General features: G+C 44.6%; 1 long non-coding RNA gene across 1 annotated transcript; it reads right to left on the reverse strand.

Moving 5' to 3' along the window:
- Positions 1-58,717: 58,717 nt before the first annotated feature.
- On the reverse strand, positions 58,718-103,354 carry LOC308564708. The gene is made up of 4 exons (XR_013999983.1): positions 103,136-103,354; positions 102,950-103,037; positions 60,517-60,606; positions 58,718-58,824 (listed from the first exon to the last, which is right to left on the reverse strand). It is a non-coding gene; the product is annotated as an uncharacterized lncRNA (long non-coding RNA).
- Between the last annotated feature and the right edge of the window lie 19,401 nt (positions 103,355-122,755).

Here is a 122,755-nt window from a genome sequence, read left to right on the forward strand (position 1 = left end):
GGGCTCAATCCCCAGTCGGGGTGTGCATGAGGCAGCCAGTCAATGAGGACTCTCTCATCATTGATGTTTCTAACTCTCTCTCCCTCTCCCTTCCTCTCAATGAAATCAATAAAGACTTTTTTAAAAAAAAAAAAGAAAAAAAATAACTGAGTGGAACACTGCTGGAACACTTACCTGGGTCTAATTCTGTGTCACTAGTATGCTACTGAGCATTTTGTTTTACATAATCTTATTTTTCATTTTGTCATTAAATTGCAAACTTCGAAGCTGCATTTATGGTTAATAAATTGGTGAAACCTGTAAATGACTCTTCTCAGTAAGCCATTATATATTTAATTTAAAACTACTTTATAGGTGCTGGGTTCATAGAAAACGCAGATAAAAATCTGCTAAAGAGAGAACATTGGCATTTTCTACATTTGGGGGATTAAATGTATAAAATTTCAGCCCAAATATACCCAAGGGCACTCCCTTTTTGGCCTCTGGGCAAAATATCTTTATTTGATAAATATTTTATTTCAAGGCAACAGTTATCAATAAAAAGTCATATGATCCTTTTGAATGTGTCACCAAACTTAGATGCTACAAAAAGTGTAGGCGTTTTTGATTCCTTCTATGCTGGGACAGAATATAAACACACCCGATTAAAATTAGAAGCTCCATGGAAAGGCTCTTCCCTAATTAGAGGTATTCCTAAGCATCATTCCCTGCTTCCTGTGCTTTTGTCTTTCATTTGGAGTATTTAGTCCTTGGGAGGCTCTGACTTCCAAATTTTATCTCCCAGCTCCGTAATACTGCCAACAGCTCAGCTTCTCCTCCACCCCCTCAAATGCACCTTTTTCTTGCCTTCCCCCTATCCCTTTCCCTCCCCTCTCCTCCCCTCCCTCACCTGCCCTCTCTCTAGCTCTCTCATACTAGTTTTCTCCTTTTTTTGCAAAAACTTAACAGGAAACCACAGCTGTAGCTCTATATGACCCCCCACCTACAACACCCAAAAGCAACTAACTGTACTCATTTCCATAATCAATCCCAATTCCTGAAGGAAAACATTGGATGGGCCTTACTTAGTGCAGATGTTCACCCCCTGTGCCTCCCCTGGGCCCATTTGCCCTTCCTCTGCTTTGCTCTACAGCCCAGGTCCTGGGGCCGTGTCAGAAGAGCTTCCCAAGCTCCCTGCCAGCTGGCTTCTGGTGAGTTCAGCCATTGGAGGGCGTTATTGGAGGACTGGAGAACCGATGGAGGGAAAGGCCAGTGTTTCCCCCCCCCCGCTCTGCCTTTGGTGGCATCTCAAGCAGGTTGGGCATCTTCCCCATGGCTCCAGTTCCAGGTACTGTTTGGTGATCCTCACTCCTAGGCTCCGGTTTTACGGCCTCCTCCCTTTGACCCTTCCAGCCCAGGGGTAGTAATGACTTCTTGGGTTGTCTGACTGCCCTCTTCGGCTTCTCAGCTCCATCACTTATGTAACCAATTACCAGCAAATAATTTCCTTTGTGTTTAAATTCTCAGCGTGGTTTACCTTATCCTGATAGATCCTGATGGGATCACCCTGGTCTAGCCGACTGGGATTGTAGGATAGTGTGGCCCTCTGCCCAGTCTTGGACAAAGGGTGGGGGCAAGCAGGCCAAGGGACAAACATACTCCCAGCTACCGACTGCAAAGAATGCAGAGGTGAGGGAGCTAGACAGTGGCAGGGACCCTAACAGAGCACCGAGGACACTGGAAAGAAACATCTTCAGCCCTCAGTTTTATTTCCGACAGCCTAGCAAGGAGGGATTCAGAGGCTAGTCACTATCAAGATTTCCCAAGGCTAACATTAGTGTAACCCAATTCTTCATCCGGCTGAGCTAGAAAACAAATCATTCTTTGTCGAGTGCAAAGTTGTTGATTTCTCACACAAAAGGGAAACGGGCAAGCCCTGTGAATTGTTAGTTCACTTCTAAATCTCAAGTGTGAAGTCTTTTTGTGGAGAAAATGTCAAACACTGTGAGTTTATAGCTCATTAAGTTGATCTATAGTATGTTTAAATTAATGGAGTTTTACTTGCAGAATAAATGTGCACTTGCTTCTAGTAATCCTTGCAATAAAAATAAAGTGTGCCCCAAGTTCCTTAGCTATGGGGTAATCAGTATCAGTTAGAAAAACTCAGCTCAACCCCCAGAAAGAGGGGTTAGCTAGCTTCAGATTTGTCGGCTTTTATTTAATGCCTTGCTTGCCTCAAAATCCCATACGGGGAGAATTACCTGTGTTTGCAAGGTTTCATTTCAAGAAACAAAGAACTCTTCACAGGACAGGCAGCACTTAAAGCTCATAAAATGGAAAATAAAAGACAAAACTGGCCATCTGGCCTTCAAAGGAAAAAAAGATTGAAAAGTAAACATGCCTATAGTTGTGTACATGTAATGAACCAGGGGGTAGCAAATGGCCCGTATTTGGGGCGATTCCTGAGTAAGTAGCTGAGTCGTTCGAGAGGAAGCATGTTCCACGACAAGACAAGATTACAGAGCCCTCTGGATGGATTGGGGTTTCATCTCGTGCCCCTAATTCACACGTTCATCTTCATCTAGAGGAGGAAACTTGCGGGATTCCAGTGCTTGAGCCTTCGAGTGTGTTCTTTAGGCAGGACCTCCATCTAGTGGTGTGCCCTGGAAATTATCCCACAGCCTTTATTAAACACACACACACAATTTCCTTTCACAAACCATATGAAAAGAGAAAAAATAAAGTTCCCTCTTGCTGCCCGGCAGGGTCCTCCCTCAGCCCACTGAGCCCTGACCCTCTCTGGCCACAAACGGCAGATTTCTTAACTTCTAGACTCTGCCAAACCATCTCCATTCTTGGAGATCTCATATCCAGTTTATCTCATTGCACAAGGAAGAAAAATGATTTCTAATGACCAGAAGGGGCAAAGGGGTGTGTGTGTGTGTGTGTGTGTGTGTGTGTGTGTGTGTGTGTGCTCACTCGCATGTGTGATGGGCTGAGGTGTATGAGAAAGAACCCAGTTGTGGAAAAAAAATGGACAATGGCAGTCGCTGAATTGGGAACATGGGTTACAGATCAATTAGAACAACAGGAGAATAAATAAATGAGAAGAAATGAGTGGGCAATGAGATAAAAGCAGATGCCCAAACTTACAAGGGAGGGACAGCATGGGGCCACAAAGGACAGGGGGGCAGAGTGTGGCCCAAATGAGGCAAATGCCAACCAGGACATCCATGGTTCATGGCCCTGAGTAAGTGACCTCGGGTTGCCAGAGCTCCCTCGCTCCTACCAGCATGTGACTTTAATCAAGTCTGTCTCTGGCTGAGCTCACGTTCTTTACCCATGGGTTTTAAAGCCTCTTTGACCACATACCCCTTTGCAATTCTGGTGAGTGCTATGGACTCTTTTCTCCTGTTTATATACTTTTGCACATAATTTTGATGGTTGCAGGATGTCCTTCAAACCCATTTCTGATCTCTAGGTTCACGCTTCCTTTCAAAACAGGCCTCTGGTGATTCTTAGCACTGGGGCAATTTTTCACATGATTGAGTATTTCTTCTTTCCACTCCTCAATGTTCTTCAGCCCTACTTTGTGTGCTCTCACATTTCACTCAATGCCACTGTCTGTTCCCCCAACATTGTTTATTCCCACTGTTTTCCATTTTTATTTGTGTCTTTATTTGACATGTCATCTTTCAGCCTTTCAAACACTAAGAGCAAACAGTGTTTTTAAAGGAAATCTCTGCCCATCAAGAAAGAATCAGAAAACATGATGTAGGAAAGCAAATCAGAAAACACGACAGTGGGTAGGAAACAAGTTCTAAGAAACTGTGAGAGCATGAAAATAGAGGGAGAGAAAGAAATACAGAAAGACACCAGAATAAGACCCATCAGTTTCAAGGTGGCACATCTGAAAGTGTCTTATAATCTTGGCAGCATAGCTGAGGTGGACGTGGGGCAGAATTTTTTCACAAAGATGACCAAAGTAGTGTGTCTCGTCCCACAGATGTCCCTTAAATTTGAGTGGTCTGTGGCTCACTTAGAACCAATAGGATGCAGTGGATGTAAATCCCAAAGTTAGGTCAGAAAGGGTGAGGGTCCCCCTGCCTTGTCCGCTGAGATGCTGGCACTGAAGTTCTTAGTCACCACGCAAGTAGTCCAACTCTCTGAGACCATCACGATGTGAGGAAACCAAACTAGTTCACAGGGAGAGAGTACATGGAGAAGCGCTGAGACTGTATGAAGGACAGAGACCAGAGCGAGATCCCTGGCTGGTCCCCAGCTGCTTCGGGCCCTCCTGTTCCAGCTGCAGCCACCAACTGACTGAAACTAAATGAAAGACTCCAGGGCCAATCAGCGGAGACTTTCCCCACATTATTAACCCACAGAAACCAAGAGAGATAATAAAATAATTGCTGTTCTAAACCACTAAGTTTTGGAGTAATTTATTACACAGCAGTGGAGAGTTGGAACAGAAAGAAAGACATAAAGCAATACAAAATAACTCAGGAATTATTTGAATGCAATCACTACTGCAGAATCACTGTGTCCCACACTTTCTATAAAAACGTGCACAATTTCTTCCACAACTTCCCCTCAGTAGAGCCCCCTTTGGAGCATTCTTGAGCTCCAGTATAGTAAACACTTCCTTGGAACCTGGGTGATATTATTAATCTGACCCAGCCCTACAGGGCCCCCCTTACCTACTCGTCTGTTACATTTCACAGACATAATATAACAGTGGAAGTATCTGCATCGAAAGCTAGTGGCTCACCCAGCACCCACACCTTGGTTTCTAACACCATCTTCAATTAAAAGAAAAAGCAGGGCACCTTCATGGGATGGCCAATCCAAGAGGTGTGGCAGGGAAGGTACAAAGCCTGGAGAATCTCGCAGCCCCAGGAAGTATGGACGACCTCAGAAACAAAACAACGGGCCCATGCCAAAGGTAAACAGAGTCACCGTGAGGGACCCTCGACGGCCAAAGCCAAGACAATTTGAACAGCAAAATAACATAGTTTTAGATTATTACCCAAAGTACAAAACAAGTATTCATAAATCCCCTTTTGTAGATAACAGCTACATAACTAGAGTTAATAATAATAATTGCTTACATGCAGTGTACTACTTACTCTGTGACAGGTCATGGCCTAAACATTTTGTAAATATTAAATAGTTTAACTTTGACAGCTCCCTATGGTTAGATACTATTGTTATCGTCACTTTACAGATGAAGAACCCAGTTTTGTCATGTCAAAGCACAAATAGAAAAGGATGCCCCTTGTACAGCTCATTGTAGGTGTTGGCATTTCTGGGGCACTGGCCACTCAAGGGCTGGGGGCATTAGTTTACCCTTTCAAGGCACAACGAAAGGTTCTAATATAATTTTCTCAGTGTCCCATAGCCTAGAACTTAAATCTATATCTACCTAAAGCCAGATCTCTTGAGTTCTCTGCCCTAAAGCCAAAACAGTGAATGCCAGCACTGTGATAATAATTATATTAAGATTATACAATTATACTAAGATTCGTATAGAGTCTCAGAAGTTGTACTAAGCGTCTGAGGGCCCTAAGGAAAATGTAGTCTCTAACCTCTTCAATAAAGAGTAAGTCGAGTATCTGCCCAAGCAAGAGACCAGAACAACCTACTCAATGGAGAGACTCAGCAAAACCTCTCAAGCAGAACCTAGTTAACCTGAACACTCTATTCCCAGAATTTCAGCTGATTGAACTTCTAGGGAAAGACACACACAAGGTAACAAGCTGATTCTTTTTTCCTTGAACTAAAACAAAATTCACAACAACATCCAAGGGTCTTCAAGGGGTCAGAACAAACTCGAGGTTCAGTCTCCAGCCCCTACCACCACACACGTATTACCAGGACAAAGAAGAATGGCAGGGTGGGACAGGGCAGGAATCAGACAGCAGAGAGGAGGTGGAATATCAGCTACAAAGCACCTGCTGGGTGCTAAGAACCGTGCCAGGCACCATCCAACATCACTTAACTTTTTCATAGCAACCTTCTGAGAAAAGTATTATTTTTTTAAATTTATCTTTACTGTTGAAAGTATTACAGATGTCCCCCACTTTTCCCCATTGACCCTTTCTACCCCGCACCCACCCCGAGAAAAGTATTTTTAATGCCATTTCACATGTGAGCCCAAGGTTCAGAGAGGTGAAATAATTTGCCTAAGGTCACTCAACTAAGAGAGGAAGATAATGATAATATTTGAGTCCAATTGTGACTGGCTCTAAAGGCCCTGTCTCTCTTTGTAAAACCACAACCAAGGAAAGGCATTTAAGGGCGTAGGCAGACTCCTGAGCTCGAGGGGAGGCTAGTCCCTAAAGACAAAAATCCAGAAAGGACCTCATGGCTCCACTATAGCACGCAGGTCCCAAATTCAATGTTTATGAGTAGGGATACTCTAAAACTGTAAATGAATGGTAAATTCTCTTAAGCAGCAATGGTAGCTTAGCAGAAAATAGATAAATAGGGAGATATTAGGAAATCTGTCACAAAAAGCTAGGTTACAGAGGCAGGCATCTTGTCCCAGAGAAAGTTTCATTGACATGCCCCTGACTTCTTCCCTGACTATCCCCTAACATTTATTGAGTGCTAATTCTCACGGCAGCCCTATGAGGGAGATACTGCTATTATCTCCAGTTCTCTCAATGACAAACTGAGAACCAAGCTGCTTTCTAACCTAATGTCGGAAAGTCAGGGTCGAACCAGGTGCTCTGATACCAAAACCCAAGTTCTTAAGCATGAAGAGGAGAGAATCTAAGTTCAGATACTGAGATTCCAACCACATCATTCAGTCTATTTAGAAAGTGAAGTTTTATTGCCATTATAATACTGACTTTTATTCTACTCTAGTAATGGATTTTAATTAGCATTGTTTTATTACCATAGTTTTGAATTTCAGTATAATTACAATATTTGGCTTGCTATTAATACTATATTGCATGTATTATCTTAGTACCCATTTTATGGTGATAATTATTATCATTATTTCAGTTCTATATTATATTATTTGTTTAGTGTTCTAGTACTTAGTTCTGTGGTCTGAGTAGAAATGGGAAAAAATGACAATCATGATATAAAACCAATCTCATGTCTGCATACGTCAATGAAGAATGGGTGAATGTAGCGCCCTGTGGCCAATGCTGCAAATTGATTTACTCCACACCTGTTCAAAAACCCTTCTCATGTGCCTTCTTGTATTATAACTGCTGGGACGTGGGGAGAACTACATTTCCCAGAACCCTCTGCAGCTAAGCTATTCTATGACTTGTAGTCTGTGAAGAGATATGCCCACTCAAACCTTGGAAAGCAGAAGTGATGATAAATAGTCATACCATGTAGTGGTCACACTCCATGAGACCAGCTCTTCTGTGGCACTTGGTTCTGCATAGCTGTGACTAAAGTTTGACATCGCAGGTAATAAGAGGGAGGCATCCTTGGCAGTGGGATTTCTTCTAGATGACTCTGTACTGGAGTTGGGGGGGTTCCCTTTTCTGTATTCTTCTAGCTGTATAGCATCAAAACAAGTTCTCTGGCCCTCATTTAAATATAATAAACCAATCAATGTTGTTAATATTGATGTACATAACAAATCCCTTTCCCGGAGTAAATTCTGCTGTAGAACTTTGACTAATACACACCCTTCCATTGACTGGCTTGAAATGGACACGGATGTATAGAGGTCACTGAGTTTAAACCATCTTCCAGTGTGGGAGACCTTTTTAGAGTAGTGTTGACATTCATTCCCCTTTTTACCCCTTTCAGGGAAAGGGGATTAGTTTTGCTACTCAAGATCCCTTCCAGTTCATGATGCTTCCATCTGGCATTCCCTAAAGTGTCTTCGTAGAAAATTTTTACATACACACATTTAGAACTCTGCAGGTGAATAAATTTGGGGGGATAAATGCTAGGTTAAATAAAGTTACAGGGATTTCTTTACTGTAGAATTTCTCAGAGCTTTTCACATACTAATGTTCATCATCTTCAAAAAGTAGAATAATTGTGCAATTATTTCCCAAACTTTTAGCCAAACATTTGTCTTTTGTGGTGGATCTCCCAGATTTACTGTTATGAGATACCTTTTATTGTACTTGCCTTAAAGTAATGGATTATCTGAAGAATGGAAATTTCAGCCTTCAAGATAGAACAGTGAATAGGTTGTTTGAAAACCAAAGGTCCTCTGGTCCCCTTAGATAATAGCACAGAAAAAGTCAACTCCCCAAACTTGAGATCAGTCCTGTTTTCTAATAGCCCCAAGTCAAGAGGACCTCTGCTGGGATTACCTGAGCTTCTGCCTCTGTTCTGAGGTATCTACTGCTGCATCAAAAATTACCCTGAAATTTAGTGCTACAGAAAGTGTACATAGAGTTTCCATATACCCATCACCCAGGGCCTCCTACCATTAACTTCTTACACAAGCTTAATACATCATCACAGCTGGGAAATTAACATGGTACAATATTATTAACTAAGCTACGGACACTCTTACATTTCACCAGTTGATCTACTGGTGATCTTTTTCTATCCCAAGATCCTATCCAGGATCCCACATTGTATTCAGTTGTTATCTCTCCCTTAGCCTTTTCCAATCTTTAATAGTTCATCAGCCTCATCTTTCAGGGTCTTAACACTTTTGACTAATCAGTTATTTTGTAGAATGCCACTCAAGTTGGTTCTTTCTGATGTTTTCTCATAAACGAGGCTATGGTCAGACTACTTACATGAGGTGTGACTTGTGAGAGAGGCAGTTGCCTCCCTTCTTAAAACCTGCAGAACACCAACCACTCTGTCTACATTCTAGTGGTCGAAGCAAGACATAGGGCCAGCCCAGACTCAAGGAGAGGGGCAACAGATTCTCCCTCTGTGAGGAGCAGGCTGACCTATGGGAATGAAGTAATAGATGGTAGCTATCTTTTTTAAAATATATATATGTCTTTATTGATTTCAGAGAGAGGGAAGGAAAGGGAGAGAGAGAGATAGAAACATCAATGATGAGAGAGTCATTGGTCCTCCTGAACGCCCCCGACTGGGGATGGAGCCCGCAAGGCTGGCAGGTGCCCTGACTGGGAATTGAACCCCGATCTCCTGGATCATACATAGATTGATGCTCAACCACTGAGCCTTGCTGGCTGGGTGATGGTAACTATCTTTGAAGACCACCTATCATACCTGAGTTGTCAAAAATACTTTTAAATATTCACTTAACAAGACAACCACGACACCTGTGAATCTGCCACTATTGCACTGCACATTTTTAATGACCTGAAACTTCTTTAAAATAGGACTAATAGAACCTGCTCTGCCTACCTCACAGGGCATGGCAGCCATGGGCCATTGCTGCTAAGATGGCTCTTAAAGAGGAAAGACTGCCGGGAGGAGCACAGTTAGCCAAGGGCTTCCAGCTGCTGCTTTTGGGGCGTCTGTGACAGCATTCGTGCCAGGGCCACGCCCTCCCCAGGCTGCTCCCTGCCCATTTCTGCTTGCCTCGCGATTCCTCCAAGGAGCGGTGTGCTCGGGAGCACCCCATCGCCCATGGAGACCTGCTCCCGGCTGCACTGCAGTCTGAGGCTCTTCCTGCCCGTCTCCTTCCCCCTCTCACCCTGTCACAGCTGTCAGGCCTGCACTGTCCTCAGGTCCTCCCCGCCTGCTCCTGCTCCCTCTCCCCTCCCCTTTCCCAGGCGTTTCCCTCAGTGCATCTCTTGCGCTTTTAATTGTATCTCAGCATCTGCTTCCAGGAGGACCTGACTTGGCGCACAGGATGCTGTGACGATCAAATGAGATGTTTGCATGCCTTGTAAACAATAGCAAGAGGAGCAATTAGTAAGCATTATCACTTTTTTAAAAAATTCAGGGCAAATTGTTTTATCCAACTCAGTAGCCTTTTGGAACTTACTGCATTGCTTTCCTATTCCTTAGCTAATATTGATATTTCCCTCAAAGAATATTGATATTCTTAATGGTAGTGCTCAGTTAAAAAAAAAAAAAGTTATATTTAATAGGTGACAGTGTAAGAAGGCATCTAAGTTGGTACTGAATCGAGAGATTTTAATCCACAAGAGAATTTCATTTTTAAAGGGATCAGTTTCAGTTATCATTCATTTAGCTTGAGAATCTAAGCATCTCTCTCTGTTCACTCCTCCTCTAGGAACATCACCTTTTCCTGGAAACTGGGGGAGGGAGCTGGCTACCCTGGACGAGCAATCTCTCACGGCTGCATCCCCCACTGAGAGCCCCAAGATGATGAGGACCATTCCTCCTCTCTTTAGGACAGTAGCCCACTGGGCAGGGATGCTCCACAGCCGGCCTCTCCCCTGGATCCGCCGAGTTTGTCTCGCTCCCACCCAATCTGTTCTACCCTCAGCAGCAAGGGTTGTCATTCCTCTGCTTGATATCCTTATTAGCTTAACTCACAATTGTAGGATGAAGTTGAAACACCTTAAAATATCTGATCAGACCACAGGCTACCACTTGCCTGCCTCAGCCTACAACACACACACACACACACTCCATTCTTGGAGATGCACTTTTCTTTTTTATATCATAACACCCCTGGGACTGGGCATCATTGTAGAACAGGCCACACTTATTAACTAACTGTTTTGGCCTCACATGCACAAACATGAAAAGCACCAGCTCCAAAACTGTCAGGACGGGTGTCAGCTCATAAGAAAATCCCAGAAACAACAGTGGACCCGCTTAAACCCTAAGTACCAAACGTTGCGGGGAAGTGCAGGGTAGGGGTAGTGAACCAGGGCATTTAGCAACGTTACCCAAGCGGGAATCGAGACTAATCCCACAGACTCACAAAGCCAGCTTAGAGCGCAGCCCCAGTGACTTTAGTTCTTCCATGAGTGCTTTTAAGAAGAGCTGTGTCCCCAATGCTCTTGACCATACCGTACGGGAAAGCTTGAGGTCAGTGCCTCTGAACCAAGAACGCCTTTCAGAAGACTCTGACTCTAGAAGTGGTGTTTCAGGAAGACCGAAAGCAAATTATTTCTTAAATGTGTTTATTTTGCTATATTTGATAAAGTGCTATATGATAAGATATATGTCCAATTAAGGATTTTCTTTTAAAAAAGCCTCTTCCAAAAAGTATTAAAATCCTAAGTGATTAGAAAACCGTACACCATAGTTTGACTGGCAGTGTGTTTTTTTCCTTAGGGGTATATAAAATGAAGAAATATCTTAAAGTGAATGGTGTCTCATAGTCGATGAAATATGGTAGAACCACTTCTCGCTCTTGTTTCTCCAGTCGCTGGACTTTCACGTGTTCTGCTCTCCCTCCCCTCCTAGAACACTTTTCTCTCTCTTTGCCTGGTTAACTACGCCCCATCCTCTGGGTTTGGGCATAATTATCACTTCCAAGGAGTCTTCCTTAAGCTTCCCACCTCCACCCTCAGACTGAGTTACCGCAGCTGTGCACCTCCACAGCACCCCATACTTTAGGTCTCGTTACAATTATCACCCTTTACTCAAAATGCCCATATAATTTTCTGTCTCCCCCACAGGCTATAAACTCCTTGAAAACAAGAATTCCTCTGTCTTCCTCACCTTGTGCCTGGCACAGTTGGCCTCAATAAATATTCATTCAGCAATGAATAAGTTAAGAAATAAGTGCCTCCATTGCATAGAATGTAACACACTCAATTTTGAATGGTGAAGCAATAAGAATTTTTATCTTGCAGAACAGAAAACAGGCACAGAGAGTAAGAGGCTAATTAGTGATAAATACAAAAATAAATGTCTTAAGTTCCCATGTAATGGTAGTGACACCTGACATCTACTTGGAATTTATCATGTGCCTGGCACTGTTCTGACTTCTGTCTATGTATAATCTCACTTGATTCTCAGAATAAATTCATTAGGTGGGTGTTATTAGCATTGCTGTTTTATAGAGAAGGATATTGGCATGCAAAGGGGTAAAACTTCCTAAAACAATAGAGCTAATAAGTGGTGCAGCTGAGATACCAACCTGGGTAGATGCCTGAAGCTGCACCCTCAACCACAACATCAGAGATGCTGGTAAATTGAGTTGGAATATTTAGCAATAGTAAACACTATTAGTTACTATCAGATCACATCTTAAGAATGTGTTTTCAAGCTGATCCAAGACAAATAGCTTTGTTTCAGTGGATACTGATACACACACACAAAAAAGGACTTAAGTCTACTGTAGTTGAAAAACACTCTACTACGAGTTAGGAGCCCTTGGTTTCTACACAGCTCACTCTTGAAGCAGCTGTATAATCCTGGGAGAATCACCTTCTCTGGGACTCAGTTTCTTCACTATTTAAAAATAATGGGGTAATGCAAACGTACTCACAATCCTCTGATAGGGTCTGTCGCTTTATCTCAAAGCAATTCACCGGCACACCAAGTGGGAGTAATCACCAGCGATTCCTATGCCAAACATTGAATTCAAGGATGTCACTTAAACTCCCGTGTTGGTTCTACAAAAGTCAAATAATGTTTGGCAAGGTGAAGGGCTCTTGATCCCTCCCAAGAAAGCAAAGGTTTTCAAATTCCAGCCCCTGACTTTTTTCCTTCTGCTATTGACAGTGTTTGCCTTGGTGGGGAGAGGGAAGCCCAGACTTGTGTTGACAGAGTTTGACTGTTGGGGAAAAGTACATACCTGGAGGGTGAACAGCCTTTAACTAGACGCAAGGCATCAGTCTCCACCTGACTCATTCCAGGCCGGGCCTCCCTCCACCGTTGCTTTGTTCCAACATTAGATCAGAGGCTCATGTGGAGGCTTGCTGAAGTCAAATGCTATCAAAAACTCCAGCCCAGCTATGCTGGGGCGGAAAACAAGACTCTCGCCAGATGCGTGTTAGAGCCAAGGCTACTGAGAAGAGCTGGAGACACATACCAGGGCTCTGGGGAGTAACCGGCCCTCACTCTTCAGGGTCACAGGGCTGCTGAAACTATTCATATGTATCCAAACCTTTGGGGAATGTTTTTCTAGTACGCAGCGAGACCCGTTTTCTTTTCTGGGCTTGGTAAGAAGTGAAAGATCCTAATAAGGCATCCCCTAGCTGTGCCTCCAAGGCTGTGTTCCTCTTCCACGGCATTCAGGATTTTCAGGCTTCATGCTTGCACTCTGAGCTACATAAATTTGAGTGAATTGCTCAGTCTCTTAGAGGTTAAGTTCCCTCACCTATAAAATGAAAATAATAATGCTCACACCTGAGGACTAAGTGAGGTAACAAGTATACCTACATACAGCGTGTCTAAAAGAGGGAGCTCTTTTATAATACTTTTCATGAAGGGTACCCCAAGGCCAATCATTTTTAAATCCTCTAAAACCAATCAAATTTGCGGAGGAAGCTCTTGTACTAAAAGAATTTCTAGAAAACTGTTTTTCTCTGTCTTAGAACAATTCTTCACATAATTAGAATGAAAAAAAAAATAGATGAGAGAGAGAGAAATTGCATTCCCAATTTAGTATGTATTCATTCAACAGTCATTTAAAAGCACCAGACATTTAAAAGCAAGAGGGTAATATTGCTTCCTTTTTAAAGCACTTTTGACTTAAAATACCTTTCTCAACAAGCATTCATTCATTCGATTCCCCGTCATATTCTGTGAGGACAGACAAGGATCTTACTCATCTGTTAGAGGTGGGAGCAAAAGTCATAAAAAGCAGTCGAGTGAATGCTATAAAATCTTAGTCTCTGGTATCAGAGGGACCTGGGTTTGAGGCCTGGGTCTGATACCAGCCGTGAATCTCCATGAGCAAGTTACCTTTCTGCATCTAATTTTCCTCATCTGTGAAATGGGAATAATAAACCTATCTCATGGAGTTATTATGGGAATTAAATGAAGTGGCATATATAAGGTTTCTTATTACGTACACTGTTCAACACGTAGCTTAACACACTATTAGTTAGTAATCATCACGGTCGTTATCATAGTTCTAACTATTGTTCGAGGTCATATAGCTGAAACAGCAGAACCAGGACTAAAACTCCTGCTTGCTGACTTCCAATCCAATATTTTCTGCCATACTGATATTTTCAAACATTTCAAAACACTGAAATCCATCTTCAGGAAAACAATATTGTGTGTGGTCCGTGAGTACGTAACATCCCTGAGCCACTCTTGTTAGAGTTGGGGAGAGGAGCCTGAAGTGCCTCCCATCCGTCCCCACTTCCCACCACCCGACAAATGCCTCCCCACAGCCCCCATTCCACCTATCGGGTCTGCGGCTCGCAGTCACCGCTGCCCGAGATGCACCATGAACTTGATCTCAACGAGTTAAGACAGTTGGGCAGCAATGCTTCCATTTGTCTTCTTCACCTTCCTGCTTGTCTTGCCCTGCCCCTCATGTCCTGTCAACCTCTTGGTCCTTCGACCATCCACCTTTTTCTGGCTCATGAACTCCATCCATTAAACCAGGAAACAGTTCCTGACTGTTTCCCGGCCTGAGCCCTCCTATTTTGTCCTGCCAGCCAGAATCTGTGCCCTCCTGGTGCATAGAGATTCATCCGCTTCCCTCCCACCACTACCTGTAGAAGAGGAGATGTTTCCACCCCTTTCTTCACGCCATGAAAAATCCCACCAGCCCTTCCTAGCTCTCTCCCTTACCTTCAAGAGAGGAAAAGTTACTAATACGATTGATAAAAATTCCAGGTCATTTTTCATGTCACATTTTCTTAGGGGTCAGATTACTGTGGGTTGAAGGTACAAAATCCATTTATCTATTCCTTCACCTTCTCTGTGTGGCTAGGAGTGCACCTCCAGGCAGGCCAACCATATCTCCATATGCATGCCCAAGCATGCTGGCCCCTGCCTCTCTGTGTAATTGAGCTGGTCGGTAGGATTTAGATTCAAGTTTTTGAGGCTTATAACACAAAGTAGTCTTCAAGCTTTTCCCCGAGTCTTCAGCATTTCCCCCAGAACTCCATCATGAGGGTTATTGGGTACTCCTAGCACTAATTAGATTTCCATTAAGCTGTTGCTCCTTGACTCTACTTCCACTGGAAAATCAACTAGAAGTGTCTGGTGGGTGAGGTCTAAGCCTTCCCAGGTCCCTGGACATAGAACCATTAAAAAGCCCACCTGGATTCCTAGTTCCTTCTTCAAGCCTGGTCCTTCACCTCTGCTCCCAGCCTTCCGCAGGTCCCTCACACAGCAGTTTTCCCGTGGTGACAGAGAACATCGCGGATACCCCAGACTATGCTCCTCTGGGCCTTGAGCCCAGAATGCCTTTCCCCGGCTTTTTTCTTTCCAACCTTACTATAATCCTACTATCCTTCAAGACACGCCACACATCCCTCCTCTACCTGAAGCTCTCCATTATCCTTGTTGGAAAAGTTCTCCCTCCTCCGGCTCACATAGCACTTAATTTTTCATTCAGTTATAGCGCTTACTTCATTCTACCTCGTGTTCCAAAAAGTTGTTTACAACAGGTCAGTCTTTCCCACATGACTGGAAGCAATTCAAAAGCAGGGAGCCTGGTTTAGTCAATTCTGATGTCCCTCAGCAGCTACCATTATGCGCTCAAACCACAGATGCACAATAATATATTAAAGTTTGGGAGCCCAATAATGCCCAATAAATCTGGTCAGAAAGTCATTATATATATATTATATAGTGCATCTGTTATTTGCAAAGAAATATATCATTAATATAATACATATATTATATAGTGCATCTGTTATTTGCAAAGAAATATATCATTAATATAGTACATTATATAGTATATCTGTTATTTGCAAAGAAATATATTATATCATTAATATAATACATATATTATATAGTGCATCTGTTATTTGCAAAGGCATACATGTACTCAGGTTAAAGCGTTATAAAGAAGGCAGTGTTAGAAATCCCAGTGACCTTGCCCATCTTGTGCGCCTTCTGAATCATGAATGGAAAACACTTTCCCAGGAACAGGAAGCAGCTCATCAAAGCGACCGTCATCGCTGGCCTGCCTGCGAGTCCACTTGTTTTCCTGTTTTCCTCCAGTTTTAATTACATAACAAGCTGCCGCATGTGTTTCCTTCTTCTGCTCCCGGAACTCGCTGTCAGCGAGCTGAGCGCTGGTCCAAAGGCTGGCGCAGGCAGTGCGGCTCAGCCGGGGCCTTGGTTTCAATGACCTGTGAGGGGTCCCAGCACCCGGGGCCGACCGTCAGGCTTCGCCAGGAGTCCCTGCTTCTCCCCCGAGGCCTGGTGCGGCTTCTGGGGGACAGAGGAGAGAGAACAAGGTGGGGAGGCTGCGGATTCCCTTCATGTCTCATCCCTGTCGCTTGCTTATGACCTTGTGCGAGCTGCTTAACCTCTTGGAACCTCAGTGTCTTCTTCTGCACATTGGGACTGGCGAGGCTCAAATGAGGGCTCATGAAAAAGCAAGTGTGGACGTATTTTGTAGCCTCTGATTCTCTGGAAAATGAGGTGCTATCATTCTCACATATCAAACAGCTTTGTCTGCTGAAGGGACGAATGTGTCTCTCCCAGAAAGAAACTGCCATGGTCCAGTTTAAGGTGAAGGGTAAGTAATTACTACTAAAAGGCAGCTGGAAAGAGAAGGCCAGATACTGTCTCCTCTGGGGACTCACCAAAAATATAAGTGCTCAATGGCTAGAAAAGATGGCCTTTTGTAAGCAGGGGGCTGCTTTCTTCCTAGTCTTCTCCAAGATTCTCTCCCATCATCGGGCTGACTCTAAGGAGAGAGACTCCAGGCAAAAAGGAGCCCGGCTTCTAGGTGCCTCTGGAGAGGCTGGTATGTTGCCATTGGCTCCCCTGCCAAAGATCTGCCGTCAGGTTCAGTTAAGGAGCCCGAACAATGGGGCTGTGTTACCACCAGGCATTTCTTCATTTGCCATATGCAGGCGGGTCTGCGGAGCCAGCAGCCGGCAGCTGTGTTTACGACTTCCCATCGCCCTCATTAGCTAATGAATCCTGGGCCTGTTTCTCACCCTGAATCGATGTCTGCAGCGTGGGATGGCGGCAGGTCATCCCTGCAGGACAGCTGCACAGCATCTGGGCACCGGGCAGGGCATGTCACGGGGATGGGAAACGGTGGCTGGCGTCCGCGGAGCAAGCTTTATGCATGAGGGCTACTCATTGGCTTCTCCCATTCTATAAACCCTAATCAAGTTCAAAGAGGCTCTGAGCTTGTTTCCATATGTTTGAAAACATTGGCTCACAAATTACAAATGTATGGCACGTTTCAGATCAAATGCCATATGATGTGTCCCTGAAGACATAAACTAAAATTATAGCCATTGACACTGAAATATCAATTACTCCCTGGATGGTAAGATGTCCCAATAAGCCTGGTCAGAGGGAGTAAAGCAGCTACCAGATCCCATGGCAATTCTAAGGCAGAAAAGAAGCCTGTTTCTCCTTCTAAGAACTCCTGCTTCTTAATAGACTCCATCTTTAGAAAGCTCTGAGCTGGGAGGCAGAGGAACTGAACCTGAAAACGGCCTCAGCTTTATAGTTTTACTCTCTGAAAACAAAAATGTCTATTTGTGTGATTATAATGGCAAATGGATCATATCCTAAAACCAGGTATAATTGTCTGAGTCAAACAGAAACATCCTGATGGAACAGAATTGCTATCAAAATGTTCATGACGCTTTAGAAGATTACCATGAATAGGAAAAACTTTGGTCTTCGTAAGAAAATAGACTGTTGTGTCTTTTAGAATGCAATAGATCTAAAGAAGTCTTTGTGATTAGCTGATAGAAAAAAAATCTGTAATACCAGACTCATAATGAGCATAGTTAGAACTCAACGTTTTACATTATAATTCTGGCTCTTCCACCAGCCAGCTGTGTAACCTATGACCACTCCCCTCCCTGTCTAGTCTTTACTGAAAAATGATAGTAACAGCACTTGGCCCGGCTCCTTCATTTCCCAGGGACACTGACTCCTGACAGAGGATGATAGGAACCAGATTTGCAAACATGAAGGAGAGGCGTGATGGTGAACATTACATTCTAGGGTAGAATTTTTAAAGTGTTTTTGTTGTTGCTCTTACTGTTTTCCTCCTCAAAGGAGCCTTTAGAGCTCTTTGTTTCAAAAGAGTTTTTTATTTTAAAAGAAACTGCTTAAGTTTGTTCTATTTTGTAGTGTTTGGTGGGATGGAGCAGGTATGTACTTAAAGGTTCCACCCAAAATGTGATTCACAAAGACAGTTAAGGAATACTGTTCTTTAAAAATATTCTGAAAAATAAAAGCAAGGAAAATGTTAGCCTAATAAAGCAAATACAAATAACCATTTTATGAAGCAGAGCAATTTAACTCAAGACATCATCAGATTGAGTGTGTCTGGGAAGTAAACTTGGTACATGGTGTCCCTTGAATGAACATAGACAACAATATATTGACGTATTATTATTATTAGAATAATTTAGAACCTCAACATTTATGTGAGAAATCACCATTTGTCTCTGGAGTCCTGGAATTTTCCTATGTAGTATTTTCTTTACAGCTGGGAAACAAAGAAAAAAAAATGCTATTAAAGCCCAATTATGGTAGGCATTTTGCTGAGTAAAAGAAGCCAGTCTCAAAACGATCCGTCACACATGGTATGATTTCATTTACATGATATTCTCAAAAAGACAAAACTGTAGTGCCAGTGGTCACCAGGGGTTCAGGATGGGGGCAGGGTGTGCCTGTAAGAGGGAGAACACTAGAGAGTATTTGGGGTGACTAACCTGTATTACATCATGACTGTGATGGTGGTTCACAAATCCATACACGTGTTAAAGTTCATAGAACTATACACCAAAAATAAGTCGATCTTGCCATATGCTCATTTAAAAATAAAATTAATATAAAAGGGAAAGAATCATCACATTGCTGAGTCATAGACAGCAGAATGCAGGCCTTGTCCTCTGAAATGTCACAGCTACGTTTGTAAACAAACTTTACACAATACTCTCGTAATTTTAATGGGCACACAAATCACTTTAGGCTTTAGTGACAACCGAGATGTTCCTTCAGTGGGCCTGGAACAGAGCCGGAGTGTCTGTATTTCTTCCAGGCAATGGCCTTGATTCTGTGCCTGCAGACGACACTGAGGAATGTATGGGCTTTGTAGAATTCAGTTTGTTTGGAGCAATTATGACAAATACATGCCATCACGCCAACCACCCCCATCCCTCACCCATAGCAGAGATAACTAATTGTTCATACACACCTTTCCTCCTGAGCCCAGATAGGACCCTTCGATACAGTACAGCAGAGGGTGGGTGCTACTCTGTAGGAGTGATTTGTGAGATGAAACCTACTGGTCACCTTGACCTAGAGTGCTGACGTAAGTCCCATCTATTAATAACACAAAGAAATCCACTTCGAAAACCCACTTCTTTTCTCAGCCATAATGTCCAGGCTCCAGAACTCTGTGTCCTAGACAAATGAGCCAGGTAATTACAGATATAGCTTTCCTTCTAGCAAATGAGCAAGCTTGTCTTTCCAAGTAGGCTGCAAATGGCTTGAGGGTAGGGACATATCATCTACTTTTAGCAACTCCCTTAATATCACTCTGAGCTTCAGTTTCTTCATCTACAAGATAAGGATAATAATACTATCTCATAAGGTTGTTGTGAGAATTAATAAGAAATAAATGTGAAGCACTTAGAATAGTACTTTACAAAGACTAAGACTCAATACTTGATAACTGTTATCATCATTCCCCAACAGCACAATGCCATGCACATGGCAAGTATCCAAAAAATACTGCTATGGGGGAGCCAAGGGATAGAGTGGAGCAAGCCCTGAATTGAGACCCGGAAGGTGGCGGTCATCATATCAGTCCTGTCCCTCTACCTCTTTGAACTTTCATGTCTTAAGTATAATGAAAAATTGGATAAGTTATTTTTATGATTCATTTTAGCTCTGACATTCTATGTATTGATAACATTACATAACACTCCTGCACAACACTGCAGCATCACTTAATACATAGAGAATCCCGAGTAGCCTGTTGAACGCAAAAGAAAAAAATATACTACTTCCAAAACCTAATTTAGGCAAAAACTGAGTTCTCCATTTTCATCTGAGTTATTTGTTTCCTGCCACTGGAGGGCGTGCAGGGCTCGTTTGTAAAATATCCTTCTGGGCTTCAGTTCTCTGGCTCCCAACTTCAATTTCCAGTCAATTGAACTGGAATCAGAGAATCAAAGAAACTGCTTCCCTCGTTTGACAGACTTAAGAGAGGAGGTACAGCCCCGAGTGATTGCATGAGTTGGCGAAGTCAACAGGGAGAAAAGTCTAAGTCCCTTTGTCTTTTTCACAAATCTCCGGCAGAAACTAGATTCTGGTTCTTCGGAATATGGCCCAGAATGCTGACTGGGCTCAGCTCCCAGGCAGGCAGAACCCATGCGGTGGGCTCTAGAAGAACCGCCTCCCTCTTGATCTAGAACGTGAATGGCGCAGAAGGTGAAAGAAATGGTGCTTTCTAACCAGCGCGCTCTTACCGAAACTCTGGTGTCCACTGAACAGCAGGAGGAATGGGTGATGCCATGGAAATAAGACATAGCCCCGTCCTTTAAAGAGTTCCCACGCGAACTAGGGTGACTACATACAGAATGGGAGGGAAGGGACAACTGAATGGCAAACTTTGAAGGAGCTTTGAAAGTCAAGACAGGAATACAGGCTTCTCTCCTGCTCCGTGTGATCAGTGGGCTGCAGTTCTTTGCTGAAAACAGCAGGGAGGCCTCTTCCCAGTCTGGAGAGGATGCGTGTGGTGACCTGCCGTGGGCACAGAATGCGGGAAGATACGCGTGGACTTGCCAGGCTGACTTCCAAGTCAGGCCCCACGTTTTTCTTTTTTCTTCAGTTAGGGAAATGGGGGCACAGAGAATGAAAGGGACCTGGTCAAGGTCACTGAGCTAAGAGGCAAGGGGGAAGCTGTCAGAGCCTTCGGACCCTGGGCCGGTCAGTCCACGGGGTGGGAGTGGGTAGAGGAGGGACACCCCGGGCTTTCTGTTCTGAGAAGCCCGAGCGGTCCTGCTGCCTCAGTGAGGTGTTTATGGCACACTTTGGACCAATTTATGTTGTCTTCTGAAAAGATCCTATGATTTTTTTGTCTGCTTCTTTATTATCTTCTTATGCAATTGTTGCTATCTACAAAGGCATGCATTTAACACACAAAAGTAATAAAACATAAAATATAATGAACACCCATAATCCACCCCTTAATTTATGAACTAGAAGCTACTTGTGTGCCCCTCCCTCGTGCCACCTCCCTGCCAAGAGGCATCCACTCTCTTCAGCTTTGCCCTCTCCCCTCATTCCCTCGGTGTCCCTTTTGAGCTTCTCTGCATATGTATATATCCTTAGGGCTTTTGTTTGTTGGTTGGTTTCACTTTTTTTTAAATGCTCTATAAATGGAATCATGCAGTTTTCATTCTTCTGCAGTTTGGTTTTTAATTCAAAATTATATTTCAAAGAAACTCAAACGGCCTACCACCCACGTCCTTAACACTTTTCCTTCCCATGTTCAATATTTTCCTGAGTTAAGGGATGCTGGGAAAAGGTGTCTGGGACTTAGAGAAACTGCTCCTCCATAAATAAAACCACTTTACTGGGAGGGTTCAGCATGCGGGAGTTCAACATGCGGCCCCTTCCCAACGGTCTCCCTCTCCCGCTCAGCGTCCTGAGCTCTCCCTGTGTGAGCTGCGCCCTATCTCCCCTGTCTCTCCAGCTATGCCTGTGTGTCCCTCTGATTCTTAATCCCCTTTGATATAATCTCCTGTTCCATTTCAGTCTTCAGATTTTTTTCAATCTCAAAAGAAGTCTAAATTATACAAAGCAGGTTTGGTCAGTTTATTTGCAAATTCAACTGAAGAGAAATCTTGGCATCACTCACATAAGAAGAGGATACCTTTCTTCTCTTGCTTTTAAAGAGAGCCCCAATTTCTGTTCTGGACACCCCAAAACGAGATCTGGCTTTAAAACCTAATACAACCTTTGGTTTTCTCAAGATTCCCCTATTATGCTCTTGAAAGTCTGTTAAATGACAGAAAAATTACCTAATACCTCTGCTGTGACCATGAAGACAATATTCTCTGCCTTGTCCACACTGCTATAGGGTTTTGCAAAGAATGTTCCCTGAATTTCCTCCCTTCCTTGATTGTAATGCACGTTGCTAAGAACTGTGCTCTGTTGTATATTAGGGGATTTCAACTGGATAAGGAGTCCTGACTTTGACCCAAGTCCTGCCCCCCTCATACTGATAACCTAGCTGGATTAAAAAGTGATTTAGAACAGCTTTTATGTTCTACAAACTAGCAGTAAACTCTCAATATTTGCCCAACGTATGTCCTGAGACCTTTGCAAATCTCTAATCCTGAGACCACCCACAGCACATACTTTTCCCTGGTAAACGTCTGTTTAAGCCTGCAGTGCGAGCCTCAGCTTCCTTGATTCCGGCCCACAGGCCGGCCACCCCCGCCCGTTGGCGTGTCCTTCCTTTGGGCGCCACTCTGTCCGTAGCCTATGCTGGCTCTCCCTCCCCGACCAGGCCCATAGTAGTGAGGCCCTCAGAGCACAGCGCGGGGCCCTTTGCCTTCCCCTTGACATTTGAACCTTCAGGGCGCTCACTTCCAAGGCTTCAAAGACCATCCGTGGGCCAATGGCTGTCATATTTATATCCCTACTCCACACAGCGCCTCTGACCTCGAATCAATACCTGCAGCTGCTTGCTGCATGCTCGAGCGTCGATATTCCCTTGGACTCTGTTCAACTACTTACATCTGTCCAGGAGCTCGTTTCCCTCCCCCAAGCCTCTTCTCCCCCCCAACAAACATCATCTTCTAGGTAGTTGCTCAAACCAGAAACCTTGAGTCACCCTTGACACGTCCTTCCTTCCCATCCAATCCACCACCAAATCCCATTGCCAAAGGACAGCTCAAACGCATCCACTTTTTTCTGTGAACGTTGCCACCCCCGGCGTCTAAGATGCCATGGCCTCTTCTGTCCCTTTACGATGCACTAACAGACACAAATATTAACAGACACAAAGCAGTCAGGATGACCCTTTAACACTGTCCATGAGATTATGTCACTCTCTGGCTCCAGCCTCCTCGGTGGCTTCTCTGCACCGTGATAAAACCCCAGGTCCCCTGCGGGCCCCCAGCGCTGACCCGGCCATGTCGCCTGTACAGCCTCACCTGCCCCTCTCCTGGCACCCCCTCCGCCCAGCCGCACCGTCCTTTCTGTTCCCTGAAATGTACCAAATCGATACAGAGAAACCTTAACAAACTGGGACATCCTGGGCAACTGAGACATAAACAAAACGAGTTTTGTGTTTCCACTATTTGGGGCTGAAACTCTTCCCGTAAAGTACGACTCCTCTGCGGGGCTCGGACGTCACAGTCAGCAAAGCTGACAGCAGTGCTCTTTGTAAACAGAAAGTCTGGCAGGGCCTTGGCACCATTTTTTACCAGTGACAACTCTACCAGTTACCGCTCGGGGGAAGGTTTAAAAAAAGGCATAGGGAATGAATTTTTACCATTTTCACAAAATTCACTTGGATTGACTGCTATTTTGTATTGCATTTTTGGAGAAGACTATGCTATTTACTCAGCTGTCGACTGGGTGTCCTTTTGTTCTTCAGAGTGGAAGGGGGACAGAGATTCTCGTTGGTTAGCACGCGGAGTTTGTGGGGCCCACAGGGTCAAGGTGCCTTCATCAGCCTGTGCCTGTATTTCTGTACGCAGCTCCGAGTCATGGGAAAGTCATTTACATGTTCTGCCCCTCACATCTGTAAGACTTTCAACAATAAAGATAAACTAAAAATAAGTAAATAAATAAATGTTCTGACCCTCAGCTTACTCAGATATAAAAGGGGGTGATGAAATCAAGGTTGTGATAAGTTTATATAAACCATTTAGAAGATGAAGCCTTTAACTTAATCGTTACTATTAGCAAGTGGGGAGGGGGAATCGTAAATAAGTTTACCTCTCATGTTTTACCTCACACTCTCCCAAACTGAGATCATCTTGCTTTGCTCTTATCGACTGTTAAGATTCTAGGCTCATAAACCCTATATAATTTTATCTTCATAAGGACACCTGTGTACTCTCCAAAAAGACATCCCAGGGTTGGGCAGTGGGGAAGAGATCTTATTTGTGCCACAGTGGCCATGCTTTGGCTCTTTGCAAAATTCTTCTTTCTAGAAATACACGCTTTTAAAGCAGTATATTGTTATCTCAAGGCCTGGCCTCTGGGTTTTAGATAAGCTGAGACTTTCCATCAGTCTTCGTCCCTGCTCATGGTAAACATCGTTTCCCTGAGCCAGCCCTGTCTCCCTTCCAGGGATCCAAACAAGTCAGATATTCAAACAAAAGGCCCCTGATGCTGCCATGAAGAAGGATGGCTCTGGAAAGGGTTTTTCATGTTACACCAGATTTGAAGGCCAGAGGGTCAGGTTGGGCAACTCGGGTCCTCCATCAATAATCCATTCAGGACAGGATCATCAATTCCCTTCATTTCAACCAGACCTATGGTCACTCGGTTAAAGGCTGAGCCCGTGGCCCCGGATAATCTAACATTCTTTCTCTTCCTAGGTTGGCCTCAGATAGAACATCATAGGCCTGTCCAAAACTAGCAGGAGTTAAAGAAAGTTGGGAAGTTTCCAACTGTACATAAGAAAACACCTTTACAGGACAGGAGATAAAAATGCAGGGGAGAGGTAAGTCTCTTTGGGAAAATTTATTCAACATTTTTAACGAGTCAAATGTCTAAGGCAAGAGAGCAAAGAAGAAAAATCATATGAATATTCCTGTAAGTTCCATAATTAACTTATACTGAAAATCTGTGTAAATGAATTAGTTATAAAATAACAGAATGTAAAGAATGACCCTTCCTTTGGAAAGGGAATTGTAAGTTATCTCTAGGCTCCTGGTGGTCTTCCTTCATCATGTCTCCTTACTTCCTTTTGTTTGTATATTGGAAAAATGCCTCCTGGATTTTTAAGCAGAATGTGACTCTTCATGCTTGAAATAAAACATATTTGAAAAACGAAAAAAAAAAAGGAATGACCCTTCCATTTCTACAAAAGAGAGATGAATGCTAACAGATTATAGGTCATTCATTAAACACAATGCAAACCATTTCAGAAATTCTTGAATATAATGATTATGTCATTCCCGCTTTATTATATGAATTTTTAAACAAGAGGGTCAGTAAAACTCCAGGCCAACGTGTAAGACATTATAAAACCAATTAGTAAAAACTATCTGTACCGGAAGCATCATGGATAAACCTGGGTCCTTTTATCAAGGGGGAAATGCACACAAGTGACACAAGACAAGTGTGGTCTGTAGCTCAAGGAGAACTGGAAACAGAGGCATTGAAGGAAAACCAGCAGCTCTGGTCCAGCGCATGCTCTGGGGCTGACCCTGTACAGGTGAAGGTGTGAAAGATGCGGCTTGTGCCCTGACACCAGATGAATGCTTCACTGCGCCTTGTGTGTGTGTTGCAATTTGTTATGTTAAATTAAACCTAAAAAGGAACAGTAAGGGCTTGTGTTTGTGAACAATCTCCTTTTTCACCTGTTTCAGAAAAAAAACTTGAAAAGCTACGCTCAAGCTCTCAGTTTCCCTTCTTTTCTCTTCACCTCTTACCCTTCTTTCCTCCCTTTGACTTGCCCTTTCTTCTTTAATATCCAAATTTCTGACTTGTTAGGTTTTCAAATACAGCACCCTTTGCAGAAATGAGCTGTAGTGTTGGTTTCTCTTCAGCCAGAATGCAACGCATAATATTGAATTTCCTGAAACATGAAGTCAGACTATAGTTATTTACTTTAACATTTTTTAAACTGAAGGATTTGAAATGCAAATAGAAAAATGTCTTTTAAAAAAAGCTAGATGAATCATTTTTTCCCCAAAATCAATCTCCTTTTTCTGTGTGTGTCCCAGAGCAAAATAGAAAAGGAAAATTGCTGTTACCGAGGTTACTAGCATTTCCGACTGGTCCCGTTTTACCCTTCAGCTCCCCCAGGTTTCCACATGAACGCAACGCAACACATCTTTCCCCAACTTTTAAATTTAAGAAGCAAAATAACGCGGACACACACAAAGCACCACGCCCCCTCTCAACCCGCTCTTCCCGAAGAAGGAGCCGAGGGCGACAGGGAGGAAGGGCTGCAGTGAAACGGAGCCCGGGGCACTTGCAGGACAGCGAGTCCCCCCAGAGCGTTGCCCTTCCCCAGGGCTGTCACGTCCACCCACGGCCAGGAGAGCGGCCCAGGCCCTTGGAGAGGGATCAGGAGGCCCACGCGCGTCCGTCCCTTGTCGGTCTCGCCCTTGGCCCCAGCCACCCGGCCTGGCGGTTTCTGCAGACACCCTCTGCCGGCCCACAGGCCGGGGACGCAGTGGCCTTCACACAGGCAGGGGCCGGTCCCTGCAGCACCGGGCTCCTGCCAGTCTGCAGGATGCTTCGCTCATCGCCCTGAGTGTTGATTCCATTGAGACTCCTGGACAGTGTTAAGTCTCCAACTTTGTCAGTCTCCTTACACTACTATTAGTAGGTTAAGAAATCACACGTGTGGGCTAAAGCAGAGAGGAAAGGCACACTCGTGGAGAAAGTGTGAACAGTGTAACTTCTCAGAAGAGGGATTTAAATGGATAATTTTAGAAGTGGAGTTGTCACTCCTGATCTGGCAACTCCACTTCAGAGAGTTTATCACAGCAATGTTTATAATATCACAATTTTATATAGAAAAAAAAAAATCAAAATTCCCAACAATGAGAGATTTGTTAATGGAATTATGCCTTATGCTTACAGTGGGATGGAATGGAATCCAGCCGGTAGCCCGACACCAGGGACAGTGTCTACTCAATAAATGTGAGACAATAAAATGTACTAGAAATGGAGGAATTTGCAGCCTTGAAAAGATGGCAATGCTGTGCCAATAAATAAAGAAATGTAGTTTGCATATTAAATTCATATTTTTAAACAAAAATGTATTTTATTTATAGAAAACGCCTAAAAGAACACATGATGATTTTTAGTTGGGTGACTAAGAGATTTTAAAATAAAAAAACAAGATATTATGAAATCAGGTAAACACGGGACCTCAGCAGGAACAGGCCAAATCACTGTAGACAAGCTTCCACCTGAATGAAGCAGTCCAGAAAAAAGCCAACAGCTTAGTGTCCCATAGCTTGCAAGCCACTGAAAGCCTCGGCCACATCAGTGGGACAACCCAGGGACGTGCTGGAAGACTCCCCACCATGGAGAGCCGAAACACCCCCATTGCATAAGCAATAATAGTCCTTACATCAGCTAATGCACTTTTTAAAGAACCAAAATTGTTACTGCTTTTTTTTTTTTAGATCTACTCTTATTACACCCATTTCGCCACCCACATGCTCAGCTCAATCATCTCATCAAAGTGAGAATGAAACTGTTTTTTCCTCCATCCTACCCTCAATCCTGTTTGAACAGAGTTAGCCTGAAACCCATTTATCAACCAGAAAAATCTCAACTAGAACATCTTTAAAAACACACAGAGAAAGATAAACAGAAAACTGAATTACACCCTCTTGGACATGTCAACCCCCGGTGGGTTTTCGAATTCCATTTTAGGTCATTATTGGGAAGCTTCATTGATTCCCTACTAACCAGGCACCCACAGCTTAAAACAGAGCTCTTAGTCTGTGAAAAGGAAGATGTTATCACTGAGAAAGTGGAGGGCCTGGGAGGCAGCTGGTTGCTTTTACAGGGACTGACGCATCTGGAAGGAGACTCAGCCTGGCTTCTGAATATAAACAGGAATTAGTAAGGTAGAAGGCAGAACAAACAAGCACAGTGACTGAGAGGCCTTTCCCAGAGAGCAGGCCCCTGCGGGAGGACCAGACACCCAAACCCTCCCTGGGTCTCTGCCAGGCTCGGGGTTTGCAGGAGGAGCACAGGCTCTGGAGCTGACGAGCCTGGTTAGAATACTGGTTCAGCCACCTCATAAGGGTATGTGCTGGGCAAGTTACAGAACTCCCGGGCCTCAGTTTTCCTGCCAGGAAAATGGGTGCAATAACACCTACCTGACGGGGTCATTGAGAATAATTAGAGCTAATACGGGAACTCATAATGGCTAGTACATCATGAATGCTACAGAAATGTTGATATTATTATTTGAGGAGGGGAAGAGAAGATTTCCAAACATTCTCTTTTCATTTCAGATCAGCCAACACCTAACAACCATAGTAGAAACACCAACTGAACTCACTCTCTCCATCCAGCTAGAGGTCAGTGTAGCTCCAGCCTCTCTGAGGAAGAAAGCGAGAATCCTACAGCTTATTTTTAGAAAACGTCTGCCTTCCCAGCCTCTTGCTTTTTGCTGTCTTTTCCTAAAATTCTCAGTATGGATTCACTATCTTGGGTAAGCGTCTCCATGTCATCAGAAAATTTCATCCAAGCCCCACCCATTGCTGTTTGGGGGACTCTGCGGAATAGATTTTAAAAGTACAGGGGGAAGGGATTCAAGAGAGCAAGAATTCCCAGCTGAAGCTGGCGTTCTTCACAGACGGTGCATGTGAGTTATCAGAGCTTAATCATAAACCCATCATTTGGAAATGCAAAACTCCCTGGTGTTCAGGGCCTGGCATTTTCAGCTGGCCTGCTCCCTGCCCAATGGACCTCACTTGCTTGGACAAGGTAAAAAGGTTGCCCAGGGTTGTTTGCGGGGGTTGGGGTCTCCCGAGTCATTCCCCATCACCTTGCAGCCCAGCACAAACTCTTTCTCTCTGCTTCTTTCTGTCTCTGTCTCTTTCTCTCTGTATCCCTCACACACACACACACACACACACACACACACACACACACACACACACACACACACACGGTTCCCCATGAGAATGATAAAAGCAATGGCTAAAGCAAAGTGACAGACAGCCTTCCTGGAGCAAAAGGTTCACTGGCCTGGAAGGAATCTCAGACAGCACGTCCCCTAGCTGTCCGATAAGATTTCAATCTAAAATCCTTCTCGGCTGAGTGGAGACCAGGCCAGTCTAAAAGAACGCATAAGGTTGATGCTCCCATATTCATTCATTCATTCATTCATTCATTCATTCATTCATTCATCCATCCATCCCAACAACAGACATCTATTAAATGTTAATAATAATGATAATAAAAGTCTACATTTATGAAGCCCCGACAATGCACCAAACACAGTGATGAGCAGAACAGGCAAAGTGCACAGAGCTAAAGGCCTCCCACAGGAGGGAGATAGTAACTGAATAGCTACAAATAAAACACATATAATTACAACCTGTAGCAAGTGTTGCAAAGGAGAGGTTCAGAGAACTGTAAGAGTGTCTTATGCAGAGACCTCACTTCATCTGCAGGAAATCTTGGTTTGTTCAGGGAACTAAATGAAGGTCATGTACTCAGAGCAAGTGGAGTAGGAGTCTAGAGAGATGGGCAGGGGATGGACCACACCGGTCTCGTTAGGCAGGGAAGGCACTTCCTGAGCAGTGGGAAGACATGGAAAGATATCTCTGGAACCAAATCTTAAAAGAAGGTAGACAGCCTCAACCTGGTTTATATCCACTTCGTCAGAGCTTGGGCCTCTGGAGTGCAGGGCTATAGACTCAGACCCTCTTAAAGCAAAACTGTCACAGAGAGATAACATGCTATATGCATCCCCCATGCCAGCCACACTTCCTCAGAGGCTCTTTATGACCTACAACCATTTGAATCTCACACATTTACTGAGTTTCTCCCCACCGCCACCCCATGTCTGAGTCTAACCCTGTGTTGGCAGCTGGGGAGAGGCAAGTAGTCAAAATAAGACACAGATAAATAACTGAAATCCCAGGTAAAACATTACAGGTGCTATAAAAGAGGTACTAAAACTGCAACCAAGAAGGACAGCCGAGTTCAACGGAAAGATACAGGCTCTAGACCCTGAGTTCAATCTGTGACTGTGCCACTTATTAGCCATGTGACCTTGGAAGGGTCACCTGTGGGACTCTAATTTATTTTGATGCCCTGAGAGTTCTGTGCACCGAAAAGACTGTTGAGAAGTGCATCTTGGATTTGTAAGTTAATGGTGAACTTATTAAAGTTACACATTTTAAAATATATTTTCTCCTTGAGTTTTACATTCTGCTTACAAATCTTACTTTTCTATTTACAAGTGGAGCAAATTTTAACCATCACTTTTTTTCCAGTCTCTTTGAAAGGGCCTTTAACCAATGTTTGGTTACATGTGCAAAAATTAGGTCATTGAATTCCTTCAAATAGTTTGAACAGCATTTATAAACTTAGTTTTCATTTTAAGCACATCAGTTATCTGGTCAACAAGTGTTCCCAATAGTTAACCTAATAAATTATGCTTTTAAATATGACTGACATGAGTTTCCACTTAAAATTATGTCTCAATAATTGGTCAATTACATATATTTTAAATTACAATTACAAGAATATCATTTTAAAAGGCCAATTTTCTTAAACATCCTAAGTATATAGAAATACAAAAATGACCTAGTTCTTTCTTAATGCAAAAATATTTATATTGTAGTTTTGATTATTTTAAACATGTGTATATATAATCTAAAACTTCCAGGAAATGAAATTTGCTTGCTCAGTAGGAAAGACAATCATCACCCCAGTTAACTGAAATTGCCTTGGCTAAACATGCAATCTGGAAATTCAGGCTTCCTGGGTGGTGCTTTTTACAAAAACTAAGAAAACTATCAAATTATCCCAAGAAGTATGGGAGTTGCTGTCTCAGCATTCTTAGGATGACTAGTGGTCAGAGATTTTGGTAACCTTGATGTTACATACTGACCTCTATTTTTATAGGTTATGTCAATGATTCTGTAACTTCAAAAGGGGCAGGGTCACATCCTGGAACTCAAGTTACACATAACCCCACTTCTGCTTCACTGATGTCTGCAACTCCAGCTCAGCCTGAGCTCGTGATTAAATTATGTATTTTGTTTGGCACTTAAGATCTCTGTAAGTCTCTTCTATCTAATGTTATAGACTTTTTAAAAAAATGTTATTGATTTTTAGAAAGAGAGAGAGAAAGAAGGGAGAGAGAGAGAAACATCGATTTGTGGTTCCACTTACTTATGCATCATTGGTTGTTTCTTGTATGTGCCCTGACCTGGGATTGAACCCACAACCTTGGCTTATCAGGACAATGCTCTAACCATCTGAGTTACCCACTCAAGGCCTAATGTTATAAACTTTTTAATGTAATAAACTCCAAAACATTGTGAATGTCTTTCCTAACCTAACAGAATCTTGTATTCTTTGGCTACTGAATTTTAGATATCTCGCATGATTTTGTCTGACTTGTAGTCACAATTTATGAAGCCAATCTACTAACAACCTCACCTCTCTGGACCTCTGTGTCTCTATTTTTAGTGCCATAGAGTTGCTGAGAATTAAAAGAGAAAATGCACATAGAAGTCACCTTGTGAACTGAAGTGCATGGTAAAAACAGTGCCCAGCAGAGTGAAGCACAGAATAGATAGAAGATAGATAGATAGATAGTTATAGATAGATGATGATAGATGGTAGATGATAGATGATAGATAGACAGACAGACAGACAGACAGACAGACAGACAGATAGATAGATAGATAGATAGATAGATAAGAGAGAGAGAGAATGAGAGAGAGAATTAAGGGCACCATGAGAACATGGGGAAAGGAGTGATTACTTCTAGCTGCAAATTCAAGGAGAGCTTTACAGAAAATGCAGCAGTAAGATGGACCTTGACAAACGGGTAGGCTTTTAACTGACTGTAGTAATGATGGGAAAGCCCGCAAAAGTCTATCTGGAAATCGTTGCAGAAGGCCTTCAGCATGAAGCTGGCATGCAATATTCTTCCACTCACCACCTTTCTGATCCTCCTAAACTTATTTCCTACATTTTAATACAGTTTTAATTTCATGTCTTTATTACCTAGGACTTCTCTTACCATGTAGGAAAAGCTCTAAGAGAACAGTGAGGGACGCCCAGTGCTCTCCCCTAGTAGGCCGATAACATCCGAATTGTTAGCTCTGTCCCACATGAGGATTTCCCTTGACCTCAGATAAAACGATGCTGTTTGGGTGGTAAACCAGTAAAATTCACATGCAAGAGGAACTAGCATTAGTGAGAGAGAGTCATCCAAGAAACTGCAGCAAATGTATAATGATGCTTACATTACACACTTAAATGCATACGTCAAACTCCAATCCAGATGATCCAGGTGCCCAGAACTTTTCCATTTCTTGGAGCTCATAGCAAATATTTTTAAAATGTCAAAACAGGCCGGCCGTGGCTCAGTGGTTGAGCATCGGCCTAGGACCCAGGAGACCACGGCTTGATTCCCTGTCAGGGCCCATGCCCGGGCTGCAGGCTCGACCCCCAGCAGGAGGCGTGCAGGAGGCAGCCGATCAATGACTCTCTCTCATTGATATTTCTCTCTCTCTCTCCCTCTCCCTTCCTCTCAATGAAATCAATAAAAAAAATGTCAAAACAGTGTTAAAAATTATGTTGTGTATGTATTTAACAACGTTACGCTTTTAACACTCAAAAATACAATGTGATATAACTGTGCTATTCAAAGGTTAATTGCAGGGTGCATGCAATTATTCAGATAGTATATTCATACTACATTTCAGGCATGAGTTTCAACGGTGGGACATCAGTTTAAAGACGTATACTGAATAAGCTTCCTCTTTCGGTCCTATCTGTGCATTTGTAAATAATGTAAAGAACCCAACTTTGAAAGCTTTTGGGCTCCGTGGCTCCCAAGGGTGCCACAGCTTGAATAGGCCCTAAGCAAGACTTTCACAGGCCAGGAATTGAATACGTGGAACTATTATTATTCATTCATTTCTACTGCATGTATTGTTCACATATCTAGTGAAGCTTAATTGTCCATATTCACAAAGAAAGCAACCAGCAGCTGCTGGGGGGTCTGGAGCGAGCTAGCAAGCTCCCCTTGAAGGCATTCAGGCAGGGAGCGAGGGTCACACTGCCCATCCCCTATCTTCCCCAACAGGGAAGTTATTTCTCTAGGACCATCCAATGTCTTCAGAGGACACCACTTCCATTTGCTTGTCTTGGTGTTAGACGCTTAGCTGCCCAGGGTTCCGGTGCAAGGGCTGCCTTGAGAATATAGACAGGCTTTCCCTGAAACGCCTTGTTTTCAACACCACCTCTTGTTTCCACTCCCAATATTTTTCTGTACTTCCTACCTTTGCCCGTGTTCTGGAGGAAAGAGCAGCCCCCTCCCCAGCTGAGGGGTTAGACTATGGGTTCCTCTCTCCTGCAACTTCTGTCTGCCTTCAGCCTTCCAGAAATGTGCTCTGTCTCCCCGGGAACCCACATTCCCATGTATTCCATGGCTGGTGCCTTCCCATCGTTCAGGTCTCAGTTCAAATATCATCTCTCCAGGAAGGAACGCCTCCCTGTCTAAAGCAGCTCCTCATCTTCAGCCCTCTGCCCCCCGCCAGCCTGCCTACTAAATTTCATGTGGCATTTGTCACCCTCTGTCATTACTATGCTCATCTATTTGTTTGTATCTTCTCACCAGGAGTCAAGTTCCAGGAGAGCTCAAATCTTGCCTGTCAAGTCCTACGTTGTGTCATCAGAGTCCAGGCAACTGGCATTCAATAAATATTAGTGAAGTGGGTAAAATCACTCATTTCTTCATTCAACAAGTGTTCATTAAAAGTGTATTTGGTCCCAGGTTGCTCAGTTGGTTAGAGCATCGTCCCAATACACCAAGGTTGTGGGTTCAATCTCCATACATACAAGAAGCAACCAGTGAATGCATAAATAAGTGGAACAACAAATTGACGTTTCTCTCTCTCAAAATTAAAAAAAAATAATGTAAGCGTATTAGGTGCCGCGAATTGTGCCTATAAAGGAGAAAATCTCATCCACTTATGAAAAATGTCTTCCTGCCTCTCTACCACTTCCTGCCTCCCCTCTCCACCCTCTCCCTCAATCCCCATAAACACACACACAAGCTGGCTCTGCCTTTGTGCCTTGTGGCCCAAAGAAAAGAAAGGCAAAGATAGGGTGACCCTGTCCCCATGGCCAACTGCAACCAGAGCTGGCCCTGGCAGCTGGCCAGACAATGGAGGCTGTTTCCTGGGCCCAGCCTAGTAAATATTCAGCTGCAATAAAAGCCACGGTCCAGTGAGCAATTAGAGACAGAGGCCCAGGTGTCCCTAGAGGAGCTGGTTCCTATTTACAAGAGCACACAAAGGCTGGCTGGCCGCAGCCCTCCTCCTCGGCCTTGACTTTATCACAGCAAACAGGCCTGACAGAGCTTTCCTCCAGACACTTGCAGCTGGCTGGAAAATGAGCATGATAGTAAACACATGTTGCCTCGCCTGTGACCTGACAAATCAGATTACCTGCCTCAGACCCACACGGGGGCTTCGCTGTGAGGCAACCTGGAAACGGAGCCCTCTGAAGGCACAACTGGCCCGTTGTGGTTGTTTGTTGGGGTCCTGAAGTGACTCCGAAAGCCTTGCAGTCGTGTGGAACGGAGGATCTTTTATTTATTTTATTGCGCCCTGCTCCAAAGGAGCTAACATCAGCCTTGTTCTTGTTGTGGAGCCCAAACATTCATTCAAAGGCTGTATTTACAAATGGAGCGGGATGGCCATAAAACTGATGACCTTGCTGCTTCTGGAATCTCATAAAAAGTTTCCAGGCTGCTCCTGCCTAGAGTAAATAAGGGTGTTGCAGTTGCTAGGCCCCTGGCAGGGCTCCAGCTGGGGCTATTACATTCCTCCCTCCTCAGCTCTCCTCGGAGCTCCAAAGGCAGGGCGCTTAACTCTAGAGCTGCTGCTGTGCTTGGAGCATTCAAACCGAGAGGCGGGGGCAGTGCAGAAAGGAAGGGAGGAAGGGAGGAAAGAAGCAACGTCGATCGAGATGTGCCCGGCACTGTGCAAGGGACTTATCACTCTTTTTCTCGTTCAAGCTCCGTAACGTGTTCACAGGCTAGCGCTCACTGGAAGCTTTAACTCATGTGCCCCCCACAGAAGATGTTTGTGGCAGGCATTGCTTATTTTACTGGGGTCACATGGATACTGTTTATTAAACAGCCATACTTAGCTGGCATGTGTCTTCTACCCATTCCCATCTTTCCTTCTTTGAATGAGGGTGTGAGCTTAGATGAGCAGCATCAATCTTACGACCAAAAAAGATGAAAGATGGTAAAACAGAAAGAAGTAAAGAGCTTGGGGCATAGATGGCAGCGGGGAGGTGCCCCCTCAGTGCCTATGTACCTGTGCTCAGGCTTCTTGGGACCACGGTGCAGACAGACTGGAAGGTGGCCCCATGATGCCCACCTATGGGTGGGCACGTCTTTGTGCGATCCACTCCCCTTGAACACGGGTGGCATCTGTGACTTGTTTCCAACCAATAGGATATGGCAAAGGTGATGGGATGTCACATAGGCTTCATCTTATCAGCAGGCTTTCTCGAGCGGCTCTGCCTGCTGGTTGAGTAAAGCCAGCGGCCATGCTGGAAAAGCCCATGGGAAGGAACTGCAGGCGCCTCCAGGAACTGTGGGAAGTCTCCGCAAACTGAGGGAAGCTTCTAGAAACTGTGAGAGCCTTTAGGAAATGGGGATGGCCTCCAGGCAACAAGAAGCCAGGGCCCTCAGCTCTACAGCTGCAAGGAAAGGTATTCTGCCAACAACCTGGATGAACTTGCAAGTGGATTCTTCCCCAGACGAGCCTCCAGATGAGAATGCAGCCCAGCTTCACGGCAGCCTTGCGAGGCCCTGAGCAAGGGGCCCAGCTGAACCACGCCCAGACTCTAGCACCACAGAACCTGTGAGGTCAAGACCGAATGCAGTTTTAAGCCGCTATGTTTGTGGCATTTGTCATGCAGCAGTGAATCACCTATACCCTCGCTTTACACTACTCTGTAACTATTAGCTACACTGGTCATATTTCGGTTCTGTTCAGCCAAACTAATACACAGTCGGTGGACACACAGAGGAGCATCTAGGGAGACCCCTCAAAAGCGTTGAGGAGTGGAAATTGACTTGCAGAAAAGGTGGGAAAGGGGGAGTTGTTGGCAGATGAAGAGAAAGCCAAGGTCTTAGATTTTTCTCCAAATAGAACTGAGGGTTTTCATTCAAAGGGCTTTAAGCTGCTGACCATTTGGCTGTTTGGCAAAATATTATAGGTGACTAAAGACTAGAAAGTTTGTTAATTAACTCTTTGGGGTAAGTCCTTGAACTAAAGGTAGGACAGCAGGCTATATGCAGGGTGCCCCCCCCCAAAATGTATACACGCTTAAACAGCTGATAAGTCAATTTTGAAAATGAAATGTATTTTAATAAGCATTGCCTTTATTCAAAGTGTATATACACATTTTGTTTGGAACACCCTATATTTCCCTTTCTAGTTCTGTTGGAGATAGTTTTCTAATCTAAAAATACTACCACCAGCTGGCACCTCTTGAGCACTTACTGTGTACAAAGTGCTGTCAAGCCCTTTGCCTGGATTCTCCCTTTAATGCTCACAGCTGGTCTACAAGCTTGGAATAATGATTACTCCCACGTGACAGATGTGAAAACTAAGATTCAGAGAGGTCAAGAGGTGGGTCAGTAGGCAGCAGGGTTCAAAGGAAGGCAGTCCAGCTTCATACCCAAGGTGTTTAAACACTACACCATCCATCTATTATAAGAGATCGAAAATAGAGAAAAAGTAATAAGAAGAGGAAGAGAACCCTTTTCCATACTCCAAACACCTGGAGACAAGCAAGAAAATCTCTTTGATATACAGGGTGGGGCAAAAGCAGGTTTCCAGTTGTGAGTACGTGAAATATTTATTAATTATTGCACATTTCCCATATGAACAACGGTAAACCTCCTTTTGCCCCACTCAGTATTTTCTAATAACACAGAGATCAGACTACACATGCAAATGTATATCCCGCATTATTGTTTTTTCAGGGAACATGCCGTAAGCAGTTTCCCATGCTCCTCAAAGCTCTGGTGCCTTCCATCCCATTGTCTGGATGTGCCATAATTTACTAAGGCGTTCTCCTAATACAGACAATTTGAGGTGCTCTCCACTGAGGATGATTATAAATAAAGCTGCAATTAACGTCTTTGTGCCCAAAGGCTTTTTTCCATACTTTGAGCTTAGGGCAGAACCCTCCGGGCGGTAGGACTGAGTCAGAGGAAGATTGGGTTACCGACAGTCCGTGCCCAGTTGGCTCTCACTCGAAGGTGACACTGTAAGGCCTGGAGACAAGAAAGAAAGTTTCTTCAAAAGTGACAGGAGGGGCTATTTACGTTTCGAAGGCCAGATTTCTTATTGTCATCTGGAGCATAGCACTTCTTCCAGAAGCTGTAGAATCCTCGCCTGAGATTTGGTCAAGCTCTCTGGTGTTTGTGTTTTGTAAACCGTCTCGGGGCCATAGCCTGTCACTTTGGTATGTTCCTAACCAAACCCCAGGGCTCCCGCAGCTTTCTGGTACGAGCAGACCCGTGCCCACCAGGTTAACCACTTTTCCATATTCTCTAAAGAACAAAATGTCTCTAATCCCAGGCACACAAAAATATGCTTTGCTTTGGAGGTAAAATAATTGAAACTTGTAAAGTTTTCAGTGCGGTGGCATTTGTCACGCAGCAGCGAACCACTGAAAATCAGTTTCTCATCCCATCGGGGGCAGACGCGTTTTGAATTGGGGCGATGGAGGCCGGTGTGGCATGGAAAGGAACCGGTGGCACCTACGAATGAAAACAGCTAACGCGCTTTGCATATATGATTTCCAGTCAGCCCAGCACAAGCCTACCAGGTAGATAGATTTATTCTTCCCATTTTGCAGTTGGGAAAATGGAGGAACAGAGAGGTTCTAACTTTCCAAGGTTACAGAGACTCAGTCCAGTTAGAGTCAGAGGAGATCTTAAAGACCATGAGGCCTTACACTTGACTCTGGGGCTCCAGGGACCACTGTGGAGGCGAGGGCACTCCAAGAAGGGAAAGCCAGAGTGAAAGGCTCCTACACACCCCACTTCCCCGTCCCCCGCCCCTGGTGATAGGCAGAATGGCCTCCCAAAGATGTCAATGTCCAGACCCCAGGAACGTGTGAATATGCTGTCTTCCATGGCAAGAGGGACTACACGGATGTGAAGTGAAGGATCTTAAGGTGGGAGATGACACAGGTTTATCCAGTGGGCTCGATCTAATCACACGGGGCCTTAGAGTGAAGAACTCCAGGCTGGGGGCAGAGGGAGCTGGGATTACAGGAGAATGTCAGAGAGGTGCAACGTGGCTAGATTTGGGGATAGAGGAAGGGCCGTGAGCCAAAACATGTCACCTCTCGGAGCTGGAAAAGGCAAAGCAATGCTGCTCCCCTAGAGCCTCCGGGAAGGAGTGCAGCCCTGCCAACATCTTGATTTTCGCCCAGTGGGACCCCTCTGAATTCTAACCCACAGAGCTGCATTCAGGATCATGAATTCATGCTGTTCTAAGCCACTGACTTGGTGGTCATGTGTGACGGCAGCCACAGGAAGCCAGGACTATGCCCCCGCTTCAGCACAGCCCCTCCCCTAGTATGTTGTAGCGATCAGGCTTCAGTGTGATAATTCATTTGGAAAATAAAACAAAGAGGGATTTTCCTGCTTTAAAAAAATTTTGAGCCCTAGCTTGTTTCACTCAGTGGATAGAGCATCGGCCCTCAGACTGAAGGGTCCTGGGTTCGATTGCAGCCAAGGGCACGTATCTCAGTTGCAGGCTCTTTGCAGGCTCGATCCCCGGGTGTGCGGGAGGCAACCAATCAATGTGTCTCTCACATCGATGTTTCTCTCTCCCCCTTCCACTCTTCTCTGAAAAGCAATGGAAAAAATATCCTCAGGTGAGGATTTAAAAAAAAAAGTTGAAAACAAATTCTTCTTTTTTTTTTTTTTTGATCCAGAAGAAAAATGTTGGTGTCCGGAAAGAGGCCATGTTTTGTCCATGGTCACATGGTGGCAGGGCAACTGGCCCAGTGTTCGTTGCACTTACAGCCCAGTGAGTACTCTGAGATCTCCTCTTCTGGGTCAGGGCTGCAGTTCTGGGCTCTGCCACATGAGCCAGCACTAAATATGTGACAAATAACTTTTTTCAGCCAGTCAACAAATATCCGTCAGAATGGATTAGGCACTTCACCAGGCATTTGGCAATGAAGGGATGAATGCAACCTGGTCCCATCTCTGGGAAAGCCAGCAGTTATACTATAGAGTGACTAGAACTGTGTCATGTGGAGTGTGAAAGAACACAGAAAACGGCTACCTGGCCAAGGCCTGAGGGCCAGGAAAGGCTGCCCAGGAAATGACCTCTAAGCTGAGGCCTGAAGGATGAGTGAAAGTTGGCCAGAAGGGACAGAAGACTGTTCTGTGCAAAGGTGTAGAGAGAAGAAATGGGCAGCTTCCGCCAGTTGAGAACGGATGACATATAGGACTCAAAGAGAAGGGGGTGGCGGGATGTGAGACATTAGAAGTAAGCCTGGGTCAGTACAAAGGGCCTGTGAGCTAAGTTAAAAATTCACCTGAGTTTACCTTCCATCAATGCCCATTACCTAAAGACAATGGGAAGCCGGGGGAGGTCTCTCTTGAACTGATGCAGACAGACAGATAGCAAGCACAGGGCAAGGTCAGGGTAGGGACACAATACATTTCTGTTGACTGAGTTCAGGGTGGTGACTTGTATAATTGAGGTGCATGCAAAGTGCAATGGGAGAGAGGAGCGACTGGCTAGTGCTGCCTCCAGGGGGTGGGAAGGTTCAGAGAGCAGGTGAAGACCTGCCACTCAAATGGTTAGTACAACAAAGGGCATGTTAAGTAACTTAGTTTCCTCTGCAGTCTTCTATTAGCACACGGTAATAGTCTTTGGAATCCATCACATTCCTATAAACATTTCTGTCTTGAAAATTTTGCAAATTCCCACCTCTATCCCTGTTTTGTTTTTAATTTTTTAAGTTAATGATGTGTCTTCATATTGTAACATTTCACTTTCTTAAGGGTGTATGGCAGAGACCAACCCCTGCCCCCCATAAACTTCTTTCTTGCCAACAGAACATCAGTCTTACCCAAGACAGCAAGGTGCCCAGCCCCAAGGGGCTGGAATTATGATTGGTCTAAGTCAGTCATGGCTATTCCATTAACATTTACCAGACAGTCACTTTCCCAGACTCTTTTGCAGCTAAGGATGGACACGTGACCCAGTTTTGATTAATTCTCATCTGGTCGATTAGATACAAGTGTTAAGTCACCTGGGAGGACTTCTGGGATATTTCTGTTCCTTCACTGATAAAATGGCATAGGTTCCAGGAAAAGGATCCTTTGCTATTATTCTATACCCTTATCCCCTTGCAACCTTTCTTCCTATGAATACTGTTGTGATGTCCAGAGGTGTGGCAACTATCTTGCAGCCATGAGGCAAACAGTAGACGAATCAATGACCTACAGCCATACGGAAGATGAAAAAGTGGAAAGATGAAAAAGTGCCTGGTATCTTGATAACACCATTGAGCTTCTGTTCCCATTTTAGAATACTTACCTCCAGACTCCTGTCATGTAAGATAAACACCTTTATGGCTTAGACCACTATCGGTCAGGTTTGTCGTTACCTATAGCCAAATATATCCTAAATTATATAGTTGTTTCCAGAAGGACTGCCTTTCTTCTCACCAGAATTATGAAGCTCTAAAACTGTTAACAAAGTGGTCATCTGTGGCAAACTAGCCACATGAAGGTCCAAGATAATGTTCCCTCAATCCTGGAAGCAGAAAATTTTCTTCCTTTAATCTTCCCTTCCCAACGCTGACTCTTCCTTGGCTGAGAGGAAATATTTGCTCTTCTGATTTCATGCCTCCAAATTGCACCCATTGCCTCATCGCCCTTTGCTTTTGGCCAGGTCTTTGGTCATGTTGGTCCCTCTGGAGGGCCTGGCTGGTTAGGAAAGTTGAACTTGTCAAAAATCAAGAGTCAGATTCTCCTTGGCAATTGCAAAGGTAAGCTGTCACCAGCCCTGTCAACAGTCACAGCAGAAAGAGAGCTATTTATTCATCTAAGACATTTATGAGTCACAGTCTAAACATTCTATGAACCCTCCTCTGGCAAGTCATACCCTGCCCCAGTCTCTGGAGAGAGTGCTTCCCACCCAGTGCCACTTCAACATAACAGGCTCTTGGCTTTTGGCTGTCTAATCTTTGGGCTGCACAAGTGGTCATATTATTAATGACTCTGAGTCATCGTTTAGGACATTCCATCTGGAGTGTGTGTGTGTGTGTGTGTGTGCATGTGCGTGTGCTTGCACGTGTGTGTAAAGAGTAGGAGTAGGATGGAGGTCTACTCTGTCCCAGGCAATATCTGAGACTTCCTATGGTTATGTCTCTGCCTTACTGTATACCCTTCAAGATACAACCTATTCCTTTCATGGAAAGGGTTCAAGTCTCTCCACCTCTTGGTGACCCCTCTTTTTAACATCCTCTTGTTTATCAGTGTCAATTAGGACTCACAGAATTTAACCATACCTTGGAGGGTCTGCCAGCACCAAGAGTGAGGGACTTGGAAGAAAGGAGCTCTGACCTTTTCTTTTTTTTCTAGACAGGTCTTTAATTGGAATTTTTCATGTTTGTTTTAATCTTCTCAGTCCCAACTTATATAGTAATTATGACTGTCCCCTTTGCAGTAAGAAATGCTCAAGCCTTGATGACATAATTCAAAGAAAGCTTCACTCCTCACCAACTCCTCATAAGTGTGGAGACAGTTGTCACTTCTCTCAGGAAGTCTTCCCTGATATCTTTAGGTAGTGTTCCATTTGTGAGTCTCTGAAACACTTGCTACTTCCTTGGGAAAAGTGCTTATCATATTGTCAATTCCTTACTCTCGGGTCAGCCAGCCCATGGGATTGCAAGGTCTATGAAAGCAGGGTCTATGTCATGTTACAGCATCCAGAACATTCCCTGACACATAGTAGGCACCTGAAGTAATATATATTGAATGAGTGAGGTATAGAGAAGGGCACTTTCTATAACTGGGCAGATACCAAAACTGGCCATGAGGCCCCTAAACCTGGAAGAAAGAACGGGGAACAGGACTGACCAGAGGGATGTTTCTGATGTTCCATTCATCTGAGTCCATGACAATATTAACACCTTGAGGACAGAGACCAAATCTTACACTTTTCTGTCCAATAAACGGGAACCTAATCTCCCCTCCCTCTGAGTGGCCATTAGAGCATTGCCGAGGTGTTCTGTTTGCACAACAACCCACAAGACCTTGAGTAAAATGTTGCAAGGACGCTGGGACCTACAGGCTTCCTCCAGAGCCCTGGGATAAACACTGTAGAACAGAGGCAGACGGGCATCAATGGGGAAGACTTCTCAATGGGCAGGGACTTTATTCAACGGAAAGAGAAAGCTCAAGTCTCACAGTCCTGTCCTGAAATGCCACTGTCAGCACATGGGCCAGGTCTGCGAGGGACCCGGCACGGTGCTACTACCCTGGGTCCTCTAGCCTGACCTCGGGAATCTGGCCCCACCTTGAATTCCTCACATGGTGAGGGACACCCTCCTTAGGAGCGGGGGCCAGGGTCGGCAGAGGGAGAGAAGGCACACCAGGCCTTTGTTAAGAAAACAGGTCCTGATATTACAGGCTTGCTACAGAGATTAAAGAAGACTCCTTGTTCACAGTCAGCGTTCAGTACATGCAAATGTTATTATCACCACCTAAGTAGGGGCTAAGGGCCAAAGTCAGTTCCCTCCCGGTCACAGTGCAATCCCCTCACCTGAATGTTTGTCCCCAGGCTGGTGTACTCAGGGATTTCCAGGCTTCACCTGGCTGTCTTCCAGCGCAGAATATACCACCTGAACCACTGCTGCCTTGGCCTAAAGCCTGGTGCTCTCACATACCAAGTACCTTCTTCCCCATACGCTCAGGTCATACAGAGCTGCCTGGACTTACCTAGAACCACTCTCGCTTGGAGCTCGACCTCCAGATGGTCCTCTGACGAATGACTCCAAGTTGCCATCACGGACTTTGGTATGGGTCTACCTGGGACTCTCCTGGCTTTCTGCTTCCTTGATTAAAAGCCCTTTTTAGGTGCTCAAGTCCCCCAGCCAAGGCCACAGCCAATCGGCCACTGGCCTCCTGGCTGAAGGACTGAAGTACTGGGTTCAGACCCCTGGCCCAGAGGCAGTGCCCAGGAACAGTGTACGGAATCCAGTGGTCTATGTTTCACGTCCATTTCCAGCCCCCGCCACCGGAATGGTGCTGAGACCCTACCCCCAACGAAACTGAAACATCACAGGAAACTGTCCTCTGCCTCAGACCAAAGGAGAAGGAAATTGCTCTTTGACAGATGACTGGGAGTGTGGAAATAAAACCTGAAAACTATCAATTACCCTGATCTGAAAAACATTTTCAACATAAAATGCAGGCTATCTGAAGAACCCAGCAAATAAACATACCCCAAACAAGTTTCAGGGTGTAGCTGACACAGAATAAATTCATCTTCTTGGGGCCGTGATACAGCGCAGAGAAAGGAAACTCGCTGGGCACCCACACTGTGCCAGCTGTTTTCTCAGGTTACCCATACAACACCTGTAACCTTGACGGAGCCGTTTTTCAGGTGAACTACGACACTCAGATCAGATCAGTGATTTCCCCTAACAGTCACACACCAAGCGGCTGGGCCTGGATTCAAGTCCAGGGTCTCAGCACTCTCTCTCACCAACGCTAGCCATAAAAATGTAAACCTCCCCTTCTGGAGGGGGCAGTTACCACGGAGACATAACATCTCTCCTTGGCAGGCACTCCACCCATCTCCTTCCCACTGAGGACTCTCTGTTGAGATCCCGGCCGGCCAGTGAGCAACGGGGGTTTATTCTTCTCAAAGCCCCTCCCAACCCATGCACCCCGCATACCTTGAAAGATAGCATAATATAGCACGGTCATTAAAACTGATTCCAGAGCCAGGTAGCCTGGGTTCAAACCCTGGCTCCACCACCTGCCAGCTGTGTGACCTTGAGTAAAAAGGTGTTTAGTTTTTCTGTACCTCAGTGACCTCATCTGTAAAATGGGGCAATAAAAATCTATCTCACAGGTCACTCTGTAGATAAATGGAGTCCATACGAGTGCCGACACAATTTTACAACACTTTGATCACAGTTTTTTTCCAATCATTGGTCAAATGAAGGAACTACGGCAGAGGATAGTTACTATCATGTGCACGGGTCACACAGCTCGTCAGAGGTAAGGTTGGCTTGGAAAGAAAGGTCTCCAGTTCCTCGTCCAGGGCTCTCTCTCTTACTCCCTGACCCAAGAGGCAGAAGAAGCAGTTAAGCTGTTGATGCAAGGCATAATCCCCCCTCCCCTCTCCCTCAGTCTGCCCTGTCACATGAACCACAATGAAGTCACCACAAACATCCATTTATTTATAAACCTACAACAGTAACCTCTTCACTTAAAAGCCTCTTGGAAACTTGCTGGTTAAAAGCATTTCAGAGTCTGTCAGAGAAACAAGCTCCCACTGACATCTTGTCTCCATATGCCTTTGAAAACTTGTTCAGAGCCCCCTAATCCCTCACCGAAGGACGTTCCCTGCGCTCCATTCTTCTAAGGTTTCCACAGTTGGGTGTGGGTATGCTCTGAAAGCTCTCGCCTTTGAAAAATTCCCTTGCTTTGAGTCACGGCAAAATCTGAGGAAATGAGTGCTGCCAAAGGTTTCAGCATTTACACAAGCCCTTAATCAGCCCCCAGGTTCATTACAGTGCGATGTATCCATTACACTGCTGGCCAGGCAAAGGCGTGGGGTCTTGGAGTGCGCTGTGTTGACGCAGGGGACACAGAGGGACCTTGGAAAACTGTGCTCTGTGCATGGTGCCTGGGCCTTGGGAAAAGGTTCCAGTTTCTCCCTTTCTAAGACTTTACTCTTGATACCAAACTCAGGTTCAGCTGCCTGCCGCTCAAAAGCCAGTACAGTAAACGGTGCCATGACCACATGTGGCAGGGTAACAAGAAGCTGACCACGCCTGGGGTCAGGGAATCTTCCTCCGGTAAACGATGTTTCACCCGTGATCCGAAGGTTTGGGAATGGAACATTCTAGGCATTGTATACCGCAACAGGATGGATGAAGTAAAGAAAGAGCCAGAGAGATAAAGACAGGAGGTGAAGCCAGTGAATCAGGCACCTCTTTATTCTCAAACAATGGGAAGCCACTGAGAGACTGTAGCCGGTGTCCAAGGGCACATTACCCTGGCTATTATAAGATAGTCTCCCTTACGTTAAGGTTATTTCTTTCATCTTATACCAACTGTCATAATAGCTACCATTTCTCTAATACCTTGGTTTTTTAAGCTATTTACTTCACATATATTATCTCAATGAGTCCTCACCCACACCCTATAAGGAATACACTATCTTTATGGCCATTTTACAGATGAAAAGAGCGAGGCAAATAAGCTCAAGGTCACACAGATGAGATGATGAGATGAGATGAGATGAGATGAGATGAGATGAGATGAGATGAGATGAGATGATGAGATGAGATGAGATGAGATATGAGATGAGATGAGATGAGATGAGATGAGATGAGATGAGATGAGATGAGATATGAGATGAGATGAGGTGAGATGAAAGAATCCAGGTCTCCCTGATTCCAGGTCCAAGCTTTTAACAACTCAATACTCCAAGTGGCCTGCAGGCAGGCGCTGGGCCTTTCTTACTCTGCGTGGTTTGCTAGTGCCTGGCGGGGACTGGAGCTCATGCGGGGTGTGTGAACTGCTCACTTCTCCACGCTCCCTGTCCACCACTCCCCGGCTAATCATAGCTCACACTTCTATAGCGCCTACTGCATGCCAGGTATGGTGGAGGTGCTTCGGCGCATTGGCTCCTTCTCCTCTTTATCACAACCTGGTATCTCTTCCTCTCCATTTCACGACGAGAAACGTGAGTTGCAGAAAGGTTGACAGTTTGCAGAAGGCACGCAGTAATAAATGGCCCAGCGAGGACTCTGACCCAGGCGGGCTGGAGCCTCACCCCTAGACTATTATTCCCCTCGCTATCCGGCCACATGGACCTCCCCTACGTTTCCTGGAAAACCTGCGTTCCAGCTTTCACAAATGCCGGTTTCTCTTCCTGTACACCCCCTCCCCACAGCCTAACCCCGCCTTCCCTTGGGCTCCCTCCCGTCCGTGCGCCAGGCCTGCCGGTCAGGTCCGCCGCCCTCCTGTGCCCACCCCTTATCGGCCTACACTTCCCTTCCCAGCACTCACCACATAAAGCGGGTATTTCAGCTGCTGGGTCACTGTCCACCTGCCACACTGGGCAGGGCCCACGCTGCGCCGGCATTGCCGCATCCACGATGCCTGGGACCTGGCAGGAGCTCTATCATTATTATGAAGTGAGTCGATAAATGCACGAGGGGGAGAACACTGAGTCATCCTGTTTTTACCCCATTGTGCTTGGCCCATCGCAGGCCTCACTTACTGTTGCTGGGTGAGTGGCGGGGTGGATAGTCTGATGCTAGAATTTATGTTTTCCCCTTGGCTTCTTTCACCCTTTTTCTCCCTCTTTATTTACAAAGCCCGAAGAAAGATGACAGAAGTACAAATGGGTCAAGGAAAAGGCAGTGGGTTCACAGAAAAGGTAAAGGAAATGAGAATCCAGGAATTTGCCTCCAGCTCCAGTGTGAAAATATATCTATATCCTGAAATCCTAGACCCTTTAGGCGTGTGAGCAGCCCGAGCCTTGGCCTCCTGCACTTGTCTCTGCCAGTCCCTCCCGGAGCTCAGAGCTCGCAGCCGCTGGCCACGGGCTCTGCCCAGCGTGCAGGAGGCCCTGAAAGGAGCACGGAAGCTGGCGTGGGATGTGATTGTTCCTGAGCTGCAGGGACAGTGGCTGTTCTGGGCACTTCAGGAAGTACTTGCTCCAAGAGGCCCTTCCAGCTATTGTTGTTCGGGCCAAGCCTGCTGGGCTGGCACCAGGACAGGCGGCTGCCTCCGAGCCAAGGGTGTGTCCAGGGCAGTAGGGGCAGAAAGGTGAAAGGCTGGGGTCAACGAGAGAGGTACTCAAACTGGGAAGGGGTCTCGGGCTGAGGCTGCTCCATTCTTCAGGCTGATAGTGCCAGGAGCTGCCTGCCTCTAGGTTTAGCTCTGTCTCCTCCGGTGCAGGGCACTGATTAAAGATAAGCCAGATGCTGCCGGTGATGCCATGGACGGGCCAGTAAGAACTAGCTGGTGCCATACAAGGAGCCTGGGTGCGGGCTTGGTCGCCAGCTCTGCCTGGGCCTGTGCCCTTGGACACCTCTGGCTCTCCTGTTCCTCAGCCCCTTCCTCCTCCACAAAGAGGATGACAACCAGCTGGAGGGGCTGTGAGGATGAGCTGAGCTAAGACTGATGACCTGTCAGGTACACAATGGCACTGGGAAAATGCTAGTTTCCTTCCTTGTTCTGAGCAGCTGGACAAGGGCGGGCGGTGTGGGGACGGGGTTGGGCAGCAGATGTCACGTTTTACTACATTCCCCCCTGTCACAGGCTGCTGGCCTGGGCGCTGAGCCCACTGCAGCCTGAGCTTTCCTGACAGCTGCCCGGCTGCTCTGCTTGGCCTTGCCCACGACTCCTGTTTGAACCAAGAAAAGCCTCTGCTCTGCTCCAGCCACAGAAAAATAACAAGAATGATGCAATAGGTGTCTCACAGCCACCAGCCACAGCGAGAGTCCTGGCTTCCAGATCTCTACCCCAGACCCACGCCAAGATTGCAAATTAATGTCCTCCTGTTCCCATAAATCCTGCGGAACTCCCATGCCACTGCTCCGCCCGGCAACAGCTCTGCCACCCCCTTATCTTGTGACCAAGGCCACCAATCCAGCCTCTGGGGCACCAAATTGGTTGGAGGCAGGGAAACAGTTTCCAAGTTCCTAGACCCTGCAACCTAACCTTTCACAATGAGAATGAGAATAATAATAATAGTGATGCGTATTGAGTACTGTGTGCCTAGCACTGCTCTAAACTCTTTTTATATTAACTCATTTCATCTTCATCAACATATTTTGAGGTCAGTACTGTTTATATCCCCATTTTACAAAAGAATAAACTGAGTCTCAGGCAGTGAGGTCTGCATTATGGTGGCATAAGACATTCCTCCTCTCTCCCCCCCTTTTTAATAACACATCCATCCTCAAACCGAAGTGCTTCAGTGGGAGCTGTGAGACCCAGCACCATAAGCTAAGGGACCCAGGAGGACTCGCTCACCTGTGCATCCGAAAATAGAGACCTGAGTAAGGGCTGTGGAAACTGAGTCTCAGAGAATTTAGTTGATGCCCAAGGCCACAGAATTGATGAGTTGCAGGTAAAGTTTAAACCCATTCCTGCAGCTGCTAAGTCTTGTGTGTTTTTTGTTCCCACCATGCCCCGACTGCCAAACCAAATGAAACAGCAGCCTAGACCCTTTCAGAGTGACACTATAGAAGACAGTTGCCCCCAGCAAACTCAACCTTCATAGCCCCAAACTAAGTTTAATGAGCAAAACAGCTGCCTGGGTGCTCTTCAAAGGGAGAGAAGGAAGGAAGCATGGTTGGTTCCCTCTCTGCTGTGAGCTGGGAGTGTGACCCTGGCTCTGCCACTGTGGCTTTGGGCAGATGCCTCCCAACACTGGCAATCCAGAATCCCAGGAAACAGCTACCATTTATGGGGCATTTCCTTGATACCAGGCACTGATCTATTTTATAGACTCACAAAATAATTGCTGCTATTTGCCAGGCTCGACTATAAGGACTATCCCTGTTTTATCTCATTTAATCCCCCCCAGAACCACCCTAAGAGACAGATAAGACTATCTCCTCCCCCTTTCAGGACACTGAGACTCAAAACAGTGATGAAAACTAACCCAGCCAATAAGTGATGTTGGTGGGATTCGAACTCAACTTGTCTGACACCAAAACCCATAATTTTCATGACCAGACTCACAGCGCCTGCTCCACCTCAGGCGGGGACAGATGCCAGGAACAGGCACTGTTGATTTTTGCTTATCCCACCGCCTGTCCATCTCCAGTTGTTGTTTTTTTACCATTCCAATCATCAATCACAGGGTGACTTAAGCAGGTCAGGGAGAGGGGGTCCCCCGGTTGCCCACAGAGTCCTTCCTGTGGGCTTTATGTCGACATCTTAGAAACCCTTATCTTTGAAAATAAACTAATCCAGTTGGAGGAAGGGGTCCCCCTTATTTATTTAGTCACAGCCCCAAGGCTAAACTGGTGGCCTGGCAGCTCCAAGTATTTTCTCTGAGCTGAAAAGCCAACTCCAAGGGCTCCGTTGAACTGGTTGGGAAACTTGAGAACCACACAAACATCAGGGAAAATTCCACGAGCGGTTGCCTGTGTTGAAAGGGCTATGAGGCCCAGAGTTCCTTCTCCCGCTTCCTCCACAAACCAAGAAAACCAAGAGACCCTAAGAAGCAGGCCTCAGCAAGCTGGCTTCTCCAGGAAGGGGGAGGAGTGGAAGCAGGTCCAAGAGTCATGTCTCAGGGCTGAGGGTCATTGGGAAGTCACTGACCTGTGCACCAGGGCAGATCTCACTGGCCAGGGCACAGATCCTGCTAATCCTCTGGGCTGTACTGGCCCAGCTGACTGCAGAGAGGAGCAGAGATGGAATTCCTCCAGCCCAAGGGAAGGTATCCAGCATGACTCAGTCAAGGGGAGCACTTTTCAGAGGAGCCATCCAGAAGCCGGCAGAATTAGAATTGCCAAATAAGAACACCTTTCTGTGAGGTCACTCACGACCCCCAAGGTCACCACGTTACAGTGCCTGTGCTTCGCTCCTGGAAAACAGCCTGTGACATTTATTCAGACCTTATCACTTGAAATTTCAAACAAACAAGCAGCCATTTCTGGGACAGAACCACTTTCCCAAGCAGGGTGGCCACGGCAAGGATTCCACTCCCTACCCACAGGAGGACTACTCTTGACCACATACTGTGTGTTTTGGGCTGGGCTGGTCACTGAGTGTTTGCTCAACGGTAGGACGCCATATCTAGACACCACTTGGCACATGTTCATTGGCCTTCAGTCACACTCATGTAGTTTTATCACACGCCCCGGAGAGACATCTGGCTCTGAAGTCACAAGGGTTTGATTTCAAATCCCAGCTCAGCCATTTTATTTCTTCACAATCTGAAGCAAGCCCCCTGCAATTCCTGGGCCTTGGTTTTCCCATCTACAAAATGGGGTTAGTATTTTGAAAAATCGTTAAGGCTCAAAAGAGAATGTCTATAGGAAGCAACTGGCACATAGTAGGTACTTGTCCACCGATGGTTTTTGGTGGCAATTCAACACCATCAAGAATCCTCAATTTGGAGTGTGGTGAAGAAGGAAACTTTATTCAGCATGAAAGAGCACAGCTGTGACACAGCGCTGTTCCTCCACGGCCTGGTCCCCTCCGTGCCGGTCTGGTCCTGTGCGCTCTGGGGACCCAGCTCCACTGCTGCAGCCCAGCCAGGGAGACAACGCTCCACCGCTAAGTGAAAAGGGCACGTGGGCTCTGGAACTTATATGGACGGAAGCCCCACCCCTGTCCCTGATTGGTCAGTCCCCAGGCAAATGAGGCCTATGAACCCTCACAGCTTGATTGGCCCAAAAGGCACTGTCCTGATTGGTCAGAATAGAGCCAACCTGATTGGTTAAAGCAGCGAGCGCAGCTCTGATTGGATGGGGAAAGCCTCAATCCTATTGGTTGAAATAGGATCGCAGGAACTTCTAAGGGCTGGCTCCGCTGGCAGAAACGCAGTGCAGCCAGGGCTCGGCCCAGAAGCGGGCAGGCAGTGCCCTCCTCGCCATGAAGGGCGGTTTGTGTGAGGTCGCTGTGCAGAAATGGCTACTGGGCTCTGACTTGTTTTTGTTTGTTTTTAATGTTGGCCCAGATAGCCACCAGGAGCCCTTCTTAGCAGGTGTCTTCTTTCTCAGGGTTCACATACTGTATAAATTTAATTCCTTCTGACTACTCACACCAGGCAATGGAAATACTATTAATAAAAGATAAGGGAAGGGAAAGAAAAGGAAAAAAAGGAGAAGAAAAACCTTGCAGCCCACACCTCACTGCCCTCAAGATTTATTGTGATTCCACCTTTATTTCCCAATCTCACCACTTATGCCCCAATACCACACACTGGGGTCCCTGTTAAGAAACTGCCTGAAAGTCGTCTCCTCCCTGATGTCTATCAGGGTGCCTTTGAGTGGATGCAAGAAAAAGGTTGGGGATCCACGTTGTCAACTCCCCACAAATACTTTCAGCCACAGGCCCTGCTGCTACTCTAGCTCTGATGTCACCATGACTTGGGGCTCTGCAAGGATGCCCCAACCCCCAGATGCCAGAGCAATATTTACCAACATTCCTCTTTGACCATTTCACATTCCTTCAAAGAGGGTCCCATTTATTTCCTCCCAAAGCTATCCACCCCCATCCCAACACCAAAAAGAAGGACATCTTTTAGCAATAGAGATTAAGTGTCATGCTCTGAACTAAAGCAGCCTCAGTTTAAATCCTGACTCTATCACTTACCTGTGTGACCTTGGCCAGGTTACCTAACCACACCAAGCAGAACCGTGCCACCCACAGGCTGAGGACACTACAGGGCAAACCTTACAGGACTGCCATGAGGACTCATTAAGATTATCCTTTTAAAATATTTAGCATAGACCTGGAACATAATAAATGCACAGTATACAATTATGTTTTTATAACCTGGCCATTAAATAGTTCTGGGCCATTTGTTTCCTAAAATTTCAATTTTTGCAACTCTTAACCCCCCAAAAAGGTAGGACAAAGATAATTCAATTCAGACAGAAATTTTCTTAGTATTTTAAAGAAGAGTAAAGCATGTGGATTGGCCAGGCTGTGCTCTAGGCACTATATATACTCATTCAGCTCTCATGATACCTTTTGGAGTAAATACTTCTTCCGTCACTGGAAGGTAAGTAGAGGAATGGTTAGGAACAGACTACAAATCTGTACTCTAAGTTGGCCACTTATCTGTGTGACCTGGGGTAAGTGGCTTACCCTCTCTGGGCCAATTTCTTTGTCCAGTACAATGAGAATGATGCCTATAATGCAATCATGAGGAGTAAGTGAGTTAATATACACAAAGCAGTAAGAAGAGTGTTATGCATGTACTAAATGCTCAACGTATAATGGCTACTATCACCTTTTCAGAGCCCGGAACAGAGGTTTGAGGAGGTCAATTCATCTATCCAAGTTCACCCGCCACTGGTAAGTGGCAAAAGCAGAATTTAAATCCAAGTCAAACTGACTCCAAAGCCAATGGAATGTTTGTCCCACTATTCATTATCACATACATGGTAAGAAAATATTCAGCACCTTTTCTAGTCAGAAAAGATGGGGCTAAAGAAAGTGGAGCCTGGGCGTTAGGGAGAGGGATGGTATTTATGGCAGAAGTAAGAAGAATAGAAAAAAAGAACTGGTTTGGGGTGAAAGATGCTCAGTTACATTATGGCATCAGAAGTTAACTCTGCAAACAAAACAATGTTTTAGGCCACGTTGCTGCCTGTGAGTACAGCTGGCATTCAAACCAGTTTGAAAACCCCCTGTGGGAGAGTTCCAGACACTGTTTAAATTCTGATGAGGGGAGAGGAGGGGAGTCCTGGCGGCTGTGTGTTTCTGCAGAGCTGGTTTTCCTGTGCACAGACCCTCCCTGGGGTCCAACCCTCAGGGAGGCTTCGCCCCAAAGCACTAAAGCAAACACACTTGTGCCTTTCTGCCAGGCCCGATGCCTTCAGTTCACAGAACGTGAAATCCTGGTGCACGGAAACAAAGCAAATGTGAGGAAAGGCCGCAGGCTGGGCGGCCCGGGCGGGGCCGGGCATTCAAAGGCTTCATGTGACTATCATCGGTGGTGGGATTAGCGGTGATTAATTTTTCTTTTGAGTGTTTGCTTGAGCACTGGGCAGATATTGCTTTGGTGATTAGAGAAGCTGTTGAAACAAAACAGCTAAAAAACTGCTTGTGGTCACCTCTGGGCTGTGGGATTACTGGTGATTGTGTTGCTGCTGCTTTGCAGTGTTTTCTGTTTTCCTACACTTTCTACTTTGAACGGGTAATGCTTTCAGATCCCAAAGAAAAAAGAACAAACGTTACTAAAAGTCAAACAAGAACGATTTCATATGAGTGTGAGCTCTAACCACCTAGGCCTCCCTGGCCCCTGTCACAACATGTTGAAGACGGAATTAGGTAATGTCCTCCCTCAGTGAAGAGAAAGCGAGAGGAAAACCTGCAAGAGGGGGTGGCCGGTCTCCCAGGGGTATGGGGCACATTCTGTTACCGAACTCTAGGGGTTCACCATTTGGGGGGTAGTATTCAAGAATGAGATGTGGTTGTCACAAGGTAGTTTTCTTTATCTGCAGCAAGTAAAGGAGATAGGGTTCATATCCAAAGCTCTGCCTGCGGGAAGGAAGGCCTCGCCACTGCTTATAAACACTATTTGGTCAGTGACATGTTGATTTCTTCTTTGCAGTTGCCTGAGCTCATCAGGTTGGGTTCCAATCAAGCTTATCCTGTTTACAGTTGATCTGCAAGATACTGTGCTATGTTTTAACATTCAGCAAGAAGAGCATTTAGTAAGCATGGCCTAGACCTTGCGACCCTTGTCCTAGCTGACAGTTCCCCCAGTGCTACCAAATTAAGAGGCGGGTGCTTTTTGTTGTTGCTGTTCAACTGACTGGCTTGGTTATTTTTTACTACATTAAAAAAAAAAAAGTGTTTCCGCCCAATCAAAATTCATGTTCTATCAATTAGCTCCAATCTTCAAACCAGGAAGGAAATGTTTAAGTTCTTTAGAGAAACTGTTGAGGGCTGGTTGATTCAAATGCAAACATATATGAGCTCCTGGAGATATAATTTCTGCCAGGAAAGAACAGACTGGGCCAAAGTCAATGGTCTCGTGTGTGTGTGTGTGTGTGTGTGTGTGTGTGTGTGTGTGTTTCTTCTCTGGAAAGAAAGAAAAAGAAGAGAGGGGAGGAGAGGGGAAGAAGGGAGTAAGGGGAGGGGAGGGCAGGGAAGGAAGGAAGGCAGGAAAAGAAAAAGAGTGGGGGGAAGAAGACAGGAACTGAATGAGCTCTGAGATGTAAGGGGAGTAGTGTTGACAATTAGAACACAAGGGTAATAATATCTAGGACAAAACGGATCTAAAAATGGCCCTTTCCAACACCCTCCCCCCCAATTTTCCACATGAAAAAAAGTAAGCCCAGAAAAGTTAGGTAATTTGCCCATTTTAAGCAGTTATACGGTGATAGAAGCAAGGTTGGAAGCCAAAATTCTCAATTCCGGCTCTGGCCCACTTTCAGCTCTACACAGTCTGCCTTCAGCTGCAGGGAGGTACATGTGACCCACCCTGTTTACTATGAAGGCCTTGACATTGAAAGGTTCAACCATGTGGATGATGGCTTGGGAGTATTTCTTCAAAGATAGTTCTCTCAAAAGAGGTGGAACAAAGAAGGCTGGTGAAAAGAGGGGTCTGTATCTTCTACCTGACGCAAACTGGCTTAAGTGAGAAAGGGAATCTTGTTGAAAGTGCCATGGTATGACCACCTTCAGAGGAGGCATGTTGCCCGTGGCTAAATTAAGTCACCAAACATCTAGTTTCTCCCCATCTCCTTGCTCTGCCTTGGGCAGTGGCACTCTCCTTGTGGCCCTAACTCAGCAGCCCTTGGAACAGATGCCTTCCCTTCCCTGGACCTCGGTTCCCTGATGGGTTTGGTCACTGAATGAACTCCAAGTGCCCTTCCACCTCTAACAGTGTTTCCCAAAGGTGGACCACAGCCATCTTCATTAGAGTGGTCACTTAGAGTGTTTGTTAAAACATGCTGCTCCTATGTCCTAGCTCAGCCCCACCAAATCATCATCTCGGAGGAGCACAGGAATCTGTGGTCTGTGGTTCCAACCAGCTTGCCCAGAATAGCCTTGTGCCCACTGAAGTTTGATAAACACATTTTCCCCAGACAAGAGAGCCTAGAACAAAGAGCAACCCGTCCTGCCTGAGTGTTAATAATGGTTTTTACATTTTTAAAGGGTTATCTGGAAAAAAAAATTTCACACAAAGAAGAATATGAAACAGAGACCTTACATGGTTCACAAAGGCAAAAATATTTACTACCTGGCTCATTACAGAAAAAGTTTGCCAACCCCTGGCCTGGAATAATGAGGTCATTGGATGGTAAAAAGAAAGGCAGGGGGTGGATTTAAACAGTTTATAGGGCTGAGGAGGCCAAGAATTTCTGGGAGCAGGAGTTTTCAATGTTCCGTCAGCTCCATGAATAATCAAGCAAATAAAAAAATGTGCTCACGTTCTGGAATTTTGTTTAAAAAACATCTTTTCCAGGAGACCTCCTGGGGTCTCTGGATGGGCCACTGATGCCTAATATTGACAAAAGGGCCAGCAGGGGTGAAGGATCAGGGAAGACAGGGTCGGCAGGCAATCCTGATCTGAAAGCCACCAGCCAGCTCTCATTCGTGGCAGCTGGTTACGGCTCCTTTCTAGGCCTCCCTCCAGCCGCTGGGCCAACACTCATCAGCTAAGGATGGGGCTCTCAGACAGCCATCCTGGGTCAAGAGGTAATTTCCCAGGGACTTGACCAAGGAGAGGTCCCAGTTCTTTTCAGACATCAGGCAAGAGAGGCTCTTTATTAGGAACAACAGCGGGCAAGCCCATGGCTTTGAGAGTCAGACAGATCTGAGGTCATGTTCTGCGCTTGAACTTACTCACTGTGACTTTAGACCTGCACTGTCTAGGATGGTAGCCACTAGCTCCATATTGATATTGATATTTAACTTCATTAAAGTTAAACAAAATGTAAAATTCAGTTCCTCCGTCACAATCGTCACAGTAGTAGTCACTAGTCAGTTCACTACATGTGGCTAGTGGCTGTCACCTCAGACTGTGCAGATGCAGAACATCGCCCCCATCAGAGAACATCCTACTGGACAACACTGCTGTAGACAGTCTCTGACAGTCATTTCAAATCCATCCTCTGGCTTTCTTTCTACCACCTTATGGCCTCATTGCTAGGCTCCATTGCCTTAGGAACAAGTGTATATCAAACTTCAGCCCAAGCCTCAATTTGCTCATTTGTAAAATGGGCACAATAGTATATGTCAGGGCTGATGTGAGAATAACAGGAGATATAACAGGTAGGATTAACCAACACCTGGCTAGATCAATGGCCCTTACTGTTATTGTGTGCAAAATCTCATGGTAATTATTGTTGCTAACACTCTCTCCCATCTTCCCCTCAGCCAGGGATTCCCAAACTCTAGCAGGCGTAAGACTCACCTGGAGGGCTTGCTAACCCCCCAGCTGCTGGCAGGGCCCTACATCCAGAGTGCCCAATTCAGTATGTGAGGGAGCCTGATCATTTGCATTTCTAACAAGTTCCCAGTCTTATCGATGAGGCAGTTCTGAGAACCACACATTGAGAAGTGGTCTAGGCAGCTCCTCCTAAGCCATTGCTGCCTCTTTGGTGGGGAGATGCTTTTTCTTCTAATGTTGTCCTTTCCTAAATATACTAAGTTATCCACCTGCCCTCTACCCCGGAGAGCCCCTTTCCTGCCAGTTTTCCAGCCCCAAATCAGATTGATACGTGTGGCCAACAGCTTCTTTCCAACTTTCCACCTCTGGGTGTGTCACTCATTTCTCTGTGCTGACGCTTACATTTTGTTTATCGTCTGTCTGCTATAGCACAACAGTTATTTGTTTCCCTGTTTCCTAAAGTGTAGATGTTCTACTGCTGGGACCTAAGGCCAATTTCTGTGGCACATCAATGGTTTTAGATGGTACTCAGAGAAACAAACAGCAGTGAAGCACAAGATAAGGAAGTTATTACTCTCAATTTTTTTTTCCAAACTCTGATTACATCAGGGAGAAAGCCCCAGACTGGGACTGATGTGTCTTTGCCCCTTGCTAATAGCCTTCGAGCTCAGAGCCTGAGTCAGGTAATTCAATCACCATCATCAAAACAATCATAATGCTTTCTGTGTCTGGCAGCGTTTGAAGGGCTCTACCTGTATTTCCTAGACATATAAGTGATTAATAAACTAACTCAGTTAATCCTCACAACCCTAGGAGGCAGATAAAATCATGACTCCCAGTTTACAGATTAAGAGACTGAGGTACAGAGAAGTTATGTGGCTCACTGCTGGTCACACAGCAGGGAAGTGGGAGAAGCAGGATTTCAGCCTAGGCCAAGTACCAGAGTGTGCCCTTAACCACAGTGATACTGAGCTAGAGTCTAACAATACTGTTTTGTTTTACCCTTATTTTCTATTTTGGGCAAATATATTCATTTTTTTATTTGGTGATAAAAAAAATCTCTTTTGTACATTATATGTAAATGATACCTCAATTTAAATAAATAATAGATAGATTTAAATGGGAAAAGAGTTTCTTTTTTTACCTGAATTAATGTATGGCAAAAAGTGAGGCAAGTTAAACAGAAATATTTAGCGCATAACAGCAGAGCTGGATCGTGGATGTAGAGCAGCCGTGAGGGTGGAATGCGCCCACTGAGGTTGGGATAACTAGTGGAAGCAGGCCTCGAGCTTCCCAGGGGCGGGAGTCTGTTGGTGTCGGTCAGAGTCCCGCCAGGGGACAGATGGCGCACTCAAACGCTTAATTACAAAGAGTGTCATGAAGGCTAGTCACAGAGGTGTGGGCAGGCAGGAGGCAATGACATGCCGCGGGCTAGCGGCAGAGGGAGGCTGCTGCCACCCTGCACGGAACGGGAGAAGGTGGTATTGCCAGCTTACGGTGCGAGTGATGGAAGGGAGGTCTGCAGACAGAAACTGGCCAAAGGAGAGCCAGGAGAGCCAGCGTGAGCGGGGTGGGAGCGGGGAGGGCTGACGTTTCCCTTCTGCCCTGTCGTCTCCATCCGGCCAGTCCCTGCCACAGCCGGGCTCCAGCTGGAGGCCAGAGGCAAAGAGCTTGGCGATGCCACCGATACCCGCCCGCCTCCCAGGCGCAGAGCAGGCCCCGGAAAGCGGCCCCCCGAGAGCAGCAGGCGCAGCACAGAGGGTGGGCTTTGGACTCCCTGAACCCAGTGGAGAAACGGATTTCCAGTAAAGGGTGCTGTGCGGTCAAGGCCGCTGGACCCTGGACCCCTAGGGTCTCACTTCCAGCTTATCTGGGCGGGTGAATCATCAGATTTCGGTGACCTCTCGGGGCTTGGGTCACACCCAAGCAGGAGGGGCTGAGTTGCTGGTGCTGTTAAGTGATCCAAGCTGTAATTATACCCTCCACCCCCTCAGTGTCTAGACCAGACTGCCAGAGCTGGGGAAAATGATGGCAGCTTTCTGTGGCCCCCGAGCAAATGGGAATTCCTGCCTGAGGCCCTTTGCCTAGCGCGCAGGAGCAGCCAGTCCCCAGAAGCAGCAGCAGCTGGCGCTGGAGGGCGAGACACCAAGAGAAAAGAGGAGCCTCGTTTCAGAGTCTCCGGAGGAAAAGAGCCCAGTCAGGCAGTGGCAGTCGGAGTATGAAGGGATCCTGCTGGTTTGACTTGTTATCAGCAATAATAATAATTATGATAATAATACTTCATGTTTATCACACATTTGTTCTGTGCCAGACACAGTGCTAAGCATCCTACATACTTCACTGCATTTAATCTCCACAACCGCCCTATGATGTCAGTACTATTAACCCTGTTTTTAAAAAGAAAAAAATGGTGCTTAGAAAGCCAAAGGAAACATGGTCTTAGCTACAACTGACCGAACATTTCTTACATGCCTGGCACCGTCGTGGGTGCTTGTATCAGGGCTGCGGATCGCCGCGGTTGTCCAAGTGAGGCTGTGGCCTCTCGGGGTCCCCAAGACCCTGACTGCGGATCCATCTGCAAGGTCAAAACAATATTCACACTCACACGAAGATATTATTTTCCTTTTCCAGTGCGTTTACATCTGCACTGATGTTGCAAAAGAAAAGGTGGAGGAAGCTGCTAGTGCCGCAGCGGGAATCAAGGCAGCGCACCCACGGCACTAGCGGTTATCGCGTTCTTCATGGCACCCGCTCCCGGCAGGAAAAAAAATGCTGCTTCGCTTAAGCATGTCTTTGATGAAGCAGAATAATTATTAATTTTATTAAATCTCAACCCTTAAGCACGCATCTTTTTAAGGTTCTGCGTGAGGAAATGGGCAGGTGGCATAATGCACTTTTACCCACGTCCAATGCCACGGTCGCCTCCAGCAAAGGCACCTGCACAACTGTCTGAGCGGCAATCAGACGGAAATCTTTTTTCATGGGTTACCACGTGTACTTGGGAGAATGAATGAAAAATCACGGGCGCTCAGATTTGGGTAGCTGGCAGACATGTTCTCAAAAATTAATAAATGAGACTGTTACATAAAGCGATACAACTGACAATGTCTGTAGCCAGTGATAATATTTGAGTTTCAAAGGAAAATTAGAATTTTGGAAAACATATATGCCGCTGTTAACGTGCCAACTTCCCAATACTCAAAGGCTTTTCTGATGTGACCTGTGGTGGCATTAATGAATGTGATGTTTGGGTTTTGTATTTAAAAAGTGTCAGCATCTGGATGATCTGCATAAATCAGTGAACCAATATTTTCCAAATGTCCAATGCCCCATGTTGCAAAAGCACACACAGGTTAAAACATTGGTTTGAAGTGCAGAATAGCCAATGGATTTTAAGATAACATAATAGCATGAAAATTTCATTGATATGGTTTCATTTTCCACGTAAAACTAATTTTTAAGAAACAGACGACAGTATGGTGATGGCCAGAGGGCAGGGGCGACGGGGGCTAGGTGGAGGTAGGCAAAGCGGGCGGGGGAGGGAAGGGGGGCATGGGGACATCTGTAATAATGTCAACAATGAAAATAAAATGTTTTTAACAAAGAAACTGGCAGTCAAGTTTTGATTTAGTATCCAAAAAAGTCTGTTAAAATATATTTCCCTTATCCAACTACATATCTGCATGAGGCTAAATTTTTTCCTATACCTCAAGCAAAACAATATATGGCAACACATTGTATGCAGGAGAGATTATGAAAATCTGTCTTCCATTATGTAACATGTAATCAATTTATGATTGTTATTATTATTTTTTAATCATCACCCAAGTATATTTTTTTATTGATTTGAGAAAGAGAGAGGAAAGGGGAAAGAGAGAGAAACATCCATGTGAGAGAGAAACATGGATCAGTTGCCTCTCGTATGCGCCCCAAATGGGGAACAAGCCCAAAACCTAGGTATGTGCCCTGACTGGGAATCAAACGAAAACTTTTTTCTTTTTGTTTGTTTTTGGCGTATAGGACTGGATGACCCTCCAACCAACTAAGCCATCTGGCCGGGGCTATGATTGTTATTTTTAAATAAATTAGTAGTTAAATAATTTTTAAATTTCTCAGTTGTAATTTCTAGTACAAAAATATTAGTAGATAAACCAACATTTGAAAATAAAATATAAAAAAACTCTTAGGGGCCCCCAATAATTTTTCAGAGTGTAAAAGGATCTTGAAGCCAAATGGTTTGAGAACCACTACTGTATCAGAAACTTACCAGCACAGTGCGATCCCAGAGGTCAGAGCTTGTCAGGGGCCTGGAAAACTGCATGAAACCCAGATAGAAAAACAGTTGTTGGCTCCACATCTACAAAAAGAAAACAAGAAACATAAAAATTAATGAACATTTAGCTAAACGTACATCTGCAAAATGTACCAATGTGCCAGCTTCATTCACTGTTAAATTTAATACTCGTAAGGATTTGATTCCATCTAACACAACTTACAGGTTCAGTTTTCTCACTTCACAAATTCCCCTAAGAATACCCAGTAATTGTTGGGCGCTCACAGCCAATTCTAAATTAAATAAGTAACATAGCACCAAATAATTTCTAAAGCACAAATATAAAAACCCTTACAAGAGTTCTTAAAGGAAAAAAAAAAAAGCCCATTTAATGTGGGGGCCGTGTGCCGCTGGCACGTTTGATAGGCTGTATGCGGGCGCGGGAGGTTCAGCTTGGGGCACAGCATCGCATTGCCTTTCAATTACGCGCCTCCTGGAAGCATTTCAGTGAAAGGAGATGACTTCACCAGGCAAAGGCGAGGTCTTCACCAGGAGAAAAACTTCCCCTGACCTTTGGCAGGACTGGGAAGGAGAAGCACATAATGAAAATACAACAAACCCGTCCGTGAAGGAATAAAATTACAGGGAAAGAGCGAGCAGACGCTGCGCTGTTTGGGTCTGAGCAAAGGCACAGGGGCCTCCTGGCAGGAGGGGTTAGAGCCTCCCTCCCACCCAGGCTCTCACTAGGTGTGGGCAAGGTGGGGCTGGTGGCTTAGAAGAGCCCTGGGCTTCTCTGGGGAAAGAGAGTCCGACAGAAAAGCTTGAGGGCACTTACAACCAGTTTGAGGCAAAAAGTCACCCAGCATTCTCCCTACTGCTGATCTGGGAGGCCCTTGGTCCCTGCCTGTACCTCAGAATTACGTTCTCTTATCAGGGAGCAGAGTCCAGCGATGCAGAAACCTCTCTCGACTTCCTTCCCTTAAAAAGTGTCGTCCTCACCTTTCTCCCAGGCCCTCAGCCCCACTGAGTGGAGCAAGGCAGTGTTGGCCCTTCATCCAACTTGGTGTCATCATGACTCTGAGGGTCATGGGGTCAGCAGGGCTCTCCGATGATATTTCCCACAATACTACAGAATTTATTTACCGCCTCTTCCGATGTTTCTATAGTTTCTGCTACAAATGCATTTACTTTAATTTTTCCGTTTTAAAGGACATGGGTAAAGTAACTGGCTCAAAATTGTCCTTCAGTCGGGAGCACTCACTATGGCTCGGCCGTGAACCAGACGTGCCCCGACGCTTCCCGCATCGCCGTCGGGAGCTCGCTGCTGTCGAGAGAGGACAGACTCACGGGGGTTTCTGGAGCTGCCTCATTTAGTAAAAATAATAAAATAGGAATAGGAAAATGGAAAAACAGGATTATGTAACATACAATGTGTTTGAAATGTTTCATTTAACAGATCAGTGTTTTAAACCTGCACACACGTGCAAAACCACCATATAACAAAATTGTGCAATTGACGATATTATTCTGAGACTTATGAGAAACAAATAATGCGTTGAGTGTGCACTGTGTAGGCCATGTGGCCTGGTGAGGAGACCAAACTGCAGCGCACTGAGACGTACGAAGTCTTCTTTCAGGCCGGTCAGTGAGGCTCTGTGACTCGATGGTGTCATTTGGAGATTAAAACAAATGTCTAAAATTGGATTTTGTTGCTAAATTGCCTTCCTCAGGCACCTCCTCCCTTTACCAACACCAATAGATTCTGGTGGCTATTAACCTTTGTTCCTTCTTTTAACATCAGCATTTTTCCATGCAAATGTCTGGGCTTCCCAACCAGAGTAAAAGAGTCATCTATGCTCCTGTGACTCTGTGCTTGTAACAGACGTGTAACTTACTAACCAAATGTCTGATACTTGCTGAACATGAAGGTTGTTAAGTACTAGCTAACAAAAAATGCACTTCTCTCCACTATAAAGTCACATTTTTTCTTTATCCTACCAAGATCTTTATCCTCCAAGCCGACTTGATCATATTAAAGGAGGAAACCTCACATCAGTCTTTTTTTCTTTGCTTTCTGTCCAAACCCTTTTGAGCAAGGGTATCAGCCCTTCCTCCCCTCCCCAGAAGCCTGGAGTGGATCTCCCTGCAGCTGCTGCTTTCATCCCTCACGAGGCGGACACCTCCCTGCATTGTTATTTCAGTTGATCCACTTGTGACTAAGGCATCAGATGCACTTTCTCTGAACATTCAACCTCTGGTCACTGAGAAGCAAGAGATTTGGATGACGGTCTCTGGCAAGAATCTTCCCCCATCTGGTTCTAGTTCAGGGCTGGCCTTTGGCGCCCTCCGTCTCACACCATGACTCTAAGCGGGTGTGGAAACTGCTTGGCTCTCTGGCAAGCTGAGTGGGTCCATGGAGAGCTGTTTATTTTTTTTCCAAGCAAGAGTAAGGAGGGATTGGTGCCTCAGCATCATGCAGATTTAAGTTTATTACCGATTTCCCCCTAACAGGTATGTCTTATTTGACATAAAGGAAGATCTGTTATCAGATGAAAAGGCCTCCCAAATTATGACTTGATTTTAAGAAAGGAGCAGTAGTTTTAAAGATAGAAGCGACTGGTGTCTCTCCACTCATCCTTTGAGGATATCATTAAAAGATCCATCCCATCCTTGCTATTTCTTCATTCCACTCCGTTTAGGTGGAGCTATTACTGCTTGTCTTGAAAGCAATAGTAGCTTCCTAATTGGTCTCCTTGTCTCCTTTCTTGCCCCTGGCCTTCTCCCTTCTTTCCACTTGCTGCCAGAACAATACTTTTTGTTTGTTTTTCTGTTTGTTTAAAATATTACAGATGTCCCTTTTTCTCCCCACTGACCCATTCCATTCCGTCCCCTCCCCCTCCCCAGTCCCTCTTCACACCATTGTCCATGTCCTTGGGTTGTGCATAGATGCATATACATTCTTTGCTTAATCTCTCCAGAACAATACTTTTTGAAACACAAATCTGAGTATGACTATCCCCACCCCTTGCTCAAATACCTGCAGTAGCTCCCCATTGCTCATAGAAGAAAATACACAGTCCTTAGCAAGCATACAAGGCTGACTATAACAGAGGGAAATAAAACAGTAGAAACTGGTAGAATCTGTACATGGAATTCTTCTTTTTTTTTTTTTTTAAAGAAGTTGGGGCACACCAGACATAGCATGGTATGAATTTGGCTCAGGGGGACAGTTTAAAACTCTCACTATAGGTTTCACTTGGGCTAATCCAAGTGCCTGAAGGACCTCAGTGCTGCTCACCACTCCTGCCTCTTCACCTAGCTCATTATTTATCTCACAGAACTTGGTTCCAAAGTAGCCTCCTTGGAGAATCTTTTCTTAGCAGTGGGCCTGGGTTGGGGGTCATTCCTCTGGCTCTCAAAGCCACCTGCAGCCCCTCTGTGACAGCAGTAATCACACTGTTATTTGCTTGACTCTGTTGCTTGCCAGACTCCATTGCACCAAGACTTCCTTGATGAACGGAAATATCTTACTCCTCCCTGAGTAAGTAGACAGAATAAATGTTTACAGCGGACGTGAGTTTTGTTCACCAGGACCTCCTCTACCCTTTTCTTGTAAATAGCAGCTGCTTACCCACCTTCTCTTTCAGGAACTGTCCTTTTTCTGCACCTTACGATTCTGGCAATGCTGCTAAACCAGAAGACTCCAGCCCTAGGGGAAGACACATGACCCAAGTTGGGCCAGTCAAATTATTTTACCTGGGAATGGGCAAGGTTCACAAAGGCAACTGGAGCTATGGCATCTGGTGGCAGCTGTCTAAAGAAACCGCAGGTACCCTAGTTCCTGGATTTTGTTCTTCTCAAGGCTTTGGTATCAATGAGATTTTGCCGTGTAACAAATAACCCCCAAATTCAACAGCATAAAATAATGTCCTTTTAGTTATCTCAAAATTCTGGAGGTCAGTAATTTGGGCTTGGCAAGCTGAGCATTTCTCCTGATTTTGGGAGGATTCACACTTGTATCTGTGATCAGATGTTGGTGAACTGGAGGCTGGTGGTCCAGGGCCACCTCAGCCGAGATCCTCTCTGTTCTCCGTGGCGTCTCATCTTCCAGCAGTCCAGCTTGATCTTACCCACATGCACTGCGCAGGGTTCCAGGAGAGGGAATGGAAGCAGACAAGGCTTGTTGAGGCCTAGGCTCAGACCTGGACATCATCATCTCTATTAGCCAAAGCAAGTTACAGGACCAGCCCAGATTCAAGGGGGTGGAAACTAGGCTCTACTTCTTGATGGGAGGAGCTGCAAAGTCACCTCATGAAGGTTGTGGATACAGACAAGAGTGGAAAAGTGTGGTCATATCTGCAAACTACCATGGCTTTGTTATTCAGGTCCCTGTTAATCTTCCAGTGCACCCCCTTTTTAAATAAAGGTACTATATGTCAGCTTCTGTTGTTTGTAATTTAAAAACCATAACTTATGCATGCCTGGGAATGAATGAATGAGTGAATGAGTGAGGATATGTTACAGCAGGTCAAATGTCATCCAAGGGAGAGTGTTCTAAAGAAGGGAGGGTAGAAGGGTGGCAGGCCTTATCGTGGAGCTGAGGGAGCTGCAGAGGATGCTATAGGCCGATGGCCTGTGAGCACCTCACAAGTTGGGATACTACGTTCCCCTCCACCTTCCTAACTCACCCCGTGGTCACAGCCACCAATAGTTTGAAATCTGAGACCTAGAAATGGAACCATTCACTTGAAACTGCCCTCCTGTCACTACCAAAATTGAATTTGAGACCCTGACTCTGACTATTAGGTGACTATCCTCAGGTGTGTGTTAAGATAGCCACATATTCTACTTCAGATTGGCTTAAAAACAGGACATACATTTTTTAAGGAAGGGATATTTCAATAAGGGGAAAGTCTTAAGGGCTGAAGGGGCCCTTAGTTATGATCCAGTGTTCCCCAATTTAAGTCCTTCCCACACCCCACTCTTCACTCCTTTCCAACAAAATCTCCACTTCCTTAGGGGCTGATCAAAATAATGTTGGGGGGAAAAACAAGTTATATAATTAAATATCACTGAACTGTGAATGACTGATATCTCACATGCCTGAATTTCTAGGAAAATTTATAATGTTAGAGGGAAGACTTCTTAACTCAAATATTTTTGTAAGTAAAATCCCAGGTAATATAAAGGAGAGATTTTTAGGCAGCTCTAGGCTGTTTTGTTTTGTTTTGTTTTGTTTTGTTTTGTTTTGTTTTCAGTGGTGGTGGTGATGTAAATAATAAAAAAATAGTATCTGGGCATAAACATGACAGCAGAATTTTTGTGATGCTTAAAATTTTCTCTTCTTTGAAAGGCATGGATACCTTGGACTTCAGAATATTCCAGATATTAATTGTTACTGAAATTTGTAATGAATATGAGTGAAAATGGAAAGTTCCTCAAAGTTTTTGCAGCCTTAAACCCAACATTTGGGGTTTAAAGAGTACCTTCCGATCAAATGGTTGCCCTGGGTTCCACAAGCCCTTCTCACCATCTGCAAACCACAAAACTGTCTCCCAGAGCGCCGAGACTCCCGTCTCTGCGGTGAGCCGAGGAGGAGCCTTATCTGCTCTCACTGTGTCTCAGGCTCCGTGCCAGTGCAGCCAGATAGGATCTGCAGGGCTGAGCAGGAGAGTGTGATGTTCCCTCTGTGGGAGGCCTCCTGGGGAGGCAGAGTGGTGACCTCACTGGGAAAATGAAAACAGTTCAATAAAAAATACTTATCTTGGAAATGATTTGCCTGAATTTGAGACCAGTGAAGGGATTGTATTTCCAACACCCTTTCAAAGAAAAGGACCATTTTCCATTAGTCCCGTATGGGGAAGAAATCCCACACTGCTTCTACTTGACTAAGAGACGATGATTCAGGCAAAAAGGATCTCACCTCCAGGTCTACTTAAAGACACAGGAAAGGAATCAAGCCTAAAAGAACCAATTAGAATGTTTTCCTTCTAAAACCACAGCAGTGATGCACCCCTGGGAGGTGCAGCTCTGGGGAAGACACAGCCACAGGAGTAACCTCAGCGTTTGACCTCTGGTACTCTCCTTCCCTCTAGGATTTCTCTCATGATACTTCCAATGCCACCTGTAAAGACTCAGTGTGTCCCTGTCTCTAAGGCCTAAATGTAGACAAAGGAACAAAGGTTGGACGTTACAAAAGTACCTTTACCTAAGATGCAAAAATACAATAGGGAGATGAGTAAGATAAAGCAACCCAGAAGCAGTATCAGGCTGAGAGCAGGCCTCTGGTTCCCCACAGCTGACCTGCTGGGTTCTGTCTGAGCCCTGATCCTTGCCTACAGAGCTCTGCTGGCAATTCTTAGCCCCGGAACCCTTGAGTATGTATCTCTCAGGGGATTGGGAGGACCAGCCCTAGTGATAGCAATTGGTGGGGTTTTAATATTCTCTCTCTTTTTTTTTAAATCTTCACCCGGGGATATTTTTCCATTGCTTTTCAGAGAGAGTGGAAAGGAAAGAGAGAAACATCAGTGTGAGAGAGACACATCGATTGGTTGCCTCCCGCACTTGCCCCAACCAGGGCAGGGGATGAAGCCTGCAACCGAGTTACGTGCCCTTGGCTGGAACTGAACCCGGACCATTCAGTCCACAGGCCAATGCTCCAAACACTGAGCCAAACTGGCTAGGGCAGGATTTAATATTCTATCAACATTAATACAATCTTATCACCTTTTCAGGGGATATTTACAGAAAATTAACCTCGCCAGACACATTACAGAGGGCTTATAAGCCCTCTTCTCTGGCTTGTAGCAGGCTTGGACCCATGGCCTTAGTTTAATTTGCAAAGGGTTCTGGATAGAAGCACCTGAGAGAGTGTAATTTGATTTTTTTTTTAAAGCCAAAAACCCCAAAGAACCCTGGGCTTTTTCTGAGGTCTCCTCTCATCCTGTAAGTTTCTCAGCTTCTGAAGCTATAGACATTTCTACCAATCTAACAAAAAGCTTCTTTTGCTTTCTGTCCAAATGAAAAATCAGACCCAAAAAAGCAGACTGTGTTTCAGAACCACCTATGAACATGGCAAATCTTAGGAGTCTCCTTTGCTTTGCGAGCTAGCAAGCTCATAGTTGAATTGGCCACTCTCCCTTAGAGTTATGCGAGATTTTCAGGCATAAATGCTTGATTCCTGGATTCTTTCTATTCTTACTTTTCTCTCTTAAATTTATCTCTTTAACAATTTTTGTCTACTTCCAACTACGTAGTTTTGTTAGATACCTCAATTTTATGTTTTTCCAACTTAGCATCAGAAAAAATTCTCTGAAACTTGAAAGCGGTTCCTGGATGTCCTCCCAGCGCAGTGTTCTTCCTGACAATCTACTGTCTGAGCTATTTTACAGCCCTGTGGGGGCAGAGGCTACCTTGTACATTTTTGTATGGTTAAGATGGAAATAATTTCTCTTCCATGGAACAGATAATCTCAGAATTTATGGCTTCTGCCCTGAGTGGACAACAACCAGTTTTGTATCTAACTTAGCACGCTTAACCTAATATTGGATACCTAGCTTCTGAAATGCTATTTGGACTGGTTTTAATATATTATCATTTCCTTCAATAATTAATAAGTTAAATACAATCTCTGGCACACCTTATATTTGTATGAAAGTGATTTTTTAAACTTCTGAAAAATATACCTTAACAGCAAGTAGGAAAAAAATGAGCGACACTATGTATTTGTCAAAATCCATAGAACTTTTCAGCACAAAGAGTACATCTTGACATGTGCAAATTAATCATTTAGGAAGTCAGGGAAATCCCAGATCGAATGTGACCAAAAAATTCTACCTGAACTACAAATGTGTAAAACAAAACTCAGTGAAGGGGATGGGGCGGGGGAGGGGGAAGTGCTGATCTAAGTAATGAAATTAGTGGAGTCTGTAAGACTAATGGGAAAAGGAACTGTACAGAGTACTGAACTCTAGTTGATAAAATTGTTTTCCACAGGAATATAGGTTAACAAATCTCCAACCATGTACATGTATGCTGGAATTTACAATTCAGTAAATGAATGGCAGATGATAGGATCCAAGCTTCTTACTGCTGGAGACAGAGTTTATACATAAGCAAAGAAAGGAGGCTGGATTAGAATTGGAGACATCAGTATGAATTCATATTTGACTTAACACAGATACAGATACTTACATAGAGAAATATTAATAGATATATGGGTTACTATATATGCATATATTTCCTCTCAGTCAGCTGAGAGGGCCTGGGAGCAACAACACCCCAGCACCAACGAGCACACCTAGCACCCAGATCCTGGCTTCTACTATTCTCCAATAAAAGGGAACAGGGCTTTTTGGAAAAATGGCTGATTCTAGAATTGAGGCAGAAATTGGGTAAGATGAGCCTGAAGCATCTTGTAGCACCAGAAAGTGAGCAGTTTGCCAATGAACAAATAAATGAATGAATGAAACAACATGATGGAGCTGTGTCAAAGGGATATAGGAGCCAAGCGGCAGAGCTCCTAATGGCCAAGGTTGAAATAATTTAAGTAACAAAATAAGTATTCTTAGATTATAACTCAAGTATAAAATAAATTTTGAGCCCATACTGATACGAACAAATAATTGAACAAATAAAAAGAAGAGATAAGGCACGCAGAAGAATTTCAAATAATGTACTATGTAGATACTCTGCCCTCAAAGAGGTGAAGCTAACTCTCCACTCCTTAAATCCTTAAATGTGTCCTGTGCATAGTGACTTTCTTATAAAGAGTACAGTGTGAAAAGGGGGTGGGGAAGTAAATTTACAATAGAGAAACCTCACAAACACTACCTCAGCCAAGGTATCAAGGTCAACATCAACAGTCATATAATACGTTGATAGCATGTACCTTTTATATGATGTGATAAGAATGGCACTTTACCTCTATACTCTCCCTCCCATAAAACCATAACCCTAGTCTAATAATGAAGAAAATGTTAAACAAAACCCAGCTAATGAAGAGTCTCTGAAATACCTGACCAGTGCCCCTCAAAACTATCAAGGTCATCAAAAATAAGGGAAGTCTGAGAAATTATCACAGACTAGAGGAGCCTAAGGAGAAATGACAACTAAACATAGTGTGACATCCTGGATGGGATCCTGAAGTAGAAGAAGGACATTAGGTAAAGGAACTAAGGAAATCTGAAGAAACTATGGAGTGTAGTTCATAATACTGTATCAATATCAGTTCATTAATTGTGACAAATATACCACAATAATATAAGCTGTGAAAAATGAGAAAAAGTGGGTGTGGGGCACATGGAACTCTCTGTTCTATGTTTGCAATTTTTGTAAATCTAAAACTACTATAAAATAAAAAAATTATTAAAACAAATAGGTGTATCAAACAAACCCAATAGAGGTACATTCTGCATGCAAAATATTTGTCAAGGTCAAGAAAAACAAAGAAAACACTCAGAAACAGTCACACGTAAGAGGGGACAATGTAAAACTATGTGAAATCCTGGATTGGATCATGAAATTTAAAAAAGGAACACTAGTGGAAAAACTTCTAAATACAAAAAGAAATCAACAGCTTAGTTAATAGCATGGTATCAAAGTTCATTTCTTAGTTTTGACAAATGTAACATGATTATGTAAGATGTTAGGGAAAGTTGGGTGGAGGTCTATGAGAATGACCTTTGTAACTTTTTTGTAAATCTGCAATTATTCTGAAATTAAAAGTTTATAGAAATATTTTTTTTAAATAGGTGAACCACAAAGAATAACAGATATGTGCAGACTGGAAGCAAGGTAGACTGTCTCCATTTAGCCAACAGAGATACACAGCTGCCATCACAGGAACTAGCATGTTTTGAAGAAGGAGATGACTGGTAAGAGCTTGGGGAAGATTGCCTGGATCACAATGATTCTCTCCCTGGGTGGGCAAGTACAGTAACCTAGATAATCAATCTTATATCAGCATTTGTCTGAGTACAGCTCAGGCCAAAGCTCAGGAAATTCTGCTTTCCCTAGAGCTCTGGGGGACAAAACACACCTCTCTCAACAATCTCAACAAGAGGGGTCCATCTCAGGCATTGGGTGCTAATGATAGGGACACAACAGTCAATGAGATCTCCTTTCCACACACAGGAAGCCTCACAGCTATTCCCTCACGGACATAAGAAGAACAGGTCTTATCTCACTGACCAGTTAGAAGGCCAACCTCTACAGGATGGCCACAAAAGCCAAGATCCTGCGGGGACTGGAAAGAGCTTCTGATCCTTGCTTGGCTGAGTTACTTCTCCAGGCTTTTCCCAAGGTAGCTAGAAAGAGGTTTCCTGGAATTGTTTATGAGGATGCCAGAAGGTCAGCCAGAGTTCTCAGACTGAACAGTCATTTGTTCCCCCTCCCTTACTGGAGTAATAATACCATATGTTGCCCCAACAGAGCTACTCACACATAGTAAACACCTGTGATGTGCCAACTCCAGAGCTAGATGGTGGGAAAGAGGGAGTGGATCCAGAAAAAAACATAACAATAATAAGGAAGATAATTGATGATGATGATAACTATGTGATAGCATATATTTACATCAGATCAAGCCCTGTGCTACAAGCACTGACTCAATCCTTGCAACAATTCAATGAGAAAGATTATATTATCTCTATTTTACAGGTGAAAAAACTCTTCTCCTTCCAGGAAGCGAAGATCAGAGTAGCTTGTCTAAGGTCAACTAGGAGGCATCCAAGTAGTTAAGAACATAGCCTTTGAAGTCCAACAAACCCAGAATCTGTCCTTTATTTGCTATGTGACTTTGGACAACTAAGGTAACCTCTTTGTCAAGCAGATAAGAAGTAGAGGGTAAAATCAGCACAAATTTATCAAGTATCTTGGTCCAGTTATGTCTTCCACAAATTTGAGAGTGGAAGGGACCTCGCATATGCCCAGAATTTACCAAACTGCCAAGTGTCTCACAGGCATTTTATTCTCAAAATACAACATGAGATAAGGACTTCTTATTTTACTGAGGTTGAACGTACGTTCAAAGAGGTTGAGTCAATTTCTCAAAGGCCATCCAGCAGGCAAATGGGTCAGCTGCAGTTTGATTCCCACTCTGTCTGCCCTGGTGCCCTGAGTCTAAAACACTCTGCTGTCACTCGCTCACTATTCCAGAAATGTAATGCAGCTCAGTTCTTCCAGGTAACATATTTTTCATTTTAACTGAAGGCTGAACCCAAAATATTCACTGTAAGTGGTACAAATCTGGCTGAGGGAGTCTCAGTTGGATTTTGTGGGACCTTTAATCACTGATAATATCTACCTGGGAAAGCAGATAACCTTCCCTGGGAAGCTAGAGCATTTTGAAGAAGACAGAGTATGGAGGGAGACGGGGGAGAGGAGAAGAAAAGGTACAAGAAGCCTGAAGGCTGAGGGATGACTTTCTTTTGGATTCAAAAGAAAACCTACAGTTTATCCAATTAACCTTGCCTTTGGTCAAGCCTCTACCAATGCCTTTTGGGCCTCAGAGAATTTAAGGTAAAAACAAAGATGCTAAATAGATTCCAACACCTACATTAACCTTGATTACTAGTAGTAGCTTCTGAGAGAGTTGTATTAAGAAGGCTCATAAATCTAGCAATTTCTCTCCTAAGTATTTATCCAAAGAATATGAAAACACTAATTCAAAAAGATATATCTATCCTTATGTTCACTGCAGCATTATTTACAATAGCCAAGATATGAAAGCAACCTATGTGTCCATCAGCAGATGAATGGATACACAAGATGTTTTATATATATTTATATATATATACACACACATACACTTATACACACAATGGAATACTACTCAGCAATAAAATAAGATGAAATATTGTCATTTGTGACAACATGGATGGATCTTGAGGATATTGTGCTAAGTGAAATAAGTCAGACAGAAAGAACAAAAATTGTATTATTTCACTCATATGTATAAAACAAAAAGAAACAAATGAACAAAACAAACACATAGATACAGAAAACAATGGCAGTTACCAGAGGCAAAGGGTGAAATGGGTAAAGAGGGTCAACTATATGGAAACTAGACTTTTGTCAGTGAGCAACAATAGAGTATACAGATATTGAATTATAACGTTGTACACCTGAAATTTGTATAATGCTTAACCAATATCAACTCAGTTTTAAAAAATAAATTAGTTTTTTTTAAAAGAAGGATCATAAAAATCTGCCTAGGCTCAGCTGGGAATAAAACAATGTGTTGATCCATTAGTAATTTCTGCCACAAATTTGAGAATGGGAAGAGCCTCACATGTGCCCATAATTTGCCATTTCTGCTTTTGGGGACAGCACAGCTTAGAGATACTCTGTAGAAGGGGTTAACTGAGTTCAGGTCCAGGTAAGGAGCCGAAATGTCCCAATGGCACCCTGCTTCCACCAGCCTTGCAAACTAGGGCAAAGCAGCACTGACAACAAGAAAGGACCTCACTTTAATCCCTTTGGTTTTAATTATTTTGAAAAGAGAGGCAGGCCACCAATGCCAAGATCCTTTAGGAAGAACTGAAAACCAAAGAGATTCAGGCCAGCTGGAGGGGGTGGAGGGGGGAGTCCCAGCCAATTAGCCTTCCTTTGTGACACGGTCACCCTTCACCCCACCCTCCAGAAGCCTTAGTAACACTCATGTATCAACAGGATCTCAGGGGAGGGAAAAAAGTGGTGAGCCAAACCTCAAGAGTGAGAAGGAGAAAAAAAAAAGCAAAATCTGGAATTTCAGCCCAAAGCTGGACCCCTGAATGGCTTAACGGCTATTATTATTTTTTATAGCGCTCCCACTGGGCTTTCCTGACCACCAGGAACTTGGCCTCAGAGCTCGATGGGCCATGTCCTCCCTCTATAGCCTTGCAAATGCCTTGCCAAGCAGGCTCAACCACCATCCTAGAGTCTACAGTCTTCCATGTCAGACCTCACCAAGTAGGTCAAACTTTCCATAGCTAGACTATTAAAGGGAAAGCAGTCCTACTGTTTCCTTTAATAAGCAGTTTTTACAGGGTGCCAAATGCCCTTTAAGGAGCCCAGCAACCCAAAGCAGTCCTCTGGGTTCCAGAAACCCCAGCCTAGCCCAGAGGCAGGAGGAGGCAGAGACCCAGACCCAGTTTCAAAATCACTCTCCAGGGAATCTGCTTGATTCAGGCTGTCAGAGACTCTGAAGTTACCGATAGCATTCATCCAAGAAGGCTCTGCTAGATCCTGGCAGGAATGAGCCCCGTCTCGGCAGGGCGGTGGCTTTAGAGAGGGTAGGACGGGAAATTTCTACCATATGCGTTCCAAAGAAGGAACCTGTTACAGTGAAAGCCCTTGTGCTCTGTCGAGCACCTCTGTGCATTCAATCTATAGATGGCTTTGGGTAGTATGGACATTTTAACAATATTAATTCACCTCTACATGAGGTGAGAGAGAAAGGGGCCTCCTGGACAGAGTCCCGCACAGTTGGGGAAGCTGGGTTCTTGCTTACACACTCTCACTTTCCCATGTAGGAGAAATCATGGCCAAGGTCTCTCACAGCATTGGCTGTGCTGCCTTGGAGGGAGGGTGTCAGAGTAAAGTCAAGCTGTTCCTCTTACCCTCTTCAATGCATCAAAACATATATATATTTGCCCTCCCATGGTGGGCCGGAACGTCTCCGTTGGACTTCTGAGCACCCCCAGAGACTTTCTTATCCAAGAGTGACTAAGTCAGGATTCCCAGCTGGAGCCAATTCATGGGCCAATGCAGAGTCTACAGCTGGGGCTGCGATCTATAGATCTGCATGCCTGTCACCCAGTAACTGGGTGGGCAATACTCCTTCTGGGTCTCTTGGCTCCACAGCTCCCAGAAAGGCACTTTTTCTGTAGATGCTAAGGGGAGAGATAAACAAAGGACATCTTATTCGGCCACCTTGCTGATGTCTGGAACCATCATTCTTGACACCTCTGGCCCCTCTCCTTCTGACTCGGCTACCCTGCAATACCTCCTCCTGGTCCAGCTACCACAGAGGAGGTTGGAGAACAGAACTTGGCACACACATTGCACCAGGTTATGTCTGTCTGGGGCCCGTCGTTTTGTTTTTAGTCTGCAAGATAATACCTCTCCTATAGGAGCCAAGAGGAATTTATTTCCTTCAAAAGAAGTTTCAGGAGATGCTGGATCACTGGCTTAGACAAATCCAGTTTGATTACGTTCATTGTCTCCCTGTCTCCCCTCGCACAGCAGTCAGATTTTTAAATGAAGGTTTACTGTGAAACTGAGCCCCTCCAGTTTCACTTTTCCATCCCACTTTCACTACAAAAGCCCTGCCTTGGAAAATGACAGTGAGGATTGTTTCATTAATCACCGGATTTCAGAGCTTTTCAGTGGGCGATGAGGAAGATGAACGCAGTCTGTCACCAGAATCAAGTCTTGAGGACACAAAAGCATCCTGAAAAGGAAAGGTCCTGAAGCCAAAAGAAAAATCGATTGGCTTAAAAAATTAAAAATATAAGTGACAAGCTCTGTTGGGGGGGGAAGCCCTGTTCCATGGCCTGACATTGACAAATGTCCTCTTTACTGTCCAAAGTCACTTCTGGGAGATTAGTTTCTTTAAAAACAAATCTAATAAATACTCCGTCATCACTAGAGTTTTCAGTATGCTTTTTGCTAGCTTCTAATCTTACTATTTGTTCTCTTTCCTTTTACTAGGTGGGAAATCTCATTTTATGCAAGGAGGTAAAAGGGGGGGAAAAAAGCTTCCAAATCTAACCTGGTTTTTGAATCGCAACTCTGTTATCTAATTTCATTAGGCCTTAGTTTTTTCCATTTGTAATATAAGAAAAATAGTACCTACATTATATAATTGTTTTAAGGATTAAATGAGAAACTTTACTTACCCTCACTGTAATAAGGAATATAATTCCTCATTATTACTATATTAGTTATTATATGCGAAGTACTTTTATGTCTGTTAATTGCTTTAATCTCCCAACAATGGATCTTATGTGCTATACACTAATAGCAATCCCATTTTGCAGATGTAAAAACAGAGGCGCAGCCCTAGCTGGTTTGGCTCAGCGGTTAGAGCGTAGGCCCAGGGACTGAAGGGTCCTGGGTTCGATTCTGGCCAAGGGCACATACCTTGGTTGCAGGCTCCATCTCTGGCCCCGGTCAGGGTGCACTGGGGAGGCAACCAATGAATGTGTGTATGCGTCTCTCTCTCTCTCTCCTTCCACTTTCTCTGAAAAGCAATGGGAAAAAATATCCTCAGATGAGAGTTAAAAAAACAACACCAGAAGCACAGAACAGTGAAGTACTTGCACAAGGTACTCACTGTAACAATCAGGGAGGTAGGCATGTTCAAAGGGGAACAGAATGTTTAATGTGTGGCAGAATTAAGGGAACAAATAGAGTGATGGATCCAGGGACTACCCAACAGAAAGTCATTATCACCTCTAGGCCTGAAGGGACAAGAGGAGAGATTGATGAAGCTGAAACCAGGTGAGAGCTGTGCACGTGGGAGAGATGGCTGCAGATAGAGAAACCTAGTCACTGCCAAAACCACAGGAAATTAACATTCTGATCTCTCTTTTCTCCCATCCTCTAATCTTCTGCCAGCACCTCCCGTTTCATTGATCAAACTCAACTGGAAGTCAGAGATTATGGGCGCCCAGGTGACACAGGACATAGATAGAGGTCAGCCTCCCAGGGCGCAGGGCAGTGCTGAGAACGGGAAAGGCACGTGGAGAAACTGCAACATGACAGAGCTGGGATTCAAATCCATTTTCTTAATCACTCGCTCCATTGCCTCTTGAACATAAACCAGTTATTAGCCTTTCTCCAAGTTATTTGCAAAGCCTGAGTGTGTTAGTTCGAATTCCACCTTGCAACCAAACGGCCCTTTCTCTGCAAATCCTGACGCATAATTATAACAAAGATTTGTCAGCAGGAGGGCTCATAGAGGAGTACAAATGGTTCACTTGAACGAGCCCCCATTAGACAGGCTCAATTCCCAAATCACTCATCCTGGTGCAAGCCAAGGGTGTCTCTTCATCCCTCCCTCTCAACATGCAGCAGTTCTTGGACTCTCCATCATCTCCCTTCCACCCCTCTTGCTAACACAGAGTCCTCCTTACTTGTAAACCTGGGAACAGCCTGACACCCCCACCTCCAGACCCTGGAGGCTTCCTTTCACACCTGCGTGAGTTGAAGAAACTTTTCTGCAAACGATCCCTCTCTCCACAAAGAATTCTTCCATCATCTACTAAGAAAATATTTGTTCTCTAACAAGGCATATGTATGCATAGGGCTTGGCAAAGTGCTTGCATAAAAGAGGACTCATTATATGGAAATTAGTGGTAGTAAAAGTATTATTCACATTTTGCCCAAGTGAGATGAAACGGGAAGCTTACAGTGACCATGGAGAATGATAGCAATGTAGCCAAGTTCTGGGCAAGGGAGACAATGCTTCCACGAGGGCATCGTGAAACACTCCCCAGAGCTGCACTGCACCTCTGATGCCACGATGCATTTCTACTCGGCCTCTCACTAGGGCTCTTGGCCTCAGTCTTTGGACAGCTTTTCTCCAGAATCACTCTTCTGGGCACCTTTATCCACCAGGAGATTTTAAAAACAACTTACAGATGTTTTTCTTTTCCTGAGAAACACCCCAATGCATATTGTTTTTTGAAATGTTGAGTTTTGTACCATGAAAATTGTATTCCTGGCCTTCACTTAGCATTATATAAGAAACTTGAATAACCGTGACCAATGGAGGGATATTCTTTTGTTATTTAACCTTTAAACAGACATTTTTTAAATTGTCCATAAGTCTTCCACCCTTTTAGACATTTGTCTGAAACAAAGTGCATTTTCCTGTCCAAATATACAGCAAGTTCAAGTTTGTTCCCATTACATCACCTTCATTTGCCTGGACAGCCAATCAAATATGTTAAACAGAGAAGACATATAAAATGAAAGAGACTTGTTTGCAAGTTGTTAAATCTTCATTCAACAATTTCTCTGCTTTAAATGGCAAACTTTGATGCCCGCAAAATGGGTAGTCGTGCGAGCAGGAATGAGAGCAGGACTACGAAATGGAGATAACACCGCAGAAGCAAGGTGTTGAGAAGTTAGTGGTCTGTTTCACTGCAAAAACATATTTTTATTCCAATGCAAATTTTCACTAAGTAATTTGGACACAGCCCATGCATTTGCTCACTTATCAGCACATCACCACCGCCACTCAGATCTGAATCCCGTCATCTCTCACTGCGCTTGCTTCTGGATCAGATACTTGCTGAGTATAATAACCTGCCCTCTCTGTGTCTTGCAGCTGTGCCACAGGACCTTGCTTCATCCCTGCTGCCCGGAATGTGGGGTGCTTGTGGGACCTACTCAGTCATTCTGCCCCACGCACAAACCTGGCTGTGCAAGGGAGTGAACGCCCCAGTGGGCAACCCCGGCCTGCGGAGGACAGGAGCTGAACAGCTCAGAGGTGAATTCCCACTTGGCCTCTTAGAAGTCCCCAGTTGTGTGCCGAGCATATCAGTGTCTTCCACGTGAGTGGCTTGGCGTTGCTGTCCTTCCGTCTCATCCTTTCTATTCCTCCACTTCTGTTCCTTGGATCACGTCCCAAAACACACTACCTACACACAACCCCTTGTCTAGGCTCAGCTTTATGGAGAAACGCAGGCTTAATGGCCTCCTAACTTTCCCCATCTATCACTTTGAATATTCTATAACCTGGCCTACAGCAGCCAGAGTAGATCTTCTAAAATATTAATATAGTAGATCATTCTTCTGCTCAAAAATTTCTAATGGCTTCCACCACATTCAGAAGAAATCCGAAGTCCCTTCAATGACTCTAAGGCTCAGCATGATCCAGCCACTGGTCCCTCTCTGACTATTTTTTCCCATACCACTGACACCATGTGACATACTGGGCATTCATCTGTCTACAGACCGTCTCCTCCAGGGGAATGCAAGCTCCCTAACCGAAAGGGCTTGTCTGCTTCACCGCTAGACCCCCGGTGCCTGGCTCGCTGCCTGACTATACAGGCATCAAACAATATCTGTTGAATCAATAATTGGACATGTGATATTCATTACGCACGTGGTTGTAATGCTAGAACTAACATTATATCGAAGAGAAAAAAACTTGCTGTCAGTTGCTTTGTTTGAGTGATTCTGTGATATGTTTATCCAACAATGGGTGAAAACGTGATATAAATGACTAAGAATCTTATGCCAACAATAGTCTTGGTGAGGACTGAAAAACAAAGGCCATTCCTCTTGATCAAAAGCTAGATGTAATCAAAGCTGGATTTGCCCAGGGATATTTAGCTTTATAACTATAGACTTAAAGCTATAAAAACACCAGTATTATTGAAATGCCTGCAGGCAAAGTTACTCTATTATTGTGTCTAAATGCCTCAGCCCAAATCCCCTATTTTCTCTCTGCAATAATTATTTTTAAAGTGATTTTTACAAAGAGGCTTCTTAGGAATGCAACTATAACACCATAGCATAGATCATACCCTGCCCCAATGAATGAGAGAGAGAAAAGCTGAATCTAATCTATAAGAAAGCTTTACTTGACACATAAAGGGGAGTCTTAGACACAGTAAACTAACGCAAAGCCTTCAGAATTCATGACTATAGTCTTAAAAGGAGATAGGGACCCAAAAAATAGATCACCTCTTGAGGCCATAATTACTACAATTAAGCATGACTAGTAACTCCAGAGGGCAATCAGGCATTTTTGGTTGGCAGCCACTAGGGTGACCAGCCCTCAGATATAGCCCCAGATCTAACACCAACTAGCTTTGTGAGCCTAAGTAAGTAAATTAACCTTTGAGTCAAATCCTTTTGAGGGCAAGAACTATCTCATTCCTTGTAGATCCCAGCATCTACCACAGTACCTGGCACACACACAAAACTGTGCCCAACAGATAGTGCTAAATGAGTGTTTGCAGAATTAGGCGAGGCATCATTTTTACTCTTAAAGACCTAGAGTAACTTCTAGCAAGAATCAAAGCACAACATAGGGAATATAGAAAATAATATTATAATAACTACACATGGTGTCAGATGGGTACTAGACTTACCGGAGCCATCACGTTGCAAGTTACATAAATGTCTAATCACTATGATGCACAACTTAAACTAATATAATATTGTATGTCAACTGTAATTGAAAAAACTTTTTTTTTTTTTTTTAAAAAGAATCAGTATGACTTCTCTATTCCTTCCGAAGATATCTGTATCTTTGCCCCTGGGCTCAATTAGCTATTAATTTCCATGGACAACATGGCTCTCATGAGATATTTAAATTATTATTTCAAATTAGAAAAGAATTATATACAGAGATTGTTATGTGAGTACGTAAAAACTGTTGTATATAAGTTGGACATTATGACATGATTTTGGTTTGAAATTTCCTTTGAAACTAAAGATATTCTGGGGGCCCTTTATGGAAGAAACATTCACTGCAGAATCAGGAGACCTAGACAAGTGATTTTGGACAAGTAACTTATTCCCTCTGAGCCTCAGTATTTTGCACCTGTAAAATGAAGGCATGTGAGGAGATGCATAATCTCTTCCCAGGTTAAACAAGGGCTGCCCATTGTGAACACCAAGATACTTTTTGGAGATATATCAGGCAATGCTTCCATTTGGTCTGTCCGTGAGTTCTAAAGGACGAGAGGAAGAGACTATGGATCTATTATTTATTGTTACTTAAACAGGCCACCCAAAATTAAATGGCTTAAAACAACAATGTACTGTTATATTTCACAAGTCTCTGGGTTGACGGGACTTAGAGGGGAGGTCCCTCCAGCGCTGCACTGGAGGGACCCTCTCCCTTCCTCTCTCTGAAATCAATAAATTAAAAAATAAATAATTAAAAATTAAAACAAAACCAAAAAAAACTTCAATACACCAAATAGAGCTAGAAAGAGTCTTAACTTACTGGCATTACCTACTAATAACAATAATAGCAAGTATTATGAGGATTACTGCTATTATTGTCATTATTTTACGTTTTAAAAATCACTGCACTCAGTATTTTCCATGCATTAGTTCATTTCATCTTCACATGCAATCCTAGAAGGAAGATATCAGCATGCCCATTTTGTAGATGAAAAAATCAGGGCTTAGAGAGGTTAATCAGCTTTCCAAGGTTGCTTGAAAATTAGGCAGAGGCAGGGTTCAAATCTGTGTACTAATTTATCCAGCCACCAAATATTTCTTGAAAGCTTTCTAAGTGCCAGACTCTGAATCTTTATTTCATATTTTTACCCAATACACGTTCAACAGTAGTTTTTCAATGATAGGCCCAGAGGAGTTTAAACAAAAATGAATGAATATATGTTGGGGGGAGGGGGGAACTATAATGAAATGAGTTTCTGCCCTTAATCAAGAGGTGAGCCCCTGGGACCCAGCGCCATAACGCACCTCCCCACCCACAGCCAGGAGGGGCTGCATGTGATTTACACTCTTCCTTGGAAACTCAATGCGTCAGACTCGCTGACGGGGGGCTCCTGCCCTGCTGTCCCTCCCGATCAGGTGAGTAGGTCCCGCCATGACATTGAGATGCTCTTGCTTTACGGGCATGATCTTTCCTCATCACTTTCATCATTCACTTGGACACCTCAAGTGCTATTGATGACTACAGGCCAAGTCTTGGGGATAAAGAATGAGAGGAATTATGCAACCCTGATTCCATAGTCTTGCTTCAACAGTGAAATTTTGGCAATAAGCACCCTTTCCAGGACGCTGAAACTGCAAGTACTTCCAAAACTATGGAAAATTTTATGATATTCTCTAGTTTTTACTATGGAGACATGAAAGGAGAATCAATTGTCTTGAACATATTCTGAGGGGAAAGTTCTGATTAGTGTTGAGTATACATTTGCAGTAAAATTCACCAGCCCTAAGGTCCCTCAAGCATTCTGATTAAATAAAATTGTTCTGTGTAAAGCACAGATTTGGCCCTTGGAGTCATGTCTGGATGAAAAGCAGGCTTTCTTCATAAGAAACAACTTGAGAAAAATACGAGGCTGGAAAAAGGCAAGTATAAGAGACAATAAAGCATAATAGGAATTCAGAGAAGACTTGGACTAGCTGGGTGGCCTGCCCTAATGACCACCACTGGGAGTTGGAGAGCTGCCTGGGTGCAGAAAATAAGGACTGGGATGAATAACTGAAAGGAAACATAGGGGAAGAGTATTAAGTTGCATCTTCTCCACATGGGATCTTGAAGAGAAGGGATGCATTTTCAGGAAGGTGGAGTAAGTGGCTGCCTTCCTGGTTTTATTTGCAGAAGGCAAACAGCCCCCCCCCTAAGAAAATGTTCTCGCAGCCCCACTTCGGCGAATAAAATGTCCACCCATAAGCCACTCCTTGAAATCCAGGAGCTTAAAGACCAGGTAGTTTAGAATAAAAATTGTTTGTTACCACGGGGGAGGAAAGAATAAGGCATTACCAGCCATAAGCTCCTTAAACGAAGTGGATTTCTGATTGTTTTTTCTTATGTAAGAGCCTTTTTCTGGGTGATTGAGCAATGAGTGATGGTCCTTTCTTATTTACACTTTTCTGAACTTTACCAGTTATCGTAACGATCAACAGTATTTTTGGAGTCAAGGGAACATCTCCAATGGGACAGAGATAGATGCTCTTGGGAACAGGGCTCAGCATAGGTCAGCTCTGGTGCGTGCCGGGAGAGCTAGGCAGGAAGACTGGCTGTGACGGGCACAGTACGGAGTCACTGCCTGAGGACAGAGGAGTGGTCAAAGGAAAACAAAAAAACACGTTTTTAATTTTATCCATTTCACATTTTTCTTAAAAATAAGATTCATAGAAAAACAGTATCAGTACCATTCAAAAGAAAGAAAGCACAAACTTAGGAAATAACATGCAAACATATTTGTAACCCCTCTGATGTCAAAAAAAAAAAGAAAGAAAGAAGAGGGGCTTAATTCTCCCAGTCCCAGAGAGATTGTATGCCCCCCATTACCTGCAGGACACCTTTCAGTCCATATTTCTGTGGGAAAGGGAGGTCCCATAATAGAAAGCACTGATTTTTAGAACAGGAATATAGCATAAGTAAGGCCTTTGTATACATGCATGTTTTTCATTATAGATGTGAAAACCACATATTTCAAAAGAAGAAAATTTGCTCATAATGTAACTTTGCATTGTGCTTTTCTCATTTACTGTATATCACATAGCAGAATTGTTCTTCTGTGTCCCTGCAGTCTTCAAAATGACTGTTTAAATGGCCCCCTACTATTACGTATCACAATTTTTGTTTCTCTTCAAATATGTTGATTGTATGAAGCAGGCAATACATGCAATTGAAAATGTCATCTAGAAAAATGTGTTTCTGGGTTGAACTGTTCCACTCTTTGCTTAATGTTTAAAGCAAGGGTCTCTAATTTTTTCCATGGCCTTGTGAAGTTATCAATGCCTGAAGAAAGAACTCTCTCTGGGGGCATTCAATATATTTGCTTGTGAATTGCATTAGGGCTTAACTAGTATATTTATCAAATTTCTAAGTGGCCTAAGAGAGGGGAGGCATAACCACTATGGTAAATGAAAGATTCTGAATCCAGGAAGAATTTGATAGGCTGAAAGAACAATAGGCTGAATCGAAAACAAGATGGCATTTCACGGGGTAAAAATTTTACAAACTGGGGATTTTTTAATAAGCTGGATGTGCTTCAACTAGAGAAAATAAGCCTTAGAAAGGACAAGAAAATGCTCTTCATATCTGGGGGATGGAGGAGATCTTCATTATAAAAAGGGAATTCCAAGGAGAGCTATAATCAATGGTAACCATGACTACAAGGTTCATAAGAAGTAACCCACTGGCATTTGCTCACTTATTCCATAAACATTTATTGAGCACAAACACTGTGCGAGCACTGTGCTGGGGGTGCTGAGGACACAGCACCGAATGAGTCAATCATGACCCCCACCCCCAGGGTGGTCCAATTTTAGCCAGCCAGCCAGCCAGGCTGATGAAACAATCAAATAAACTAATAAACAATGACAAATTGTGTGCTATAAAGTAAGCAATAAAAGGGCCTGAGATAAACATTGGTAAAAGGGACCTGCTGTAAACAGATGGCCAGGAAGAAACTTTTCTGTGTAAGTGACACTTCAACAGAGAATGAGGAGTGTGGTATGTGAGAGGGGAGGCTGGAGAAACAGGTAGAAAGCGGGGCTTTGGGGGCACAGTCAGGAGCGCGGATTTTAATCACAAGGCTATAAGAAGCTGCTGAAGAGGCTTAAACAGGGTTTGACTTGGTTGATTCTATTTTTTTTAAAGAGCACTTGGCTTCAGTGTGAGAAATAGGTTAGGGAAGGGCTGAAAGGGAAACAGGGAGAGCAGTTAGGAGGCTAGTGCAGTGGTCCCAGTGAGAGGAGATGGTGGCTGGGACCAGAGTGGTGGCAACAGACACAGAGAGAAGTGAGCAAAGCCAGGACAGGATCCTACGAGAGAGTGTGGTCAGAGCTGGGACGGTGATTCCTCAACAGGCCGTAGAAGGAATTCAGATCTCCTAAAGCCCCTTCCAACCCCGCGACTTCCCAAGAGACAGAGAAGAGATTCTAGAAGGGACATCGGCATGTGAACAAAGCCCCCTGCGGGCCCAAGACATGGTTCCCCCTGGTTTACATGCCACAGGCCCTGTTTTTCTGAAACTCTTAGCAATGAGAGACACTAGATTGGGCCAAATTCCTCCAAAGAGTTAATTACTGGCCTGTCCCCTGGAGGATCAGAATAAAACAGGAGCATGTGGAAGGCATCAAGCTTGTAATGCGAACATGAGCAGCACTAATGGGAGCACTCCATTGCCAGGCACCGTCCCCATAATGCTACAAATTAGCCAGAGCCTCTGGAATCCCAGGTCTGCAGCTGCTGCGCAGATGTGAGCTGAGCACTGGGATGGGAGCAGGCAAAGGAGGCTGGAGCGTAAAGAGATTTATCCAAATCAAACTGGGACTCTTGGTATTTGAGGAAATGACCACCATTCCTGTCCCCAAAGTGTAACCGGAAAGGTCTTTTCAAAACGCACATGTGGCCGTATCCTCATTGTCACCCCCAACCTTAAACCCCGCTTAGCGCTGCTTTTAGGGTGAAGACCAAAATCCTTAGCACGGCCTTCAAGTCAGGGGAGCATATGCCCTGGTTTGCCCCAAATGGTTGGGGTTCATGCCTGTTTGGGTCATTATTGATGGTCCCTCATTTTACTCTCTCAAGTGTTTTGGTTTGGATGATAAATTATATGGTCTTCCCATGGCCGATGTCTGCCCTCATCTCCTGCCCAGCTTTCAGCAGCAGCCACACTGGACTTCTCCCTGTTGCCCCAACTTTCTGTCACGCCTCTTGCTCCAGGGGCTTTCCAGGAGCTGTCCCCTCCAGCTGGAAGCTCCTGCACCAAACCACGGCGACGCCTCCTGCAGATCCCCCCGGCCAGGAGGGTTCTCCTTCAGGCTGCCTCTCGGCTCCAGCATCTTCCTCTCCTCCATGGCACTTATCGTAGTGGGTTTGGTTTTGTTCTGTTTACTTTTATTTGGGTCATTAATACTCAACTATCTCTCCCATTTGAATGCAGGCAGTAACCATGTCTCCTTTGCCCTTGAAAGTCAAATGCCAAGCAGATTTTGACTGATTGAGTGAACGAATAAATTATTAATGAAAAAAATAAGTTAATGAACAGAATATTGGTTATGTATTGGCTACTCCTACCAAAAATAAAATCAAGCCCAGCCGGCGCGGCTCAGTGGTCGAGCATGGACCTATGATCTAGGAGATTGTGGTTCAACTCTCGGTCAGGGCACTTGCCCAGGTTGTGGGCTCCATCCCCAGCAGGGGGTGGTCAATGACTCTCTCATCACTGATGTTTCTATCTCTCTCCCTTTCCCTTCCCCTCTCTGAAATCAATGAAAATATATATTTTTTAAAAAGAAGTGTTTAAAATAAATAAATATAAATAAATAAATAAAACCAAACAAACAAAAACTGTGCTTTAATACACTAGGGAAATGGTTAACAGTGCCCTGACTGAGATCTTTGTAATATATTTATTGCTGTGCACAGGTGTGTATTCTAAACAAGTATTGAATTCCATAACGGTTACCTCTTCAAGCTAAACCCTTGTCCCAAAGACAGCAGCAATTCAGGGAGTTTCTAAAACTCCTCTCTGGAACTTGCCTGAAAAGTCTCAGTATAATCTATTTGACCTCCTCAATAATGGCAAGGCTACAATCTTTGAAGGGAGGTTCTGATTTCTGGAAAAGCCAACTGGCATTTTGTACTAAGTCTTATGAACGAGCCTGCAGAACAAGCCAGACAGGGGTGCTTAGGTCAAAAATCCGGTGGAACTTTACAGAGACCACATCTCTCCTGTGCCTCCGAAACTGTCTCTGAAGGTCATTCCAAACACTCTCTGAGCCCTGGCAGCAAACGTGGAAGAGGGAGGGAAGCCAGCCTCCAGTGGGACCATTGGAAAGATAAGCCTTGTTTGGTCTTTTGAAAACATTTGTGGAAACCCAACCACAAACAAACTCCTCGGAATGACAATTCCTCCTCCAAACTGTGTGGTGCTTTTGGGTTTGTCAAGTGCTTTCCCCCAACTGGCCAGGCCGGCCTCTTCCACAGGGGCCCCTCTAACACCTTCTGCTGTTTCATTCTGAAGAACAAGGCAGGTGGGTTGAGGAGGCAAGAGATGGGGAATCCGGGCTCTTGCAGGGTCATGAGTCATAAAGGCTTTAAAGAAATCTAACACCTCCCAGCACTAAGCATGACTGGAAAAATAAATACCAGCTCCCCGAGACAGCACCGCAGTGCGTTCCAGCCAAGTGTAGACGTCCCTCAGAGCCCACCTGCTTGTGTTCCTTCACCCCAGATCTGCCGGGGCCTGCCCCAGGACTGACAAACACAACTCAGCTCTGAAATTCCAAGAGCATCACCAGAATGGTAGCCTAGCAGCTTCTGGGTGGAACTGGAGGAGAAATAGCATTTTTTGAGCCCCACCTTAAACATGCAGGGGCCAAGTGCAAAGGCGCACTACGGAGCCCAAAGCTTGGGATCCTGTGATCTGCTTTATGGCCTTTGAGGTGCATGGGGAAGACCTGAGAATGAATGTGAGTGCAAGTCCTGGTAAGCTTGTGTCTTGAGGACTCCCCACCTTTCACTCTTGACCATCTAGTATCAAGTCTAGTTTCTGTTTCAGAATTTCAATGCAATGAATTGGTCTAAAAATGTTTTGCCTCCTGATAGCACTTACACATTAGCTTCTACTTCCAATCTCGAGTACGAGGCATTTCAGCTATTTGGAGCACCATCTCCTCTTTCCTAAATATGAATCAGGAGACACAAAGGCCAAAGAAACATCAAAGATTTACAGGAATGCACTCTTCACGTCGGCAACAGAAGTTCAAGGCAGTGAAAACACAGTCGGTCCTGGGTGAAGACCACATAACCAGAAAGACATCCAAGACTGGAGAAGTCAGAGGTTAGATCAAGATGACAAGGTATAACCTTAACTGGCACTGACCTGGGAATTGCTCAAAAGATACCAGGTGACTATCATACCCCCAAATATCTAGTATCAGGGTCACTGATTGAGGGGGAATTGTTTTTCCTGGCTTTGGGCCTTACAACAAATAGAATCAGGGGTGTTTCTCTCTCTAGCTTGTTAGATTTGTTATCACCCAGTCCCTAAAAAAGATCGGCTCCCCCCTGTATCTAGTGTAACCAGTGTGACCGCACTTTGTGGTTCAAATTGAGACACATTTGAACATGAAAGTGGCCACTATTAACAATTTTTCTGGGAAGCAGGCATTAACTTGGACTAGCCCAGGAAATCCAGGACCTGCCACCCTTCTGGTAACAGATGCATTCTCAGTGGATGGCCTCAAACCCAGTCCGTGTTTCTCAGAGAACCTAACAAGTAGAATGATGCCCCTTTCTGAGCCAACTGAAACCAACCAACATGTCCTCAGGCTGGCATTTGACAACATACAACAGATCCTGAAACCACAAACCACATCACCTACCATTCCTGGACAAACAAGAAAAGTCCCGGTAATTATTAAGACAGCCACTCACTTGCCTCCGTGACTAACTGCCCTTTGTCCTGAGTCTCAGGGAAAGCTACCACCTCCCCATGTAGGCATCCGAACCCCCGCATCTCCACGCCTGCCCCACCCCTCACCTCATCTATTTTCCAAGGGAGTGGAGCATCTTCCGTGACCATGTTGATGGGAGGTATCTGTGAATAATCAGGTTTAAGGATTTGATGACAGACTTTCAAAGGGTTGATTTAAGAAGATGACCAATCCTACGGCAGTGCTTCTTACACTTGAACTTTCCTAAGAATCAAATAAGTTCTTGTCAACATGCAGATCCTGTTTCGGTACGTCTCGGGGGGGCCTGGGGCGCTGCATTCTGACAAGCTCCCAGGTGCTGCTGAGGCTGCTGACCACGGGCCCCACTTTGAGTAGAAAGAGTCCACAGCATTTAAGGGCATAATGATACCTCAGATATCTTTTGTGCTGACTTGAGGGAAAGCATGCCGATTAAATCTGTTCCCAAAGGGCAGTATGCTAGAAGGAATGGGAGGAAGAGAGGAACAGGGGAGAAAATAGGGGGGGACAGGTTGAGAGGAAAGTAGGAGGGGACAGAAAGGAGGGAGAAAGGAAAGAGAAATAAAAGGAGAAATAAGGGGGGAGACTGTAGCTACACTAAGTTAAGTTAGGCTAGACAAGAAAGAAATAAGGGCTGAGTGGGCTCCTTTGGCAGAAAGGGGGAGCAGCAGCTCCGTTCCCATTGCCCAGAGCTCCAGGGAGAACATGTTTCCATTCTGAAGCCCACTGCAATAAAAATCTCATATTCCTTTATTTTTACAGTTGTTGGCCAATTACTTACAGACCCGTAGCAGAGAGTCCTCTAGTCCAGAGACTTTCAAATTTTTTGATCGTAGCTCATTTAGAAAGACATTTTCCACTATGATCCCACTAAACACACATACTCCCTGCAAATGTCTTACAGCGTAATACCTTTCATATAAGCAAAACGATATGTCTTAGTCAACATAATGCCATACTCTAACCTATTCATCTTTCAGTTACTCCAGCCGCCGTCTGATGGGAGAGACACTCGCCTGAGTGTCATAGGGCTGCCTGTGAGCAAGGCCGAGATTGGAACCCAGGTCTCCAACCGCACCCTCTGTCCATTTCACGGCCACTGTGACAACATAAACTCAAAAAGTGGACTTAAAGGCAAGTTACCAAGCTGTGATTTGGGCTATCTGTTAGGATAAGATTTTTAAAAATATTAACAGTTCCTCTCTCCTCTTATTTTGCTGTTTCGTGATCCCCAGCCCTCACCACTTAAGCAATAGTGATCTCCATGATTGTTATCTCTGAGAAGGAATGGAGAGTGCAGAAAGCTAGGCATCACCTTTAGGTCCTTCTCAGCTTTAGTTTCTAAAAACGTAAGCCATTAAGGGAAAAGTTAGAATTGAGCTAGAAACAAATAACTGTGTTTGAAGAGAGATCTCCCAACCCTTAGCCACAAGTTATGAAAAAGATGTCCCCAGGTGAGGATGAAGTGGAGGAATGAAAGACAAGAAATAGTTAATGATACAGGAAGGGTCAGGTGGGTCTCAAAGGGAAGGGTCTATGCCTTCTTCGCTGTACAGGATCTCAAAGAGGCATTCAAATGCCAGGTACTTTAGAGGGAGACAGGATACCTCCAGAGAGAATGGCAATGGGGTGTGTCCAGGCAGGCGAGCCCCTTCCGACCTTGCCCTGTGGTCAGAGAAGCATATAGGAGGTGGCAGATAGCACTGACCCAAAGGGGCAAGGCAGATAGGAAAAGAGAATGTCTCAGTGATAGTCAAAGTGCATGGAAGACCAACCAAATGGCTTTAGATCAGGGGTGGGGAACCTTTTCTCGGCCAAGGGCCATTTGGATATTTATAATATAATTCATGGGCCATACAAAATTATCAACTTAAAAATTAGCTATGAAAATAGCTCCTAGATTATTGACTTTTGAGTCCTGCCTGTGGTTGCCTTGGCAGGGCCAGGCCAAATGATTTCATGGGCTGAATAAGGGCCAGCAGGTAGGACATTCCCCACCCTTGCTCTAGATAAAGGCCCCAGCACCTTGGTACATTGTAATCTCACTCAGAATTCAAGCATGACTTTGAGAAAAGTGGCCGGTCCCCACACTGGCAGATTTAATATCAACCCTCCATGCAAAGTAATGGCAAAAAAAAGTTGAACTTAGTGAGCACCCACTAAGAAAGATTTATTTCTTGAATATAGAGTTGGTGAGCCAAAAGTCTTTCTTTTATTCCTATGATGGCATGTGGATATGTGTTTGTTTGTTTGTTTGTTTGTTTTTCAAGAAAGAAACACAATAAATAATCAACAATAGTTAACTTCTGAGAAGAGACTTTGACTTTCACTGAACACATTTTTATATTGTTTGCATGTCCTAAATCAAGGCAAATATTAGCTTGGTAACATTTTAGTACCTCCTGTGGCTAACAGAAGCAATGGAAATTATGTATTTAAATTGTTACATATATAGCCTCAAGAACACGAAACATTTCTAGACTACACAAGAAACTGTTAATAGCTGCTGCGCCTAGAGTTTGGGGTAGAAAGGAGACTTACTATCCATGTACTACTCAAAGTGTTTTACCTTGCTATATACTTATTATATATTATTTTTCCTAATTTAAAAATGTGTTTGCTCCAACACTGGTGACTTCTCTTTATGAACTCCCATGATAACAAGCTGGTACTGCTCAGATGAGTGCTCAGAGTCCTTCGCCACTTCCGAGAACACACGCATCCCCAGTAGGATGGTAATGATGTGAGGACAAATCCATCTTAGCCCTCACGGTAGCTCACACAACACTATGCACAGGATGAGCAAAGGTCAACATTTCATTGCTACTTGTTGATGATCTTCTTGTCATAGTATTTATATACTTATGAAACTATTTGCTTAATGATTTGTCTCCCTCACTGGACAAATTAGGGAATTAATGCCTTTTTGCTTCCCACTGGATCTTTGGCACTTACCTCAGGAGCTGGTACATGGTAGGTGCTCAACAAATACTTCTTGAAGAATAAATGAATAGATTATAGCACAACCAGCGATTCATATAGATTCCCTGAATGTTTCCAGTTTCACTTTACTTTTTCCATTTAGACTATATAGACAAAGAATCATCCAGTGACTTTAATTTCTTTCAAGCACTAAACGTAAAACCCTGTCTGCTGCTTGAGTCACAGGCCAGGAAATCTCTCACAGGGGATGGATGTCCAGGAATTCCCTGAAGATTTAGCCCTGGTGAAAACAACAAGCTTTTTTTCCAAAACAAATAATTCCCAACAGTGACATTTATTTCATCTGCTTTGATTTGAAATTTTACAGACGGAAGTCAGATTGTAGTTAGAGGTTCTCGCTAGATTTTTGGGTCCAAGATTTTTGCTCTCCATAAAGTTTGCCAGATTACTATGCTTTGAGATAGTTAGAGGAAATTTGCCCCTGAAATAAAAAAACAAACAAAGAACAAGTAGCCTTTGGAAAGTAAAGAAGGAAGTGAAGGAAGCCCTTGTCTCTCCCAAGGCTGAAGCCAAAATGAAGGCTTTGAAGGCAAAGAAAGCAGAGCTGGAAGGCATCTATAGTCACACACAAAAAGATCCACAAGTCGCAAACCTTCTGATGGCCCAAGACACTGGGCTCAGAAGGCAGCCCAAATATCCTAAGGGCACCCCCTTAAGAAACCAGCTTGACCACTATGCCATCACCGAGCTCCACCTGACTACGAGTCAGCCACGAAGAAGGTAGAAGACAACCATACACCTGTGTTCACTGTGGGTGTCAAGGCCAATGAGCACCAGATCCAACAGGCTGTGAAGAGGCTCTGTGACTTCAACGTGGCCAAGGTCAACACCCCGATCAGCCCGATGGAGAGAAGACGGCATATGTTCCACTGGCTCCCCACTAGGATGCTGTAGATGTTGCCAATAAAATTGGGATCATCTAAACTGAGTCCAGCTGGCTAATTCTCAATATAAAATGTTTTTCATTGTAAAATATCAAACAAACAGAAAACAAAAAACAACACAGGAGGGAACTACAACAAATAATGACAGTGGTTAGCTCTGTGTGGTAGGATCACAAATGTGGTATTTTTTTTATCTTCTTTTAACTTTTTTGTATGTTTCAAATTTCCTAAGATTAATAAATATTATTAGGGTAATCATAAAAAACATTTAAGTTACTTCTTCCCGCTCTCCCATCCCCAAACTGCTCCTCCTCCTAGGTTTTCTAGTTCCTTGAAAAGCACCATCATCCACACACCTTCCCGAGCCCCAGACCTGGGGTCCTCTCCCACAGCCAGTGCACTACGCTACTCACTTCTGTGGCTACTTGTCTTACTCTCAGCTCCAAGCTGCTACAACCGAATTCACAAACTGGGTGGCGTAAAGAACACGTTTATTTTTCACTGTTCTTGAGGCTGGGAAGTCCAAGAACAAGGTGACGGCAGATGCGGTTCCCGGTGAGAACTCACTTCCTGGCTTGCAGGCGACCACCTTCTCATTGCATCTTCACTCGGTGGAGAGAGAGGAGCCTGGTCTCTCAGCCTCTTCTTATAAGGGCACTAATCCCATCATGGGGGCCCCGCCTAATTACCACCCAAAGACTCTAACTCCTAATACCATTGCATTAGGAGTTAGGGCTTTAACAGGCAAATTATGTAGGGCAGGGGCACATGTAGCCCATAACACTACCTAACGAATCATCCCAAAACTTAGTGCTGCAAACATTTTTCATTAATTCTCTTAGTTCTGTGGGTTGACTGGGATCCGCCGCGTGGTTCTCATTTGGGGTCTATCGTGAAGTCACATGTCAGCTGGACGTCCAAGATGATCCTCTCACATGCTGACAGCTGATGACAATGAACAGCTGGGAGCCCGCAGCTTGCGCTGTCAAAAGGAAGGGCCTGCACGTAGCTTCTCCATGTCACTTGAGCTTCTCCAAGCACGGCAGCTGGATTCCAAGATAGAGTGACCCAAGAGCAACCATTCCAACAGCCCCCCTTTTAAGTGACTTCTCTATTGCCTGTACAATGGTAATTAGATATAGAATCTTGAGGAGATTCAGCTTCTGTCTTTTGGTAAGAATATTTCCGAAGTGGTTTTGTGTACTTCCAGTGGGAGGGACATAATGCCGGGTTGGTTATCTTCTTACAGTAATGGCCACTGGTAATCAAATGTCTAGGTAAAGCAATTCATCAGGAGTTCAAATGTGCATTTTTTCCCCCAAAAAATCATTCTGGCTATAGTACAAGTTGTCTTAAAAAGAAAGAAAGTAACAATTATGTGCAGCCTCATGAGAATGGCTATCAAACCAAGTCAAAATGATATGAAGATTTATAGGGAACCTCATTCTCTTTTGGCCATTTTAATAGTCTATAAAAATAAGTAAGTTCAAAGGGAAATGAAAAAAAGGAATATATTGTTTTGGCCTACTCTTTTATTGATATAGCTCAATTATTTCAAAAAGACTTCTATTAAAAAAAAATTTTAATAAAACATCAACCCCTGAAGTTTAACAAAAAGTTGGTTTACCCAAGAACCAGGATGGGGAACTGTTGTCTTAAAATAAACACTGAATTTCCTAAAATGCTTGCTTTTTCTTTCCTTTCTCTTTTTCCCTTCTTTTTTCTTTTTCTATTCCCTCCCTCCCCACCCCAATCTCTCTCTTGCCTTTTTTTTTTTTTTTTAAGTAAAAAAATAACTTGAGCTTTTTTAAAAACTAAAGGCAGGAAATCAAAATGTCACAAGATTACAAACACCATGATAAAAGCTGCTTTTACCCAGAAGTTTCTGGAACTAAGGAGTACGTGCCCCACTGGAGTAGCCATGGTCAGAAGTCTTCACCAGAAGGTCAGATCGCATTTCAGCAATAAATCAGATCCTATCTGCACCACCTGAGAGGAGGCAGAGCGGCAGAGAGGAGAGAACACGGGCTCTGGAGTCCGACACACCTCGACTGGCGTCCCAGCTCCACCACACACGTCATCACCCTTACAGCTCCAAGCAGAGTGACGCTCCTCGAGCTTTAACCGGTCTTCCAACCACGTTGTTAGAATGCAGAACCCAATGCAGGGGGGCCTGAGACTCTGATTTGTGACAAGCTCCCAAGTGCACCTGTGCTGCTAGACTGTGGGCCACACTTGGGCGGGGGACTCCAGAATCCACAGGAGACACTGTCTCTGTCCTTTGTAAGTTGTTCCTTCGTGGAACAGTATTCTCCCTATTGGATCATGAGCGTGTTAAGTGACACTGTCACTGCCTTAATGGTCCCTATTAGTTGAAACTGTTTCCCAAGTAACTTCGTAATAAACGGTATCACTTACTCCTGCACCACAGGGTATTTCTGGGAAATTACTCCAAGTAATGCTGCATGAGAAAAGAGAGACCCAGCACTGCCCTATGCAAAGAGAAGGCAGACAGAGGGTTTGGGAGCCCACCAAGAAGCAATACTCTTGTCTCTGTCCAAGAGAAGCCAATATTTCACCACAGAGCTGAAATCTGGGTGGCCCTTTGGGTTTCCAGTCTGCATCAGAGGCGCTCACAAAAAAGGACTTTATGATAATTAGGCTCCACAACATGCTTTCAAAGGCGGCATTATTAGACCCATGTTATAGGTGGAGGAACTATAGCCACAGGGAAGTGATTTTTCCCACCCAAGGCCACCCAAAGTGTCTGGGAGGAAAATGAGGTCAAGAACAAAACCCATGGGTAGTCTGTGCTCAGCACAGGCCATGACACAGTTTCTCCGAGGGATGTTTATGCTCCAGTTAAAAGGGCTCTGTGACGAGCGCAGGGTAGAGGAGCACCAGAGATCTCTAGATAATTTTGTTATTGGTTACAATTTAAGTTCCTGAACGTATTCATGGCCACAAATGTTTTTCACAATCACCATTTCTTGAGTGTCTTTTATTATTATGCCTGTGTGACTTGGACACGTCATTTAACCCCTCTGTGTCTCCGTGTTCCCACCTGTAAAAAACTGGCATCATAATTTCCTCACCTGTGAAAAATTGCAATCCTCACCAAGGACGAAATGAGCTAACACAGAGGGGGAACCTTGGCAGAGCCTGGCCTGTGGTATCATACAGGCGTCAGTCATTCCTGCCCGGATTTACGCTGTGTTTCCCCACCCGTACGGCGAGCTAGCCCTTAGCAGGAGCCCAAGACCAAGCTCTGCGTGACTCAGTTCCCTCCCCCAAGCTTCATCCTGTGCAGACATATCCTCTAACTGTCCCAGAACAAACATTTACCATCATGTGCGTGAGATTCCCAGCTTCTAAGAACATTTTTTAAGTTATCGTGGTTTCCTCATGTTTTATAATATTCCAAGTGATCTCACAAACCTCATCTCATGTCAACCTTATAACAATGCTATGAGGAAGGCAAAACCTTAACCTGTCCATTTTATGGATGGGGAAATTGAGTCCCTCTGAAGTAATCCCCTCAAGGTCATACTGATTAATAGTAATAACAATAGTTACTACTACTAACATTTCTGAAGACTTAATATTAGTTTAAACACATGAGATTGCTGGTATTCTACCATTTTAACTTACACAAGATAAAGAACTTCGTATTGTTCAACCTACATATTGTGCTCATTTATTCCTCATATCAAACCTATAGGGTAAGAACAAATTCCCATTTTATCAACAAGGGGAGTGCAAACTTAAAGGCAATTACCCAAGATCAAACAATGGAGCCAGAATTCAAACCCAGGCCAGTAAGGCTCCAAAGCCCACATTAGTAACTCGGCCATACCACCCGTCTGGTACACGGCTAGGAAACGGGGGAGCTGCGCTGCTCCCCAGATCTCTGACTGGTGATGTGATACTTTTTTTGTATTACAAAGTTGGCATGTTTACGCTCACTCTCCGTGACAACCACGTAATAGAGAAAAGATCATCCCCATATTGAAGATGAGAAAGCCGGGGCTCACAAAGTTTTCCTGCCTCAAAGTCACACAGCTAGTAAATCTGGGAGTTCAAACCCAAACCAGGGCTCTGCTACTTCAAAGCACGGGCTCTTTAACCATCACATTGTGGTTCTAAATGACCTGGGGACGATTTAAAATCTCCAGAGTCCAGGTGACCCTGCAGACCAACTCAATCAAACCTCTTGAGGTGAATCCCAGGTAAGAGCAGTTTTTGAAACCCCCCAGGAAACCCCAGTGTGCAGACAAGCTTGGGATCACTGGACACTCCATCCTTCCCACCCAGCCACCGCGGCCGCCCCCAGGCCCCTCCAGGCTGATGGAACCTGCCCTGAGCGTCCCCTGCGGGTTTACCCCCGCAGCAGTGACCCGAATCACGGCTGACACAGTGACTACCTCTTTCCCACACTCACATTCTTCAGAGAGCTCCTGTCAAGGACCAAAGCAAGCCATGGCAAAGGGCCACTCACAGAATCTTCCCAGTGACAACACTCAGCTGTCACTGAGACGGGAATGGAAAGCGTTTCGCCAAGGGAGGCCCCCACTCTCCCCAGCTTTTAGCTTTGGCCTCAGTGGGTACCCTGAACTGGGACAACTGGGCTTGGCTGGTGTCTGACCGGGAGCTCGCTGAGAGGCGCTGAGCAGCCCCTGCGGAGTGGGACAGCCGTCCGCCTTTGCCATGACTCACGCCGGCCGTGAGCAGGGTCAGGGCCAAGCTCCTGAACGTGAGCAGGGAGGAGTGCATTCCCTCTCGCTGCGCCCAGTCCCCGCCAGCTCAGAATGCTTCATCTTCACAAACTTCACTTATTTTCAAAAGTATGCTTCTTTGATTCCTGCAAGCCAAACCCATGGAAAAATAAGGGAAACCAAATGCCAGGGAAATGGCGCCAAGGCAAACACATGTAAGCCCTGAAATAACAGGAGATACTGTGGTCAAGTCTGACCTTTTGAACTGTGCGATGAGTTGAAGCAAAAACAGCTCTTGCTGCTGCTTTGAGGGGGCACAGTAATCGCTCATTTGTAATGCTAAAGAGCGTGGGTTTAAAGAGATTGCCTTTTGAAACTGTAGGGATTCAGCCAAGGGGCCAGAAATAATATCATTTTGAGGAATGATTTTTATTTTTTTTAAAGAAAGCCATCTTTCACCTCCGTGGTCAATATAAGCCCAGCATCTTCTGATTTTTATTTGTCAAGTGATGACTATCTAAGACGTCCAGAGCTTCCACAAATGTTTCTCTTCTGATAACACCAATACTTTGGTGCGGTCTCACCTACCAGCAAGAATGCAAGTTCACTCGTTTATTTCAGGAGATAAATGTGGAAGGGCCCAGATGGAAAAGTAAAATGGTGACCCAGGGTTAAAAGTGGAGTGCAGAGGAGGCTCCTGGTTTCCACTCTAACCACGTCAGCCGCAGCAGTGCCACAGCCTCAGACCTGCTGGGGGGCTGCCAGCACTTACATTCCTAGGAGATGCCAGCAGCTGCATTCTTGGGCACACAAAGCAAGTCACCAGGAGGAATTTGCTGCATGTTCACATGACGAAAAAAAGACTACAAGCTACAGAGGTCACGCAAATGAGGACTGATTCCCATGAAAGAGATTCCCCTTTTCAAATAATTGCCAGGTTTGCCTAAGAATAAAATACTCATTTTTATGTTGTTTTTCAGGTAATAATAGTCCCTCCCTTTAGTTATATCATTTGCTACATTTCTAGAAGATGTGTCTTGAAGAGAAAAAAATACATGGTAAATCTAGCTTCATTGCAATTATTGAGGGGAAAATACCCTATAAAATAAATAATAGCAAATACCTGCTAGTACTTATTATGTGTGGGACGCAGTAAAACCTAACTGCTTTTCATGTATTAATGTATTTAATCCTCACAAACAGTGGCTACTATTAGTGTCCAGAAGTTGTATTTTTATTTTAATGGCGTCATGTTTATCAATTATTCCATCTGTTCTTTCTCTTGTTTAGGAATCAAAAAATCAAAAAACATTGTTTAAAAATAAAATAAAAAATTATCCCCCAAATCATAAAAGTATTTCTCCTGTATTTTCTTCTACAAGTTTGAAATATTTAATTTTGATATTTAGGCTTATAATTTTATCTGGAATTTATTTTGGATTAAGACATGAGGTAGGGATCTAATATATATTTTTTCAAATGGATAACCAATTTTCCTAGGCTCGCTTACTTCCCAATCCCACCATCCTTTCCACACTGGTAATGTCACATTCTTCATCTGTCAAGTTCACATAGCTATGTGGGTTGGCCTATGAGCTCTGTTTGTCCATTCCTGTTATGACACCACACATCTTAATTACTATAGCCTTATAAGTTTATACCTGGTGGAACAATTTCAACATCTTCCCCCACCCACCTTCTCTCTCTTCTTTTTCATTTCATATTGACCTTTGCCCTTCCATATCAATTTTAGAATCCCCTGATTAAGTTCCAGGAAAAACTCTACCTAGAATTTTGTTTTAATTTGCAAGTTAATTTTGGGAATTGATAGCTTCTTGATGCTGAGTCATCATATCAATGAACATGGTATGTTTCTTCATTTCTTTAGCCTTTTTATCCCCCTAGTGAAAGAGTCTTGTTCCCACTTTTAAAGAAAAAGATTTTAACATTTCATCCTTAATAATGTTTGCTGTAGGTGTTTAGTAGACACCCTTTATTAATTAAGCAAGTTTCCTTCTATTTCCTTTTTGCTAGAAGTTGGCTAAGAAAGTTGTTAATCATAACTAGGCATTGAATTTTATCAAATGCTATTGAGACAATCACATGGCTTTTCTCCTTTAACCTTTTTAATGTCAAACCATCTTTGTATTCCAATGATAAATACAATTTTATTTTAATACATTCATTAATTTCCTAGCATTTTGCGTATTTATGCACACATATTTATCCATGCGGCTGATTTTTAATCTTTCTTTCTTATACTCTCCTTGTGTGGGTTGGAAAATGTTCCCTTATTTTATATTTCTCAGTTCCAACTCTTCCTCTTAGGCGGGCATAGGGCCTCATCTCCCATCCCCACTCCCCCTCCCACACCCCCCACAGCCAAGGGGATTGTATTCATTGCACTAGTAAAAGGAGTTTCCCAGTAGGAGGGCTTTAGGTTATCTGGTACCAGCAGAACTAAAAGTTTCATAAATTAGAACTGCACGTCACGAATGCTTTTGCCTTTTTGAGCAGAGATCAGTGGGCTGAGAGCAGGATTTGTGATCGGATGGCAAAAAGGGACAGTGTGCTCTGTTCTGTGTAAGATGCCCTCTTAGATCTATCTACCCACTCTGAACTAGAGAGTGACAATCAGCATCACACCCTAATTTTTTATATTCTTTTTGTTTTTTCCTGTCCTTCCCTCCATTTTTCTGTGGAGGCAAAAAATCAGGGACAGGAGATTCAGGGAGCTTAAGAGCGTAATCAGTGCCAGAACACTACTGATGATAATAACAGCATTAATAATAAGAGTTGACATTTATTAACATTTAAATAAACCAGCTCCTGAGCCAAGGCTTTCCAAGTGTTCTCTCACCGAAACCTGGAAACCCTGTGAGGCACTGGATCTTAGTGTGCCGGGCAATTTGCTCAGGTACACACACCTAGGAAGTGGTAGAGATCCCAACCTTAGTCATCGAAAGCCAGAGCCTGCCGTTGCCTGCACTGCCCTTCAAACATCCCAGCCTGAATGTTTAAATTCCTATTTTTTACTTAATACCCCCTTTATCTCCACCCCCCTGCCACCGCCACACACACAACATCTACTTAATCTTTTCATCTCTTGTTAAATGGTGAAGCGATATTGTGTAAATATATAGATTTCTGGAGGATTATTCCTGAAGGTGCTGCAACACCCGGCTCAGGTGACACCTCCTCTGGGATGCTTTCATGGATGCCTGCAGGCTGGTGAGGTGACCCTCCCAGGCATCCCGTAAAGCATACTGAATCACAGTTACTTCATTCAATGAGTCTTTCCTACGGGTCTATGAGCTTCCTGAGGGTAGAGACGATTTCTTATTCCTTTTTGTGTATCAAGTACACAGTACAAGTCCTGGCACATAGGAGACACCTGGCAAACATCTGATGAATGAATGAATGAATGAATGAATGAATGAATGAATGAATGAATGGAAACTATCTTTCTTAGAGATCATAGTCTCAGCTAAATGAATATATTTCCAAGAATGGAGATGTTTATTATTCTTACAAAATACTGATTCATTCTACTTTTTGTCTGAAAACAGGCAAAGACCTCTCTGGAGATGCACACGTTTCTGATTTGTGTAAGCCTGTTTCAAAATCACTCCACAGGGCGGATGTGGCCGCACCTAGGCCCCCTGCCTCACGCAGCTCCATGTTCCCCTGGCCCGGGAGGTCTGCCGCCTCCTGGCTTCGGTCTGACCGCGCGTCTCCCACCAGTCATGAGGGACATTCTGTCCTGCCCTGTGCCCAAGCACGGCTCGCCCCTGTTGTGACAGCATGCTGGCCAGATGTCGCTGCCTCTCCGAGTGGCCGCACTGGGAAGCCCTGGGAATTTTTGCAAACCGATGCATTTATCCTGAAAGCAGCATTCTGTTGTCTTTTTATGTTCTTTGTCCCAAAAGGAGATGTTCATGCGAATGTCCTTAAAAAAAAAAAGTAACGAATCCAGGCACAGGTGTAAACCCACCTGTCCAAGGCTGACATTGTGGCAACCCTGTTGCCCTCTCATTAAGAGGGATGAACCATCTCGCTTTCTCAGAAATAACACCAAGATGTCTCAGCCACCCAACTCCTGTTAAATCACGCCATGCTTCATGCACCACCGAGTTGCTGGAACTATTTCTCTCCAGAAAAAAGAAAAACCACATCTACTCAACAACACAGTTGTTTTTAAGTAACCCCAGGTGGGATGTGTTGGTATCCCTCCTCTCGTTCTATAATAAATCCTTGTAACTAAATAAATAGGCATTATTCTTGTGCATGCAGAAGCCAGAAGAAGCTTTTCTAAGCATGGAAAAGTGAGAGAGGTAAGACCTGAGAGGTTAGGCATGAACAAAATGGTGTTTTTTTCATACTTAGGTGAAGTAGAAAGGTTATATTCAAAGTGGGCACAGCAAGGCTTGTCTGGGGAATCTCACTGATCTTAGGCTTCTGCCCTGTTGGCTGATCAGAGAAAAGGGGGCTGCATGTTCAACAGCAGGGCCTCAGTCAGACAGACCTTGGTCTGAACCTTATCTCTGCTGTGTGATGCTAGGCAAATTACCTAACCTCTCTGAACTTCAGGTTGCTCATCAGCAAAATGAGAATAATTCTTCCTCTATCACAGGGTTGTTATAAAAATTGAATGAGAAACCTGTTGGGTCCTAGACACGGTACTTGAAACATAGTAAGTAACTATAATTAATAATGACATGCAGTAAGAGCTGTTGTTATTGTTTATGGAAAACAGAACTGGTTCCATCTAATGAGGAGATGCATAATATGACCTTGTGCTAAGGGGCACACAGACCAAAACAGTCTCTCATCCATGATCTTATCATGATGCCCATGCCTCCCCACTAAAAAGCCACTACCTGAGGGCCATCTGGAGACTGGGTTTGTCTGGATTGAGGAACTATGACGCTGAGGCAGGCAGATAAAGCAAGAGCTATCTTACACATTATGAAGGCTTTGTTAAGGGGAACAAGACCCATTAACAGTCAGGGTCCCATTGGATAAGCCAACTGCGGAGAAAATCAGACAGAGGGCAGGTAAGTTTTGATGAGGGAAAAGGGCAAGGAAGAGGTAATGATATTGCAAAGGGGAAGCCTGGGAGATCCAGTCGCCCATGGAGCATAAAATAGGATGGAAGAAGGGTTCTGAAGGGGGCCTAGGCGAGGAAGGCTAGAGTCCAACTTCGCCAGTTTTAAATTTTTGCTTTAGGTGAGAAGAAAGAAAATACAAACATTTTGGAAACTGGAGCCATTACTAAGAGGCCTATGGAATGATCTGGTAGTATAAAAATTCATGAGTAATCATGAACCCTCATCCTGAATTTCATTTGAGGCTTAAGGCAGCCTGCAAATAAGAAAGAAATGCAGGAAATCTTAAGCCCCTGTAACGAAGCAGGGTAAGATAGATCCCTTAAGCAGCCACTGTCCGGGCCCAGGCAATTTCTGGAGGTGCAGCTCTGGCCTCGCCCCAGGTCTACTCCTCACGCCAGGAGCTAAAGGCCACTCTGTTGCATGAGGAACTGCCAAAGGCACAGAGAACCCCCAAGTGCTGGGCCTGACAAAGTCAGTTGCCCAACAATATGTATGTGTCCATATTCTATTCAAGACAAAGGACCGCCCCCAGTGAGTACAACTGGCTAGTGAGCAAAAGCCACAGAGACAACTCTTGGCCCAGTATCAGGAAAGGCTTCCTAGCAGCCAGGCCTGCTCAAAGGATAGAAAGCAAAGCAGTAAGATCCCCGTCACCAAATGTGTTTCCAGCGAAGGCTGGCTTACAGAAATCCATATTCGAAAGAGGAAACTAGACTCCATCAGTTTAAAGTTCACCTTCGGTTTTCCAGGCCTGTAAAACAGAAGGTGTGACCTCCAACTATGGCGAGCTTATAGGATAACCAAGAAAACAGAAATTGTGGAAATAATAGAAGATCCAAAGCAACAGACGGTGAGTCAAGGGAAAGGTCTAAAAAGCTCAGTATGACCATTCCAAAAAGCAGCTCTCCTGAGAATAGTCGAGAAAAAAACAGAAATTTCTTCACACCTGAACAAAATTCATCGCTTTGTAAGAAAAATAGTAATTAGACTGGATTCCTGGAACTGAAGATAAAGATGAAGTACACCGGTGATTTACAGCCGGGAGAACTGGTGCACAAACTCCCACACCGCCCCACCAGATTCCTACTCAAATGCAGTATGCCTGTCATGCAGAAAAATAACCTCAGATAAACAGTTGCTTTGCCATCTCATAGGAACAATCAGATCTGCCTGAATTCTGCGCCCTGCCTTTGTGCACACTACGGGCCTATTCTCAATATTCTGCTTTGCAATAAATTAGAATTCAAAGTCACGGTATGCCAAACTTAATTGTTAACTCAGAAGATAGAATCTGCCACCTCAGGATTTCCTATGGGCTCGAAATCATTATTTATTCATTCATTTCTGACAGCCTCTGAGGATCAGATTAGAAAAGGTCTTCTTTGTCCTACCAATAGCATCGGCTGGAAACAGGACACAGAGATAAAAATTAACTAGGGCCTTGCTACTGGTGTGGTCCAAAGACGCAGCCCCGTAGGTCCCCACCCCCCGCACCCCACCCCCACCCCCACCCCCAGAGGTGCTGAATCAGAATCTGCGGTGTAACCAGATCCCAGCCATTTGCAGGTACCTTGGCATTTGAGGAGTCCTGAGGAACGTTTCTGTCGCTCGCCTTCCGACCTTCAGCACCTGAAAGCTTTTAGAAGAAACAGCAGCCTCTGGAAAACAGAAAAGGGGAAAATTGCTCAGGTTGTAATCATTCATGGAATCATGGATCAAGTGTTTGTATTGTTTTAGAAAATGCCCTGCTGCTCACGTGGCACAGCCGGGCTGAAATCGCTGCCAGAGCCTCGGGCTTGTTTTGACCCAAATCAGCTGATTAGTCTCGGTTGGTTGGTGGGCTTCGGGAAGGGGAGGAAAGCCTCCAACACGCATCTCCACAAGGCAAGGCAGCTGTTTCTCATAACCGGGCGAAGGAGCCTAGCGGGGCTTCATCCTTCACAACCCGCAGCCGCTCCGTCCGCACAGGAATCGCGGCGACAGTTTCAACGAGAGCACGCCGTGGCAGCAGAGGCCAGCTTTGTGAGCGGCCAGGTGTGAGACGCACAGAACGAAAATACAGTGTTTCCTAGAGCACTTCCTCAGTGCAAAAAGCCCACAGGTTGCAGGACACACCACGGATTTAAGGACAGCTTTTCGGGAGGGGTGTGACCGCTTCTTTAAGTAAGTCACAGACGTGTCCCCGTTTTCGAAAAGTAAAACTGAGGAGGGCAGGGCTTGTGGGAGGACAGCTTAGAATCAAGAAAATTGGACAGAACAGCGCTTGACAATATCATTAGCCAGTTTTGTTCATGGATATCAGCAATGACGTTTTTACTTGGCACTCTGCTAATCTATGTGAAAGAGTGATGGTCACTGTTTTCTGCAAGCATCTGTTTTGCTGCAGGACTGAAGTATAACCTGAAGGGCTACAGAGAAGAGAAATATCAAGACTTCACCTTCTCCAAAGAAATTTGGGTGGAAAATCAAATACATCTAAGAGCTTTGTGCTCCTGCAAAACTTTGGCTTTCGTGATCTGGGGCCTGATTCCGGTCACCTAACGATCCAGACGTCATGAAAACAGACCATCTGACCATGGGCATATATATGTGGGGAACAGGGAGGATGGATGGGGTAGTCGTCAGAGGCAGAGAGAGAACCTGAAGTCCTAAAAGGGGAGAAAAATTGTTCCCCAAGCACAGAGTGAGCCAGTGAAATTCTGACTCCCTGATGTGCAGTCATTGTCTTCTACTCTCTCACACCTCCTACCTCACCCCATTCTGGGTGTCTGGTGGGACAGCCAAGCTCTTTTAAATGAGTAAGAGATTCCTCTTGCTCCAGCCCTAACATGAGCAAAGCACACCGATTAAGAACTGCAGAGAATGGCACCAGGAAATCCAAAGTAAGAGTTTCAAGTGGATGCCAAAGTCAGACAATGCACTTCCCCATCCTGCCGGGCTCGAAAAGCCTCAAACAATCATTACCGCGTGTCATACAATTTACAATGAACCGTTTCTGCTAATGGAAAAGTACTTTCTTCCTAAGGCCTTCTGGAAAGTTGTTTTCTACTTTTTTTTTTTTGGCTTTTAAAGGGATTCTACATAAATACTAGGATTTCCCACAAACTAAATTTACGACCGAGAAAGTCGGAAGGACGGATCCTATTGGTTAATGAGTGGAAAAATCTGTGCCACAAGGAACTGTGGTCATATTTGCTTTTATAGACCTTTATGTGAATTTCTTAAAAAAGGAAGAAAACTCTCTAAATGGATATTTATTAACGGCACATGTTTTTTGAAGAATCCCTCACAGAGACCTCAAGCTTTCAAGGAGGGATGTCACATCACTGGCTTATCTCTCCCCTGAATCCTAAAGCTCCCTCTAGTGACCAAGAACATATCACCGGCTACAGGTACAGATAGCAAACATTTTCTAGTCTCTTGCTTCCAAACAGCAGCTTGAGTTTCTATAGCATTTTTACACGCATCTGCTCATTTAACACGAAAACAGTAGGAAGTAAAAGTATCCTTTCCCCCATTTAACAGATAGGTAAGCTGAGGCTCGGATGGGGCTGAAACCTGTCATGTGGCTGGTAGCAAGGGAACGGGAAGGGAAGCCAGGTCTCCCGTGATGTTCTGCTGCACTGCCTCATGGTCTGTGACAATTATGTAAAGTCTCCATGAATGCTCTCACAGGAAGCACTTGTGGAAGCAAGCACTTTCAAGGGATTTATAGAAGTTACCCTTGACTTTTAGGGTCCTTTTGAGAGTCCAATGAGAATTATGGGCCCATAACTACACAATTTCCCCTACAACATCAGAACATCCATGGACCACACTGACAGGTATCTACTGACCCTCCAGGACTCTAAGGACCCCAAGTTAAGAAGTTATCAACATCTACTGGGTGTAATCTTGAGATATCAAGAACTCAAGGAAATGAACTTTGAAGTGCTTTACTCTTTCCCTTAATTATGATGTTTTCCATGCCTACCCAGTTATCTCTTCAGCCTGTTGTTCAGAGTATTTGGAAGGATTGACCAACTAGTATATATTTGCTAATAGTCAAGGAAAAGCCTGTGGATATGGCCCTGGAGGCCTTCTAGCATTCCCTTAGGCATGCCTGGGATTGGCGGCGAATGAAGATGGTTCTAGGAAAGTAGCAATTTGGGAGCATTTTTTCCGTCAAATGTAAGAGCATACCACAGTCTCACCGGCTGACTCTGTGGACAGCCTACAGAAGCAACACAGTGAATGTGCAGAGGGCTTTCTTCAGTGAACAAAAGCCAGTGCTGCCTCTAAATCCTTAGCTCTTTTCATCCTGGCACTTCCAACGGCTTTGGAAAAGCCTGAATGAACACGATGTCTTGCCAGTGCACGCAGGCTCTTCCGTGTGAGCTCCGTGAGAAGAGGGGCCATGTCTATGTAGATCAGTCCTATTCCCAACGAACACGAGCCACAATCAAAAGATATTTTATGAATGAATATGTGGATGGTCCTCCTCAATGAGTCAGTTCCCCTGGGAACCTGCTCATTTCCCTCCCTAATTAATCAGTGGCCTCTGGTTGCCTGGGACGTTCCCCTAGAACACTCCACACAGGCCGCTCAGGTTCTGGATGTGTGACTGCTCTTATGAAAAGTTCTGTTCTCTGTTCTGTGACCCACTCCCAAGGCCTAGGTTGGGTTACAAACAAACCTAAGCATGAGAACAGCTTCCTGCCAAGGGCCTCTCAGAAAGTATATCACAGTATTAAAATGGGTGAAATACAGCACTCTAGTGACTAGAACATTCATCCATCAAGTACTTCAAAGTTCATTTCTCAGAGTTCCTGATATCTCAAGAGAAGAGTTCATGTGAGTTAGGAAGGCCTCTGTGGATTACCTCACACACCCTCTGCCCTTGGTGCCTTTCCACACCTCTGAGCTTTTATCTCATGTAACTTCCCTGCCCACCCGGTGAACCGTCACCTCAAAAGTGTCTTCTCCAGCTCTCCTTATGAGCAACTCTCCCGTTTCCATGGCAGAGTTCACACTTTTATGGCTGGGATATGACACTATCATAATTATTGCCCTCCCCTAGGCAGCCCAACAAGAGGGGCAGGAGTTGCTGAAGCCAAGAATGAACTGTCTTACTCTTCAATTCATTATGCTTAACTTTCTGGCAAATCCAATTTTGCAGAAGTTTCTGGCAACACCTGTATGAAAGCACAGGGCTTCCCAATGAAGAGTTAAAGTCTGAGCCCTGGCAAGGCTGTGCTTTTAGGTGTGGTTGGGGTCTCGGCACGACTCCCCAGTCTTTTTACACATAGCATCCCTCTTTCCCCAGTTGCCTTCGTGGATATCTTATTGAAATAGCAAAGTTTCCCCAAATTTTGAGCCTCACCTTTGGGATTCTTGCCATATCAAAGTAGCACCTGAGCTAATATTTACTGAATACCTTCCTTCAGATTAACTCAATTTTTAAACAGCACTTTTGCTTTATAAATCATATTCATGAAATATTAAATTAGATGTGCTTTTCTTCATAATATATAATAAAATAAAAATAATAAAAGTAAAAAAAAAAACCTTTGCATTAAAATAAACTCATAACTATTAAAATTTTAAAAAACTACTTTTCCTAGGTACCCACGCAAATCACCTCCTAGTATCATGTCTGCTCCCCTGTGAAATTCTAAGCCCTCACTCCCCTCCCCAGGCCTTCTGCCCCTTCATTCTCAGCGGACTCTCACCTCCTGCATCCACGAAGAGTCTATAAGCAGACTGGCTTCCCCCCGCCCCTCCCCATACCGCGCCGCCCCACGCACACACGCAGCGCCCCCGCGCCGCCCCACGCACACACGCAGCGCCCCCGCGCCGCCCCACGCACACACGCAGCGCCCCCGCGCCGCCCCACGCACACACGCAGCGCCCCCGCGCCGCCCCATGCACACACGCAGCGCACCCGCGCCGCCCCACGCACCCCCCGCAGCGCACCCGCGCCGCCCCACGCACACCCCGCAGCGCCCCCGCGCCGCCCCACGCACACCACGCAGCGCACCCGCGCCGCCCCACGCACACCACGCAGCGCACCCGCGCCGCCCCACGCACACCACGCAGCGCACCCGCGCCGCCCCACGCACACCCCGCAGCGCACCCGCGCCGCTCCACGCACACACGCAGCGCCCCCGCGCCGCCCCACGCACACACGCAGCGCCCCCGCGCCGCCCCACGCACACACGCAGCGCCCCCGCGCCGCCCCACGCACACACGCAGCGCCCCCGCGCCGCCCCACGCACACACGCAGCGCCCCCGCGCCGCCCCACGCACACACGCAGCGCCCCCGCGCCGCCCCACGCACACACGCAGCGCCCCCGCGCCGCCCCACGCACACACGCAGCGCCCCCGCGCCGCCCCACGCACACCCCGCAGCGCCCCCGCGCCGCTCTCCGCGTCTCGTCCTGCCCTGCTCTCGCACACCAGCTGCCTCTCCCTTTGTCCAAGAAATGCCCAGCCACTTGCTCAGGAGCCCATCCCCACGCTCTGCCTCAAGGGGCTTCCTCAATTGACGTCTCTCTTGCTTGTCTCTCTCTTAATTATTTACATTGTGAAACATATCATCCGTACACAGGTGTATGAACACGTGTGTTCAGATTCGATGATAATAAAAATACAAGCACGCGGGTGCCCCTCACCCGGGTTGGCAGAGCACTGTTGCACCTTCAAACATGCTTTGTACATATCTCCACGCCTCTCCCTCCCACGCAGGAGTGAGCTCTGCCCTTTCTTTATAGTTTCAATGCCTATGGATGCACATTTAAGCAACATATGGAGTTTTGCTCCATTTTAAATTTTATGTCAATGAATCATACTGATTTATATTCAGTGACTCACTTCTTTTATTCAATATTATGCTTTTCAGCTTTAATTATTTTTTATGTATGTAGCAGTAGTTGCTTGTGTTGAGTATTCATTTCATGACTAACCCACAAGGTTCCTTCATTTTTATTTCAGAAGAATATTCCATTACATGACTAATCCACAAATTATTTATCCTGTTACTGCTCTTGGATATTTGGCTGTTTTCAGTTTTTTGTTATTATAAGCAATACTCTTATAGGCGTTCTTATCATTGTGTCCTAGTACGTATGAAGGGTTTTTTAGGACAGTGGCTTTCAAAATGTTTTGAACACAACTCATAATAAGAAATACATTTTACGCCCTAGACAGCTGCTCAGTGGTTAGAGCGCTGGCCAGAGGACTGAAGGGTCCCGGGTTCAATTCTGGCCGAGGGCATGTACCTCAGCTGCAAGTCGATCCCGGCCCAGCGGGGCCCAGGTGGTAGGCAGCAATCCATGTGTCTCTCTCACATTAATGTTTCTCTCTCTCTATCTCCCTTCCACTCTCTCTGAAAAGCAATAGAAAAAATATCCTCGGGTGAGGATTTAAGAAAAAAATTACATTTTACAACACAACTCAAAATGATTCACTGGACAATATAAAATCTTATTATTGGCAACTCCCCCCAAAAATCCCAAAATATATAACCTTACTATTAGAAATGCCCTCTGATATTTTCTATTTCTATTCTGTTGTGTTTAATTCTATCACATCCTGTTCCCATTTATTTTATAAAGTGTTTTTTAAAAAGGTTGCTTTATCTACCTGTGTACTCTGACCCCAATCATGAAAAGTCAAAATTGCTCTAGGACACGGTCATTATTACATTGAAGCGACTTTTCTAAAACATAAGCCTGTCTTGTCTCTCAGCCATTTAAGGCCCTACACAAGCTCATTGCCTGTGGAGTGAAGTCTAAGTCCCTTAGCATTGCTCCCTGGCCTTCACGATCAGATACGTGCCTCTTTGCCTTGCGTCCACCTCAAACTTTACTGCCAGGAACACATATGGTAGAAGGGGTTCTTATTTATGTCGTCTACAACGAGTGCTCTCACGCCCGCCTGCCTTCGCAGGTGTTGCGTGCTCTCTGCGGGACCCCTTTCCCTTTTGCTGGTCTGATGAACTCTCTCCTTTAGTTTTCAGTTCATATATCAGCTCATCCAGAGTCTTCTTTGATGTCCTTAATCCCTCGCCCAAGGTTCCTCCTCTCTGCTGTCTCTATGACTTGCACATATTTCTATCACTAAATGTATTACGCAATAATTTTGTGTGCATTTTTGCCTTCCCTCCCTGTACAATGAGCTCTGAGGATGGGGAAAATACCCTATTGATCTCTGTGTGCCCAGAAAAAGAGTGGAGTTCCTAGCTCATAGCATGTCTAAATTGTACTGGATAAAAAAATGTTTTATGAAAATTAAGCAGAAATTAATAAGTGAAGCAAAATAATTATGACGGCTTTCAAGAAAGAATGTTTTCTCTAAAAACTGAAAAGCTGGATAACAGCGTTTTAACAAATTTTATACAAACAGGAAATCACCAGTAAAGTGAGTGTAATAGCATCTCCTGGGTGGAGGCGGTGAATGAATTCTGTGTTCATAGGGGCTTAGCAAGGTGCTTGGAACATAGGAAGTCCCCACTAGTTTTAGCTAGCATGATTGTGAACACTGTTAATGTGTAATTGTGTCACAGAGCACAAAAAAAAAAAAAATCCTTGTATGGTAGGAAGACATCTAAGACACCTTTAAGACATTGGGGATTTCCTTCCTAAGGAAGAATTCACTACATAGTTTCCTGAAATGTTAGTTATTGCTGGGTGTGGAAGGTAGTCATTTATTTGCGTGAGACCATTTTGGTTGTTGAAATTGGAGCCATAAACCTAGCTATGTGACCCGCCTTTTTTTAACCCACACGAGGAGCCAAAACTCTGAATCTCCTTTAGGAACTCAAACCATATTTCCAAGAAATTGAGCTTGGGTGTTTGCTTGCATTTTACACAGATGTATGTATAAACAAAGCAATGTTTTAGCAGGATATAGGAGGAGTGTGCCTGGGAATTTAAACAACAGACACATTGTCTTGGTTTTCTCTGGTATAAGAGATTAAAGGAATGATCGTAGCTTCACACATACTGCACATGTTTGTGCAGTAATTATTCTTTACAATTGGTTCTGGTTTCTCCATTAATGCCAAAGATTCTTTTTTACAATGTGATAAACCTTTTTGGCTCCAGCCTACCAGTTCCACACATTCCTTGGCCTTTTCATGCTTAATGATGGAGCTTTAAAAGCTATACTTTGTATAACTCTGATGTGTGTGTGCGTGCGTGTGTATGAGTGTGTGAGTGTGTTAGGGCCATGAAAAGAACTGGGGATACACGAGAGGAAAAGAGAAAATGGGGCTTTAAGGACTGACTATATTTTAAAAGTAAACTCACATGGCAACCATTCATAGTAAAAAAAGATACGATAATAAACGTGCAAAAGAAAAACAGCCCCAAAATATAATTTTAGGATTCTCACTGACTAAATTCATTTAGGTGACAACAAAACCTGTTTGCACACAAACATGGGGATACATGTCTAGATATGATTGTCTATTATTCTTCATGCTTTGCCCAAGTGCATCCATTTGGCCCCCAAAAGTAGCAGCAGCAACTGTTTTAATGAATATCGTGCATCGAGGCTGAAATCAAATTGGCTAAAAGTTAGTTAATTCCTTTTTCACTTCACTCTGATGCATAGGTTTACACCACCCTGAATGGGCCCCACGAACCTGACACTTCCAATACTCTGTGCCTCTCCAATGTTCATTAGTAAAGGCATTATGAGAAAGAGAAGAATTACTATTATCCAGATACACTGCGAACATTTCCCTTTCTCTAGGTCCCAATAATATAGTTACTATTATCCATGCCTATTATTTGTCAGGGACTATGCTCCATAATTTGAAATCCAGTTCTACTATTAACTAGCAAGTTAGCTTCTCTACACTGATGTTCTCTTGAGAATAAAAATGGAGGTAATGAAAGTACCCACATAATAGAGTTGTTGTAAAAATTAAATGAATATAAAGTGCTGAGCATAATGGCTGGTACATCGTAAACACTCAATAAATGTCCAGTATTATTAGTACTTACTATTATTTAAATTAATACACAAAATCACCCTTTGAGCAGAAATTATAATCCCATTTTACAGATGAGGACACTGAGACTCAGAGGCTAAGAAATGTGCTCAAAATTACTCAGCAACTAAGCATCACAGCTGGAATTTGAACCCATTTCCACATGCCTTTGAAGCCAAGCTCCACACGATGCTACAAGGCCTCCTCGAGCGGATAACTTTTCATTCCTACCTGAGGCAAGCGTGGTATTAAGCCCTTTGCCTCAGTTTCCTCATCTATAGAATGGGCATAATAACCCTGCTTCCCAGGGTGGCTAGAGGAAGCACCCCATAAACGGTACCCTGACGCCTTTCCTAGTGGTGAAACTGAAGGCCACCTTGAGACTTTCTAGGCAAGTTCAGAATAAAAAATATGGCTCACTCCGCAGAGACGTGATGGCCAACGTTAACCTCATCTTTCACCCAGTGACACGATCATCATCCTAAAGGCCCTTTTAATCTGTTTGACATTTTATTTCTAACTTTCTCTTTGAACCCCTTTTGGAAGAGCCCTAACATCTTTAGGTAAGAATAACAGTCTCAAACCACCTGAAATAACAGAAGTGGGGGATTTTTAAAAGGGGATCTGTTTGTTCTGGAACACCATGAAAGAAGTCAGCTAATTCAGCAGATTACTAGCTTCAAAGCCGTTCAACTTGACCAACGTGGAAGCCAAAACAGTCCTCGTGGTCAGCATACAAATGGGAACTTAACAACTGGCCTGACAAGTGCATTATAAAAGCTGCATGTGAGAGAGGGGAGTGGGGGGCAGGGGAGAGAGTGACCGCTTTGTCTTGGTGGGAGTGGAGTTTATGATTGCTAACTTGTTATTTCAACAGCCATGGCTAATGCTTTATGTTGTCCGGTCTGGCATAAGTTGTTAGTCCCAGTTGGATTCTTTTTGTGTGCCTTCTCTCAAATAGCTAAGTATTTCAGATGACATTCTGTAACTCAGAGGACTGAACGGGACACTCTTCAGAAAACAGGCATGTCAAAACTGAAACTTGTAAAAACAAAAACTAAACTCCTACAAGGAATTAAGCATCAAGTCTTTCATCAAAGGATTGCTTTTCGTATGTGGTATCATCATCTCTTGCTTATACACGTTCGTGGAGGGGACCAGTGACCCAGGTAATCCCAAAATCGTTTATTTGGTTTGGAAATGTGTTTCTATTTACACTTGATCCTGGGTCTATCTGGAGCTCTTGGGATTGGAAATAGAAACAAAATAATGAACTCACACTGTCTGACTCAAAAAACCAGGAAAAGCAGTCCTGGTTCTCGACCTTGAACTTGTCCCCAGCTCTGTGTGCTTTCAGTTCTACCGAGTTAAGACTTCATTTGCCAGACCACCGGCCTAAGCAGACTGTCCCTTTTGCAGCCCACAGTGTTTGTGGTTTATCATCTTACATTAAGTGAGAGAGAAAACTAGGTTCGGGAGTGGAAAGGCTTGTCTTCTAGTGCCAATAAGGCTACATGATAAATGAAATAAGAAAGAAACATACTGGGTGATGTTAAATAGGGTACTGGGCTCTGCATGCCCATTGTCGTTTCCGCAAGAGCTGACCCTAGTGAGAGTTAAATGCAGAGGTGTGACAAAGCGCTCAGCCTTGTCCTCGGTGTCTAGTTCTGTGTAAACGATTGCTCTGTTTGATCAGCGTGAGGTTGAAGGAAGCTCAGCCTCTGCCAAATCACATGGTGAGTTATCAATCTATAGAGAATTAAATAGAATCCCACAAGAAAATATATTGCAAGCATCTTTGCAGAATTAGTGAATAAATCTTGGCTCCACTACCGAATCAGGGGCTACACAAAGTGGTAAGTTTAAGAAGTGCAGAGAGGGAGCAAAACATGCTCGTGGGGATGCAAAACACAGCCAGTAAACTCCTGATTTTTCTAACAAAAAGCCCTGGGCGATCACTTGCGATGATTCCCTGACAGCATCTAAGTTTTACAGACTTGTTTCATTTAAGTGACTTGCTACCAGCAAGCAACGCCCTGTGTCACTTCTGCTGGGTGGTGATCCTTCATTATACTGCTGGTTACTTATTACTGGCTTGTTTGTTGAACTCCTAGGACACGATAAGTCTGCGTTATCTGAACGCAGTGCTTGCCAAGCCTCTGCGCAGTCGGTCCAGGAGTTCTTCAAGCAGCAATACATGGCACAGGGTTGGTAAGAGTCCCAGCGGCCACTCACTGGACCTTGGAAGGTGTCGTGCAGGACTTGTTTTTCAGCTGCCTTTTCGGCTTTTGGAAGAGAGAGTCACATTTCATTATTTCTGTCCTAGGAGGAACTTAAGTGTTAATCATATACAGTGCTGTTTTCCCACGATTTGATCGTTTCACCTCAGTAATTCTCAGGTTAGTTGGGATTTGTGAAATTTCTAGGATTTTCATTCCATGCCCTTAAAACTATGCAGCATCAGTAACATTCGTTTGTAGACTCAAAAGAATGAACTTCCCAAAAACCACGTTGAAATGATCACTTGGTAAATATACAATTTCAGCCTGGCCGGGCGTGGCTCAGCGGTTGAGCATGGACCTAGGATCCAGGCGACCAGGGTTCAATTCACGGTCAGGGCTCATGCCTGGGTTGCGGGCTCCATCCCCTGTTGGGGGCGTGCAGGAGGCAGCCGATTGATGACAACTGTCCCATCATTGATGTTTCTCTCTCCCTTCCTCTCTGAAATCAATATCTATTAAAAAATATATACAATTTTTTGTTGTCCCCATATAGCAACTTAGGTTGAACTTCTAATCTCCCTGAGTTATTCCAAGTAAAAGGACTGACTTCTCAATCCCAGTGTTTCTCAACATTTAGAGTACAAAGACCCCAGGGCAGCCTTGTACTCTCAACCATCAGGCGGTATTAGCGTATAGATTCTGGGGTGAGGTCCAAGCATCTCCATTTTCAAACAATTCTGATGCAGGCGGTTTGCAACACACATTTTTAGAATCACCTATTCCTACTAATACTTCGATTTAGGTTTAAAAGGAATTTACTGCCATAACTTACTATTTCTAAAAAACTGAATTTGAACACTTTTAAACTTGCTCAACTGTATAATCCTGAGAACTTAAGAATACTTAAAGGGGGATTTTTTTGGTTTGGTGAGTCACTAGTTTAAATATTTATTGCATGCCTGTTACATAGGCTCTGCACTGAAGCATATAAAAAATAAACACAACTAGATTGTGTTCAGCAGGGCTTGATAATCTAGTTAGGGGGGCAATATACAACCATAAAGAAGTTAAGTCAAATTACTTAGAGTGAATGATTAAATGGCAAATAAGGGGAAATCAGAGGGGGTACTGACAGGGATTAAAGTGAAAAAAAGGCCATTGCAGGAGTGCAGGGGCAGGAACAGGGAGGTAAACAGAGCCTGGGGCCGGGTTAAAGAAAGCCAGAGTGACTACACCTCTGAGCGGTTATGCTCTTGGGTCCCAGAAACACGTGACATCTCAGCTATGCATATTCTGCCTCCAAGTTCAGAGATGCCAACTATAATTAAATCCACATGCATATTTAAAGTCCCTGCTTACTCTAAAAGGGGCAAAGCCCCAATTTTAGATCTGCTCCAACTGTCCTATATTTTAATGCCCAAAATAGAAGAAAATAAAAACCCTCAGCCATAACCAATAGTTATTGGAGAACGACCAAAACTGAAGGAAAAACAGACCAAGAAATTTAGTATAGAGGTACGTTTTTAGAAAAATGTAAAAATGTTTTCATTAATTAGTTCAAGTTTTGTGCTGGAAGAAAGTGCAGGCATGGAGGGGAAATGCTCAACCCCATTACATGCCAGAAAATGTAAACACTAAAGCTGATGCAGGCGGGATGGGAAAGCAAGTGAGTAATGCGGGCCCGGGTGGGAGGCAGTGTGAGAACTGTGGCGGAAACAACTGTAATGTCCATAGAAAATATAAAAGGTATGATATTCAGCCTGTTTCTCTCTTTCTATCCCTCTCTTCCTCTCTCTCTAAAATCAATAAAAACATATTTTTAAAAAAGGATATTCATTTACACAAAACCCTGTACATGAATGTTCATAGCAGCACTATTCATAATCATCGAAAGGTAGAAACCACCAAATGTGCACCTGTGAAAGGATAGACCAAATGCAGCATATCCATACGATGGCGTATTACTCAGCCACAAAAAGGAAAGGAGTGCTGATAAATGCCTCTGCATTAATCAATCTTGAAAACATTATGCTAAGTGAAAGAAGCCAGACACAAAAGGTCACACATCATATGATCTCACTTATATAAAACATCCAGAATAGGTAAAATCAGAGAGACAGGAAGTAAATTGATGGTTGCCAGGAGCCGGGGGGAAGGGAGAATGGGGAGTGGCTGCTTAATTGGAACAGTTTTACTTGGGGTGATGGAAAGTTTTGGAACTAGACAGAGGTGGTGGTTGTGCAACCTTGTGAATGTATTATATGCCACTGGTTATGCTCACTTTGAAATAATTAATTTTATGTTATGAGAATTTCACCTCAATTTTTAAAAATCTAGATACAACAACAACAGAGGAACTGTGGCAAGCTGGAAAGGACACACCTTGTCACTGGCACCTCCCACCCTGTCCTTGCCGGGTGCTGCCATGACAGACCTTACTGTCTGAGAGAGGATGGAAGCTCGGGATTTTATATAAAAAATCGCTATTTTTAAATTTTGGCAACTAATTCGAAAAACTAAATTGTGCTGGCCAATGAGAGACGGCCCATGGACCACCAATATGTAAATTCTGGCATAGCCCATCCTAGTTTAAGTCAGAATACTTTAAGTCTATGCGCTCACTATATTGTTTCATGATTTCAAATTCTTAGAGATAGTTTAAGGAAAAATTTCATTTCACCTGAATATATATATTAAATATATACAAACATATACTAACTGTACTTTATATATAAAATTATATGTGCATATATTTTTAATAGAGGACACTATGGCATAAAAAGGTCTGTTTTTCCCCCAATGGCAGTTCCACCCCATGACATGATAGTTCTCTTTCATGTTCTTTTTCTCTGATATTTGACATTAGTTCCACGACAAATAAAGTGAAATAAAGCCCTTACTTTAAATAAATTCCAAGCATTTATAACTATGTTTAAATGCTCTGTTGCCAAATGACTAGTTATGTTAAAATAGAATAACAAAATATCCAATGTTTATAAGGATAAACAAAAACAAAGCCTCTGGATTTGAAAGCATAAATTTCAGAAGAAAGTGTATTTAACTTTTTATTTTAAAATAATTTTGACTTACAAGAGAGTAGTAAATAGAGTATTGAGAGTTCCCATATACCTTTCACCCAACTTTCCCTTAGATATGACCATGGTATATTTATATAACCATTTATAAACATTTATATCACTGTGGTACATTTATGAAAACTAAGACATTATCACTGATGCGATACCGTTAACTAATCTATCGATTTCGTTCCGATTTATATTCCAGGATCCAATCCGGGGTCCTGCGGTGCACTTAGTTGTCCCTGAGGCTGAGAAGGGTGGAGACTGGTCCAGCTCCCCCAGCACAGGGAGCAGAGCACAGATCCCCACTCAGGCGAGTCCCCACCGCTCCCCCAGCCAGGCTGCCCCGGCAGGAGCTGGCCCAGCCCGTGGGAAGCTTCCTGGAGTCAGCTGTTCTTATGTCACACGCTTAGAGGGAAATGGTGTTGCCCTCAACGTCCTTACGAGAGAAGCAGTGACCTAAGTCCGCATTCTAAAAATACAAAAGGGAACCACTCAGAATAATATAAACGTAGAGCAGAAACAGGCCTTTGAGATCACCTAGTTTAATGTTGTCATTGGACAGCTAAAGAAATCGGTGAGAATTTCTCCTGTTTGATTGAGAGATGGACACTTTTTAAGACTTACCTTTTAGACTCGCCTATGGGGCGCTGCGCTCTTAGTCTACACTAAGAGAGGAGAGCCCTTGGCTGCGGGCGTGGGAGTTGCAGACAGGTAGGTGATGGATGGCTTTTTAGTAAACTTATTCAAACTAAGAAAACATTCCACTCCCACACCACCCAAGAGAAACAACGCTCCTTCCATCTCCCTCTGGCCCTCAGGTGGTTCCCAGGCCCATGAGGCTGGTGGGAAGGGGGGACCCCTCCTTTTCCCCAAGTTCCTGTGCTGGTTCTATGGGCATATGACCAAAGGGAAAGGGGAGAATCTGTGGGTTCTGGGGAAGGAAAGGACAGTGTTCCTTCCCGACTTTTTCCTCCTGCACTTAAGGTACAGCTTTCTCCCTACTGACGGATAGCGGAGTATTTTCCCTTCTCGAGTGTCCAACCCACTTCCAGTTTTAAGAGGTAATTCAAGATACCACTGTCCTTGCTGAAAAGGTCTCTCTCTCAGGCAGGTTGCCACTACCAACAGGAGTAGGTAAATATTCACTGTAAAGTAACTTTGTGTGTTTCATTTCTTTCTCAAGCCAACACATGAATTTAACTTAGAATACTAATGGGCACGAGTATTATCTGCTATGTTTTCTTTTTTGAATAGAGACAAATTAGGTTTTAGTTTTAAGTCATAATGTGTAGTTTGTTAGTGCAACATAAATACCCTCACTGTGTTGTTCACCTGGGCCTTGGGGATCATAATAAGCAAGTCTGTGAAAGTCCAACCTTTGAGCTGCCAATGAGATCACTAGCAATTTATTTATTAAATAAATAGCCCCGTCTGTATTCCTTCAGACACTGAGGCCCCAGATGGTCTATTTTTAGCATTAGACATCAAGGTTTACCTTCCCATGGAATTCTAAGGCTTTCTTCAGGAATGACTAAGGTTTTAGAAATCTCCCTTGTAACTCTGTAGTCGTGTGCCACCTACACAAGCTGTCTGAGAATGCCTTTGGGATTTGAAAGCTGTCCTATCACCAACATTTGGTCCTTGAGAGAGCGGTTATGGATGGAATCACCGTTGTTCCAAAGCCATGCATCCCTCTCTGGCCTCCAAAATGATCAAATGCTAAGTGCTGTTTATTTGGGCGGCTCAAAACTAGTCTCAGCTTAATCGCTTCCTCCTGGAAGCTTTTCCTGAACTCAGCAAAACTTGGTTTCCTCCTGATCCACCCTGAGAGCTTGTGCTTTAAGGTAAGTACTGGTTTAACTCATCTCTGCCAGAATGTAAACTCTATCAGGTTCAATACCTCTAGAATCTAGCACATTGCTAGAAATTCAATAAATACCAGTGGAATAATCAAAGAGAAGGCTTCACTCATTCCATCTGAACCCTTCCAGGGTTCAGTCCCGTCCCTTCCTTAGAACTTCCTTCTCATGGTGGGAACTCTCTCCTGTATCCTCTTGCCACCTTTTTCATTGCTCTTCCAACAGCTTCTTTCCCTCCGCCTCATCTTGATGTTCCTTCCCTACATCCCAGCCCAGGCCATCTTCTCCCTGCCGGGACACAGTAGGCACTTGATCAACTTGCATTGAATGAAAGAATGTCATTTCTCTAACTCTCCTAGGCAAAGGTTATCCATCTCCATAGCTTCAATAATGATGTTAAACTAAATATCTACATATCTATACCCAACCTAAATTTACATAACTATCCCTAACCCAAATATCTCACCTGGGCAACAAGCCTATACCTCCGTGAGCACCCTGATGTCAATACCGTTCACAACTAAACCTAGACTTTCCAATTAAACACAACAGGTTGATCACACAAGATGATCTCCTTTCCCTCCCCAATCTGCTAACTAATGGCAGAGGAATTTAAGGGAAAACGAGGTACAAATCCACAAGGGCAAAGAGAACAGAAGAGAACCCACCAGCTAACTAAAGATTTCCACACGTTTTTGGAACGTGGAAGGTGGACGGAGGTGAACTGGCTGAGTTAGGAGAGAACTGGGGATAGGCCCGTATGTGCGTAGTGATTTCTTCTCATGTCTAGGAATATAAGTTGCAATATTTTCTTCTCTTTTAATTGGCTGTTTCCTCATGGGCCTTATTTGCTGTTTTCTTTTACCATTTAAAGGTTTCTGAATGCTGAATTAGATATTGGGGGGGAGGGAGACAGGTTCAGTCTCAGCCTACAGAACCCTGGAAGGCTCAGCACATGGAGACCCAGGTACCAAGGGGCACAGGGCTATGCACCAGGTGGACTGAAACGCAGGTCAAGTGGCAGCTTACATAATGGACTGTGACACACAGAGCCTCCTTCCCAGGCTCTACTCAGGAAAACTGGCAGCTGGCTTGTGTTCCCAAGGAAGATTAGATTTTTTCTCTAAGAAACTGAATAGCCTAAGGGGAAGACTTCCCAGTACGGGGAGGTTCCCTCAACAACAACAAAATCCACCATCAGCAAGCCCAACCTGTGCCCACATAGCTCCATCCAGCTTTTTAATGCTCTGTTCTCAAGTATAGACAGACAGGAATTCATATTACGAACATAATATGAACATCAATGTCACACAGAGATTACAAACATTTGAGGACTGAAAAAGAGAAAATGAAGAGGTAGAAAAGCCACCTGGAGGAAACAGAGCCAATTAGAAAGAAGAAATTATAATTAATGTCTTCCATAAAATAAGTTCAGAATGCTATGAAAAAGGAATAAACAGAAAAAAAAGAACTTGAAATTTAAAATAAAGTAGCCATAAAAATTATTCAAGAATTAGCAAATAACATCAAAGAGATTTCACAGGGAGTAAAAAAAAAAAAAGTAAGATTGGAAGGGAAAAAAAACTCACTTTTAAAAAAATAAAGAATTGATTCAAGACGACTAATAATTGCCTAAAAGAATTTCAGAAAAAGGGAACAGAGAATAATTGCGAGAGGCAATTATCAAAGAAATAATACAAGTAAGTATCCCCCTGGGAGCGGGACCGTGTAGTAGTGAGAAGTGAGGCAAAACAGTTTTCCATCCAAAAACGTTTAGCACTATTTGATTTTTAAACTATCTGCATATACTATTTTCATAAACAATTTAAAAGGATAAAAAATCCCCCGTCTCTCACAGCCAAAGCTCTCCTCCTTCTCTGCATTCCTTTCCTCCACTAATATGACCACCCCGTTAGCTCTGCAACCCTTTACGAGCTGTCTCAGATGGAATTTTCCCTCCTCTCTGTCCCCACTGTCCTCATCTGACCCGTCACCTCTCCCTGGAATGGTTTCCCAGCACTGCTACTGGTGGCTCCGTCGCTGGTCCCTGTGCCCCCGAGCCACCCTGCTACAGGTGGCCTTGAAGGGCTCTTGGGGCCCCCGCGGGCTCCTGCCCGGGCTGGCCCGGAGCCCCACCTCCGGCGTGGGCCTGGGGCCGCAGGCAGGTGTTTTCCCTGCCTCCCTGCCTCCCTGCTCCGCAGGCCGCTTCCAGGCCGCTCCGTCTCCTGCCCCTTCCAAACTGCCGGCGCTGAACGTTCATCGCGCCCTCCCGGCAGCGCGGCTCTTTCTGACTGTCGCCGGGCTGACAGGTTTCCCTGGCTCACTGGGACTCCGGCACCCAGCCGCCGTCTTTCTCCACCACCACGTCTCTGATCATTCCCGGCGATCTCAACATCTATATAAAGATATCCGGTACCCTGGCCTCTTAATCTCTTAATGTCCTCGACTTCATCCATATACCCCACCTGGGCCGCCCAGTGCCACGGTCGGCCTCTGGACCTTGTCATCACCCCCTGACTCCAGGCTGCTGCTCCAGCTTCCCTCGGGGAACCCCAGCCAACGTCCTGCGACAGCCGGGGACGCTCGTGGACTGAAGGCCCGTCCTCGCCGTCGCTGGGTAGTGACCAGTCCGTCGGGCTTCCTCTGCCCCTAAACACGAGCAGCTAAACTTGCCTCCAGAAATGGAAGAAACCACCACCACACCAGGGCGGAGCCTGCGAACTGGTCCCACTTTGGGCAAAAAATGTGAAATGGCAACACTGCCCACCGGTCAGTCCCACTAAGTTCTCTGGTAAATGCCCCCCCTCTCTGAGAGGCTTTTTTCTCTTTTAGCATTTTCTTTGCCCTCCTACCTGCAACAACTTATTCTACCCCTCTCCTGAGGACCGTGCCTCCCTTCCGTGAGGCAGAGAAACCGAAAGGCTTCAGACCAGTCGCGCCCACGTCACCCTCCCACGGCCAGTGCTGTCGCGGGCACAGGCCAGCCTGGGAACACGCATCTCTCCTGCCCAGACGGAAGGAGTGTCCTTGCTTCCACGAAGCCATCAACTTCTGCTGTTTAGGAAATGCATTGCTAAAGCAGCCCTGATGCCTCCTAAATCTGCAAGTCCCCTTTCCCCTGGGTCAGCAGCACCAGCGGAGAAACACGGTTAATATCACCCACCTGCAGCCAACGAGCGGAAAGCGGCCTTGGCCGCGCGTGCTCCCCGCACCCTGAAGCTCCTCCCGGGGCGGCCTCGGGGCGGCCCCGCTCTCACCTCCCGCTCTCTCCTCACCCTGCCGGGCTGTGCTCTCCTACCCATTTTCCTTATCACATGTGTCATACAGGAGGGAAGGAGGAATGTGGTTGAGCTTGGACCGGGGCGTCTTACGCTCAGTCCCCTCCTGGGAGCCACTAGGTGTAAAAGCAGCGTAAGGACTCCTGTGTTCCCTCAGTGATCGAGCGGGGATAGTAAGCGTGCAACCTCACAGGGCTGCCCTGAGGCTAGGGGTTAGCCATCCAGACGCCCGGGCACTTCCCTGCACACGGGAGTGCTCACCGCAGCCCGCCACTGAGGTCAGGATGGCCCTTCACCCTCACCAAACCCGCCAAGAAGGCTCTTCCCGCTCTGCTTTCACAGCCTGCTTCTAACGCGCCCCCTCGGGCCTCCTGGGTTTCCTTCTACCTCACGGCCGCTGCTTCTCAGGATCCCTGCTGGCCGCTCAACTTCTAAATAGTGGAATACTCAACCCTCTCTTTTTATTATCTAAACTCTTCCTAGGCAACCGGACCCGGTCCCGTGTTTTTAAATACCACCTATGTGCTGATGTTACTTAAATTTGTAACTCCTCTCCTGGCTGTCCCCTGAGCGTCAGACACAAATATCTAATTGCCATTGCCAGTGGGATATTAAGTTGGTACCACAGACCTCACAGATCTAGGACAAAACTCATTAAAAATATATGTGTGTGTGTGTGTGTGTGTGTGTGTGTGTGTGTGTGTAATTGTTGACAGTATTACAGATTTCCCCCAATTTCTCCCCTCCTCCCAGCCCCTGCCCCATCCCAGGCCTTCACCACACTCTTGTCTGTCCATGGGCTATGCGTATATGTATGTAAGTTCTTTGAGTAATGTCTTCTCGTTTCCTCACTGAGATCTGTCAGTCTGTTCCATGTATCCATGCCTTTGGACCTATTTTGTTCGTTAGTTTATATGTTCGTTAGATTCCACATGTGAGTGAGATCATGTGATAT

The sequence above is a fragment of the Miniopterus schreibersii genome (assembly GCF_964146895.1).
Source record: "Miniopterus schreibersii genome assembly, chromosome: 12".
Classification (NCBI taxonomy): domain Eukaryota; kingdom Metazoa; phylum Chordata; class Mammalia; order Chiroptera; family Miniopteridae; genus Miniopterus; species Miniopterus schreibersii.